A 144,179-nucleotide genomic window follows, 5' to 3' on the forward strand; every position below is an offset into this window, starting at 1 on the left:
GGTGCTCATTGTTCAAAGATCTTTTCAAGTAGCCAACCTACTGAAATCTACAAGTCCAGTTTCAACATCGCACACGCACACACGCACAACACAGACACACACCGTTTCCATCCTCCATAGTAAACACAACACACTTTCTTTTCACACTTTGTCACACAGGCACTTGACATCACATCACAGACCCTCCCTCTCAAAGTACTCAAACCATATAAACAAGCACAGATCGCCACCAGCCTCGCGAATCATATACATCATATAAACCGCTCATACCAGGCTTGCTGTAGCCGCTGGCGACTCTCCCTTTCTGGGTCAGTGTGAACATCGGTGAGCGAGCGGCCGGGCGGCCTTTAGCCAGTAGTTGTGTTTTTCCAGTCCAGTCCAGTCTACGAAATCCCTTTAGGTCGCTGACAGTAATGTCCATATTCACAAAATCAAGCAAGTTATCCTTATTGATTATTATTATTTAGATCGTTTGAGCTAGCTGGCATAAGCTATTCTGCCGGGCGAGAGGTGAAATGTTAAGTGAACTTGAAAGTGATAAGAGCCAATCAGTAGCTCTTATCGGAATGAAAGACCTACTCTGATTGGCTGTAAGCATGCTTACCCTGGTCACATTAAACAGCGGGTTGAGGCATCGGAAAAAAATAAAAAATACATTTTCACGCATTCGAATGTACGCGAGGGAAAGCAGAGAGAGAAGTGCTTATATGCAAAGCAGAGTAGGGAGTGCTTTACTCCTACAGGTGGCGCTAAAAATGCAACGTCAAAATGAATGACTCCTGCTGCCCTGGGACCTAAAATACGACTCTTTTAATGAAAACAAACAAACGGTTACATGCACTTTTATTTTAATATTTTCCTTTTTTCTTTTTTCGTTGGGTAAGCACTGCTTACCCTGCTTATATGGACGGCACGTCCCTGGCCAGTGTGTGTTATCACGCGCGTGTGACATTTTGAACGTACGTGTGACAATACTGTGAATGCCAGATCCCTCTCCTCTTCCCTTTGAAAGAAATCTGGAAGCATTTTATAATTATTTTATAACCATTGTCACTAAAAACATGTAATGAACCATCTGTGTGTGTGTGTGTGTGTGTGTGTGTGTGTGTGTGTGTGTGTGTGTGTGTGTGTGTGTGTGTGTGTGTGTGTGTGTGTGTGCGCGTGTGTGTGTGTGTGTGTACATGTGTGAGTAAAGGTGCATATCCCAATAAAAAGGAGGAGGGAACAATATTATGTGCAGTAACATCAATGAATGACTTGTGTGTATAGACTTTGTTGTAGTATATGCTGTATTTACAATTCTATTTATTAAAGTTATCTGTGAAATGAAGCAAGCACAGAACCGCGCATGATTAAACAAAGATGGAAACATTGAGTCGTATCTAGACTAGAGTACATTCGCAACTTCAATCACAATGCTCATGCCATTTGAGGTCTTTACTCCGTAACAGCTTGAGAACCGAGGCCTGTCCATGTGTGATGAAAAAGCTAATACATGGGAGTCACACACTGCACCAAAATCTATGTAAGATAACATATCTTAAATCAAGGCAATATGCTTGTTTTTTGTCTGACTGCACTAGTTTTAAGATATATACTTACTTGTTTTAAGAAAGGCTTGACAATTGTCATTTTCCTGTTCTGTTGGCAGATCATTTTGCTTATTTTAAGTAATATTCCCCCATTTTATTGCGTTTTTGTTTGTTTTTCAGAGCTGACCTTTTGCAGTGTAGATATGAGAGATGTACCGTATGAGATCAAGCGACGAGCCAAGACGAGACGGTTTATTGCCACACAACTATGGTCGGTGGTATTTATAGCCACAGTAGACAATCTACCCCCTCCTACCTTGCCGACGTGTCCCCCTCCACACCCACTCCCGTTGCCTCAGGTTTGACGACCAAACCACCCTCAAGACCACCAGGACCAAGCTCCGGACCTGGGGTGATAGGGCCTTTTCAACCGCAGCCCCGTCCCTCTGGAACGCCCTCCCCAACCACATGAATGAATGAATGAAATGAATGAATGAATGAATGAATGAATGAATGAATGGACTTTATTGTCATTGCTACAGTACAGGTACCAAACAACGAAATTTAGGACCAACGCCCAACACCCTCCCAACATTTAAACAGGCCCTCAAAACCCACCTCTTCAAGCTCGCCTTCACCAGTTAACCCTCTCCCCCTCCCTATTACCAACTACCTTAATTAGACCCCTATACTTTCTTTCATTTATTTTTGGTTTCTTTTATTATTACTACTCAATCTTTTCCGTTTGTAAAGTGTCTTTGATTGTCTAGAAAAGCGCTATATAAGTCTAATGTACTATTATGATTATTATTATGATTATGATTATTATGATTATGATTATGATTATTATTTGTTTTCAGTACACCAAGGGAGCAGCAGGGAGGTGGGTCAGAGAGGAGAGGACACACCCCAAGACCCTTTGGAGGAGATCACAACAAGAGATTGGGCAGGAAACCAGTGTGGAAATGCTCCTTTCTTTCTCAAGGCTCCTTGTGAATTCACAGAATTCTCTCTCTTTCTCTCTCTCTCTCTCTCTCTCTCTCTCTCTCTCTCTCTCTCTCTCTCTCTCTCTCTCTCTCTCTCTCTCTCTCTCTCTCTCTCTCTCTCTCTCTCTCTTCTCTCTCTTTCTCTCTCTCTCTCTCGGTTTGGCTTGTTCAAGCATCTCCCCCTCCATCCTTGTGATTTATGAACATGAACGCCCCAAACAAGGCACTGTGGAAATGTAACAAGCAATGTGCAGTGTTTCAGGGACGGATGAATGAGTACAGCTGCCGCTGCCCTGCTGCATGGTACATGATGTCTACTGTATGTGAAAAGCCCAGGGGGAAAGACAGAGGGCTGTGTTACACCACATCAGACAGGTGTACCGGGTTGGGGTTTGTTGTATCTGATTATGTTGGACTTTGTTTATGGGAGAGCATTCTTCACCATCACACAAGGACAGTTCGCATTTTGGCGGGTTGAAGTTCACTCGCTGGTCTACTTCACCATGGCCGATATAATGACTTCCTGAAAAGTCCCTGTGAGAGTCGTTATCCCAGATCAGATCACCAGTGACAGGGAGGGAAGGGGGATGAGATATGGAGGAGGGAGAGACGCGATGCTTTCTGATGTCCCCCTTTTCAGTCCTCGGAGGAGATTCACTTCACACACACACCCCCCCCCCTCTCTCTTCGAAGGCAACCAACAACAACAGCAACAGACACGATCATCTCCCATGGCATCCTTCTTCAGGATTATCTTAACCCTGCATGGGAAGTGATATATCTGTCCGTTGATGTGCTCTGAGGAGCATGCTTATTATTCCCATGATGCAATGCAATGAACGAGGACTTAGGGGTTGAAGCTGCACCATCACATGCGCCCTGTGTTCTAGCACTTTCTGACAAAGCCTGAGATTATGGAGGTGAGGTGTTTAGTGCATTGACACAGTTGTGCTAATTCACTTTCTCCTTAGGCTGCATAGGGGGCCGGCATGAGATGCTTTTTGACAATCTTGACAATTGACAATCATTCCAGCCAGCTTTTTTCTTGAAATCAGGTGCATCAGGTGCCTAATATCTATGGTGTGACTGGGGGGGGGTCAACTAAATGGTACACACGTTATACACCAAGGCTAGGCCTGGCTTGGCTCTCAGCTCCTGACTTTTGACATGTATTCCCTTCATCTCCTTTCATCTCTCTCAGATAGGCCTCTCAGGGTTCGAGTTATGTGGGAGCCAATGGGAGCTGAGCTGTGTGTGTGTGTGTGTGTGTGTGTGTGTGTGTGTGTGTGTGTGAGCAGTAGTGTAATGAGCAGTCTCTCTCTCTCTCTCGCTCTCCCTCTCTAGCGGTAAAGTGGGGACTCCAAAACTTTGTCATGATCTGATGCTGTCAGAACTCTAACATGTTCAGATCATGTTTTTAAGACCTTCTGTGGTGATTGACTGCAGTCTTACAATAATTATGTATCAGTTGAAGGATTTTTTTGCCCCTTGCAAAATTCAAGATGAAGAGGTACCTAAAAGTCCTATAGGCCTACTAAAAGTATTTTTATTATTTATTTATTATTTATTATTATAATTTATTTATAAATAATTGTGAATATGTGAATATGTGTCTCTTTTATTTTGGAGGACGGTGTGTAGATTGATGTAGTGAAGGTAGGCAACTTTTTTATTTTTATTTTTTTTGGCAGCGAGACCCTGCAGAAAAATGAGCAAGCGAAAGTACCTCAGTGGTGCACAAAAACGGCAAGTGCAATATAAAATGTAACGAAATGCAGCGAAACTTCCCAAAATTTCATATTTTCTCACAAACCGACCCAATGCAGCTTCTGCGACTAACACACAGGTACAACATGGATGTGAGTGCACGTATGTGTGTGTGTGTGTGTGTGTGTGTGTGTGTGTGTGTGTGTATGTGTGCATGCGTGTGTGTGTGTGTGTGTGTGGTCACCTCGTCACAGACGTGCAGAGCGAAGAACAGCACGGCTAAGTTCTATGCACGATCACCACTTGCTGTGGAAAGACGGATATTGAACTCAAGTGTTGAACACTTTGCTTAATGCTTCTATATGCTTCTATATCACTCACTCACTTTACATAGCTTTCTCTGTATGAAATGCTGGTGTTGCTGATTGAATTATCATCGGACTGGTAGTCACACACGTGCAGGCCAGGCATTTGATCTCATACCCGCACATTTGAAATACTTTTTCCTCTGTCAAATCATAATTACGTAATGAATCTCTACAAAGCTGTCAACAATAATACCCTATTGTAACAAACTGAGGTAAACACTGAAGTAGATTTTCACCCGCCCAAAAACTTGAGTGTCGACAAAAAAAGGCATAACTGGGCACACGATTGAAAGAAGAAAATGTGTTTATTCGCTGTAAACATCTAAAATGAATGATGTCACACAGATCAACTGCAGTGGGTAAAATATCCTCTTGTGTAAGAGGCTGAGCGCTGATTGGCTAATTCTTTGACCCACGACCTCCTCTCTTCTTGGTGATGCGTCAGAGGGTGAACCGTGACACCAGGTGGGCCTCAGCAGCTGTGCGGGTGTCTGACTCGTACAAGGTACAGTGACGTTGGCTGTGGCCTTAGCCACCCTGCTCCTCTGGTGAGCTTTAGCCATGGGTTCTGTGGTGGCCAGTTTGGTCATCACCTCTGCAACTCTCCTCCTCCACACAGTTCCGTTAGCTTTCGGCCTCTCCCCGCTCGTAAGGTCAGTGACATGAAAACAAAGTGGATTGACGGTTGGTTTATCCTTCGCCACACTGGTCTTCCTTTCGTGAGCGTTGGTAATGTTCATTGTGGTGGCCAGTTTGGTCATCTCTGGCATGTTATAGACCTCTACAACATTCCTCCCCCACATGGTCTCATTGGCATCAGCCATCTCCCCACTCCTGAAGTCGGTTACATGGATATGAGGGGAACTAACAGTGGGTGAAGCCTCAGCCATGCTGGTCCTCTGGTGAGCGTTGGTAATGTTCCTTGTGGTGTCTGTGTCCAGTTTGGTAATCTCTGGCATGTTATAGACCTCTACAACATTCCTCCTCCACATGGTCTCATTGGCATCAGCCATCTCCCCACTCCCGAAGTCGGTTACATGGATAAGAGGGGGACTAACAGTGGGTGAAGCCTCAGCCACGTTGGTCCTCTCGTGAGTGTTGGTAATGTTATCTGTGGTGGTCAGTTTTGTCTGTATCCTGCCATCATCCACTACAACATCCCTCCTCCACACGGTCTCATTGGCCTTAGCCATCTCCCCACTCCTGAAGTCGGTTACCTGGATATGAGGGGGACTAACAGTGGGTGAAGCCTCAGCCACGGTTGTCCTCTGGTGAGTGTTGGTAATGTTATCTGTGGTGGCTAGTTTTGTCTCCTGTATCCTGCCATCAACCTCTCCAACCTCCCTGCTCCACACAGTCACATTCTCGTTAGCCATCTCCCCACTCTTGAGGTCAGTTGTGTGGCTACGAGGGGCTCTGATGGTGGGTGTGGTAATAGCCATTACCCTGGTCCTAGGGTGAGAGCGTTCCGGGGTCGTCGTCACTTCGGTGAGCCAGCTTGCCCAGCGGTTGAAGAGGTCCGTCAGGGCCGTCTGGGTGTCTACCTTTGTAGACAAAGTGTGTCTGTGTCACAAAGTGTGTTTGTGTCTGGGTGTCATCTTTTTAATATTGCCTTTAAATGACTAAATAATTAAATTAAGAGTATAAAAACCCATCCTTTTAATATTGCATTTAAGTTACTAAATAATTAAATTAAGATAATATAATGATTAAAGCATTATTAGTATTATTAGTATTATTATTACCTGGAGCGGAGGAGTGCTGGCCCACTGCCGGGGCACCATGGGGGGCATGAGTGTGTCCATAAAGACCTCCCTGTCCGGGAGCTCCAGGGTGTTGAGGGCCACCAAAATGCCAATGCAAAAAACTACAATGGAAAACTTCATAGCTATTTTAAAAAGAGCTCAAATCCAGCAAATAGAAAACACAGCCGCACTCAAAGAGAAACAGTTGAGTTTTGAATGTATACAGTTTTGAGTGTATGTTCGGAGTGTTCGTTTGGAAGGTTGAAAAGAGGTTGTCCAGGTTACTGTCATAGAGTGGTCTATGATGTCACGGTGGGCAGCTAGAATGTTAGACATTATAAAGACTTCATTGCTGTATGGTGAAGTTGAATTCCGATGATTAGAAGTATCTGTGTGTGTGTATGTGTGTGTGTGTGTCTGACCCTGTGTGTGTGTGTGTGTGTGTGTGTGTGTGTGTCTGTGTGTCTGCATCCCTGTGTGTGTGTGTGTGTGTGTGTGTCTGACCCTGTGTGTGTGTGTCTGCGTCTCCTCTCCTCCCCTCTCCAATGTACCGCACCCCTGGCAACAGTAGCCCCCACTCCCCCTGACACCCCAGCAGCACCCCAGCAGCAACTGCCTCCCCTTACCAACACCAGGAGCCAGGGAGCATGCTTCACACCTGGAGACACCGGTACTCACAGCTTTATAACATCTGAGCAGGTGAGAAGGCAGCTTTCCAGGGTGAATGTGAACAAGTCCAGAGGTCCAGACAACATCAACCCCAGGGTTCTGAAGGTGTGTGCTGGAGAGCTGGCGGACACATTCCAACATCTCTTCAGTCTATCTCTAAGACTGAGGAGGGTGCCACAGCTCTGGAAGACCTCTTGCATCGTCCCAGTGCCAAAGAAGGGACGGCCCAGCACCCCAAACGACTACAGACCTGTCGCCCTGACACCACAGGTCATGAAGATCCTGGAGAGGCTAGTGCTGCAACACCTTAAGCCCCAGGTGAAGGACTTCCTGGACCCCCGGCAGTTTGCATACCAGGAGAGCATGGGGGTGGAGGACGCCATCATTTACATGCTGCACAGGGCCTACACACACCTGGAGAGGCCACAGAGCATGGTGAGGACCATGTTCTTCGACTTCTCCAGTGCATTTAACACTATCAAGCCATCACTGCTGGCTGACAAACTAGCAGTGATGTGTGTGGAGGACTCCCTGACGGCTTGGATCCACAACTACCTCACAGACAGGCGTCAGTATGTGAGACTGCAGGGCTGTCAGTCTGAGGTGGTGGTGTGCAACACCGGTGCCCCCCAGGGAACTGTTCTGTCACCCTTTCTCTTCACCCTCTATACCTCCGACTTCCAGTTTAGCTCCGACCAGTGCCACCTGCAGAAGTTTTCGGATGACTCCTCTATCGTCGGTTACATCACAGACGACAGGGATGAGGAGTACAGGGCCCTGGTGGAGAGCTTCGTGCAGTGGTGCGACACCAACTACCTTTTGCTTAACACCAGCAAAACAAAGGAGTTGGTGGTGGATTTTAGGAGGAAGAGAAGGACCCCAGCCCCCATCACCATCAAGGGGGTGGAAGTCGAGAGGGTGGACTCCTACAGGTACCTGGGAGTACAAATTAATAACAAACTGGACTGGACTGACAACACCGAGGCTCTTCTCAGGAAAGGGCAGAGCAGACTGTTTTTCCTGAGAAGGCTGAGGTCTTTCGGTGTCTGCAACAAGCTGCTGCAAATGTTTTATCAGTCGGTGGTTGCCAGCGTTCTGTTCTTCGCCGTGGCCTGCTGGGGTGGAAACATCTGTGCCAGGGATGCTGCGAAGCTAAACAAACTGGTGAAGAAGGCCAGCTCTGTGGTGGGGACCGGGCTGGACAGCCTAGAGGTGGTGGCAGAACAGAGGATGGGGAAAAAACTGGCGGCCATGCTGGCCAATCCCTCCCACCCGATGTACTGCGAGCTGGCAGGGATGAGGAGCAAGTTCAGCCACAGATTTGTTCTCCCCCGTCAAAGTACAAAAAGATTTGGACAGTCCTTTATTCCAGCTGCACTCCGACTCTACAACCAGGCCCTGCAGGGTGGGGGAGACCTGGAGATGGAACTTTTGGAACTTTTTACTTATTGAGCCTGCACTGTTTTATGTTTTTTTATTGAATGTTTTTCTGTTTTCTGTACTGAATGTTTTCTGCCCTAACTGAGCTGTTTGACAACAAAATTTCCCCATTGGGGACAATAAAGGTTTTCAATCAATCAAAAGTCCCTGTGTGTGCGTGTGTGTCTGCGTGTGTGTCTGCGTCCCTGTGTGTGTGTGTGTGTGTGTGTGTGTGTGTGTGTCTGCGTCCCTGTCTGTGTGTGTGTGTCTGACAATGTGTGTGTGTGTGTGTCTGACCCTGTGTGTGTATGTGTGTGTGTCTGACCCTGTGTGTGTGTGTGTGTGTGTCTGACCCTGTGTGTGTATGTGTGTGTGTGTCTGACCCTGTATGTGTGTGTGTGTGTGTGTGTGTGTGTGTGTGTGTGTGTGTGTCTGACCCTGTGTGTGTGTGTGTGTGTGTGTGTGTGTGTGTGTGTGTGTGTCTGACCCTGGACAGAATAATAATAATAATAATAATAATAGTATGTCATCATAACTGTATCTCAGATATATTAAAACAAACAGACCTCTAGCTCTATCCAAACTCCCAATCCAGCCAGAGCTATAATGCGTGGTCTCTTGGCGAAAACGTCCAAATCATTCACTTGTATTTTTTTGTCTACTACAATAATGACAAATTATTTTATTTTCCTATTGAGGGGATATTCTCTGGTGTGTATGTGTATTGCCTGCTTGTCTGTCTCTGTCTGTCTCTCTGTCTGTCTGTCTGTCTGTCTGTCTGTCTGTCTGTCTGTCAGTTAGTCTGTCTGTCAGTCTGTCAGTTGGTCTGTCTGTCTGTCTCTCTCTCTCTCTCTCTCTCTCTCTCTCTCTCTCTCTCTCTCTCTCTCTCTCTCTCTCTCTCTCTCTCTCTCTCTCTCTCTCTTACACACTCTCTGTGTGTCTGTCTGTTGCTGTCTTCACTCTATTTGACCTCTTCATCTTCTAACTAGAGCCAGGCTACACTGAGTAAGCGGCGGTCCGGCCTTGCAGCCCCGCTCACCAGGCCCCCATGGGGGGGAAAGTAATATTATTAGTGGATATCTGGAAAGGTTACCTCGTTAGGGAGATGGATATAAATATAATTCAGGAAAGCTCTGTTATTAGTGTAAAAGCCATAGACGAAAGGGCAGTCTTCCATGTAGCCTCAGGCCCTGGAGATGGTGTCTCTGAATTACCAGAGTTCAGATGACAGGAATTATGGGACATTATTTTGAGGTTGACCAGGAAATATTGACTGTGACTGCAGAATTAAGATTGGTTGGTTTTTGGATGAAAGTATAGCTCTTTGTATATGGAGCATACAGTGAGTAAGTGGTGAGCCTGGAAATTAGGCTACAACCTTTATAATGTGATATGTATACAAAAAAACACTCCAAACCAATGCCTCCCCATAAGACTACATTAACTTCTTCCCTGAATTTCGGAATCAAAACGTATAGTCAGAAATAGAGGTCAACATACCTAGCAAAACCGTAGGCCATGAACATTGAATTTGTGTTTTTGTAGTAGTTTTTTTCAAGTGATACCAGCTATCACTCCAAGGGCAGCCAAGGAGAACCATGTTTCAGACAAATCCCAAACATAGATGTGCATTTATCATACAACTATACATATGCAGATACATATACTGTACCATAACACACTAAGAAGAAATGACAGACATAAGACAGTACGTGACGTTAGAATTATAAGGTTCCATTTTTGTCAAAATTTAGTTTTTTACATAATCTGATCCATTAGGTGTTTATTAATGCCTGTGTGGTGTTATTTTTAAAATGTTGACATTTTTGAGTTAGTAATTCATAAAATACAAAGGTTCCATCTCACAAAACATAATGGAATGTAAAAACTTTGACGCTCAATATCTCTGAACTGCCCTAAACGGAGATAGAACCTTATAAGCTCACGAGTAGACACACCATAAACAAATGTGACATGGTCTGGTGAAAGAGGGAACAAGTGAACATCAAAATGTTTAGACTTTTCTTTTGAAACACGGAAATACATTTCAACGTTGTTGCGAATCACAACACAAACTCGCTAGTCAAGCCAAAATCCTGCAACGCAATGGATTCAGTGAGTAGTGAGAACCGTGTTTCCCCCCAGTGCTACCTAGTCAACTATAACACTACTTTACATGGTTAGCAGGCTCACAAAACAAGCTGTGTTCGCTGCCTAGGGAGTGTTTCATTGATTTTCAACAACGTGGAAATGTATTCATCTTTTTCTAAAGAACAGTACGATCATTACATCCGATTCCGATATGAGGACCAAAGCATTAGAACGTGTCACATATCACCTCCCACTGTATTCACTCTGCTGGCCAGGAGAGTGAGAAAGAGGAGAGGAGAGGAGCAGTGGTGTAGTCTACGTGATACGCAGGACTATGCGTATACCCACTAGAAAAGGCCAAGGATTTCCGTATACCCACTTAAAAATGTGCGAGGACACGTAACAGCGTTTTGTGACAGAACTTTCACACTTTCATTCATAAAATTCACCCCATCTGTGTTACGAAGCACTTGACTTTTGGACCATTGGGACCGACTACAGCGTCATACCATCAACGGGGGGGAAATGCGACATGAAACATGTCAAAATGCAGCACTATCATGCACAGATCAGCCTTATAACATGTAGGCCTAATGTTAGATATATAACGTTAGACAGGGAGCGCAGATTTATTTTGATGCCGTTTCCGAAATGAACGATATGAGGCTGGGAGGGGGGAAAAATCACAGTATACCCACTAGAAAAAGCTACATTAGGAATTATGGGACATTATTTTGAGGTTGACCAGGAAATAATGACTGTGCTGCAGAATTAAGATTGGTTGGTTTTGGATGAAAGTATATCTCTTTGTATATGGAGCATACAGTAAGTGGTGAGACTGGAAATTACAACCTTTATAATGTATACAAAAAAAACACTCCAAACCAAAACACTCCAAACCAATGCCTGGTGTAGTGTAGAAACAACTAGACTACACCACTGAAGAGGAGTGAGAGAGGAGGTGGTTCATTGGCTGAAGTGGGCCTGAAGTGAAGCCACTCTTATCTTATCTACCATGGATAGATTGCCTATCAGACGCGCCAATCTGGTGCCATTGCCCTGTAGTAATCAAATAAGAGACATTATATGTGCCTTGTACCATTTCTACCGAGTTGGGGAGGTGAATAAAACAAAGAGATTTGGGGAGGAAGTAGGGAACGGAGGGAAGATAACACTATACCCTAGAGGGGTCTCCAGGATCCACTAAGCTGTCTACTGTGCCTGCCCCTAATGCACAAACATACACACGCACACACACGCACACACACACACACACACACACACACACGCACACACACACACACACACACACAAACACACGCACGCGCACACACACACACAAGCATGCACGCACGCACACGCACACACACACGCGCACACACACACACACACACACACACACACACACACACACACACACACACACACACTAGTAGACCAAAAAAAGGAAAAAGGAATAGACCTGCTTTGTACTATATGGTCTATATAGAGCAGTTGCTTCTGGAAGGTGGGGGTGGGGGGAAGGTTTTAGAAAGAAACTGTCGTCAATAAAATTTGCATCTTAAGCTGCAACATTGTTTATGACATTCAGTGTGACATTGCGGCTTGCACCTCACTCTACCTCACTCTATTCCCTTCACGTAACCGAGCCGTACACTATTGTAAAGTCTGGATCCATCAAGCCCTATAAGGCCAGGCTTTGTTATAAAGCATTGCAAATGGTACGTTTATTTGAAACATTAAACACAGCTCATACTGGATTTTTCTCTATTTTTCCTGCACTTGTGCCTGACTCCAATTACATTAGACACACTGCTGGTTCAAACAACACTTAAACGCAAACAGTTTTATCACCAGAGTTAAAGAACTGAAGGCTAGTTATGAGAACTGGCTGTGAATGATTCCCACCGCACACCTCCTCCCTAATCAGTCCATGCAGAAAGAACCGTTACTGTAATACCCCTGAGAGAGTCTTGATGGACATACATGTGTGGCAATATATTCTATTTCATATACGGATAGGAAATTAAATGGAATGGCCACGGAATATGATTATTATTTTTATTATTTTTTCTGAGTGGGGCAGTCCCACTCATATTTCTCTTTTTATTGATAGACACAGTAGAGATTTTGACAGGAGGGATGGGTGAGAGAGAGAGAGAGGAGGGATGACATGCAGGATATGTCCGCGGCCGGAATCGAACAGGGAACCCTGCGGTTACATGGTCGACGCTTAACCGGTTACGCCACCGAAGCGCATCGGAATATGATTTATGCATTCATTTCTTATTCAAGCCTGATAATTCTATGTATGTATATACAGCATATATATAGGTACATACTGTATACTGTATTACAGTTTTTTCTCAATTGATTTCACACTAACACTACAAAACACTACACTTGCAAAACACTACACACAATTCTCTATATTTGGCACAATCTTCATTGATAAAATCTCTTTTGTTCACATGGAAAACACGACCATTCAGAATGCTAAACTCAAACCACCAATGACACCATTGACTGCTCACATGGGCAATCACCTATTGCTTTTCAATTAGCAATCATAGCTTCAGCAATACATGGTCCAAAGGCAAGCTCTCCTGTGTTGGAAAACAATGGATGCCAGCTTTGTTGAGAGAAGTAGAGCGAGAGGAGGGAGAGTCAGAGGAGGAGGAGGAGGAGGAGGAGGAGGAGGAACAGGAGGATGAGCAAGATGACCACCAAGATTAGGACCTAGGAGAGTATCACCATTCAACCCTTGGCCCCTACAATAGTGCCCATCTCATCACTTTCCTGGACACACTACACAATATCCTCACCTCAGCCAAGCAGATGGATGGCCCAGAGCAGCCCAGGTATGTTGTCTTCTGGGACGATGTACGTTTCCACAGGCCGGCTCTGGTCCGCAACTGGTTCATCAACCACCCACGTTTTTCTGTTTTTCGTCTGCCACCATATTCTCTATTTCTAAACCCTATTGAAGAGGTTTTTTCAGCTTGGCGTTGGAAGGTATATGAACGCAGACCACATGAGTGCATACCCCTCCTACAAGCAATATAGGAAGCATGTGATGATATAGCTGCGATCCGAGCTGGATTCGTCATGCCTGGCGATACTTTCCACGCCGCTTGGCCAGGGAGAACATTGCTGTGATGTCAATGAGGTCGTGTGGCCAGTCAGAAATGAAAGCCTAATGTTCTTTTTCTTTACTGTAACCAGGGAGTAGCTGAAAAGGACTGTATAACTTAGGAAGGGGCTGGTTATCTAACTAACTCTAAGCTAAATAGGCAGTGTAGGAGGATACAGGCAGGGGGCGCCAGCAAACCGTTAGACTAGCAGTTACTATCGTTAGCATTAGCATGGAATTAGCATTAGCATGGAATTAGCATTAGCATTAGCTTTGGAATTAGCATTAGCATTGTAATTAGCATTAGCATACAAACAACTAACACACGGTAACGGTATCACATATGAACAACACATTTATTACACAAATGGTATATGTCTATATCTCCCAAAATATACACTCCCTCCCAGCCGGCCACACACGCACTCAATCACTCACTGATAGTCTCTGGCCTGAACAGGCTTATAGTCCAGGGCTGTGGTGCGCGTTGAGGCCTGGTTGGATGGCATGTGCGTCGATGAAGTTAGCCGACGAAAGGGGGGGGTGACGTAGCAACGCGGAGGGAAAGGGCCGTCTTCGTGGTCCACAACGAGGTGAAGGGCCCAAGTCCGGTGGTCCGCGTCGAAGCTCCGCTGGAGTCAGTGTTCGGTCGCAGTCCGCTCGTGGAGGCGACGATTATGTCCAGCTGGCGTCTCGCTTGGTCCAACGTTGAACAGCCGGCTGCTGGCAAGGCGGTCCAACGGGAACACAACTAAACGGGCTACAGTGGTACACTCAATAATCGCTTTCCTGGCGTCCTCAGCTTCTGCACGGTGTGCGTCGTACTGAATCCGCCATCTTACATTGACTTCGCGTTACTCTCTCTCTCATTTGGTCTCTCTCGTTCTGATGCTCATCACACACTGACTCGCGGACTACTTCCGTCTCTTATATACACACCACCGAACCTAACATCCGGGTCACGGACACACCCCGGATATACTACGTCATCAAACATATACATAAACATCATAATAATAATACATACACTTCACGAAACGTATATGAATTGTATAGAAAATAATAAAGAAATACCAGGGGCAAAATCGGGCTGGTTTGGGGAAACTAAACTGGCTCTAAAACTGTGGGCCTTCACAACAGCCGCCCCATGAAACCCTCGGTTTCAGTTAACTAAAGAAGGCACACTGGCTAGGCTGCTCTAGCAGCGTGAGGTATGAGGTGATAGGACCTTGGTCACTCTGCCTGTCTGCCAGGCGGCGCGTGGAAGGGACTGGTCGATCACCAGTACCACGGCACCTTCGGACATCTTGTCTCTCTCCCTCAGCAGAGTCTTCTGCTTCTCCTCCTTCTCCAGGGCGCGGATGTGCTCCTCGAAGCAGATCAGAGCGTCTTCCTTGTCCATGTTCTGCAGCTCCTCGTACTCAGCGAAGGTGGGGTCGTCCAGCAGGTACTGCTGGGCCTCGGACCAGGTGGTGCGGTAGGTGACGTTGGCCATGTTGTCCAGAATGCTCTTCAGCGCCTCCCAGTTCCTCTTCCTGAGCTGCTTGGCTTGTTCCTTCTCCTTCTTAGCCTTGTAGGCCTTAAACGCTTGCTTCTTCTCACTCAGCTTGGGCAGGGCGCTGTAGCGTGGGTCGTTGATGATCATTCTCATGGTTTGCTCCCATGACGCGTTGGATGAACCACCATTCTCCTGCAGAAGCTCTTTGAAGGCCTGCTTGGCCTCCTCTTTTGGGTTCCACTTGTACGTTTTCTTCGCCAACTCCGGCCTTTCCTCCTTGGAGGCGTCTACAATACTGGCTGAGACTTCCATGGCTGACGTGTACTCGACGGAGTTGACGGGTGCGTCAATGCTGACCTCGGCCACGTGAGGGTGCATGGCCACCTGCAGGTGTTCCTCGGCAACAGCTGTTGCCGCCATGGCACGGTAGCGCCACCACCGGGACTCCTTAGTCTGGGAGTTGTAGTAGTAAGGCTTTCCCGTGTCAGACTTGTACTCCTTCCACGGGCACTTAGACAACATTTGCTCAGCAGGAGATTTCAGGTCGTCTGGTTTCTCCCCTGAGGACTGTTTAGTCTCTGTGTTGTAGAAGTAGGTCTTCCCATCCAGAGACTTATGCTCTGTCCACAGAGACTTCTTCTTTGGTTGGTCATCCTGTGGTGAACCATTGGTGGTACTAACTGTTCCAGGTGCACTGGCAGCAATAGATTCCACTCCAGGCGGTCCAGTTGGTTGGTTTGCTTCTTCGGTTCGGACATGGAGGGATGACGTAGCTCTCCCGTCTCTATCTCTCCCCTCGGTAGCGCCTTGGAGGGCCCACCCAAGCGCAGTCTTAACAGCCATCGGGCAGCCTCGTGGTCCTCTCAGCGGAGGACGGAGCGACACGATCAGGTCAGCGTTGTCCGAGCCGATGAGAAGGGTTGGCTCCGCTCCTTCTATCGGGTGTAGGTCTACTCGCCGTAGGTGGGGATATCTTGCGCGTAACCTCTCCAGGGGGTAGTCGTAGCGGGAGAGCGCTAGCTGGTCCGCGGTGAAGACATTCCGAAGCCGATATCTGTCCGACGGCCGCCCCGCCGGGGAGATAGAGAAGTGGATTCTCGCCCCGGTGACCTCTTTAAGGTCGCGACGTATCGTGCGCAGAGTCAGCTTCTCCGCAGTCCCTTGGAGCCCCAACTGGCGCGCTGCCCCCTGGAGAAGGATGGTCCGTTCCGACCCGTCGTCTAGAACGGCGTACGTGTCGTACACAGCGTTGTTGTGGTGCAGTCGGACCTTCACCACCTTCAGTAGGACCTTGGAGCCGCTGCTCTGTGGCGAGTCTAGGTAGTAGACAGGGGTTTCCTCTTCCGGTGCGCGACCGGACCTAGGGCTTCTGTTGCCCTCCGTGGACCTGGCGAGGGAGACCTCGTGTAGGATGTTGAGGTGGACCTCCTCACAGCGGTTGCACTTCCTCCTCAAGGTGCAGTTCTTCGCCAAATGGTCGCGCCCACAGTTCCAGCACCTCTTGTGCTCCTCGAGCCACCTCTGCTTGGCCTCGGTACTCAGGTTGTTGAAGGCACTGCACTCATTGAACCAGTGCTCGCTGGTGCAGTACGGACATGGCGGTGGACCTCTCCGTCCCTTTTGAGGGGGTTGAGAGGAATCCTTTCCCTCAGGTCGGGTGGTCCTCTCTCTCCGAGGCTCCTCCTCCGTGTGCAGCACTCCTACTGGGCGTCCTCTGTTCGAGCTCGGCCCGTCCCAGCGGTCTCCCTTCTCCCTCTCCTTCTTCGGCTCAGCGTAACCCATGGCGTCTACGTTGGTGTCATGCACTTCCTCCAGTAGGAACTCCGCGAAGGCAGCCATGCTCAGACCCAACTTCCCGGGGTTACGAACGCGCTGCTGTCGCCGGAACCTCTCCTGCCGGAAGCGTGGGATCTTGCGGAGCAGCCGCTCTACGTTGGAGGTGCTGTTGATCTCGCTGGCGCCAGCTGGGCCCTGCGTCTTCAGCATTCCAACCAAGGTGTGCACGCGGAGCGCGAAGTCATCCAGCGCCCGGTCATCCTTGATGGGGGCCTGCTGTTCGAGGGCTTGCAGTTCAGCAAGGGCGTGGTTCCAGGGACGACCGTAGCGGGCATCCAAGTCGGCGAGCGCTCTGGTGTAAGGTGTCGGTGCGGAGGCATGGGCCAGAACCATGTTGTGGGCTCTGGGGTTCCTCACATGCTGAAGGAGAATCGCATATTTGTAGGACTCGGAGCAGGAGTCGTCCAAGAGCGTGTCTAGGCAGATGCGTAGCTCCACATACTGGCTCCTGTCCTCGTCCTTGAAGAAGGGGAACTTGGGTCCCTCCACCTGGGGAAACATCCTGTAGTGGATGATCGGGGCTGGAGTGACGGTCTGGGTGTCCGGCCTGCATGCCTCTTGGTTCACTGGAGGACCTAGGGGTGTGCTACGCTCTTGGGGAATGGCTCCCCTCCCGGGCAGCGACGCTGGCTCCCTCTGGGCCGCGTAGCGGTCGGGTCCCTGGTCCTCTTCTTTCCAGGTGGTCAGCTGGGCCTGTCGTTGGACAGTCATGGCGGGGGTCATGGAGCCATCGGCGGGGGGTTCAGGAGATGGCACTCGAGAGGGCCGTGCGGATGATGCTCTGGAGCTACGGGCCGACGGAGCTCTGCTGATGCACACGTCGCGCATGGTCTGCATCACTTCCTCCATCTTCTCCGCGTGCAGTTGCTCTCTCTCCATCTGGAGGCGGTCGCGCTCCATCTGGAAGCGTTCACGTTCTAGCGCCTCCTGGCGCTGTCTCTCCGCCTGGAGGCGGTCGCGCTCCATCTGGAAGCGTTCACGTTCTAGCGCCTCCTGGCGCTGTCTCTCCGCCTCGCGTTCCGCTCCGGTCATCTGGAAGCGTTCACGTTCTAGCGCCTCCTGGCGCTGGAGGCGTTCACGCTCGAAATGGATGCGTTCCCTCTCTCGTTCACGCTCGAACTGGAGGCGTTCTCGCTCTAACGTCACCTCGGCCTGTTGGCGCTCCCGCTCTAACGCCATCTCGGCCTGTTGGCGCATACATTCGGACAGCGCGGCACTACTCCCTCTGGAGTGCAGGCTATCCGCCCCAGAGGCAGAACTGCCCACGGAAATCCTGGACCGGGAGGAAGCCACTGAGCGGCAGGAGCTAGGTCTCGAGCGCGCCGTACTGGGAGGCAGATCGTTAAGGCTGAGGCCCTCCCTCTTCCGCCCGCAGGCGCTGTCGGACCGGGCCTCTCCTTCCTGCTCTTCCGTTTCCACGGCAAAACCCTGCGGTTCTGCCATCTCATCCTCAGGCTGGTGCTCTTTGAGGGCTGTCTCAGTGCTAGCCACCCGCGCGCCGGCGGACACCTCGGCCTCTCCGACCACTGTATCCCGTGGAGTGCGCTCCCCGCTACCACTCAGTGAGCTTTCGAGCTCAAGCTCATACTCCTGTAACCTCGGAGGCAACCGCGGGACTCTCTGTGGTCGGGGCTCTGGCTCAGGGGGCGGAGAAGGGGGGGTAACTGTCTGGTCTGGTTGGCTGCGCTCAGCCATGCTATCACTACACTACCTATCCGGCTCGAAGGACCAATTGTAACCAGGGAGTAGCTGAAAAGGACTGTATAACTTAGGAAGGGGCTGGTTATCTAACTAACTCTAAGCTAAATAGGCAGTGTAGGAGGATACAGGCAGGGGGCGCCAGCAAACCGTTAGACTAGCAGTTACTATCGTTAGCATTAGCATGGAATTAGCATTAGCATGGAATTAGCATTAGCATTAGCTTTGGAATTAGCATTAGCATTGTAATTAGCATTAGCATACAAACAACTAACACACGGTAACGGTATCACATATGAACAACACATTTATTACACAAATGGTATATGTCTATATCTCCCAAAATATACACTCCCTCCCAGCCGGCCACACACGCACTCAATCACTCACTGATAGTCTCTGGCCTGAACAGGCTTATAGTCCAGGGCTGTGGTGCGCGTTGAGGCCTGGTTGGATGGCATGTGCGTCGATGAAGTTAGCCGACGAAAGGGGGGGGTGACGTAGCAACGCGGAGGGAAAGGGCCGTCTTCGTGGTCCACAACGAGGTGAAGGGCCCAAGTCCGGTGGTCCGCGTCGAAGCTCCGCTGGAGTCAGTGTTCGGTCGCAGTCCGCTCGTGGAGGCGACGATTATGTCCAGCTGGCGTCTCGCTTGGTCCAACGTTGAACAGCCGGCTGCTGGCAAGGCGGTCCAACGGGAACACAACTAAACGGGCTACAGTGGTACACTCAATAATCGCTTTCCTGGCGTCCTCAGCTTCTGCACGGTGTGCGTCGTACTGAATCCGCCATCTTACATTGACTTCGCGTTACTCTCTCTCTCATTTGGTCTCTCTCGTTCTGATGCTCATCACACACTGACTCGCGGACTACTTCCGTCTCTTATATACACACCACCGAACCTAACATCCGGGTCACGGACACACCCCGGATATACTACGTCATCAAACATATACATAAACATCATAATAATAATACATACACTTCACGAAACGTATATGAATTGTATAGAAAATAATAAAGAAATACCAGGGGCAAAATCGGGCTGGTTTGGGGAAACTAAACTGGCTCTAAAACTGTGGGCCTTCACAACATTTACAGTATATTCAGAAGGCTTATTTTCTTTTTTCTATTGTTTGTTCTGTATGAAGAACATTTTACGAATCCAACTGTGTTTGCTGAGATGTTTACTTCTATCAATGGCCTCGGGCCTGAGCTGGATTACTCTTCCTGCTACGACTGGTGAATTGATGATTCACTTGCTTAGTCAAATGTATTGATTGTAAGTCGCTTTGGAATAAGGCGTCTGCTAAATGCCAAAAATGTAAAAATGTACATTTTTACAGTATTTGAGATTTAAAAAACATTCTATTCTTGTATTTGTGTTTTATATTTGAGTAGGAAAACATAACAATTTACAGGCTACTGTACGTACAGTATGTAGTGTAACACTGAAAATGCAAAAGGGCTACATAACTGATAATCTTATCACAGTAGTGTTTTCCGCTCCTCATCGTGTTTTCCATTGAGCATATCAGTGTTCAATTGGTTCTTAGAAGTGACTGTTCCTTTGATGGTGTGTGTGTCATTTGACGACAACATGACATTTTGAGAAGACATACAATTATTTTGAATGCAGAATGTGGAGTTTTGGGGTTTGTGTGTAAGTTTTTGGATTTGTGTTTAGAGTTTTGAGAAAATTAGCCATGCTTTCAGAAAATGTGTGGAAGCATTGAGAAAAACGGTGATAGTTGTTTGTACTGAATAATTATAATAGTTGTTCAACTCAATACATGTCCATAGGCATAGGAGCCAACTGTATCAAATTGTAGATATTTACATATACATTAAATATCTCTGAATATGTGACAGGGTGTGGTGAAAAGTAGGGCAATGTCATTTTTCTTTTTTTCCAGATTATGAAAGTGCAGATTGTAAGATTTCAAATGTGTCATCAATTGAAATAGTAGAAAATAGTTGAATCTAACTGCATGTTTAGCACATCACACCATGCTGATAGAACATCAACATGCTAAAAACACATAACTACACATAATTAGATGACCACACACAGAGTCCTTGCTTTTGCACGCGTTTGTTTACAAGCCATGTATCACTTACTCAGTAGCCTGCGGCAGACAATACAACAAATCCAACTCACAAAGTATTTAGTGATCCTAAAACTGTTGCTTGTTTATATCGAGTGGGCTCTTCAACAATTAAACAACAATTAAAAAAAGAACAAAAAGCTTTTTGGTCATTTGCGCAATTTGAGAATTGCCGACATGTGGAACTTTTCATCAGACCGTGTCACATCCAGTTATTGTGAACAATGTGTGCAGCACAATTGTGTATTTGACAGTTGATCTCAGATATTGCAAAAAAATCTGCCACTCTATTCGGTTGTTAAGTAACGGAGCTGCAGCGAGGTTAGACAGGCTTACACGACCAAAGGCTTCAGTCGGCGACGACCCCCCCTCCCCCCTCCCTCCCCCCTCCCTCCCCCACCCGGCGACGACCCCCCCTCCCCCACCACCCGGAGACTCTCTACCGAAACCGTGGAACAATGGACAACCCCCCCCATCCCCCAATCCTCACCCCCCTACCTGGTCTACACTCTGAGCAAACGCAATGTTATTATGTCGCCCCCCCCCCCCTCCCCCCTGCCCCCTGCCTAAATCTACTGGTGTTTTTGTACCCCCCCCCCCCCACCATGACCACACACTGTACATACTTGTTGTTTGCAGTCAAACGTTTGACTGGGGTTGCGTTACGCCCAAGCTCCACCTACTGCGTTGCGTCACCTCTCCATCGGTGTTGTGTCAACTTCCCGTTGTCCAAGCTCCACCTGAGCGTTGTCACCATCAACGTTCTACCTGCTCCACTGTCAAAAATATATATTTTTCCACCTCAAGTATCAGCCGTTCGTCATCCATTTTTGCAACAAGCGTCAAGGACCTGCGGTGATTCACAGCTGACTCGCGTGAATAGCAATTCGCAATAGCTGCAACCACGAGATATAGAGTAGTTAGCTACAAGCATTTTCAATCTGCTATTATCTCTATTAGTGGATTAACCGCTGTGGTGATTTAACAGCTGATAAAAATACATCAAGTAGACTACAAACAGAGCAAAACAACACCAGAAAACAACCAATAGGCTATACAATTATAACCAACAACCAATATGTGACAGCTCCTGGTGAAATGTGCAACGTACTTTTTCAGTTTTTACACATGCTTAAACTGCAGATTGTAAGCTTTCAAATGATGTGTCATACATTCAAATCAGAGAAAGATTGAACACGACAGGCGTGTTCTGACCAAACCACAACAAACGCTGCTAGCGGCTAACAGCTAACAAAACACATCGCTACGAAGGTCTAAACTGTATTTTAATAACATGACAACATACTGGGAGAACATCGACATGCTAAAAACACATAACTACACATAACTAGATGAACACACAGTTCTTGCTTTTGAACACGAGCTAAAACGAAAGTATGTTTACAAATCAACCCTCCCTTACCGGTAGCCTCCGGCAAACGAGAATAATGAATCCAATACACAAATGATAAGTGTTTAGTGATCGTTAAACTGTTGTTTATTATATCGAGTGGGTACTTTAAAACTTCAAGTTGAAAGCACCAAGAATCTCACTTTGTTCCCTCGGAAACTCTGTTTAGTCTTCTTTACTCTTGTGGTGTGGGACTGTGAGTAAGCACAACACCGGTGTTTACTGATTACCGTAATGCTGCAAGCGGTGTGAGTGTCCGAATTGAACAGTTGGGTGAGTACGGCATCCATTCAGAGCACATGATAGAATAACAATAGCATGTAGTGCCGAGAGACGGGAGTCGGAGGCGGCGTATTAAATGTCACAGCTAGACGTTTATTGACAGACATGAACCAGTTGTTATCACACACTTAAAACAGGAACTAAAACTCAGTACCACCCACTTAACCCTCCGTACGGAACAATACTCCCAACTATTAGTTCCGGGGGTGAATTATGTTAACCCACCACAGGCATAGCATTCGCGGAGATTCCAAGATGGCGGCCGTCGTTTACTGATTACCGTAATGCTGCAAGCGGTGCGGCTTTGTAGTTTACCAGTCGTACTGAAACATTGTATTATTATAAAAAAAAAAATATTGGTCATGTAATTTTTACATTTTGATCCATATATAAGGCGCACCGGGTTATAAGGCGCACTGTCGTTTTTTTTTTTTTTTTGGGACTTTTAAGTGCGCCTTATAGGGCGGAAAATACGGTACTAGTTTTTTGTCTGTCTTACATGTAACGATTAATTGAGTATCAAGGACCCCAATTGAAATAAGCCAGTGGCTTTCTTGGGTTTTTATCCTGTTAGTTGACCTTGTATGTAATATGTACTTTCATGTACCTACTTCTGCAAATCTTCTAATAAAGTTTTCAATCAATCAATCAATCAAGTCGTGACGTGTTTCCGGGTCCAACGTTGGCTGAGGCGCTCTCTTCGAAATGCCGCAGTAATAATAATAATTCATTATATTTGTATAGCGCTTTTCCGAGGCTCAAAGACGCTAACGATATGGGAAAAACGGGAAAGTGCTGTGTCCCTTGTTTTATGAATAGATCCGAGTAAAAAAAAACGATTGAACTGTCATTCTACCGCTTTAGTACACTGGTACTCTGGTGCAGGGAATTTTTTATTTGGACCCGGAAATTGCTAAACGTCACGTGTGACGTCAGACTTAACAACTGAATACTACGCTATACAGGATAAGTCATAATGACTCCTATATTTCTCTCTGCAATGATTGATCACATGTTGTCCCTCTCTCTCATGGTAGCACTGAGTGTTCACTACATTGTCTTTCCTTGTCGCTGAGGACTCCATTGTCTGTTAATATAAGGTATTCTACATGGGACATACAAAAGAGCTCTAGTGCCGTCAAGCTGTCCTCTATTTCACACATCACCACTTCTGAGTATGATATGTCGGCATTGTGAATGCTGTTGGAGGGTGATCTAATGATTGCCCACATATAAAAGCACAATAATTGGCTGCCCATGAAACATGATTTACTTATCATGATATCAGCAATAGGAGATAGTATCTCTTCCCAGTCATGTATGGTATGGTATATGTCATATTGTGGGTTTGAGCAGCAGTTTGGCAACAGTGGCGGGGGTTAAATAGAATAACGCAGGTCTCCAATAATAGCCTGTCTCCAATAATAGCCTATCTCCAATAATAGCCTGTCTCCAATAATAGCCTGTCTCCAATATGCACCGGGTATAAAGAAATCATACGTATATTCCCATGACATTGGAAGGCTGACTTTCTTCTCTCTGATAACACATCTAATTGTCCCTTGGAGCAAGTCTTTTTTATCCCCTTGTCTTTCCCACCTCGCCTCTCCCTCTATCCATCCATCTATCCCTCCATCACTTCCCCTCCCTCCTCTTCCCACCAGCCACCTAACAATCTCTCCTCGCACCCGGTGTTCTCCTTGCGCCGAGCGCCTGTCCTTGACCAGTTCATTTGTTTTAAATAGTCCATCTTGTGATGTCTGGGAATCAGTCAGACTAGAGCTCCAACTTCTCCAGTACAGTATATGCTCCTCGTAGTGGCATCCATTTATGACACGTTCTAGTGTTTTGGTCTGCATGTCGGCTGTCCGATTTGTGACACGTTCTAGTGTTTTGGTCTGCATGTCGGCTGTCTGATTTATGACACGTTCTAGTGTTTTGGTCTGCATGTCAGCTGTCCGATTTGTGACACGTTCTAGTGTTTTGGTCTGCATGTCGGCTGTCCGATTTATGACACGTTCTAGTGTTTTGGTCTGCATGTCGGCTGTCCGATTTATGACACGTTCTAGTGTTTTGGTCTGCATGTCAGCTGTTAGTAGCTACAGATGAGTAATGAGTTGTTTGTTGACAAGTTTCTCAAATAACTTAGACAGACAGGGCAGGATGGAAATGGGCCTATAACAATTTGGGTCAGCCTTGTCACCGGCAATGTCCGGCACTTCTGGCAATGTCTTCTTGGGGTGTGTGCGCATGCGTAGTGGCTGAGATTACTTCAACAAAGTTCTCTGCGTCCAGTAGTTAAAACAACGCTGCATTAATTCAGTACACAGTACCAAGGTGAAAGACCCACACCGACAATTTGCGGTAGGAATATGTGTCAAATAAAAGGGAGATGGGACCTGTTTCACAGGTTAAAGATCTACCATATTTACATCAAAAATGTAGGTACAGCATGTGAAATGCTCTCAGATGAAAACTGCCTGGTAAGAAGAAATATCTTGTCAGACCAAAAACAAGCATATGTTGCCTTGATTTAAGATATTTCATCTTATTTAGATTAGACTTTTTGCAGTGTACAGGTGCCACAGCAAACGTAAGCAATAGAAGCAGAGCAAGGGAAAAGAGAGAACGTTCACCCGTGGGTAAAGTGTGTGTGCCTGTGCCTGTGCGTGTGTATGTCTGTGTGCGTGTGTGAATTATTAATGCTTGACAAATGACAGCCATTTTCAACAGGACCCTCCACTCAACATCCATTAAATATAAACATGTGAATAAATGTATTTCTACAATTATCTGCAAATCTGTGCATATGTGTGTATATATGTGTGTGTGTGTGTGTGTGTGTGTGTGTGTGTGTGTGTGTGTGTGAGTGCGTGCATGCATGTGTGTGTATATGTGTGCGTATATGTATATGTGTGTGTGTATATATATGTGTGTGTGTGTGTGTGTGCGTGCGTGCGTGCGTGCATGTGTGTGTATATGTGTGTCTGTCTGTGTGTGTGTGTGTGTGTGTGTGCGTGAGTGCGTGCGTGCGTGCATGTGTGTGTATATGTGTGTCTGTGTGTGTGTGTGTGTGTGTGTGTGTATGTTTCGGTGGGTGCTGAAACGCGTGTGTATATCTAATTCTCCCGGGAGGGAACGGGGGGCTGACGATCAGATCAAAGGCAAACAACTCTATTGGCCGTCTCCATAATTCAGCAGCTATTCCAGGGGTCACAGTCTTCTCTTTGAGGTTGAGCTGCGCAGATGAATCTTTAATGCATTCCTGCCGGGGAATAATGGATGGCACACAGGCCGGTTACACAGCCATGCTATGGGGAGGGAGGGAGGGGGGGGGGGCTGAGAGAGAGAGAGGGACAGTATGGAGGGGACGATTGCGGATAGTTGATGTGGATGTCAGGGTGCGTGCGTGCATGTTTGCATGCGTGCATTTGTGCACGTGTGCGCTTATGTGTGCCCGTGTTTTACTGCATTCGTATCATCGACACGGTTTGCCCTCGTGTGTCTTTGAACACGTATGACTCGGCCCCCAGGTTGCTGTGAATCGTGTCCTGGCTGTAGGGCTTGTAGGTGGCTGCCCTTGGGGTATGGGGTGATTGAGCAGCACTACCCCTCCCACTGTGCCCCCCACTAAGCCTCGCTGCCCCCTGGCAGTCCCCTGGCAGTGCCGCCCCCCCCCCCCCCCTCCACCTGCTCTACCACACCTGGGCTGGAGCATCGGGGCTAGGCTTACTCACACAAAGGGCTCTGCCCACCTGGAGGAGCTGGGAACCCAGGGGAGATCCAAGAGAGAGAGAGAGAGAGAGAGAGAGAGAGAGAGAGAGAGAGAGAGAGGAGAGAGAGAGAGAGAGAGAGAGAGAGAGACTTAAGCCCCCAGCACAGCAGAAGTAAAGCCTTGGTTCTCTACCAGCAGAGCAAATCATATGGAACCAGGGCTTCTGTCCATTGGAATATAACACAGATGCCACCATCTTCCCTCCTCTTCTCTGATATTATGCCCTGCGTATAGTTCTGCATGTATGAATATGTATGACTGGATCAGTCTCAGGGGTGGTCTGCTTCCGAAAGCCCTTCGTTCGGTGGTTTTATGTCTCTAGTGACCCAAACGATTTATGAAGTTCAGTGAGTTATACACAGATAGAACACGATCATCTTTACAGTATTGTTGTCCTATGCCTTACCTTAAACACATAACAACCGGGGCAAAATTTGATTTATATCCGTTTATGTCCCTCGAGGGTCAGAGGAGCTTTACCCGTCGTGTGATGTGTTAAGTGCTCTCGGTGTCGTGTTATACTGGGCTAGCATATTGATGTATGGCTGTGTCTCGCCTGAGGGAAAGGAGATGAACAATTGCGGTGCAGAGTAGGCCTCGGCTAAGACTCACACACTGCAGAGGGCTGTCACAAACCAGGGCCGTACAGTCATGACAAACAGAGGGAGAAGCACACAACCAAGTAAGTGGGTTGTAACCAAATAAACAAGTGGGGTAGTGGTGGTCTAGTGGATAGTGAGATGGACTTGTGATCGGAAGGTTGTGAGTTCAAATCCCATCTGAAACCACACCACTACTACTAGTGTGCCCTTGAGTAAGGCACATAGCCCTCAGTTACTCCAGGCGGAATGTCCCTGTAATTCGTAATTGTAAGTCGCTTTGTATTAAAAGCATCTGCTAAATGGCTAAAAAGTGTTTACTAACCAAAAAGAATAATGTAAAGAAAGATATAGTGTGTGTAGTCAGTAGGGATGTAAAGATACACTCAACTCTCATGATTCGATAAGATTCACGATACTGGGTTCACGACACGATTTTCTCAAGATTTCTTTAACAAAATGAGATTGCAGACAAATTATGACCGAAAAAGATGATGTTGCAGAGTGTCGTTCACTCTTGATCACAAATACTATAATATAGCTGAGAGCCATGCCAGGGCCTAAAGCTATGGCGCAATATTGCACCGCATATTTTGCAGGGACCCCAACAGAATACTTGGCAAAAATGACCATGATATGTTTTCTACGGAGCCCCCCTGGGGTCACATGGTAGAAAAAAAATATTTGATGTGTGAATCCGTTCCCTCGGTTTAGTAATTTGTTCCCTCGGTTTAGTAATCCATTCCCTCTGTTTAGTAATTCGTTCCCCTGGTTTAGTAATTCGTTAGGGTTAGGGTTAGGCCCTACGAGCCAGAACGATCGCAAGGATTTACTAAACCGAGGGAACGGATTCACACATCAAATACATTTTTTCTACCATGTGACCCCAGGGGGGCTCCGTAGTTGACTGACCGATATAGAGTTCTGTTAGCCTTTCTGGGTCTTTTTGAAAAGTCAGAGAAAAAACTGAATGAATGAATGAATGACTTGTTTAATGACCACACGACCAAGGTCGGTGGAATTTGTTGTCGGTACAGATGGAAACTCAATACAGCAGTGTCAAATACATCAAACATACACACATTACACATGACTATCACAATGGACAATGTACACTGTTGTGGATTAATAATGAGACTCAAGATAGGAACTTGCTTTAAATCTAGGTATAATATTTAATAAAGGAAATGGTCTTTCACAACTCGAGTTGGACCCAGCCCACTTAAGGTAGACTGAAGTGCCCACTCACACACAACACATCTCTGATATAGTAAAACAGCGATAGGAGTCCGCATTCCATAAATGTTGGAACATTGGAACAATGTTGGACAAGGTCTTCCTTTCACACTGTACACTGGGTCAACATAGTCACAACATTGATAACGAGTCTGCATTCCATTTCTGTCCAGGGCCCTGCGTTCATGGACAGGCGCACCAGAAAAATCCATTACAACACGAACCACCAGACTCCCAACAATTCCACACATGTGAAAAATCCATTACAACACACAGAACCACAAGACAAAATCATAGACAATATTTACAACTATAAAGTGCAGTACATCTGGCAGGGTTAGTGCAGCAGTGAATCAGGTATTGAGAGTCCTTAAGTGGAAGTTATTGACATTACATTACTAAAACTGTAGATGCAGGAAAAAAAGCATAATAATAGGCAACGCCAACTATTACAAAAGGTGGCTTCACTGCATTGACCCCTAATAAGTTGTGGTCAGAGACACAGGTAATAAGGTGAAGAGAATTCAGTTTGCTCATCCATGCATAATATGCATTCATACTGTACATCGCCACATAAGGGTTTGTTAAAAATAGTGCACGATAGAGGGAATATATAGTGTGATGTGAGGCACAGCCAGGATGATGTCAAAGTGGGTCAGAGGCAGCTGGGATGTGGAGCTGGCAAGCTGCAAGCCTGGAACCCCAATGAGGTGTAAAATACAAGCAAATGAGCTTTGAGATGCTGTTAACCAGAGCTTCTCCCAGACCAACCATCCCCTTATTCACTCTCACTCAAATTGTTTAAGCTGATATGATCATCATGGCGCTTCAAAATGTTAACACTAGAAGAGCCGTGAGGGTGACCCCTGTGAGTACTCTGGAAATACTACTCTCGAGTACTTTGCACTCGATCAAATTTCTGGATCGTCCTTTCATGACTTTTCCTAGATATGTGCGTTCTACCACCCAGTATCCTAACATTTTCAAAATCACTTCAGGATAAGATAAAGCTGTTTTGTAGTTTTTCAAGCTAAAAAAAAGAAGCGCCATCTAGTGATCTCTGTGTGTAAATAGCAGATTTACATTCCAAAAATGGGGTCTATTTGACCCCCAAGGTGGCTCGACTAGTAGGTAAAATAGGCACGGCTGTTCTAGTGTTAATGGTAATTCTTCTTATTTGCCTCTAATCTAATATTGTGTGCCAACGGTTCTGCTAAAACAGCACGACATACTCCAGGGCCTGTATTTATCAAGCCTCTCAGAGTATATGTTGTCATTCTAAACGGTGAAACCAATATGTGACACGTTCTAATGATTTGTTCCTCATATCGGGATCCGATGTAATGATCAGACTTTTCTTTTGATGAAATGTGAATACATTTCCGCGTTGTTGAAAATCAATGACACACCGCTAGTCAACTAAAGCCTGGTACACTGGAACAGCTTTGATCGTATTGCGTGTGGTGTGCTCCGATATACGACCACATGCATAAAGATCTGTTCTCCGACAGTCTGGAGTCTCGTCCCCCAAGCCCTGACTGACCTGTACGAGGCAGCCATGTGTGACAGGAGAAATAAAGTGCCGAAGAACGAAAATAAGCTTTTGCTGTCCTTGGTCGGAAGGGGGAAAATGGGCCAAAATCAGACAGATTATCTTTATGTGTGTACCAGGCTTTAGACAACTTGTTTCGTGAGCCTCCTAACAATGTAAAGTAGTATTATAGTTAACTAGGCAGCAGTGGGCATTACTCACCCAATCCATTTGCGTACAGTATTTTGGCTTGACTAGTGAGTTGTGTTTCTTAACAACGTTGAAACGTAGTTCCGTGTTTCAAAAGAAAAGTCTGAACATTTTGATTGGTTGCCGATATGAGGACCAAAGCATTAGAACGTGTCACACATGTACACAATACTCTCACATTTAAAATCCAAACACTTTTGGACTATAGAGCCAAAAGACTAAAAAAAACTAAATTACTCTCCCATTACTTGCGCAGGGAACTCTAAGTAATATTTGGTTATTATTTCAAAACCATAAAACCAAACCATTCCCTATGAGGGATATGGACACGCTTAGCAACATATTCACAATAGCCAAGATCCTCATTCATTTGCACAAGAGAGGATCCAGATTAAAATCTAGTGCCAACAACAGTGACATGCTTGGTTGTATTACAAGATGAACCATAACCATGGATCACTGAGTCTAAAGCTGGAATAGCCTCCTGTAGTATGGTCTTATTATTAGAGGCGTTGCTTCTTGCAATGGTGTGGTCTTGGATACATTGTCCTTTGTGGTGTAGTGTGCCCTGTAGAGAATTTGTAAAATGGTTACTATCAGTTCGGTGTTGCTGTTAGATTAAGTGTATGCAAGATTAAGTGTATGCAAGAGACTATGTGATCCTAAATAAACTATGTCAAAAAGCTGTCCTGGACAAGGCTAACAAGATAATCGCAGACCCCCAACATCCGCTCTCCACAGAATACGAAGTTCTCCCCCTAGGTAGAAGGCTTCGCATGCCAAGATGTAATTATAAGCTCTTAAAACTATCATTTGTCCCATTCTCCATTAAACTAATCAATTCGCTCAAGCAGAAACGATGATTAGGACATGATCACCAGCACCCACACCTTATCTTAGACACCACTTGAAGGGCCATGTGCAATATTCGAAAACACCACTTGAAGGGCTATGTGCAATATATATTTATACCAAATGATGCCATGTCCAGGTGGAAACCGCTGCCAATGTCACTCAATGTTTGTTGCTGTCCTGTTGTTTACTTTGTCTACTGTATGTTGTATGTATCGTCTCTGTTGCTCTTGAAGCATGAAAGTACCATGCCCAAGACAAATTTCCCCTCGGGGACAATAAAGTATAATCAATCAATCAATCATATGTTGATGTATGGAGGGGGTCTTTTGTACATTTTAGGGAATCGTATCTCCCTACTGCTCATAACCTACAGTGGATAAATGATTGTATTTCCCATTGTTATAGACCTATAACCAGGCCTATATCTGTCTATGTTGGTCCAGCTTTGCTGACACTATATGCAGGCATGTTTTTCTTTGATTTGAGGGTAAATTATTCTAAAACATTTTTATATATGCCCTCAGGATTTGCTAAGAACCTTTGTTTTGATTAGACTTTTCCTTTGAAACTTTCTGGTTTTTTTCCAAATGATTTTACGGTAGACTTTTGCATAGCACTCTTTTCTCACCAGAAGAAGGGTTAATTGCTGTTCCTCTGGGGGGAGAAGGGGTTTGGGCTCTCAGCATGAACTCTAACCAGTTATACAGCTTGTTCTTCTGTTTTCTCTTTTACAACCTCCCAATTAAATCTGTTATCATTTCGCTACCCTGGGATACGTCCTACGGCGATGTTTCAGGGATCAGGTTATCAAATGGGAACGTAACTGGCAATATGACTTCGTAGCAGGGTAGGAAATTAACTTAATTTTTTCGGGGGGTATTTTGGGGTGTTTCCAGGGCACTGAAATTCCGATGGATGAATACTGAAATACTGAATCTGTAAACATGTCTAATGTGTCAGGCCTATTAGTAAAAAAAAGGCTAGTCACACACTCACACATGCACACACACACACACACACACACACACACGCTCACACACACACACACACACACACACACACACACGTGCGCAAACACACACACACACACACACACACACACACACAAGCACACAGATACACACACACACACACACACACCCACACATTCCTCCCTCCTCCTCTCTAACCAGGCAGGAGGATCTGGAGGAGGATCTGGAGTGGAGGAGGTATCACATGGGTGAGCAGGAACAGGTGTGAAGGGTGGAGACAGAGCAGGCAGCAGGAGGCGCAGAAGGAGGTGGGCAGCAACTGCTATTACCTTACAGAGAGAGAGAGAGAGAGAGAGGGAGAGAGATAGAGAGAGAGAGAGGGAGAGAGAGAGAAAGAAAGAGAGAGGGAGAGAGAGAGACAGAGAGGGAGAGAAAGAGGGAGAGAGAGAGAGATAGAGAGAGGGGGAGAGAGAGAGAGAGAGAGAGAGAGAGGGAGAGAGAGAGAGAGAGGGAAAGAGAGGTAGAGAGTGTGAGAGAGAGACAGACAGACAGAGGGAGAGGGAGAGAGAGAGAGGGAGAGAGAGAGAGAGGGAAAGAGGGGGGGAGAGAGAGAGACAGAGAGGGAGAGAGAGAGAGACAGAGAGAGAGAGACACACATAATATGTCACTGGGTGGGGAGAGAGAGAGAGAGAGAGAGAGAGAGGGAGAGGGAGAGCGAGAGCGAGAGAGAGAGAGAGAGAGAGAGAGAGAGAGAGAGAGAGAGAGAGAGAGAGAGAGAGAGATATTGCCACTGTGCCGGTGAATGCAGCCAGCACTGTCGGAGCAGAATTCTGGAGGAGAGTTCATTATGGAATGACATTGACTCAGGGCAGGCTGGTTTGCTGAGAGAATCAGATTGCAAAATGAGACATATGCATTTTCCCCTCTCTCTTTCTATCCCTCATTCCCTGCGTCGTGCAATGAAATATTAACTCGTCCTGTATGGCAGTCCTTTAAATTGCCTGCGCCGCTCGCACAAAAGGCCCCGCAAATGTGTCATTACCTCATTTTAATCGGAACCATTTCCCTCCGCAGTCTCGTTGTTCTCCCCTGAAAAACCTCTTCTTACCTGGAGGACAGACTGCTGATCTGAGGGATCTTAAAAAGGGAGCCGAATTAAAATTGTATTTCAGAAAAAAAATTCACTCTTTACCTCAACTCCACTCGATCCGTCTTCTGGCGGAGGCCGCCGTGTCTTTTCTCCTAATGCGGCAGTTTCATCAAAAACAATAAAAGGTACACTGTCCTTGACACCAAATAGAACATTCTGTGGTAATTGATGATGATGGGGGAAGCTAATGATGGAGGAGAGTATATCTTGTGACAAGATTGGTGTGCTGACATACTTTTAAATGGATGTAAGGTCCGACATTTGAGGTTTAGAAATTGAATCATAAAAGGGGGTGAGGGGCAATAAAACATTCCTACCATTGATTGTATGACAAATAAATAATTTGATCGATTGATTAATAGACTCCCTGTGCTCTGCCTAAAGCACTCTTTTGTCCTCGTCCTCTGCCTGTGTCTCTTTGTTTTTGATTGGAAATGTGACACGGTCTAGTCTTTTAGTCCGCATGTCGGCAACCAATGGAAATGTTCTGACTTTTCTTTCGAAACACGGAACTACGTTTCAACGTTGTTCACAACCACAACACAAACTCGCCAGTCAAGCCAAAATACTTACTGCAACGCATTCGGTGAGTAATCCCCACTGCTACCTAGTTATTTATAACACTAAGGTACTTTACATCGTTAGCAGGCTCACCAAACAAGCTGTGTTAGTTGACTAGCGATGCGTCATTGATTTTCAACAAAGCGGAAATGCATTCCCATTTTCCGAAAGAAAAGTCTGATCCTGACATCAGATCCCGATATGCGGACCAAAGCATTAGAACACAGTGACACAAATTATCTTGACATCCCAGAAGCCTACAGTAACTTTTCAACAGGCAGGGTTAATGTGACCTATCAGGAGACAAATCATTCCGATGATACCCATGCTTACCTCCCCTACCTCCTCCTCCCCCCGTCCTTTTATCTTGTCTATCTCTCCCAGACGAACGCCTCTCTGAACTCCAACAGAAACCCTTAACGTGGATATAGAGGGTCTTCAAAGGATTTATCACCATTAAAATTCAGCCATGCACTGGTAGACGTACACTAGGTTGAGTTCTGTTAAGGTGTTTCGGATTAATGTAAACCAGACAATAATCTCCCCACTACCTACTCCACCCTTCTCCCTCCCAACCCCTCCTATGTTTTTATCATCTTAAACATCATGTTGCCCCCCCCTTACCCCCCCCCCCCCCACTCCCCCCAGATCCCATAGTAATGCTCCTCTCTCAGGGATTTGGCTGGGTCCTAATTAGTGTTGATGGATTGTATGGACAGTGCACTATGCTCTATATGCTCTACGTTGATTGGGCCGTGTGGATCTCAGGGAGCCTGTGTTAACGTGTTAGCTCGGTGCTGGAGAGTGCTAGCCATTAGCGGGCCTCTCACCCTGCCCGGCATAGGGGAGTGAGGGACTAGTGCTGCCTGACCTTCGCACCATGGAGGCACATCAACGGGATGTGTTTGCATGTGTGTGTGTGTGTGTGTGTGGAGGGGGTTTGGGTGGGGTCTGAGTCTGTTTAGCTGCTAGAAAAGTAAAAAGAGACCTCACTCACTGTGAGCTACGGCTCGCAACATAATAGGACGCCGACCTCAAACCTATATCGGCGTATTTGTAGAATGCAGCAAGAGAGATCGGGACTAAACGCCTCAATATACTTAGCGGGAAGTCGCCATTCCTTCTCTCTCTCTCGATCCGGCTCTATCAACCTATCAATTAAGATCAAAATGAACCCATCACGTCTAGCAGCCTCCCCGGAGTTTCGCGGCAAGGCCACAAAGCGTCATTGTGTCTCGTGAAAAGCCTCCACAACTGACAATGGGTGCAACTCCGGGGAACGGGAGGAAAAAAAGATTGAAATGAATTTCTTTGAGACGATTGATCTCACTTGGCTGCTGGCTAAGTTGACTTAGCGCTGAAAGATTATTGTCACCATTGATCCAGTGCGATCATTCGATTATTGTCACCGTGAATGCATCAGCGACAAGAGATGGACTATTTGTGAACACACACCCACATGCGATACAAACACGCACTATCCCCTCTCGTGCACATGCTATACAAACATGCTCTACCATCCCCCCTCCGGGGTCTCTCTCACAAAGACAGACACACACACACACACACACACACACACACACACACTTCTTACAGTTCGTATTATACTGTATTTGAATATGATATGCATCAATACTATTCTGAATATATACAGTATTTGACAGCCACTATTATTGCCTGGAGACACAACTGACTTCCCCTTCTTTTCCTAGCAGCACAGTGAATCATAACGCGCTCACACACTCTGCCTTCAATCCAAGACTTCACCCTCTCATCCACAACTATCATCAAGAGCATTCCCTAACAAACCGACATCATGACAAGTCATTACAATTCGGAAAGTTTTTGTTTCTTATGATAAAAGGTGGAATTTTCTATGTTACTATGTAGTATAAATGGGCCAACACAAGGTGTAGGGCTGCAATAACAACCAGCAGAGGGAAACAAAGGACCGTCGTTGGAATTAGCCATGGTGTACGGAGGAGCCTCCTCCTCTGTTGCTATCACACAATAAAGAGCCACCAGAACCCCCCCCCCCCCCCCCCCCCAGAGCGAGGCTGTAAGCCTGTCTATCCTCATCCCCCACTCAGCCAGGCCCCGTGGGACCGTAATGTATTCTCAGCTGAGGAGATGGTAATGTATTGGGGTTATTCCGCCTTAGTTGATTGAAAACTCATAAAGAGATGAGGGGACGTGACATGAAGGGCCTCTCTCTCCTCCTGGAAGGGGAAGGCTGCATTGTTTGTCATCCCTCAATTGAGGCTCGAATGGGTGCTCTGGTATGTCTCTCTCTCTCTCTCTCTCTCTCTCTCTTGCTCCCTTTCTCTCTTTCTCTCTCTCTCTCTCTCTCTCTCTCTCTCTCTCTCTCTCTCTCTCGCTCCCTTTCTCTCTCCGTCTCTCTGCTATTTTTGTTGATGTCTTCACAGTCTAACGTGACTGTCATCGCACACACATTGGCTGCGGTTCTCTGCCCTTCTCATATCGTGCACTCGTTCTCTCTCTCCCTCATGGATTTAAAAGAATCGGATCGGTGTCAGAAATATGGTGAAAACCCACCCTCAGTCTAGTCCGTGTTGACACCAATGTTGTGCACTCCCCCTACGAAGGGTGAGTGATTGAGTATGCTGATACAACCACGCCAGAGAAAAGGCCTAAAGTCTCTTGATAGAGCAAATTAATCAAATTAATCAAATTAATCAATTAACTAATAATTATATTGTGCAATATGACAACCCTAGTCGTCTATCTGTACAGTATAGTACAGTGGATAGTGTACATAGCCTTTATTTATGTAAACCAGCTTCTTCCCTTCTTGTGATTTTTTTAAAAGTTTTTTTTTTTTCTTTCCTAACACCAGGGGAGCCACCCCTCCTAAATGTCGTTGTTTGGTACCTGTACTGTAGCAATGACAATAAAGACCATTCATTCATTCATTCATTCAAAGGGGGCTGCGCATGTGGCTTTGTCACTGAAGAAGCGACCAGAGAGCTGCATTACAGTATCCTCCTGCCACTGACCCCCAGTGCATATTGTCATGCTAAATTATTCATCGCAATGTCAATTAACTAATCATGATTTATTCCAACTTCATTCAGGGGAAAAGGCTATTGTCAAACAAACATCCCAAGAGTGCCTCTCTCCGCTGTCATTTTAGCCGTGTCATTTATCAAAATAGGAAGCAGAGCAGTCACGTGATTATGAAGAAGATGAGGTTGAGATCAAGAGAAAAGGGGAAATTATGTGGAAAAAGATCAAAACAACATATTTCTCTGCTCTGGTGAACATGAGTTATAATTATGCTCTTTTTTTGGTGGGCTCCTCTTGGTCTTGGTGCCGCATGCCTTATTAACTAACCACATCCGCCTCGATTCGTATCGCATGCTACGCTCGGCCTGCATACGAGCCGATTCTTATTGTGTCAAGGGACTTCACATAAATGCTAACTAGCCTACGTGGCGGTGAGGAAGCAGGCGGAGGGAGTGTCCCATCTGGTGGTAATGGATTCCTGGTATGTTGTTTTTTGTTGTTGTTGCTTTCCAGGCACTGTCACTGCTCTTTACACCTACAACCTCCTGAGGAGCCTCCTATGACAGGTGCCAATGGCCATCATACATATAGCAGTGGTGTGCCGTCAGGGCCAGCAAGGCCTTCTCTGCTGGCCTAAACATCATCAGAATATACATTTTATTTTAATATATTTTTTCCACAAATATGTATTAATGATTCCCCATAGTCTATTCTCTTCATTTCATAGCTTTCCTCTTGGTTGCGCTGCTTCCAGTCTCCGATTGAGATTTGGAGGGCTGGCCTTTATGTTAGAGCTTTTATCCAATCAAAATGTGTTGCTAGGGGGCTCCAAAATCTGCCTGCCTTCACAAAAAACGGTGCCGCGAATTCGACCTGTAACTTACGTTGGAACGAGAAAACCTGTGGCGTTCCTAGTAAACCTACGTAGATGCGAGCAAAAGCAACAACGGCGCCTGCTGGAAGGCTCAATGATGTCAGCACCCAGCACGTCTTTTGATTGGATACGCACTATTGATACGCACTATTGATATTCACTATTGAGATGCGTAACTGCCGGTAGACGGACGGGGAAACGGAGCATCACAACGAAAGCTCTCGTTGACTGATCGATAATACTGATCGATTGTGTCCTGTTTTTGGGTAAACAATAACTTTCATTTAGGGGACACGATGAAAGCACCGAGTCCACAAACAGAGGAAACTACGTTGAGCTTCTTTCTTTTCTGGCTGAAAACAACCCAGATTTACATTACCACCTGTCCACAAACAAAGTGTTTACTGGGACGTCAGGCAAAATACAAAACGACCAGATTTTTGCTATTGCTTAAGTGATGGGAGAAGAGATCAAAATGGAGATTAAAAAGGCACCCTTTGTCGCTATTATGGTGGACGAGACGACAGACGTGGGTAATGTAGCGATCTTAAAGATGTTAGTTTAACACTCTTCATTGTAAATGCGGATTTATTGATTAAAAATGCTTCGGAAATATTAATATAACTCTGTTGTACTTGTCTGACTATGTTAAGGTGATGCAACGCCCGGTTATACTGTGTTTCTGTCTAGTTTCTAGAGCCATGGCGTCATAATGATGGTATTAAGAGGTAGAATAATTCAGGTAGGAATGTGTCGGACATCACTGAAGGCCTAGGTGTGAAATGCACCGCCCGCCACTGACATATAGTGATACGCACGCCGCTGCAGGCAGACAGAGAGACAGACAGACAGACAGAGAGACAGACAGAGAGACAGACAGAGAGACAGATAGAGACACAAACAGATAGAGAGACAGACAGAGAGACAAAGAGACAGAGAGACAAACAGACAGACAGACAGACAGCGAGACAGACAGAGAGACAGACAGACAGACAGACAGAGGGACAGACAGACAGACAGAGAGACAGACAGAGACTGACAGATAGACAGACAGACAGACTGAGAGACAGACTGAGAGACAGACAGAGAGACAGACAGACAGAGGGACAGACAGAGAGACAGACAGAGAGACAGACAGAGAGACAGACAGATAGAGAGACAGACAGAGGGACAGACAGAGAGACAGACAGCGAGACAGACAGAGAGACAGACAGACAGACAGACAGAGGGACAGACAGACAGACAGAGAGACAGACAGACAGACTGAGAGACAGACTGAGAGACAGACAGAGAGACAGAGGGACAGACAGACAGACATACTTAGGGGTGTACAGTAAGAGTTGAATGATTACACGGGTGGTGATGCAGGCAGGTCAACAATTAACAATCAGAATGATGGCGGGTGATATTACTAACTATTACCGTGGCTGGATAATAGAGGTTGTTACACATCAGAGCCAAAGCACGTCGGTTAGATTCATTGTGTTCAATCAGCTAATTTCAGAATGGTTATCTCTCTATTATGTTGCTTCCCCCCCTAGAAGGTGCCAGAAGGTGGGACGCTCATTAAGTCTCATTGATGGAGAAAAATGCAAGGTTCACGCTATTTTGCATTTCACAGGCTTGTTTGATGTTTTCATTTCCACTCCCTCCCTCCCCCCCCCCCCCCCCCACCCCCATATCCCCACCCGACCCCTCTCTCTTGGCACCTGGGAAGAAGAGTCATATGAAGACTTAAAACAGGCTCTGCGCAGGACAGATAGCACAAAGAATTAACGGCCATTTCACGCTGGAGACTCGGTGGCCGAGCGGGGGGGCAGCGGGAGAGAGAGGCAGGTTGGGCGTTAGCGGAGGGGGCACACAGGCGGCCCCCCGAGACACTCTGTAATTGTCCCGCTCTGAAGTGCAGGTAGGTGTGCAAATTACCAAATGTGCCGTGTAAGCCCATTTCAGCCAGCTCAATCATTGTCATGCGTTTCCCTAGTTCTGAACGATCGGCTGCATTTTGGGTCCATTTCTTGAATTTCGTGGTGTTGTGAATGGATGAGCATTTTTTCCCATCCAAAGAGAATTAAATACCACAGAAATGACACGAGATATGCCCCTGCTATTGCTATTGTTGGTGGGTTTGTGACGATGTGAAAACCAATACTGTAGATACACCTGGTACGGAAACTCAAAGCAAATGACCTTGTAGGGTCAACAATGATATTTGTTGGAATGATTTCAATTCGTTAATGTCTTCATATGCCTTTTTGATATCCAGTTCAGTGCGTCGGGCTGATGTGATAAACTGCAACGGCATGTCATTTCAGGATTCAACGATATCATAATTATATATATTATCAATATTATATCATTTTCAGAACTAAGGTTATCTCTGCTTGCAGTTGCAATCGGGAGCTGCAATGGCAACATGTTCTTTTCAAGGATTTCTGATGACAGGAATAACACCCACCTGTTTTCACGGATCAATATTACACATTCAAATGAGATGATCGTAATCTTAGATCGCGATGTGAAAGTAAAGCCTTGCTCTAGAGACAATAACGCACTCAACGCCACCTTCCACCCCCATGCCCCTCCCCCTGTCCTTTTCTTTCTACCTCACACTCTAACTCTCTATCGGACATATCTCTCTCCTTGATGTATTGCCTTTATATAAGAAGGTGTCAAACAGGCAGGGACGTGAAGGATTGCAGGGCGACCTGGGAGCGCCGCGGGGTGGGCAAAAAATACCAGCGTGGATGAGGCTCCCACCAGCCTGGCCACTGCCATTGCCACCACAGGGGGCGTAGGGGGCGTAGGACTGGGCCAGTCCCGGGACAATGGGAAGAGCTGACCCTCTGTTGTCTGACAGCGGGATGGCACAGTACTACAGGAGTAGACCCATACATACATAGAGGAGAGGAGGGCAGGTGAGCGTGCCTGGCATGGAGCCCTGTGGTGCCTTTGCTCTCAGCCTCCACTGTCATCCACAGGCCACTCTCAGGGCAGGCACTGGTGGGTCCCGGGAGCTGTCATCCAGGAGGTCAGTGATGTGATGAGGGTGTTGTGTGCTGACTGTGAAGGGTTGAAGGTGAAGGCCCCCACTCTGGAGAACTGGAGGAATAACATAGTCCTTTAAAACACAGGGTAAACCCATTAAAAAAAACTGCTAACAAATGCGGCCTCCGTATTGTAATCTCTCATGGTCTCTCTCAAAACAAAGCGGGGTGAAAACCCCAGGAAATGTCATAGCGGCTGAGTAGGTATTTAAACTGTAAATGTTGTTGAGTGAAAAAAACGGAACTATGCCCTCTGAAATGAACGTAAAGTATTTGACTTTTGATCTTTCACTTTATCCGTTTTTATTTGTATCTTCAAAGCTGTCACTTTAAGGCATCGCAACATAACTCGGTTATGTCAAATCGTATCGTAAAGACGGGTGAACAAATACATCCACGGTAACCGAAAAAGGGAAAAAAGGAAGAAAAAAATAAAAGAAAAAAACCTCTAAGCGCCTCCACTCCGCCACGATCTGTGGCCTTGGGTGCCACTCAAGTGGCGGGTTCTATTTGGAGCGGTTGCTGTGGCCACCAGCGTCTATGACGACGAGAAGCAGCTCAACTGTGAAATTGGACCGGCATGTTGACCCGAGAGCTTCCGCCTTGGCCTTCGTTCCTCGGTATTCAGCCACCCATCCAGATCAGGAGAAACACTGTCTCCTCCACTCCTCTCCACAGAGGAGAGAGCTTCTCTGCCTATTTCACTCAAGGGCTCACGGTCTGGGGAACAGCGATGGGACAACCTGTTGACATGTGGCATCTAACTCTATGTGTCATGGTTTGGAGTGTTTTCTATTCCATTGCCTGTCAGATGGTGGTGGGGCGGGGGTGTGGGGGGGGGTGGGGGGTGCAGATACTACTGTACAGCCGATTGGTTTTCTGAGTGGACAGAAACTTCTCTAGTGATGCTGTGCAAAATAAAATGGAAATATAATGTACGGAGCTACACTACAGCGCCGCCGTAACGTGAAACACTGTCAAGTGTCACGAACCAATGTTCCTGTTTTTCGTTCGTCAAGATAGGGCAAGATGAACTGAATATTTGGCTGATATTTGACTAATACGACTAAAGAGAAATAGTAGAGTGGGTGGTTGTATTATTTTAGGGGAACAAATACTTGTAACCTTTTCCTGCTAATGTATCAGAGCATTACATTTCCTACTTGTAGCATTGCATGTTTTTTTTTATACGACCACTTAGTGAAACCCACCACTATTAAGTACATGGAAGCAAGCCTTTAGCACTACATCACTCAAGAGGAGAGACCAATTCAACCTGCCTCTTATCCAAATGTTGACATTTGAACTCGAGAGGTAATGTCTGGGAGGAATTATGCGGCTAAGCCTCCCTTAATGGTCAAACCGATGGATGGGGAATCAGAAGTCATCCTTTCAAACCACGTAGCGGAGGACGCCGGCCCCGTAGAAACACTAGCCAAGAGCAACGGTCTTGATTAATAATATATCTGAAAAAAGGGAAGGAGATATGATGAAGGCAGGAAATTAAACACACTAATACTGGGAAGAGGGAGGACAGGGGACGATCAAGACTTAATTAAAGACTTTGAGGAGTGCTAGGGCATGATTTAAAACGATAGATATACTTTCCCGCTGACACCCTGCCGATGAGCTGAGGATTATGGGGGCCAGGGCGACAGGGGTGATATGAGAGGACCTCTTGCCCCCTCATGGCCCTCGTAATGAGTGACTATTTCTGCTGTGGGATAATTGCTATTCTCCACATGTTAACATGACGTAAGTGTCTGGAGAAGACTCTATAAGTGCAGACCAGAGTGCACAGTCTAATAATACATATTCTAGCATTGAAGCGGTTAGGCTTCATGTTGTCTGATACAGAGCGATATGCTCAAAACTTGATCTTGTGCAGTAGTGTGTGTGTGTGTGTGTGTGTGTGTGTGTGTGTGTGTGTGTGTGTTTGTGCGTTTTATGGTTGCTAGCAATTGTAAGGTAGTTACAGTACTCCTAAGAGAGTAACCGAACATGAAGTTAGATTGCAAAAGGGAAAAAAAAGTGATAGACAAAATCAAGATGACAGAGGAACGATGATATCTTTGCTGTGTGGCAGCAAGTATATTTGAACATATCATTATGTGTCGCCGTATCAAGCTGATTCGGACATGCCACTTCCTGGTGTAATAACATTACTAGGATTCAACAGAAAATAGAACACAAAAGAAAACAGACAAAGTACTAGAAAGTACTGTCTTACATGAACAAAAGAGAACAAAAAAAAGTACACCTTTCTCCTTCAGTTTTTAACAACTGCATCATATACTGTACCTCTCTGGGGGCACCCTTGGAAAGGTGGCCTGCGCTGGCTATTCATCTCTACTGACGTGTTTATTTTTATTTACAATCACTGTCTTGTTTTGCATGCATGCATGTGTACGCCTGTATGTACAGTGGGGGAAATAAATAGTCACACAACACATCAACACAATGTTTTAACACAACATATGTCCATTGCAGCTATTCACATAAAATGTAGACCAGACATTGGTACTAACTCAATAAAACTACAACGTTTAAGACATTTTAACACTCTAATCCCTTTATGTGATGTGCAATAACGGGGAAATGACACAGGAAAGAAGTATCGAACACGCGGCTAACTGAAATGTATTTAGTGGTGGAGCAGCCTTTGTTTCCAATGACAGCTTCGAGACGCTTCCTTGTACAACAAAGCTAATCTCTCACAGTGATCAGGTGGGATTTTGGCCCATTCTTCAACACAAGACAGTCAGACAGTCTTGAAATCTTAAAGATTCCAGGGGGCATCGGCTGGTGAATCTTGATCTTCAGTTCCATTTTCTATTGGATTGAAGTCTGGCGATTGACTAGGCCAGTCCAACACTTTTATTTTCTTCTTCTTCTTGAACCAATTGAGAGTCTCCTTTTGCAGTATAGATAGAGAGTTCTATGGTTGCTAGCAATTGTAAGATAGTTACAGTACTCATAAGAGAGTCACCTAACATGAAGTTAGATTGCAGAAGGGCAAAAAAAGTGATAGACAAAATCAAGTTGGAGAGGAACGATGATATTTTTGCTGTGCGGCAGCAAGTATATTTTCACATTTACATTCATCATAAAACTCAATGCACCATGGGAGAAGTCGATAAAATATGTTTTTCCAAGCTCATACTATGCCAAACTAATCAAAATCTAGAAGAGTAAGCATCTGTTATATTTCAGTAACATTTGTCTGGATAAAAAAATGGTGATATTGCCATAATCCTTTAGGGCTGCCTTGTAACTGCATCACGTATCAACAATATCAACACATTTGTGTTATCAAATCTATCTGTGATGCCTTAGGGCATGCAATTATAGCATTTAGCGCATGCAGTATTTATTTATTTTATTTGGTGAAACACTTGATGAGTGATGTTTCAATTTGAGAGCCGTAGTTTTGCAGTCTCTAAACAGCTTTTTGTTTGTTTTTCAAGCAGTATAATGTTTGTTAGAATGCGATTCTCACAAGAAACGTGTCACTCAAAAAGAGACATCCAACTCTATGGAGACATTCCTACTCAAACTGAAAAATGATGGCCACTCTGACAAGGTAACAGCAGCAGAAAATAATAAACAGTGTTTACCATACAGTGCAACACTCCCAATCATACCGGTCAAATGACTGTGGTAACAAGCTAGCGTTAACCGTTTTTCCAGAGTCAGACTCTGAGATAGCAAAGTGACTGTAATGTAGTCGTACAAAAGCAGCGTCCATAGTAACAGATGTGCTTGCCCCAGCCTGCTTCAAATCATGGCACCCCAAAACTCTTCCCACTATCCCACTTTATTTTGTGCCTACTTTTACAGGAAATACACTAGTTGAATTTGGCTTAGGAAGATGCATTTATAAAGACTTGAAGTGAATAATGCCTGCTGCTTTGGTTAGCCTTAGTTTATTAAGATACTCAATTGATACTGCACTTTGACTTCACTTTCTGCTCCATACCGATACTTCATTGTGAGTTCACATTCAAATGAACTATATTTGTTATATATTTGTTACGTTTTTATCTGCATAGTCTATTGGATGCTACTGAATAAACCAAACAGAATAGGAAACAGAATGAAAATGCATATATAAAAAATTTTGATAGACATACAGTATATCTCAACTCGCCGGGGGGGGGGGGGGGGGGGCGAGGGATGCTACCAGGGGCACCTAAAGTTCGGTCCGGGCCTGTTGAGAGGGTGTCCCACATTGTCCCACACAAACATACTCCTTGTCCCACATTTGGTTTGTTGGGACCTGGTCACCCTAGCTACAAGTGTAAATGTTCTTCCCTCTCTCCCCATCCCCCTCTCTTTATCTCCCACCCTCTCCTCTCTCTCTCTCTTATCCCCTCTCTATCTCTCCCACTGCCTCCCACAGCTAGTGGACGTGAGGTTGATAAATGAAGCTAATTGTTTTTTGGCAGGCCTGGCCTGATGCTGGCAGTGTAATCAGGCTGAATGAGGGGGCCTTGGGGAGGCCATTACCCTTCCCATTGTTAGAGAGGACAGGAGGACGTGGCGAGGCCGGAGCAGTCTGGGGGGACTGGGCCACAGAGAGAGGCCACTCTGCACGGTGCACCACTGGAGCCTCCACCACAAACACCCAGAAACACCCACTCCACAACCAGAAAGGACATTCATATAATAATAATAATAATAATAATAATAATACATTATTTATATATATATATATATATCAATTATATACTTATATAGCGCTTTTCTAGACACTCAAAGACGCTTTACAAACTGAAAAGATAGAGTAGTAATGCTTTTTCAAATTTTTTTTTAATTTTTTTTCCCTTTCCTAACACCAGGGGAGCCACCCCTCCTAAATTTCGTTGTTTGGTACCTGTACTGTAGCAATGACAAATAAAGTCCATTCCAGTCCATTCCATTCCATTCCATAATGATAAAAAGAAACAAAAAATAAATGAAAGAAAGTATAGGGGCCTAATTAAGGTAGTGCTGGGGACACATGGGAAGGGGAGGGGGAGAGGGTTAACTGGTGAAGGCGAGCTTGAAGAGGTGGGTTTATAGCATTGATTATAATTTCAAACAAGATATTATTTCAAACAAGGCAGTCCTGTTCCTTCATAAACTGTGTTTATACCACTGATATTACTGTATTATGTTTGAGCATTAGCGGATTATGCAAACCCACTGCAAAGACTTGCATGATGGGAGGTGTTGGGACATTGCTGTGCTATGCATTTGTGCTAAAAGGGCTTGTCCAAGCAACAAGCCATGTTTTCTTGTAAAGAGGAGCAGGTGACATCCATTATATACCCATTACTCTAATTACTATTTGGATTAGTTGAATGGAAGTAGGACCAACTTAGAAAAGCAACCCACTGCAAGAAATGTGTTAAGCATTGTGTGGTGACATAGGACACAAATTAGTTATTAAAGATGTGTTGAATGATTTGACAACAGCTGCTCCGATACCAGCTTAGAGGCAGAAAAGAGAAACCGCACGCATACTGCCACGTACAGGTTTTTGTCGGGGTATGTAATTAGTCTTATCTGAAGTATAGCTATGCTAATAGTGTCCTTATCTTGACCATTCACTGTTGTCTTTTTTCTTTGACAGTTTTTTTTACTCTTGTATACTTCTCTAAGCCAGACATATCCAAGGCTGTAGCCTACGATTAACACTAGAACAGCCGTGCATTTTTACCTACTAAAAGAGCTGCCTCTGGGGTCAAATGACTTACAAATGCTTTACAATGCTCAAGCTGCTATTTACACACAACGACCACTAGTTGGCCGCTTGTAAATTAGCCTGCTTCCTACACAGAAAAACGTCAAAATAGCTTTATATTAGCTTATCCTGATGTGATTTTGAAAATGTAAGGATACTGGGTTGTAGAATGCACATATCTAGGAAAAGTCATGAAAGGAGGGTCCTGAAATTTGACATTTTGCAAATATTCTTCTTTATTCACACGGCTGTTCTAGTGTTAACTCATAAAACTGTTTTTCGGTCCTACTTGCTGTACTGTAGACACATATGTTGGGAAGGGAGTTGCCCTGAGCACTCTTTATTTACCACAGTACATTGTGAAATAGGCCACAGAGGACATTTTCAGGATTCAGATTGCCATTGGCTGCTATTGCGCTGTAACGATAATCACCGCTAAGGGCATTGCAATCAGTCACCGTGACCTGCAGATAGAAAGGACTATCATCAACATGTACCATTTCAAACCTGGTTGGGAAGGGGAAAGGAAACAGAGAAAAGTTCATCCTAACAAGTATACCAGCACAGGAGACTGCAAAGCTAAGGATCTCACCTATTTGAAAATGTGTTCATTTTCAGAAAGTTAGACCTCCATTGTGCCATAGCCTCAAGCAATGTAATGATCAGAATACATAACTCCCCATCAGGAGACGTTTTCCTAATATGCTCTCATGGATTGGTGGTTGCAGTGACTGAGACATCAATAATCATTCTCTGCCATGCATCCATGAATCCACTGTGTATTTCATATTATTAATAGCTTAATTTCAGTGATCCCCTCACACATTTTTCTGCACTTTTAATGCCTCTGTTTCCTGGTGGCAACATGCTAATTCCCTCATGAACCCCAACACAACAACAACAACAACAACAACAACAACACAACGCATTTGGATTTCGCCCTGTTAATCTCTTCCATAGGAAGTACTGTATTTGAACAAGAAAAAAAGTGGACTGTATCTGTATTATCTAAAACAAGATAGCTAGCATTTAGAGCGCTAGCCAGCTTGGAGTTGTAACTAATATGTGTGCATGGCATAATTCTCCCCACGTCTAATCTCAATACACAGTGTTTCCACAGCCAGGAGGAACAACACGGGCGAACCTCCTTTACGAGATCACCCACAGTAGAGATATTAACTTCCTTCCAGCTGTCCCTGCCTATCCAAACAAGCTGACAATGCACAGACTACTCTCCCTTAACCCCCCTTTTGGTCCAATCATTGGGACGATTACAGACATACCTCATCAGTTTCACAATGGCAGCAGATATGAAGGGAGTTATTTGGTCTGAGGGCAATCAGTGCCAAATGGCGCCACTCTTCACGCTTTGGTTCACCCTCTACTCATCAGTTGGGTATAATCGTCCCCTCCCTTTTAACAAGCCCCCATTTCCCTTTTGGGCAGAGGACACTGCTGTTCATGGAGAAAAGCACTATAGGACGAATTACCTCAACAAAGGAGACAACAGAACCTACATTTGGAAGTGAAAGTGAGGTTCGGCAGACGGCAGGACTCCGAATGCAGATTCGGCCATTGTCTCAGTGCCACGTTAGGCTGCTTTGGCATTTCCAGCATGTTGAGTCTTTTAGATAGGAACAATTGTACATCCCAGTAGGTTTTCCCTTTCTGTCAATGCCGAGCCAGGCGTTCAGCATCCCATTAACTTGCTCAGCACACTGCAGCAACGCCGGCCCTGACTGGACTGTGGACTGAACGTTGAAAGGCAAAAAGTAGAGAGACTAGAGGAACAGGGACTGCAGAACTGCACCTAGCCTTCTGTTAATGATTTTGGTAGCAATAGTTTTCTGTTACCCCCGGGGGAAAGACCATTATTACAGTGGTCAAAAAGTATATGAGTCAGACTAATAACTAATCACAAAAACATCTCGACGTCAGCTCGAATTTGACAGGAAGAAAAAATAATCATTAAAACAGTGTTTGCTATGCGGTAGGCCAATCACTGACAGTTGGCCACTCTGGTGACGCCTGGTGTGAATTTCCATTTTAAATGCCTCTGATATGGTAGTAGGCGGAGGTAATTATCGATAGCTTCTCTCCCTTAAGACTGATAAGGCAGCCAGACTGATAGATGGATTGCTGTGCTCTGCATATACAGGGTTGAAAACATTGATCTTTGGGATTAATGTTGGCCCCAGAGGGGCTGTTGGCAGTCAAACAGTGTTTCTGTAATTATACTTTTACACAGTCTAATATCCCTAAAGGTGCTGACAGACACACTTTTATTTTCCACTGCCACTCAAGAGGTGAAACAATTTATTTTGTTTCACATATTTACATATTTCTACGGTAAGTACATTTGGAATGTTTCCCATTCTCACCACTGAAGGGACAATGGGAAAGGACAGGGAAAGGAAAACTATTAGGTCTGATTTAATGTTGATGATGTTGCACTATGTGATGAAGTGTAATGTGTTATTCTCTTAATAAGAAGGCAGATCATTAAATACAAAGATTATTTAGTCAATTTACGTCTTTAGAATATTTAAAATATCCAAGATGTTTTGCCTCCTCATCAAAAACATGAATAGACAATACTATGGTATATTAAGGGTCTTGTAATGGGCACAACACTGTGACCACTCTTGTTTAACTAGGATGAGGATATTGATTACTTTACAAATGGCACTCTAAAGAGTGTCAATATTTGAATAATCGTTTCTGAAGTACCTTGAGTTGTTTTGGAAACTGTGCCAAATCTGTCATGATCACTGACTTTCTACAGCAAAACCACTATGATCTGGAGAGACATCACATCTGAACCCTGAAGCTTTCCTGTCGTTGTGTTGCTACAACACCCCATGGTGTGAAGGCACCTGCTTGCTGTATTGAGATCAAAATACTCTATGTACTGTATTTGTATATGAGAAAGAATGGGTCAATACTGCAAACAAAATAAAACCTACTGTACACAACAGCTTTGCCCTAAGAGTGCAAAGATATAAAAATTGTCTTTACTCACTCATGGCTGTTCTAGTGTTAACTTGTCAGTGAATGTTTCTGAGTTACAGTATGTGTCTTCGGAAGAATCCTGCATAATGTGTCTCGCGAATAATTTATGTCAGTGTTTGTGTTAATTGGCAGAGAGAAGTGAATACCACTACTTCCTCTGAAGGACAGTGATGCAGTGGTTTAAGATAAACCCTCCACTGTAATTGCTATTGACATTTCTTTTAAAATCAGACAGGAAACAGCTCTTTCAGGGGGGCGGCAGTCCAAGCCGCAATTCATTCGCTCTATGTTTTTGACATCCATAACTGTAACTGTAACCCAACAACAACAACAACAACAACAACATCAACAAGAACAACAACACGCCAGGGCCATCCGAGATTTACAACAAAGTCTTGTTGTTATGCCTTGGTCGTGTTGTTGTTCGATGTGGCAACTGGTATGGATTCCTACAGGACTTGTGAAACGCACGAGGCATGGAGAGAGCAGATTGCAGAGGAATCCAAGCGAGCACATGCAAAATCACCAAGGTATATTCCAAAAAAGCAGAGTTGATCAATACGCAGCAGCCGAGAGGAAGAAAACAGATCGGAGTATGTATTCCCCGAATCTTTATTCAGACGTCTAGATCAGGATTTCGACTTTGTTGTCTACTGTTTTTCTTTTTTTGTCCTCTCATCATTTCACATGTGTTAGGTATTCTGTCCTCTCAGACAATACCGACTCCTTAAGTCAGACAGTGCACAGTGAAGCCATTGTTTATCAACTAAATAATACATTACTGGTGACTGTTAAGCAAATTTGAAAGAATGTCACATACAGTATATGTCTGGATACCTTGCAAAATGTGTTATACTGTAGCGAACGGGAACTGGTAGTGTAACTCGCCCCATGCGGGAGTCGAACCCCGACCTCTCACACCATCGCCGGCCGCGCTAACCACAACACCAAGAGAGTTAACTCCCTTGGAGGAGCTTTTAACGAGCCCCATACAGGACCGTTACACTATCCTCACCGTTCGGGAGAGCGTGCCCTCACGCTTCACTATGTCAAGTCCCTCACGTGGACACGCCTCTCCGATGGCCTTCCTTCCATCCCAACTTTCTGACACCAGTGTAGCGAACGGGAACTGGTAGTGTAACTCGCCCTATGCGGGAGTCGAACCCCGACCTCCCGCACCATCGCCGGCCGCGCTAACCACAACACCAAGAGAGTTAACTCCCTTGGAGGAGCTGTTAACGGGCCCCATACAGGATCGTTACAATACTATGCTCAACGCATGCTGTGGGGGACACAATAGTTAGGTTTGTGGTGAATGATATAATGTGTTTATTCTCATCTTTTTTTACTGTGCATTTGTATGGCCTTATTCTGAATAACAGTCATTTTATAGTCAGTGCATACAGAAACAAAAAGGTATCTCAAGCTAAATGATCAGTCTTTTAAGGGAAAGGTCACCTCAAGTTACTCATTCTGATGTATCACTCATTCTCTCACGCACTGTTGTAAAGACAGTATCGAGCCCAACGGTAGACGACACCTTCTACAGTATTTTTAAAACTGCAGCAAAGAGGAGTGTCTACTACACACCGTCATATTTCTGCTCGGCTGAATCCAACACCTGCTCACAGGGCGTGGCTGGGCCCGGGTGGGTTACAGCTCACAGGATGGCTGGGACCTCGGACTCAGTGGAGCGGTGTGTGCCGCAAATTACACCCAGCAAAAGTGTCCGCCCTGTCAAGCCTGGTTTACCTTCCTCCTCCTGCCACACTTTTCAGTGGTAGCTGTACCGGTATGTTCTGTAGGCTAGCCCACTCAATGCGCTTGTATCAGAACTAGGAAACAAAGCTTTGTTAAAGGGAGAGCTTTCAAAACAATATATGACTAAAGTTAATTTGTCATGTTAAAATTTTTGAGATGTTCTGTTTTGCTTTATGTTCATATGTTACGGTACATGTGGGAATACGGTACATGTGGGAAAACTAGGGTTTAGGGTTAGGTGCTAGGGTGCTAGGGTTAAGGTTAGGGTTAAGGTTAGGGGTAGGGTTAGGCTTAGGGTTAGACATGCCAGCATGTACCAAGTCACCCTAGCACCTTTAAAAATCATTTACTGTCTGGCGCTTTCGGAATACAGCACTACCGTCGACAATGTCAATACCCGACACCACAACATTTGATGCCATCTGAATTGAATGGTCCAGTCGAGACGTGCATTTCAATCTGAAGATAATTGACTGAGGGAACTAAACTAAATTGATATTGTTCCCAGCATTCGTCATGATTTGTCTTTCATTTGTTGTTCGTTGTCTTTGGACGAGTACCATCAACTCATTGTCACAGTTATGATGGTGTAATACCCATTGCCGTGTGCGAGACATATGCTTCCATCAAACTCTCATTAACCTTGTGTCTGATTATGCCCTGCATGGGGAGATTACTCCCTGAGATTCCAGTCAAAACAACAGAGCGGCGATTTACCGCTGAATGCTAATTAACAGTCAGAACAAACACGTCCCTTCCTAGCCGTTCCAGTGTCGTTATTTGGGCAACAACACGAATCATGAGTGTGGTTTTCTCTGGGGGATTGCAAGGCTCTGCGAAATGACTCTTTGTCTTATATCGTTGGAAATAATTTCAGGGACATTGTTTGGAATTATATATCGGATCCATTGAAAAAGCCGTACTTTACTTTGCTTTTAAAGCAAGTTCACCCGGCAACGGCACACATATCTAGACTAGCATTCTCTCTCCAGTATATCCCCGTAGTCTGCATCAATATGCATTGCAGCTTCAGACCAAATGACATTTCCTCACATTTGTTGTTCTCTTTAGGTCTCACTACTCACAGATGGCTTATGAAGAGGTCCATTAACATGCAGGGGAAAGAGACGCTGAGATGGGTTTTAAATGCTATAAGATGGAGAGCGATCTTTTCTCCATGCAAGGGCAAAGTTAACGCGGAAGGTCAGCATTTACTCATCTAGCCGGCTTTAATGCCCTCTTCCCTGCACAGCAAATAGCTGATGTGTTTTTGTGAGGCCTGAATTGATGAAATGAAGCACTTCGCTCCACAGCATTTAAAATGTAAATTGACACATAAAGGGGTGGGGGGGGAGTTTCTTCAGAATTTCATTTTGGCTTCCTATGTGCCTTTCTGATGGGACATGAATATTGCTGACGCCCCGACATGTGATTAATATTTGTTTTAATTTCATTCAAGCTCTGAGTTAACACACACTGATCAATATTTCATGTTTTTTGGTGAATATTTATAATTGCACAGTCAGAGGTAATTGGATAGCATTATGGCCCAGATACCATTGCTTGTGTGCGGGGAAGCAGAGCAAACAGCTCACCCATTTATTTCAATGAAGACAGAGCATATGAGGATAAAGTTTATTCTGGCATTGAGTCACCTTATTGAATAAAGCCTATGCATTACTTTGAAAAGGGCAAGCTGATATTATTCTATGGATGGCAGGAGAGCAAACGCAGACAGTGTGTAATGGCCCAGGGAATAGTGCCTCTCCATGGCTCTGAATTCAATCGTGTGCTGCTAACTTTTAAGCAATTGGACCCTGTTTGACTTTGCCAAACCTAAAATTCTAATTAGTGAGAGAGAGAGAGAGAGAGAGGGGGGGGCGGAGGGGGAGAGAGAGAGAGAGAGAGAGAGAGAGAGAGAGAGAGAGAGAGAGAGAGAGAGAGAGAGAGAGAGAGAGAGAGAGAGAGAGAGAGAGAGAGAGAGAGAGAGAGAGAGAGAGAGAGAGAGAGAGAGAGAGAGAGAGAGAGAGAGAGAGAGAGAGAGAGAGAGAGAGAGAGAGAGAGAGAGCAGGTCGGAACAACTTTAATTTTAAAGCACAGTCAAATGGACCAATCACCACCATTAATTAGCAATGGCTTTTGTTCCCATAGCCCTTCCTCACCCCCTGCTGAGAAGTCTGACCACCGCGGAGCCAACCGCCGTTCTACACAGTACTCTACCTGGGCCAGAGGAACAATAACTGTTACATAGAAAATGGCTGTCACACAGGGTTTTCTCAGAAGCTGAATACATAATATACTGTATATTCATCAGTGTAGGGCTCCAAAACCCAAGTAACAACCAGTTTAATATAGATATATTTGGTCTATCAGACAATGGGTAATTCATTTCTTCTCCAACAAGCCTGCATGCGATTTATGGATTTGAGGAAAAAGCTGGAAATTATTGTGCAAAGATTTGAAACAACTTGTGTTCTTTGAGCCTAAATGCAAATACGACACACATTTCCGTGTCATGTAAAGTATATTTATATTCCAAAGCACTCTACTTTGCTCTCTGTATAGTTTACTTCCAGAAGTAGGCAGTAAATCATGAGTCTTTTCCCGTTGGCCATGAGAAGGATTTCTTTTTTCCGCTGCCCTAGCTTAGTGCTGCCGAAATGTTATAATGGAATTGATTTGACACAAGGAGCACATTGGGAGGTGGGCTGGCTTTACAGTCTCACTGTGTGAACCTCCTCTTGGTGGCCAAGGTCGAGCGACTGCACCCACTGCAGAGTACGTTTATATTGCTCCATTGTTTGTCTTTTATGATTTGGAGATGAACAGGAACTTGGTGGAAGAAATATACGAAAATCTGGACTGACAAGAAAATCGTCAGAAGTCCATTAAAATGGCGTCGATATAAAAGGAAAAAAGAGATAGATTGACTTTCAGGGATTACAATGGCTGTTGAAGGGAATATTAAAGTTAACAGGACATAGTGTCTGGCCCAGTCTCATCCCCAACAACATCAAATAGGTGGGAGATGGAAGAGATTGGATTGGTGTTGTATTTGACATCCATTAAAGTTCAGTGAGGTGAGAGGTACATACTAAGAAAAGCTCTACAATGACAGTGCTAAACGTTCACTCTCTAAGGCACGTGTGGCTGTCCAGTACAGATGAGATAGAAATTGATTGAACAGTCATGTCTGAGCTTGTTGCTTACTACATGGATGCCGTATCGTGCTGTTTGTGTGATTGCTAAATTATACAATGGATAGATCCAGTCCATTGTCTCTATGGGTTAGTTTGCGTTCCAGCCGTGCATATAGTGTATATGATATACGCACGGCTAAATGGAATGTTGACACATCTTTTCATATTACTCCTTTTATTACGTAAGCAACCCAGGAGTTTTTTAAGGCAAAGAAGTGGAATATTCTGCAATGGCCAGAGTCAATCACCTGATCTCAACCCGACCAAGCATGCATTTCACTTGCTGAAGACAAAACTAAAGGCAGAAAGACCCACGAACAAACAACAACTGAAGACTGCTGCAGTAAAGGCCTGGCAAAGCATCACAAAGGAGGAAACCCAGCATTTGGTGATGTCCATGTGTTCCAGACTTCAGGCAGTCATTGCCTGCAAAGGATTCTCAACAAAGTATTAAAAATGAACATTTTATTTATGATTATGTTAATTTGTCCAATTACTTTTGAGCTCCTGAAAATAAGGGACTGTGTATACAAGTGGTTGCAATTCCTAAACGTTTCATACAATATTTTGATTCAACCCTTTGAATTAAAGCTGAAAGTCTGCACTTCAATGACATCTCGATAGTTCATTTCAAATCCATTGTGGTGGCATACAGAGCCAAGATTATGGAAATTGTGTCACTGTCCAAATACTTCCGGACCTAACTGTACATTATTTAAAAATACAGCAAGATTATGGAAATTAATAAAAGTAAGTAATACAATAAAAATGACAATGAATAAAAGCAAATATAAGAAGTAAATAGATAAAACATTTAATGAGACAATAGTTAATGGAAAAAAGACATTGATAGAAGTGTTTGTGTTTAATCATAACTGGTGCAAAACATGAAGGTTTTTAGCTTAGATTTAAATATTTTAAGGGTTTGGGCCTGTTTGATTTCTTCAGGGAGTTTGTTCCAGGAGCATGCAGCAGTGTGACTGAAAGCTGCTGCACCGTGTTTTGTTTTTACTCTTGGAATTATTAGCTGATTAGTCTCAGCTGACCTTAGGGACCTTACGGGAATATAGGGTGGGAGGAGATCTGATTTGTATTTTGGTCCAAGACCATTTTGTGATTTGTATGTAATTAGGAGGATTTTGAATTCAATTCTCTGAGAGACACATAAGGGGTCTTTCATACGACATACAGTCTACATAGAGCAACCTTCTAGTATGCTAGTATTCTAAAATGAATGGTTTCCTATCAGTAGAATAATGTCATTTTCTATACAGTTAGTCCTTTAGAACCCTGGCGTTTGCAGAGATGCATGATTGAGACGATACTTGACTTTGTCCATGGTCTTCTGGTGGAGAATCGGCTACAGATACTAGCTCACAGCCAATCACCTTGAGAGACATATTCTAATGGAGATGACTCAGCACTCTGCCTGAACCTGTCAGGTATGGGGGAAACAACAACAAGGAAATGAATAGTACAATTAAAGAGAGCAGGTGAGGATATGCTGTATAGTATGTTCTCTGCAACATAAATCTTTCTCCAGTTTATTTTTTCATTCATCAACCTGATTGGTGTAAGCATGCCATAGCTATTTGTATTTTCCTTGTCCTCTAAAACACAAAGGGCAAACAGCTTTAGGGAGTAGGGTCTGAGTCATTTTTCATGTATGCTTTTTTCAGATTGTCTATCTACTGTATATCCCACTTTGTCTTTTCAGAAATGTAACATCTTAAATATATTGTATTTTGTGGGTTTGTTTTTCATTTTATTAGCATGTCCTGGTGGAACCAAAACAGTTCGTTTTCAGATTGTCTATCTACTGTATATCCCACTTTGTCTTTTCAGAAATGTAACATATTAAATATATTGTATTTGGTGGGGGTTTTAATTTCATTAGCATGTCCTGATGGAACCAAAAAAATAGTGTCTTGTAATGTGTGTTACTTGAGGCCCATGTTTGTGATTTTTACAACAACAACCTAGCTACCCTGTGTGAATATTTGTTTTGATGCAGTGAAAGTTATGCTAGCCAGAGGTTGGATAAATAAAATTAGCCAAATAAACCAAATGCACCTAAAAACTAGGCGGATCTTATTAAGACAGACCTCGGCTTTTAAATAGTAAATCATGAGGGGGAATGGGGTGGGTGGTAGACAGAGCTGTGGGCCAGCGTTCTAATAAACCCGCACTCATTATTACTGTACATGACCGGGGCCTTCTGTTGTTACACCACCGCTACCAAAGTGCCAATTAGCCCATAATCACATTAGAAAATACTGTAGGTTCACTCGTGGGTTAAATGTGTGGTAAATTCTTTAATAACACATTAGAGGGGATCCAAGGCTACGCTTATCACCAAATTAAGTGCAAGAGAGGATTCATGGAGTGCTTCCGTGTTGTAAAGGGAGAGTGGAAGGAGCTTTTCTATATTCTAATTGCCATCCATTTATTTCATTGCTGCCTTCTCCAGACTTAGTGTATCGAAGATGCATGTTGAGCACTGTGTAAAAAAAGGTGAACCTAAAAGAAAAAACAGGCCTGGCTTCCTGAAAGTCCAGGTTACGTGTGTGCATGCGTGCGTGTGCGTGTGTATGTGTGTGTGTGTGTGGGTGTGTGTGTGTTAGTGCAGTGTCGTGTCCCCCTAGCCTTTCTCCCTTACAGCAGCTCAGGTACTGTATATTAGACATAGCAGAGGAGAGGGCTTGGCGACCCGTGTCCCCCACCTTTCAAATCCCATCTCCCTCAATGAAATCAGGTGTCAAAGTTTGCGGAGGATGCGGCGAAAACAAGCCAAACTCGATCACGGCCGGGCCTGTCACAGCTGGTGAGAGGACCGATAAAATAACCCAATAAAGGCGAGAGGAGAGGCTGAAGCGGAGTCCTCTACAGCCCAGTGGTGCCAGACAGTGCCGCGGACAGTGAAAGGCAGAGACACTTTCCAATGGCAGCCACGCATGAGCTCGGGCTGGCAGGAACGCTGTGAACATTAGGAGGTTTTAGAGAACAAACAGTGGTCGGCTATAACTGTGTTTAGTGCAGATGCACAAGAAGTTAGACTGCACTGGACCATTTTGTGTACAGAGATGAAACATCTATTGTTGGTTTGCTTGTTAGAGGCTATTGGGATGTATAACAGAGAGGTTTGAGCTATACCCCTTTGATTGCCTTGTTACGAAACGACTATCCATCACTATAAATGGTCTTGTTTGTGTGTGTGTGTGGCCTGCTGTATGCTAGCCATATGAGTATGCTTTTGACAATTTTTACTGATATCTCAACATTGTCTAGTCGTCTACTCTTCAGTTACAAACTTTCTCTGCTGATGTCTGAATGTCCTGTCTGAGATTGTCTCCTGGAAAAGAACACCTCAAGAGACCCTGCATGCTTCCGACTGATGATGGATAGCACCGCAATCTGTCACCCTCTGTCATTTTCCCCTTTGAACAACATGTGCTCCTCTGTCCTGTGACATGGAGGGCTAGTCACAGGTGACTGAGCCCTTACCACATGTCATCTGTCCCCTGAATGTGAAAGTGTGCTAGACAGGAATTGATATTTAGCCAATATTTTGCCTCCTCTACCTTCAGAAGTCACCTAAGGTAATTTGATATCGCCGCTTTGAAAAGAGCGATGTACAGTACCACTGAAAACTGCTTCTCCGTGGGGACTGGCGGACTGTTAGAAGACAAACGTTGAGAATGGACTTATTATTATTTGAGGTTTGATTAATACTGGATGGAATCCATCCCAGTGTATGATTTACTTGTCATATTTTCCCTTCATCACAAGCCTCTACCGAGGCTTAAATCATGTCCCCCGTCTCCCTGGATTGCATGTGTGGCGGTGACATTATGCTTGGCAATGACTACTGTCGCTTCCCATCTCTCTCTCTGATTCAACAGGTATGTGTAGTCATGTGCAACACAGTGCAATTTACACTACACAATCCTATTTTGGGATACTGCTACTAACAGTTATAATATGCATTCTCTGAATTCATCATCACACAGTGCTTGTTTTTCGCTCCTTGACATTTTCATTATGGCATGATCATGTTGGGACATGTTTAAAATGATTGCAGTTGCATTGATGCCCTGGCTCATTCTGTGATGTCATGTTTGTACCTTGCCTCTTGTCTCACATAGTCTCACATTGTCTCACTATGACACAAGCCATATGCCAACAACGATTTGTGTCAGGGCACGCCTAGGCCAAGTAGACACTATATGATAGCAAATGACACCACAGTATTATCATCATTCATCTGTGTGTGCTATCAGTAGGAGAGATATCCCCCTCCCTGGCCCTTTCTCATCTGCCCTCCGTCTATCACATTAGGGCTGATGCCTGTTCACAAATTACACCGGAGAGAAGCCATTAATTGTGGGTTGAGATCAATTGTTGAATTGTTATTTTAGCCGCTAGGCTGATTGCAGTGCTGAGGTGGGGGAGGGAAGGGGGAGGGAGGTAGGGAGAGAGAGAGGGGGGTGGGACAGGGGGCAAGGCAATGAGGTGGGAGGATGACACCGTAGGCCATAACTAGTTGTGTCTTCCCCATTAATCAATGCCTTCCACACAATTTGCCATCTGTGAATTGGGACTGACCCACCTCGAGGGTCACTTGCCAATTTTCAGCTGCAGTCAGGCCGCATCAGTCTGAGCTCTCTGCCCATGCCCATTGTTCCTGCTGAGTGATTCCATCTCTGAGAGAGAAGATGGCCGCCATGTCGACCTCTTCCGGAGAGGCGAAAATCTCCCCCACTGACGGCTCTCCTTTACTATGCAATTGAAGAGATGCGACCTTTCTAATAATTGCCAACGGTGGATCGCGTAAAAACAGAATACATCCACAGGAACATTTATGTCGGTGTCCTAGAGCCAAGCAGATCAACTTTAATTGTGTTCCTCAGGAGAGCCCAGTGAAGGTCACGGCCTCTCCAGCTCCTTGTCCCGAAGACCCTAGTGGGCGGAGGTAACCCTGTGAACACGAAAAGTGCTAAGAATTTGTTCTATTTTAGGAAGTCATCAGTGCTCACACAATATCGCCTCAAAACTTTTGAAACAGCATCATTCCACGCCAAGTAAGGCATTATCATCCGTGGATCAAGACACTGTCATCCTAGTGGTCAGTCCTTATAGCTATTCCTCACACCTCAGATGAAACGCTAAACCATTGTTGCCTAACGTTTACGAAAATGTGTACCTTTAGTTATTAGATAACTAAATATAGGGGCTATTGCTCTGTCTGTAAGGTGTATGGGGTAGGACGCAGGTGAAGAGAGGAGACCAGAGGAGTTAATGCAGATTCTTCTCAAGAAGTTCCTGGTACATGGCTGCATTCATCTTCTCTTCAATCATTTGTATTCCACCAGTATTATGTGAAGAGAAACAGCCCCATATGCTTCCACCTCTGAACTTCATGGTATTTGGGGGATTTTTTAGGATCATAAGCAGAGCAATTTCTCTTCCAAACATGGTGCATCGTATTGTTGCCGGAAAGTTAGTTTTTCGTCTCATCTGAGACTACATTCTTGCCTATTGTTTTCTTTATGACAACTGTACCCACTGCTTCCAGGTCTTTCTGGACTTTCTGCTCGAGTCGTCCTTGGCTCTTGGGCTACTCTTCTGACTAACTTTCTGACTGCCCGGTCCGGATGGTAAATGGACTGCCTTTATCCAAAGCGCTATACAACGGCCTCTCATTCACCCATTCACACACCAATGGCGGCAAGCTATCATGCAAGGCGCCGGCCCGCTCACTGGGAGCAATTTGGGGTTCAGTGTCTAGCCCAAGGACACCTCGACATGTGGCCAGCCGGGGTTTGAACCGTAGATCTGTCGACCTTGCGATCATTAGACGGCAGCTCTACCTCCTGCGCCACAGCCGCCCCAGAAATCTCCTGTGCGTGGCCGGTTGATGGTCGAGTGATGTTCCTTCCACTTGCAGATAATGGCCCCAAAGGTGCTTCTAGGAACATTTAGAAGAAAAATCTGAGAAATCTGTCGGTAACTAATGCCATTACTATGCTGCTCAACAATCTTGTTTCGAAGGTCTTGGGACAGCTCTATGCCATTACCCATCATGAGATGTTTCTTGCAGGAAAGCTTCATGACAATGATTTGTTTACTTGCATTCAGAGGTGGGAAACCCTTTTTTCAAAGAGTGGAAGTACTTACCAATCAACATGCACTAACCCAGCTGATTCTAATTAGCACAGGTAGGAGAACGTATTAGTGGCATAAGCTGGTTTAGTGCTTTTCTTACTTTGTTCAATACTTTTTTCCTGTCATTCGACTTTATTGGACATACTATATATATATATATATATATATATATATATATATATATATATACACATTTATGGATTGGAGTGTTACATATATCAATGATTGAGCCACACCTTGAGTGTGTTCTCCAAAAACAGATCATTTTCTTTTTTTCTATTGCTCTGTCAAATCAATCATGCCTTTAGCTGATTCACACACTTCTTCGATTTCTATTATTATGTGAAAATATTAGACATTTTTCATAGTGATTAAAAAAGTTGCTTGTTTGAATTAATGAGCAGCTAAAAAAGCACCCCCGATCTAATGGAATTACAGTCAAGTGAAACATAATTACAGTTTTAAGTTTCAGTTAAGTTTGGTTGCTAGAGTGCAGTTCTCACCTTTTACTTTGGACTTTTTACATAACATTCATTGTTAGTTTTTTCATGGAGAGCTCCTCTACACCCTGTGCTCATGAAGTGTAATTACACAATAATGTGTGTGTGTGTGTGTGTGTGTGTTTGTGCGTCTTTGTGTTTGTCTGGTGTTTTAACACTAGAACAGCCGTGCCTTTTTACCTACTAAAAGAGCCGCCTCGGTCCCCTCTTTACAATGCTCAAGCTGCTATTTACACACAACGACCACTAGTTGGCTGGTTGTAAATTAGCCTGCTTCCTACACAGAAAAACGGCAAAATAGCTTCATACTAGCTTATCCTGATATCCTGTGGTAAAACGCACATATCTAGGAAAAGTCATGAAAGGAAGGTCCTGAAATTTGATCGAGTGCAAAGATATAACATTTTTTCTTTACTCACAGGTACTGTTCCTGTTCTAGTGTTAAGAAACTCTGTTATGCGCTCGCTATTGTCCATCAAAACCTTTAGAGTACAGTTTTCCTATAATATGGATTCCTCAACAAGGATTCTTCTCAGCCTCCTCCTATGGCTCTATGCTGGAGTTCATGTACTGATGAAAAGTAACATTTTTCATGTGTTACTATGATTGTAATTGATTTTAATAAGGAGCTGTTGCTAACAGTGTTTTATGATTATTTAATTTAATTAAGTATCTAATTGAAACATGGTGTCCCTATGCTTGAGGGTTAGCTAATTAAAAAGAGGCACCCCCAAACGTTAGTAAACACAAAGGTGGCTAGACTGAGTCGGAATGTAATTATTATTGTTAGGTAATTGATTTTTTTTCCATTATACACTTGTTTAAACACAAACTAACAAACACACACACACACACACACACACACACACACACACACACACACACACACACACACACACACAGAAAGACTAATTTAGTGCCCTTAGCCTTGTGATTAATTGAATGACCAAGTTTGCCATGTATGAAAATGTGTTCACAACAAAAATGACTCATATTTCCGGTAAAACATATAGTGATGATATACTAGTGTGGAGTGGAGTGTGGATTTGATTTACAAATCAATGTCTGATTGAGCTGTCTTTGATGTTATGCTGTATTTTATTAGAACCTACTTTGCTTCCAGCAAACAATGCAACCGACGAGACAGTCACACCGTGTTTGAAATAAATGTAGGTGTGTTAAAATGATCCTCACCATCTAGGTGCTCCTTGACAGATACTGTGCAGCCATTACAGTGTAGTGTCTTGTCGAAGAAGACCTAGTTTAACCCTCCTCCACAGCCAAGACCTGCAGGAAAGGTGACAATGTTCATTCTCTGCTGTCCACAGGGCCACTCTCGGACCACAATCCCCATTTTCTGTGTCAAAACACCTCATTCAATCTTGTTGCTAACCTCCTGGAACAAATCAATGAGGTTCATTAAGTTGAAATCCCGGCGGATTACCTGTTGTTGCCGCGCTCGCCGAGAAAACAAAAATACAGACTAAAGATACTCCATCACTGTAACTGGATAAAACAATGTGTGAAGCCAGGGCGGGCGCAGGGATCAGTAATAGGGCAGACTGCGAGGCAGGAGACAACGAAGGGACCCATAGATTGATTTCCGCGGTCCATCCATTGTTTTCTATAATGCGCTGTGGTTGCTGGCTGTATTTGTGTGTAGGCCTACCTTATGTCCGTTCAATATACTCCATATACTGTATGAGGTGAAATTAGTTTTTCACATTCCCATTTTTATAATTGTGACAGATTCCAAAAGATCTCCCTGTTTTTTTTTTATCTCATGCTTTTAATATATCTTCATTTTTCACCTGTCGAGACTTCTGGTGGTGCTAGACCATGGAATACAGTCGGTAACCATCTCCAAACTCGACTATCCAGTGCTGAAATGGATATGGATAGTCATTATTTGCTATTGATATGTCGTCCAGATGAGATATGGTGTCCGAGGATGTCCCCCCTTCTACCGACCGGTGAATGATGTGTACATTATGGTGAAATATCGTCTACGCGCATCCCTGGAAGTCTACAGGAGCGTATCGATTACGAATGAAAGACGTTTATTATGTCCAACTGCTGTCATGTCATGATGGTGGTCTAAATGATCATGTGAAACCCAGGGCTTCTGATTGTGCCAAGGAGCTTAGGAGGCTAGCGGAGAGGGATCCTCAATCATCTGCTGCTTCAGCAACAGGGGGTTTTCACAGCAATTGATCCAATTCCCTCCCAGCATTATCTGTTCCAAAAGCATATCCAGGGAGGGAGTGTGTTTTCAACCTTGAATGCCGTCTTTTTCTTTGTCAACCAGCACAGCTTCAGAGTTATAACCATAAAAACACTGGACTGTGAACTATGACATCTTGCAACTGTCAGAGACATCTTGTGTCTTGAGTTTGTTCAAGCTAACACCGATAGCTATACCTGCGGAGATCATACGAGAGTGAAAGTCCTTGTGCTAAAGTATGTTTTGCGTCACAGCCACATAAAATGTCCTTCATAGTGATTCACTGATTGTTGTTGTGTGTGTCACAAATTACACTGACTCATTGCTAAGAGAGATTGCTATTATAGTTTTCCGTGATTATTGTTAGCATGTCTGTTGTATGTACATGTCAGCTAGGGCTGTGTCGGTCAATCATCATGCAAATAATCAACTGCTATAACTTTTGAAGTAACGTGGCTAAGTTGCCAAAAAAAGAAGAGAAAAACATGATGCAGTTGCTTGCTGAACATATTCATATCTGCACTGTTTTTCACCCAGTCTGCATTTCTGGGATGATGGGGAAAGCAAATCATCAAAAAAGGAAATTATATTATATTATGGAGGGAGGACATTATCTGGCACATATTACCATTTTCAGGTTGCAACGGTGCACTCTGTTTGGGTTTCTCCAGTGATGTTACAAGTATATTACTAAGCAACTAATATACGCCTACACATCCAATGCTTTTAAATAGAAGATCTATGTATTTATTCAACAGGAAGCAAGGACATCTGGCACACAAATAAGTAAGTAAGTAACGTTCATTTATATATAGCACAATTTTACAACGACACACAGCCGCCCAAAGTGCTTGACAGATAAAAAGATAAAACACAAGTAAAAGAGAGAACAACAGATAAAATACACTAAAAACAAGGTGCAATACAAATACAAGTGCAGAAATAAAAGTGCAAAAAGTGCAGTGCCGGGAGGCAGGTCAAAGGCCAGGGAGATAATATGTGTTTTAGATAGTTTTTTAAAAGCCTCGATGCTTTGGGCAGATCTGATGTGGAGGGGGAGACTATTCCAGAGCCTAGGGGCTGCTTTGGAGAAGGCTCTATCCCTCTACAAGAAAGTGCACAGATCTATGCAGATCTATATCACATGTGAACATGATAGACTAGCACATTACATGATCCCATTGGGAGGAGGGGGAGGGAGACAGTTGGAAACATACACAGGGGATACACATTAGGGTAGCAAAACAATTGTTCATAATCATTGCTTTACACTCCTGCTATTGGATAAAATATATTTACTGTATATTAACATATAAAACATTCTAAAATCTAAAATGTATTGTAACAGTTATGACAGTCTAGGGTCAGCATGTCTTGTTATTTACTATAATGCCATATTTGTGAGTGCTTTACCATCACGTGTGCTGTTGTTTTTACAGGATTACTATTCACTTCACACTTTCTATGCATGAGTTGTTAGTGTTACTTAGCCTGTATGTGATTTTGTATTTAGCATGGACTCCTCCCCTTGCGGAATTAACTGCCCAACACATCCCAGGATGAGAGACAAAAAGCAGACAATGTCTTGGATCACCTTCGGACAATAAATGTCTTGAACGAAGGAGGTTCCTTTCCCGTTGCTACTCCTCGACCCCACTTCTCTCCGCTGTATGCCTATGTTAAGGGGAACCAGTATTGGACTGTCGAGGTCATCAAGCTTTTCCCTCCTTGACCTGTACCATACTTGATATGCTGTCTACAGCCCAGAGCGACCTTCTCAGAACAGCTCTAAAAGCTACAGCCGGTCTACACGACAACAAATGAATGACAGAGAGCTGAAGCAGTCACTTACAACCGAACCAGTCTACGGACAAGAAATATATACTCGATGTATATATACTGTATATTTCTTGTCCGTAGGCTGGTTGGGTTGTAAGTGACTGGTTCAGCTTCAAATGTAACATCGCCCTATAATAGCACGACTAAAGGAAAGGGATTGTTGCCAAATGTGTGAGTGTGACTCACTCTTACGGTTGTTTGTTTGTCCCACGCGACTGCAGCCTGGGGGACAATCCTGACGCAGCGGAGAGACCATGCAGAGATGCCTGCGGTGAGCCAGACTACTAGATTCTAACACTGCTAAAGACCCTTATACAACGCTCACTATAATAGTCTCTGTGATGAGAACGGACCATTCATTAGTAGGACTTTCCAGTATTTCAGATGTGATAGAGAAGTTTCAAATTCAGAAAAACAGAATTTAACCTTGTTGTTGCACTGCCTGTCTTGTACTGCTTTTTCAAGTCGACTCGGTTTGACATCTCACTATGGTCTATGCACCACTGCGTACCCTATTTTCTGAAGCCATATTCCAATCCTGGAACTCTGCCCCAGCCGATAAAGCCTATTTTATTGTTATACTGTGTTATTTTACCCTCTAAAGAGACAAACTATCTCAGGTATGTCAGAGACACACTACTGCACATGAGAGATTTGACGACCACTTACCCCAAACCAGAGTTTTTACACTGGGACCCCTAATCGTACCAGACACTGGCCAAACAATAACGTTACCAGTATGATGAAAGTGCCAGAGGTGGCGGCAAAGAGGGCGCAGAGCTAGAGTGCTCCACTGTCCAGCATTCTACTAGCCAACATTCAACGTGAACAGGGAAATACTCTTGACCCCTGCTACACCCCCCTACGTCATGCCTACAAACCCCTCCTCCACCATTTGGTAAGTCCGACCACTTCTCCATTCTGCTTCTGCCCGCCTACAAGCACAAACTGAAGCTTGCGTGAGAACAATCCAGTGCTGGTCTGACGAATCAGACGCTGTACTCCAAGATTACCTAGTCATCGCGGTCTGGGGGATCTACCGAGAGATGAATGATGACATACATGGGTACGCGCAGGGAGTCATGGGATTTATTCAAGATGGAATACAAGAAGTTGTCCCCACAAGAAAATATGACTGTATCCAAATCAGAAGCCTCCTGCTTCCTACCTGGCTGATCGCTCCTACCAGGTGATGTAGAGAGGATCGTTGTCCTCTCCACGAGCCCTCACCACTGGGGTACCGCAGGGCTCTGTCCTAGTGCCCTTACTGTTCTCTATCTATACGAAGTCTTTTGGCTCGTTGATCTCCTCACACGGGTTTCTCTTACCACCGCTACGCAGAGGAGAGTCAACTCTTCCAGTCTTTCTCCCCCTCTGACTTATAGGGCTGGGTATCGCCACTGATTTCCCAAAACGATTCGATTCCGATTCACAGCTCCCGATTCGATTCGATTCACGATTCGATTCGATTCCGATTCGATCTAGTTACAATATACATTTTTTGCTTGAATATGAAAGAGATTCTCCGAACTAATGCTATAAATGGTTCAAGGAACCCTATAACATGTAGCATTGTTAAACATATCAATGAATTGACTCCAAAGCAGTTACATGAATGTACTTTTTATTTACATATGACTTTGCTTTTGTCCAGCTCGTCTCTATCGTCACATTTTTTAAATCCCAGACATCTGACTTTAAGCCTGGTGGTGACTTGAGTGTCCCTGCCATCGCCATGTTTTTAGATTTTAGTGTTGAGACCTCACGTTGCGTGAGATATGATAAATTCTTGTAGCGCGAGATCTGGCCACGAGATCTCGTTGCGGGTTGAAGCTGCAAGCAAAAAAAAAAAGAGAAAAAAAAAAAAAGAAAGAAAGATCGATCTCGGGATTTATGAATCGATAATCGCTCATTTAATGAAGATCGATTCAGAATCGGGAAATCGATTTTTTGACCCTACTGACTTACATGCAACAACACCTGTCTCTGTGTGTCTTGCTGACATCTCTGCATGGATGTCAGCCGACCACCTCAAACTCAACTGTAACAAGACTGAGCTACTCTTCCTCCTCGGGGAAAGCCTGCCCTTTCCAAGACTTCTCCATCACAGTGTGATGTGCCTAAATGCCTGGTACCCTGTTGCTCTCACACCCATCATGACAATGTCAAGGCCGAGATCTGCAACACTCTACCAACCGACCTGGACCCCCACCAATTTGCCTGAAATATGTGTTGTAATGTGGAGTCTGCTCCCTTCGGCCAGACTTTAGCTGTCACACTCTCACTGTAGGTTTAATCCGTTTGATGCAGGGTGTATACTTTGGGATTAGGAGCAATGAGAGATGATCAGACTGTCCTAGGTGGGGAAGGGGGGTGGCTCTGTAACCATCAGCAATGTTTGTGTACACATGGTCGAGAGTTTTGTTTCCTCTAGTGACACAGGAGACATGTTGGTAGAATTTAGGGAGTACAGACTTTAAGTTGGAGTGGTTGAAGTCCCCTCCGACAATAAAGACGCCATCTGGGTGTGCAGTTTGTTGTTTGCTAATAGCTGTTCTTTCATTGCTAGCTTAGCATTGGCATCTGGGGGAATATAGGCCGCAATGACCATGATAGTTGTAAACCATCTAGGCTGGTAAAACTGTGCACACTTGATCATCAGGTACTCTATATTAGCGGAGCAGTGGCTTTCAACAGTGTCAGTGTCAGTACACCACGTCTTGCTAACATAAATACACAGACCTCCACCACTCGTTTTACCCTGTCACCTCCGCAGTTCTATCCGCGCCGCGACCCTCCAGGGGGTCATCCCTATGTTCCCCGGGTCCTATGTTCCCCGGGTCCTATGTTCCCCGGATTCTTAGCAAAAAAAAAAAAAAGGGTTCTATGTTCCCCTCTTCCGAAAACTTCCGAAAAAGGGTTCTATGTTCCCCGCTTCCGAAAAAGGGTTCTATGTTCCCCGCTTCCGTATATTCCCCGCCTGCCGTTGTGTCAAGCGACCCCAGGTGTCGTTATGTAGTACTGCATGAGTTTTTTTTTTTTTTTTTTTTTTTTTTTTTTAAACAACATACACAAATACATAATTATACTGTTAGTTTTTTTTTTATTGTTTTTTTTTTAAACAACATACACAAATACATAATCATACTGTGGATTACTATGTGTACAACATTATTATATGAACAAAATGATTATATGTACAAAACCTTTTGTAGGTAGGACACTATTGGACCTCGGCCCAAATCTAGTACTGAACCCCCCATGCTAAACCATTTGGAAGTACAGTATACTAGGACTCCAATTCAGACACACTGGGGGGCTGTCACAAATCTACTAACTCTAATCAGCCTGGTCTCACACGGCAGACGTCAGAATTCGACGTTGATGGACAAACATTAATCTGCTCTATTCATACATTAATCTGCTCTATTCAGACATTAATCTGCTCTATTCATACATTAATCTGCTCTATTCAGACATTAATCTGCTCTATTCATACATTAATCTGCTCTATTCAGACATTAATCTGCTCTATTCAGACATTAATCTGCTCTATTCAGACATTAATCTGCTCTATTCATACATTAATCTGCTCTATTCAGATATTAATCTGCTCTATTCAGACATTAATCTGCTCTATTCACACATTAATCTGCTCTATTCACACATTAATCTGCTCTATTCATACATTAATCTGCTCTATTCAGACATTAATCTGCTCTATTCAGACATTAATCTGCTCTATTCATACATTAATCTGCTCTATTCGTGGTTCCCAAACACATTTATGATGTAGGAACAGGAGGGTGTCAGTGATGGCTGAGGGTGCAAGAGAAGCTTTGCTCCCTCCTTGTACTCTTCACAGCCTGTCAGGGGATCTTCTCTGTGGAGTGGCAGGAACACGGTCCCTTCAAACAGGAGCTGTGGATTCTCTGAAAATAAAAGACATCAAGTATTAAGGTAGGCTATAGATTCCCATCAATATTTTTTATACAAGGTCTTTCAGTAAGACTATTTTACCTGACATGGTAGCCCATATGCCTGTGATTTTCACCGGTTGCCTGTGGTTCCTGTCTTCACCAAGTAGGGTTGGGTTGAGTTGAGTTGGGTTGGGGTTGTCTTCACAAATGACCCAACTCTGATAGTCTTTATATCAAATCTGAGAATGAAATTCAGTATGCTAATTATAAAAGGGGTATGCTATTGATAATATGAATGAATGAATGAATGAATGGTCTTTATTGTCATTGATATAGTACTGGTTTACATAAATAAAGGCTATGTACACTATCCACTATACTATACTGTACAAATAAAACACTGTGCTGTACTCTATGCTATGCTATACCTATTCTAACATTTCCTATTCTCGGCAACCTTATGTACCCTAGGGTTGTCATATTGCACATAGTGTTATTGCACATTCATTTAAAGTGTCGCAGTTTGCAGGCTTGAAATGTACATATCATTGTAGCATGATATGCTAAATGTAGCATATCATTTAGATTGTTTTTAATGTATTGTTTTAGATAATTCATTATTTTAAAATATTATTTTCTTTAGATAAACAACTAAAATAAAAAATCTAAATTAGATGCTATTGATACTGCATAGAAACACATTGATATAATATACTTGTATGTGTCAGGGGACAATGTTGCACTCTGATATTTAGTGTGTCTCTGTTGCGCCCTTCTACTCCGAGTCACCAGAGGGCGTAACACCCCCTATCAATTGTTTTAAGGTCAATCGTAATTGAGCTTGAGTTACAAGACTTCCTCACATACCGGTATGTTCGTAACACATGCGTAGTGACAATGGCTCAAATAATTACTGGAGACCGAGGGGGGGAAATATTAGTTCTGGAGAACTTTAGGTACCAGAAACACCGCACAAATTTACAGAATATTCGGTGGCGGTGTTGGAGAGAAGACTGCCGGACAGTTCTTGTTACAAACATCTTTGATGTAGAGGGGGTCAATCCCAACATAGAAGTTCGGGAGGTCCGCGAACATGTGCATGCCCCCGATACACAAATGGTGAACAATGCGCAATTTCGCCAAGTGATTACTGGAGAGGTGGTGAGAGAACCCACAGTACCAATCAAACGCATTTACGATGCTGAGTGCGTAGGTCTACAGCGGGGCCGTCCCATCCAGCGTGGAGGTCGCGGGCGACCTCCTCAAAGATTCTCCTCAGTTAGGTCTGTTATGGCCAGAGCCAGAGCTGCAGTAATCCCTCCCGTCCCAGCTACCGTTGATGATGTAAGGATCGACGGTCAATGGGCTGAGACATGGGGCAGAGACCATTTCCTCCTGCACCAAGACAGTGAGTGGGGCATAGCAGTGTTTTCCACAGAGGACAACCTGAGACAGCTGCGACACTGCAGGACATTATACATGGATGCTACATTCAAGTCGTGCCCACGCCCATACAACCAAGTATTTACTATACTCGGGGACATTCATGGCTTTGTTGTCCCCCTTGTACATGTCCTCATGGAGCAACGTACAATTGGACACTACCGACAAGTGTTCCAGTGTGTCAAAACGTCACTCAGGAGAATCACCCACCACCTTTGGCGTCCGCGTAAAGTCATCTGTGACTTTGAGCAAGCGCTGAAAACTGCTCTTGAAACGGAGTTGCCACAAGCCAGAATCGGAGGATGCTACTTCCATTTCAACCAAGCCTTGTGGAAGAGGGTACAGGCACTTGGATTGGCTGGTCCATTCCGTCATGACCATCCACTGGCAGAAGTCATCCGCAAGGTTTGTTGTGTTCTGTCTGCACTGCTGTCTGTCCTGTGTTGTTTTGTTTGCATTGCATTTAGAAATGCTCTTACTGTAACGCCAAATCAAATTCCTATATGTGTATGCTTAATGTGTATGCATAAATGGCAATAAACGTTATCTCATCTCTCATCTCATCTCATCTCATCTCATCTCAAGGTGATGGCCTTAGGACACCTGCCTCTGCCTCTGGTCCAGATCAATTTTGATCTTCTCCTCAACCACAGAAACACCAGGCGTGCCCTGATGAACCACCCTGAGTTACAAGACTTCCTTGCGTATGTTCGTAACACATATGTCCATCCTGGAGCGGCCTTCCCACCAGCGATGTGGAATGTGTTCGAAAGAAACATGGAGCAAAGGACCAATAATCATGTTGAATGTAAGTGTAACAATGACAGATCTGAACAAAAAATATATAATTTCATCTAATAACTAAATCTGAAGTATTAAGTTAATTATTTTATATTGTTAATATAATATTGTCTGCTAATTATGGGTTAATTCATTCTTATCCTATCACCTCTGGGCCTGTGCGTATATCGAGGTTTAACTATGAGCCGAAACAAAAATTAACGAAACATCAAACACAGCAGAGGACAGGAGGGCTCTTTAAACAGGTGGACGAGTTGCCACGTACAGGCGCGCTAATGATGATGGACATAACATCAGTCCAATCATGGGCGGGCACCGTGATTGAGAAAGGATTAAGAAAGGATTTAAAATTGTGAAAGGAGGAGACACAGAGGGGAAAATGTTCAATGTCAAAATGTTCATGCCAAACTAATAACATTTAGGGCCTGATTTACTAAGATCCCAAATAACGAATACTAATTGAAGTTCACACACAGGGGAAGTTGAGATATACTTCAAATAAGGCCCGCTATCTTCTACATTGGAAAGATCAACAATCCTCACTGCACACCGTTAGTAGATCAGCCTGCAGATGTAGAACCAGTTTGCACATTAATAGGCCATTAATAGGCTAATAAGTTATAATTCTGTATTTTTGTTCTAGCTTATCATCGTACTCTGAACGATGCTGTCCAAGTGCGCCATCCTTCACTTTGGAAATTCCTTCGGCACCTGAAGGATCAGCAAACGCTTGCAGAGGGTAAACTGGGGATGGCAGACAGAGGCCACGCTCCCCCAACAAGGAGACGGAAGTGGAGGGAGTTGGAGGCCCGTCTACTGAGGCTGAAAGGACAGTACATGCAGGGCCACAGAGATCTGGCTTCGTACTGGAGGGCTGTCAGCCGTAGCGTCCGTATGGGCTAGATTTCCACATTTATTTTGATAGCACTTTGGCCTATGTTGTTGTTATTATTATTGTTATTGGCCTAATTGTGTTATTGTTATTATTATTATTATTGTTATTATTAGTTAGAATAAGCTGTACGCCATTGTTTACGCCATCATGTATGCCATTGTTTACATGTTATTTAGCTCTTTCATTTGTTTTTGCCAAGTTATTGCTGTACCATAGTTTTGTTATTGAAAGATGTCTGTACCTTTCCAGTTTATATGGACCTGTTTACTTAGTAAGCCATATAGTTATTATTACAATATATGTGATGCCAGAGTTAGGACTGATAATTGCACTAGAGCTCATGTGTCAGGATTACCAGGTTTCAGCAGTGAAACAGTAGGCCTCTCCTTATTAGTGCTTGACTACTAAAACACTAGAGTGAAAGAGACTACATCTCTGTATGCCAGGATCCCCCGAGGATTTGATGTGTGCAAGAGGATGTGTCACACTCTATGTGCTACGGATACTGGCTAGTTACTTAGGGATTATATTATGGGATATGTGACACTGTAACCTAGAGACACACTGCGCTGTTACGTGACGTCCTGCCAATGGGATGTACAGTATTGTCTCAGGTTGGCATTTTGATGCTTGGTCTTGGAAACAAACACCATGTTTGCACAAACATTGTTTTTTTTTTGTTGTTGTTGGTTGCAATAAAAGCCTATATTTTGGATTGATATCTCTACTGTATTTATTTGATTCCGTTTGACCAAAATATAGAAAAAATATTTCTTTAATCCATGCATACAATTGCAAATGTTGGGCCGCTACCCACACGTTTAGCTGTGTTGCTCATTCCACAAATGCATGATCCTTACAAGTCATACCTCGTTGTAAAAGTGACTAATCAGCGGGTCATTCCACTAAAGGTGGATCAGTATAGCGGCGCTCAGGGAACTCGAGATTGGAAATCAAGCCTCAGGTGATTCCTCGAACGAGGATCAGCCTTGTGTCATCAGTGTTCACAGAAGACAGGCTTACAAATCTTCGATATGGGCGCGTGCACGCAGACATAAATAGCCCTGAAGTGTCGATCTGTCGAAATGAAGATACTCCACTCTGCAGGGGTACTACATTTGCGCAGCATTCCGAATTATTGATTTTTATGAAGACGGAAAAATAAGATGTAAAATAGTGCAATACTGCCGCAATTAACAAGGCGAGGGAAATGGTTTGGCAAGAAATTGCTGACCGATTAAATGCGTAGGTCATACTAGCCCCAGTTATTGTTATATGTTCATATTTTAATAAATGAATATTACTACTGTGGTGATATCCGCAGCAGGCTACAAACCGTCATATCGCCACAATGGCCTAGTGGTATTGACTGCTGCCATAGGATTTAATCGTCATTTTATATCAGTGGTTCGAATCCCTCTTCAGGCGCACTTTTTACTGCATTTCGTTGTCTGAATCTAATCTAAAATCTCATCTAAAAAAGTATTGTAGGCTATAAAATTATGGTGCAGGCTAATTTACAAGAACTGACACGATTACAATGGTGTTTGAAACCTTTGCATGAAATCTTCGGTTAAATGTAAAAAAAAAAAAAAATGAATGACTTAGTCAAGTCTCGAACTCGCAACCTTTGGAACTCCAGTCCGCAGCCTTAACCACTATGCTAGCATGACAGCAATGCAAGTTGTTTCTTTTTACACTCTTTTCTTTATTGATATATCGATTTATCTATCACACTTTCAAAATATCAAGTTATCTATCACACAATCAAACTATCTATCGATCGATCACACTTTCAAAATATCAAATTATCTATCTATCACACAGTCAAACTATCTAATCTATCTATCTCGTGTGAAGTGGGAACTAATATTTCCTAGGGAGGAACTATCGTTCGGGATGTAGTTTCCGCCTGTGAGCCTTTTTTGACGCGCGTCTCACTATAGCCTGTGTTTTCGATTTCGAAGACGTCACTCACTGTGCTACGAAAACTGGCTAGTTACTTAGGGATTATATTATGGGATATGTGACACTGTAACCTAGAGACACACTGCGCTGTTACGTGACGTCCTGCCAATGGGATGTACAGTATTGTCCCATAGGTTGGCATTTTGATGCTTGGTCTTGGAAACAAACACCATGTTTGCACAAACATAGTTTTTTTGTTGTTGTTGTTGGTTGCAATAAAAGCCTATATTTTGGATTGATATCTCTACTGTATTTATTTGATTTCGTTTGACAAAAATATAGAAAAAATATTTAATAATGTGTATATATATATCACTGGTGTTCTTTTAGGAATATAAGATTTTCAATTCCATCTCGAAAATGATCTATCTAGGGAGTTATATAAAATGCTGAGACAATACTATGACATTCATTGTGTTCTTCATTATTTCCAAGTCATCTTAAGACCCCCCCCAAAAAACAAAAAAAAAAAAAAAAAAATCGAACTCTCATGCAGTACCACATAACGACACATGAGGTCGCTTGACACAACGGCAGGCGGGGAACATAGGACCCTTTTTCGGAAGCGGGGAACATAGAACCCTTTTTCGGAAGCGGGGAACATAGAACCCTTTTTCGGAAGTGCGGAACAGGGGAACATAGGACCCGGGGAACATAGGACCCGGGGAACATAGGCATGCTCCCCCCTCCAGCACAGTCACACTGTCAGGGATACTGTCGTTGAGCCAGGTTTTGATTGATTGATTGAAAACTTTATTAGAAGATTTGCAGAAGTAGGTACATGAAAGTACATATTACATACAAGGTCAACTAACAGGATAAAAACCCAAGAAAGCCACTGGCTTATTTCAATTGGGGTCCTTGATTCTCAATTCATCGTAACATGTAAGACAGACAAAAAAAAAAAAGTCTCCGAGAAAATCATGATGTTTGTGCGTTTGTGAAGTAATCCGATGTTTTATTCCGTCCATTTTGTTCGCTAGTGAGCGAACATTAGCGAGAAACATACTGGGTAGTGATGGCCGGTGTGGGTTCAGCTGGTGTTTGGCCCGAACGCCGCCGCGTCGGCCTCGTACCCTTCTCGCCGGTGCGGAAGTAGTGCTGTCCGCGATGTTTTCGTCATATCATGGGGGAGTTGGAGATTGTTGAATCCAGAGACTGTGAGGCTAGATTGTATCTCCAGTAGTGCCTGCCGGCTGTAAGAGCTGTATGCAAGGCTGTACTGGGTAAACAGATATGAGAGTAGTAGGCAAGCAATCACTAGGTGAACACGCGCCGCCATCTTAGTTCATTCAAAGGAATTGACAACAGGTGAGGCGCGTTATTCTCAGCACGCCCACCAGGCATGCTCATTCTATAATTAGCTGTCAACTATGATTAGTTGTTCCGGGCTGAGAGAGGGGGACATTGATCACCATAGACAATGGAAGATGAAACGATCACTGTCTTTGAATCAGACACATTTAACACATGTAAATCACAATGACTGATGTCACCAAATCCGTCTACGCAACATTCACGTGGCACATCTGATTTCTGCCTCAGGAATAGGGTTTCTGATTGTGCATCAGGGAAAGGGTTTCTGTCATTGTAATGACTGCACTTCCTCTTTATGGAGTGTGGTGACATTCTAAGTTCTAACCATTCAGGATCATTGGACGTGTTGTAGGCTAGAGACACATTCTCCTAGAATTCCATTTTTCGCAACAAAAAACGTTACAATTCTTCATCATGCTGTGAAATACGTCAGAGGTAAGCTTTTCTTGAGCAAAGACTCTTGGTTGGGGTTGAAAGAGGAATAAAACAACACTAACAAAAATCAACAAAAAAAGAACAATGTCCAAACAATGCTGCCCTGGAGTTCAGTGAACATATATCACATAAAAAAGCCATTTATAAACCTGTCAGTACTCCAGCCAACCCCACCCTGACCTTCATTTGTGGTTGGCTATTTGGGCCTGGTGGTGCTGTGCTACTGTAGCCTACGACCGTCTGGATTAACAGAGAGAAAAGAGAGCTTGGAGATCAAGCAGAGGAGAAACAAGCTCTCCCCTGTTAGACGCATGAACCCGGAAAGGAAACATCCTGGTTCCATTGTTGTGTTGTCCTCTATAAAGTTGCTGTTGCTGCAGGGCAAGGTAAGGGACTGAGGAGTTTTTGCTGCAGTGAGGTGTGATGGAGGTGTAGATGAGGGGTGACCCATGTATGTCAGCGGTGCAGTAATGCAATGGTAGTTTAGGTAGGACATACCGGACCATGCAACTCAACATACAGTATGTGACTTGCTCCATCATGTTCAGCCGCTTCGCTTAAGCGTATTTGGAGTTCTGATCACTCTTGAAAAGCTGAGTGTCTCAACTCCCATTAATTGAGTGAGAAATAGCCAGCCAGAGTATTACTGATAACACTGATCTGGAGAAATCCTGAAATTTTAGATAATTTTGAGGTACTGGTTATTGCATTCCACTCGCAACATGGCTGAAATGAAAACGTTTTGTCTGACTTTAAGCAAATCCCATAGCTAGGTAACTGGGTTTGTTCGCAGTTCAGTCCATGAGTGTGTCAGCCTGTCTTTAGCTAAACTGTTTAGCTAAACTGTAATACAAGACAGATACACATATATGTATATTTTATTTCGCATTTAAAACAAAACGAAATGGATAGAAAATGTGTTGTTCGAGTGAAATCTGTTGACATTCCAAAACAGGAAACATAAAAGGGTTTTTGCTGGAAAATGGTCATTGTATGCTAATATGGGGTGGTCACAGTAACAGTAAATTCAGTGTCTCTTGACATCCACTATTCCCCTCCATGGAGGCAAGAACAACATTTCCTGAGACCCAGAAATATTGCTGTTTTGGGAAAAACAATGAAATGTCCTGACCCCTTTGACCTGGTGGGGAAAGGGGGCGGCTCACACGCTTACACTGCGCGTCACTTCCCATGCAGCCCATCCCCTTGAGAACATGTCACCTCTGAATTTATTTAGACGGAGGACGCGGGACCCCATTACTTCGCGCCCCCTCTGCCACCCGCCTCTTTTTTATTAGCGGCATAATGGCACAGATACATTATCAAAGCTAATCAGAGTCAAATGAAGAAAAGTAGTGGAGTGAGACTGTAGGAATTGCCTCTTTCTTCTTCCATTCGCTGCTATGGCCAGACCCCCATTGAGCTGTTTTCACTCACTCCCTCATTTTTCCCTCTCTCCCTCTCTATCCTCTCTGCTCTCTCTCCTTTTCTTTCTTTCTTTCTTTCACCCTCCCTTCGTTTTATTTCATGATCTTTCTCTCCATCTCTCCCTTCTCTCCTTCCACTCTCCCACCCCTCTTTTCCCTCTGTGTCTAACGGGGCTGACCCTGTTTGATATTCCGCCGGCGTTGTGGGGCCGCGGGATGGATTAGAGCACAGACAGGCCCCACAAACCACCCTGATCTACAGGACAGCTTTTCAATCACTCTGCCGCTGCTGCTCCACCTATATAAATGCGACCACTCGGGGAGAAAAGAGAGCGAGATATGGGGGGGAAAGAAGGGAAAGGATAGAGTGGGGGGAAAAACAAACAAGAAAAGGACAAATGTATAATTTCATCAAGCACCATGCAGGGTGCAAACTCCCTAAACCCCAGCTAGCTTTAGTGTCACATCTCCATGTTCCTTCTACTGGGACGTAGTCAGCATTCTGATCCTATTTGGCCAACAAGCCCATTCTCACAGAGAATAATGGCTCATTTGCACCTATGATGGCTTGCAACAGTCATTGGTTCACAATGGATAGTCTGCGCTATGGTTTCCCCTCCGGGCCCTGCTGATAGCGAGGTTTTTCTCTTTAGCTGTGTGTGTGTATATACCCTATTCTGCCTTGATCCTGGGGACCTTTCCTATTTCAGTGAAAATTGCAGATCGCTCATGTGGGGGGAAACAGAATTACTGTGGCTCCCCAGCTTTTCCTTCATTGGATCAATAAGGTGATCTTCCAAGGCGGACATTAGGGGCATTGTAAAAAGGTTACAAATGAGAGCGTTTAGTCCATCGCACTGTGCTTAGGTACTAGGGGAATATTGATTAATCGAGGCTCATCAACCTGTTTTCTCTCAAAAGTGATGCTTAAGCAGTAATCACCCTCAAAAGAAAGGATAATAAGAAGACGTGTGCGTGCGTGTGTGTGTGTGTGTGTGTGTGTGTGTGTGTGTTATTATTATACTGTTTTCACCAATGAAAATGAACGTGAAAGTTCTGAGCTGCAGCAAGATGGAGCAACAACAAACACCTACTGCTTTGCCGAATGCGCTGCTGTGCTGAATGGACGCATGGATCAATCAATAAACAAAGCAGTTTTGTAAACACTAAGTCATCTGGGTGTCATTAAAAATATAATATGTTTTACCCATAGCTCACAATGTGTTTTCTTTGTACAGTGATTGATAGAACAGGTCGAGGAAAATATTGACACTATGTATGGATAATTAGGCTAGTGAGCTTAATATCAGGAAGGTTTACAGATAGGAAAGCATATTATGTAACGCTTGTATAACCTTACAAGGTTACCTCTTGAAGGCATGTGTAAGCGAATGTAGAGTTGCCCACCACGCTGTACTGAGAAAAAAAAACCTAGGTTGTGTGACAATAAAACAATCTTGAATGTTGTCTTACAAAACATAAATCAGTATCTTGGGGAGAAAACATGTACTTGTTAGTAGATAGAACAACATACAGTACTATAGTAGGTATCAAAAACTGGAAAACCTTGTTAGTGCATACAGGAGGTGAAGTTATGGGGTGGTGATGTAAAATGGGACTTTTTTAAATTCCCGTTGTTTCGCGGCTTTTGACACTTGTTAAGAACCTTGACTTTTGGGGGAATGAATAGATATTATGAACTTTACCGTAAGCTCTAACGAACCGATGTGTACAGTAAATTCTGATCGCATAAAAAATATTTTTGCCTTTCTACATTTGTGTAAGCGTTAAAACCATGATTCTGTTTTGCACGGAATCATGTTTGTCTGTTTTTCTGCAATTTTCTTTTTCCCATTTTCTGATTGACTTGTTTCACTATAAAGCCATTCTCATCTCCGTGAGTTCATTTGTATCATTATCACCCTGACGCCACGTCTCACAGTAGAGGGCCCTCAATAACGGGAGAGGTTATTTTGCCCTCCTTCCATTTGTTTAGGTGACAGCTCACACCAGATTTAGTCCGGTCCCCCCAGAGCGCCTCAGAGAGGTCATAACAGATGTGATGTTTCAGACTGACTAACCTTTAATCTAAAATATATTAAAGAAATCCTTTTCTATTGTCTTTCACTTTTAAATGTCGGCACTGAAAGACAGCTAGGGCTGGGCGGGTGTGTTCACCTCTGTTGACAAACAAGCACACAAACACGCACGCACGCATGCACGTACGCACGCACGCACAAACACACACACACACACATCTCTGCTCTTCCTTCATGGCGGTGAAAGTACATTGGGGTCATTAAAAAATCTTATCTCAACATCTACTTGTGTCACAGTGACAAGGACAGCAGTTCAGCCGTTATGAGTGAGTCGTTCTCCATCTCAGCATCATTCATCTCTCCCCTGCCACAGGGACAGCCTTCACATTCGCTCTGTCCCTCTACCCTCTTTTAGAGTTCACGCACAATGGCTCCTAAACTTTGTAAACACAGATGAATTAATACAAATAGCTGTGAGCAGCAATGAAACATGGTTCAAGCCAAGTAAGCATCATCATCATCATCATCAAGGTGGCACGATTTGATGAAAAGGTCCTCATGTCGGGAATTGGGAAACCTCGCAACCTTGACCAAAAAAATATTGTTGTGAAATAATTTATTTCCCGGTTTTTGGCATGACTATGCCTCTCCCTATACTTAGAATTCTACAAAACGAATAGATGGTGGGAGGAAGAAATAGGTTGCCAAAGATAAAACATAATGAATAAATACATTTGTTGCAGACACCTGTGTGTGTGTGTGTGTGTGTGTGTGTGTGTGTGTGTGTGTGTGTGTGTGTGTGCGTGTGTGTGTGTGTGTGTGTGTGTGTGTGTGTGTGTGTGTTGGGGGTAGGTGGGGTTTTATTGCATTCATCATTCAGATTAGCATCTCTCTTGCACAACCTTCACCTGAAGCTGGGCCTCCACTTCCTTATTGCAGGCCACACCAAGTTTGACCCTGACTGCTTGGTGCTTTGGACGGGTCAAGCAGTACAAGCAGTGCTTCAGAAAGACCAGAGTGGACACATTGTCAGACATTGCCAGGGTTGTGAGGCAAGTGAACATCCTGTGAAGCAAGTGAACATCCCCCAGCTTGTAGGACTGGAGAATGGCACAGTCAGTGGCCTAGCGGACGGGCCCGCAAGCGACGCACCGCGGACGGGCCCCAGCCACTAGGGGGCCCCACTAACATTGGATACAAACTTTTTATTTTTATTTTTTATATAAAACAAAGAAAATAAGTGGCCCTTAATTGTGTCAACCTTAATTTTAATATATAGGCCTATATTTAAAAAATATATACATGCCGTATCCAATAGCAACATGACTTTGACGTCACACGCTCAATTGGCAGCGAGACACAAGGAAAATGAGCAAGCGAAAATACCTCAGCGGTGCGCAAAAACGGGAACTTTCCTATAAAAAGGAACAAAATTCAGCGAACCTTAGAAAAATTTCATCTTTTCTTTTACCCAATGCAGCTTCTGAGACTAACGCGGGTAGGGATGCGATTAGCACTGGGTCAGGGACAAACGTCGTTTTGGCACCTGTTGCTAGCAGCACCACTGTGGAGGCCAGTGTTACTGCACCATGGCGCAGGCTGACCCGGCCGACGACAACGAGGACCCGCCACCTAACCAGTCTACTAGCTGCACTCCCACTGATCAACCAGGCGAGGAGTCTGAGGATGCTATTATTAATCTAGAGAACGCAACAACAACCACAGGTGAACACTATCCATCAGACAGAGCCAATTTCCCAGTTGATTTAACGGATCCTATGCTAAAGAGGACCGTACTAGAGTTGGGATCGTGTAAACAGGTAGATTCTCTATTCGGACATTATAGCCGCTATATGTTGGACTGTCGGTCCGATATTGTAAAAAAATAAAATAAAATAAATAATGTTTACGGAAGTACATGTCTCAAGTATTATCTCGGCGGTTAGTCGAGTGAAAGAAAAACAACATACAGATGATAATTCACACACTATAATACCACGAAAGCGTACAGCACTAAACAATAACATTTATTTGGGCAGCAATGCAATGCATCATACTCAAACTCAGGCAGAAGGGCAGGGTCCGGCCAGGTTCACAGTCACAGACTGTCAGTGCATCATACAGGTACATAATTCAGCATGGTTATGGCTGTTTCTTTTTCTATTCTACTTCTGCTGTCTGCGTCTCCCTGGGTATTCCTAGACCAGATGGCAAACAGTAAAGAAATGCCACAATATACCAGGACTTTAAGAAACGAGATGTCCAACAAAGGATTTGACAAATCCTGGCCTATTTTGCGCAACAAGTAGACTCTGATGCAGCGGAGACAGGGTTGCCAGATGGGCTGGTTTTTGGTGGATTTAGAAGTTTTTAGATTGGTTAGGTTGGAAATTCACAATCCCACCTGGCAACCCTTAGCGGAGAGTCTACAGATTGTATCAGATATCGCACTGCTGTGCACACCACACTTTGTTAAAAGAAATAAAGCTTGTACTTTTCTACTTATAATACATTCTACTGATGTAGTCTACCATTTTAGTTATAGGCTATTGCTCTCACTTGTTTGTACCTTTTGCTAAGTCAAGCATTTAGAATGTAGAGTGCATATTGTGAAATTTCGCAACGTCAATAACGCATCGGACTCTAAAAAACGCACGTTTTTTTAACCTCCGTTGCGAAAGGCCCCCCGCCGCCACCTTGCGCGGGGGGCCTCGGGATTTTGCGGTACGCCACTGGGCACAGTGTGTGTTGAAAGCTACGACTGGAATAAGCATGTCTGTGGCTACTTCCAAGTGCTCCCAAATCGTGAGTTTAGAATTGGTTCTATCTGCGTTTAGGGTAGTTCAGAGATATTGAGCGTCAAAGTTTTTACATTCCATTATGTTTTGTGAGATGGAACCTTAGTATTTTATGAACTACTAACTAAAAAATGTCAACATTTTAAAAACAACACCACACAGGCATTAATAAACACCTAATGGATCAGATTATGTAAAAAACTAAATTTGGACAAAAATGGAGATAGAACCTTATAATTCTAACGTCACGTGTGTCGTGGACATTGTGATGCAGAAGCAGAGCGAGTTTCAGCTGCTGCGCAACGCTGATGTCCGTCCCCCCATAGATGGTCTTCCTGTGCAAGCTACACCTGGACTGGATATGGCCGGGCAGAAATATATTTTTGAGAGAGATCGGAGAATTCTGTTCGGATGAGGCACGAAACATCACATGCCCTCCACCAGAGTCCCATTAGATGCATACACACGGACACAACGTTATTATCTTTTACTATTCTATCATGCTAGGATGCTGTTCATTGATTTCAGCTCAGCTTTCGACACCATCATCCCCTCCAAGTCACCGAACGCAGAGACCTTGTTTTCAGCACCTCCCTCTGCAACTGGATCCTAGACTTCCTAACCAACAGACCCCAGCTCGTCAAGTTGGACAACCACTCCTCCTCCACCCTTACCCTTTTATTTTTTTAATTGAGCCTTTATTTAACCAGGTCGGTCCCATTGAGACACAATGATCTCTTTTCCGAGGGAAGCCTGGCCATGGCAGCAGCTTAAAACCTCGAGTTTTGACAGTTAAAACAGACAATGCAGAATTACAAAATAAACAACACCAAATCAACAACAACAAAAATAGACAAAATACAATCTGGTCAGAGCAATAGAGTAAAATAATGGGACTTTCATATAAAGCAGGAGCAAGAACGATATGAGGCTGATTCCAAGTTACTCACAAGGTTTGTAAATGTTCCAAGAGAAATTAGTTCCTTCAGGTTCAGAGTGCTCTGTAGTGAATTCCAGGCAGCGGGTGCAAAGTGCATGAAGGAGTGCTTGCCGAATTCAGTGCGAACTTTGGGGACTGCTGTTATTAGCAGATAACAGTCATTGGAACGTAAGGAGTAAGTACTCTGGGTTCTTGAAATATAACCACATAAATATTGGGGGAGTAGGCCTAAAATGGCTTTATATATATAAAGCCACTTGGTGACATTGCCCAAAGTCAGTACAAGGGGGTCAATAGAAGTTTTTAGGGACACAGTAGAGGGGAAAAGCGGGTGTCTTCAGGAGACGCAGTGCTGGGGGGCAGTAGATCTCTCAGGAGGAGCAGTTAAGGTGTAACCTGAAGAGATGGGTCTTTAGTCTATGACGGTCTTTAACTTCATAGTTAGAGCCTAGTGTGTGTGTGTGTGTGTGTGTGTGTGTGTGTGAGAGAGTGGTGTGTGAATGCATAAGGAGTGCCTGTGTAGCCTGTGAAGTAGCCTTTAGTACGTGGCTTTAGTACGTGGCTAAAACTACTGGATTGTATGCAAGATGACATTGTGTGCAGGCAATAACTACTGTCAGTTCCCATCCCTCTCTCTTTCTCTCTCTCACTCTTTTTCTGTGCTTGTCATCTCCCTCGTACCTTTTTGCTCTCACTTGCCCGCCTATTCACTCCTTTGTCTTTTTCTATTCCCTTATTCTATGACTTTTCTATGACTTTATTCTATGACCCTTATTCTATGACCCACCCCCCACCCCCCCCACCCATTTTCTCTCATCAGATTGGAGCAATCTGACTTTGATAGTGCATTAAAATGTCCTGCACCATAGCGTTGGGGGCAGGAGGGAGTCGGTGAGTGATGTAGAGAGCAGACACACTACCCCCAGTGAGAGCCTGTGATTGATGTTCAAAGCATAGTCCAAAAAGCGGGCAACTCGCCTGACAGCGAGTTCAGGCTCCTCTTCCTTGTTCCAAATATGTCTTTTATATTTGTAAGATCAGAAATAATCATGTGGAATGTTTCAACTACAGTACTTACCGGTACTCTGATAAGAACATGTTTCATACATCTGATGTGAAGACAATTAATAAAACCAACTGTCAGTGTGTCAAATAAAAACTAAAAGTCTATCTTGTCCACATCTGACATTATACAATAAAATAAACCTCTTAGTTTAGTATCCTTCGTATTACATATAGCCTCTGGACTGTCAAATGTTGGTTTGATTCCTAAAGAGATTATTAAGTCGATTTTTAAAGCCTACATTCCTATTTCCTATGATCATGTGTGAGTAATGTAGTTGCTTTAGATGCAATGTTTCTTAAGTAAAGACCATTCCTGATATCTCACATTTCACTTCCTACTCTAATAGTATGTTACAATAATTCTGAAAGGGATCAATGTAGCTTTGTACATAATGTTGGCAGTCATTGAATTGAAGTCTTCTTTCAATTCTAGATGCTTAGAGTATGTGCGTATGTGTGTATATACAGTAGCCAGGAAATCCAAGTGATACTCTCCATTTGACCTATTGCTATCAATTCCTAACATTATGCTACAGCATCTACAGGAATAAAACAAAAATGGCAAAGTTCTGCTTAATTCACACCAGGCCACACCCCCCCCTCTGTGCCCACAGTTTGACCTTCATCGACACAGGCAGTAAGCCATTTGTCTTCTCTGAAACAATGAGTGGTTGGGGATATAAACAGGAGGAAAAAGAAACATGCACAAAATAAATTAAACGCCTCTGTCAACAATGCTATTTTTACAAGGAGGGGGGGGGGGGGGGGGAGGGGGGAGGGGCTGTTTCGATTAAAATGTCATTGCCTTTCCGTGATGTTTTTGTTGAACTTTACACACTTGACTTCACAGGCTACACAGGCACTCCTTATGCATTCACACACCACTCTCACACACAAACACCACATACTGTAAACACACACACACACACACACACACACACACACACACACTAGGCTCTAACTATGAAGTTGTCTCTATAATGTTAAGGTCACTACTGCAAGAAGCTATGTGTCAGCATAGGTGTGAAATAATGACTAACGTATGATAATATAGGACTCTGTGCATGCCATGCATGCGTATCAGGGGTGAAAGCCACACAGGCATCCTACAAAATGAAGAGGGTTTTTACGATGGCCATCAGGACTATACAGCCTTTGATGGAATTATATGTATATTGCATAGTATACTGCAAATCCAATAAAACAATGGGATGGAGCTTTGGGAAGGATGAAAGATTCAACAACAAACACACCCACACATTGCCCCCCCCCCTCTAACAGCAAGTCAAGTATCACAGCTAATAGACCAATACCACAAAATCCCCCCTCAAATGGTCTTGAATAAGAGCCGAATTGTTTTATCGATATTCCAGGGAAAACGAAAAAAGGGAAAAATGCCAGCATGGTGTGTGTTTTTAATATATCACAATTAAACCGAGATTTAAGATGCAATATCTTCGGGAGGAAATTAAATAAAAATATTCATACGTGACTGCTTCATCCAAAGCAGGTTTTATGGATGGATTAGACACAACATCATTTGTCTCAAGAAGGGACTGTTCTCCCCCTCAGCCAAGTCAAACACACACAGCCTCTTTGTGACATGCAAAACATCTCATACGTTAGCCCCCCTTATGATTATTTGTAATCTGCCGTGCTCTCCCGTGTTGAGCACAATCAAGCAAGTACATTGGTTCACCAGACGCACCCGTGTGTGGGGCAAACAAATTAAAACCAGGGAAGCATTCCACGATGGAATAAATGAATACCACTTGAGTTAAACCTGATGAGAATGCAGACGAAGCCACCACTCGAGATGGTGGCTCGAACAAATGGCTATGACAGATGTGGGCCGAGATGAAGTCCTCCTTACGATTGACACATGTAAGTGGCTCTGCACGGAACGGGGCGGCCGTGTCAATTAACAGGCATGGAGAACGAGCCTCTATCTGTGGGAAGCTCATTAACACCAAGGTCAATTTCATCAGGCCCCAAGCTGTTATTATTCTCACATTACCAGCAGGGATGGAAATAAAAAGGCAAAACGGGCATGCATGCACACAGCGGGGGGGACACATCTATATACGCAGGGTGTGATTTCCTGCTGGGGATGGTTAATACCTCCCTCTGTTCGTTCTTTTATCCCCAGTGGGACACACTGGTATATCCCCACTTCTTATACATTTTTGTTACATTCATACCCAGCAACTATCTTTTTCTTGTTATTTTTTCTTATGTTAATATATCTAGCCTTATTACAGTGTTAACAGTCTAATGATTTCTGAGGTCTTTTGAAATCAGCAATTGTTGTTGCACGAAAAGTGGAGGTTGAGCCTTCTTGTCGAGAAGCTAACACTGTTGCAATGCTGTCCACGGCATCTCAATTCATGGTTTGAATGTCTGTTGAATGAATGAATGAATGAATGAATGAATGGTCTTTATTGTCATTGCTATAGTACAGGTACCAAACAACGAAATTTGGGAGGGGTGGCTCCCCTGGTGCTAGGAAAGAAAAAAAAAAAGAAAAAAAAACAAGAAGGGAAAGGAGCTGGTTTACATAAATAAAGGCTATGTACACTATCCACTATACTATACTGTACAGATAAGACGACTAGGGTTGTCATATTGCACATAGTGTTATTGCACATTCATTTAAAGTGTCGCAGTTTGCAGGCTTGAAATGTACATATTTGTGCCTCAGCACTACACCTGATTTTTTCAATCCAGCAGCTGCCATCAATCCGTCCAGACTGTCCAGGGCCCAGAACCTAGGACTTTGCTGTGTTCAGGGCCTGGATGGCCCTGGGGTAGAAGCTGAGCTTCAGTCTGTTTGTCCTTGCGGCCATGGTCCTGTACCGCCTTTTCGAGGGCAGCCGGGCAAAGTGTTCGTACCCAGCGTGGGTTGGGTCTCTGGAGATCTTGGAGGCCTTCCTGAGACAGCGTGTGTTGTACAGCTCTTCCAGAGAGGGGAGGGGGGCGCCGGTGATCTTCTGGGCTGTTCTCACGACTCTCTGTAGCGCATTTCTCTCTGCGGTTGTGGAGAACCAGTTGCAGATGCCGTAGGTGACACTGTTGTGTGATGTGTCACACAACATCTCACAGCAGGGGGACAATGTCACATCTGATGGTTATACCTCCCTCTGTTCAGTCTTTTATCCCCAGTGGGGGACACAGTATATCCCTACTTCTTATACGTTTTTGTACATTCATTCCCTGAACAGCATTTTGTTCATGTTATTTCTGATATATTCTTTTGTTAATAGGTCTAGCCTTATTACAGTGTTAACAGCCTGATGATTTCTGAGGTCTTTTGAAATCAGCAATTGTTGTTGGACGAAAGTGGTTTGACATTTCTGTCTGTTGCATCTTTCTTCTCTTTTTCCTTTGGACTGGCAAAAGCAGTGTTACGGTCTCCTCCCTCCACTGCTGTCTTGTTCTGATTGTGTTGCAGGATGGCAGTGGGGAGAGGAGGCCTGATTGGCTGATGTAGCACACCTGTGCCTATTTAGGTTGTGCATTGGGGATCAGTCTCTCTCTCTCTCTCTCTCTCTCTCTCCATACAGGATATCCTTTTTTTAACTCTTCTGTTAGTGGCAACCTTTTGTTCCTTTGTTTCACCCTTACAACATTCCACATACAGATCACTCACCCACACCCTACACAACTGATAAAACTGACTATCACATCCCATTTCTAAATTACTTATTTTGCTTTAGTTATTAATAAAATAATCATTTACCTTTACCCTCGACTTGTCTCCCTATTTTGTCACTTTCTCTGAGCCGGGTTAGTGACAGTAGTTACAGTTTACATGACGAAAAATAGAAGCTACAATTTGAATTTCTGGAATTAGAATTCCCCCCCTCACAAATCACTCTCTGTATTTACTCACCGCCCACACTCACCTGGACAAGAGGAACTTCTATGTGAGGATGCTGTTCGTAGACTACAGTTAAGCATTCCCATTGTCCCCTCCAAGCTCGACACCAAGCTCAGAGACCTAGGCCTTAACCCCGTGCTATGCGACTGGATCTAGAACATCCTGTCGGACCGACGCCAGGTGGTGAGAATGGGCTACGCTTAACAGAGGTGCCCCCCAAGGCCGCGTCTTGAGTCCCCTCCTCTAGTCCCTCTACACCCACGACTGCGTGGCCACACACAGCTCCACCTCAGTGATTCAATTTGCTGATGACACAACAGTGATTGGCCTGATCACCGACAACGACGAGACGGCCTAAAGGAGAGAGGTCGACCGCCTGGCTCAGTGCAGCCAGGAGAACAACCTCTCTCTCAACACTGACAAGACCAAGGAGCTGGAGGAATGGTCAGGAGCAAGGCCCCATCACCATCAGCGGGTCAGCCGTAGAGAGGGTCATCAGTTTGAAGTTCCTTGGCGTCCATATCTCTGATGACCTCACCTGGGACATGCATACTAAATAGATGGTGAAAAAGGCACAGCAGCACCTCTTTCACCTCAGATGCTTAAAGAAGTTTGTCATGGGGTCGATGACAGGTAACACTAGTGGTGCCACTAGTGATAATAGAGAGTTCAATAGTGAAGTGGCTTTGAGATTAAGGTTACTGAAGTCCATGTGCATGGGGTGAGCTAGGGGAAGATAGTCAATGGTCTACAGTGGGCTGGTTCAAGAGCCTGATCGCCTGAACAAGCCCACTGTAGACAAGAGTACTGTATAGTCCCCTAGCTCACCCCATGTACATGGACTACAGTAACCTTAAGCTCAAAGCCACTTTACTATTGAATTCTCTATTATCACTAGTGTAACCTGTCTTGTCTTGTACTTGTACTATGCCTATTATTTTCGGTCACTTATGTCCTGTACTACTGAGACTTTAATCTTGAATTATTATGCCCTATGTCTTGTGCTGCTATGCACTCTCAGGAACCGAGGCCTAAGAATGTTTGCTGTTACACTTGTGTATGGTGACATAACAAGGAACAAGGAGATAGTATTGTGTGATTGGAGGGAGGGTTGCTATTTGACATTGAAAGGTTGAAATGGCACAAGGCAACAACGAAGGGAAGATCTTCAATCAGTAGTTTTATTCTTGAATACCAATAAGCCAAACACGATTCGATCCATCACTGTGGGTGTGAAGAGGTGCACTATGCAATGCAGTATCATTGAATAGTCCTGACCTATTCTTTCACTTTGATCGATTTTTTTGGGATTGATTGAGAATGTCTATTTTGGTCCCAAAATAAATTCAACTTATACAATTCATAATACAGATATAAAAAATGTATACAGTCACAATGCGTAACACCAGGACCAAAAAGGTGTAGGCTGAAGGCATGGCTTATTGCGCCTACCCTTTTTACATATGTATTTATTTATTTTTAATTATTTTATTTTTTTCCCACGAGTACATAATCAAAACATTGAAACTTTTATAAACAAAATGTCACTTACGCATCTTAACAGAAAACTCAAAAGTACCAAACAAAACACTTGGTATTGTATGGTGCTTAGCACATTGGACCTTCTAACCCACTGACAGGTGCCGATATCCAGAGGGGACAGAGAGCATTTCCAATATGCGACACATTCTAATGCTTTGGTCCTCATGTCTGGATCCGATGTAATGATCAGACTTTTCTTTCGAAAAATGTGAATACAATGACACATCGCTAGTCAACCAACACGGCTTGTTTTGTGACAAAACAGCTTGTTTTGTGCTGGCTAACAATGTAAAGTAGTGTTATAGTTAACTAGGTAGCAGTGGGGATTACTCACTGAATTCATTGCCTTGCAGTATTTTGGCTTGACTAGCGAGTTTGTGTTGTGATTCTCAACACCGTTGAAACGTAGTTCCGTGTTTCAAAAGAAAAGTCGGAACATGAAATAATTGCCGACATGCGGACCAAATGATCAGACTGTGTCACATAGGTCAAACACAATGCAATGAAATGTTCACTTATCAGATCTGTGTTTGTTGAACAGTTAATTTCCTTAACCAACTCTGTTTTTGTTATATGGTTGGTGCACAGGCAGTGCCTTCATCCATGATTGGTAGAGACCGGAAGCCTTTCAGCTGTTTTCTCCTACATCTCCACTGACACCATGGCCCTGGCTGTCTCCAGGATGTTATTGGAGGGTGTTGATGGCGGATATCTAACACCTCTATACCCCTCGACACAGCGACTGCCACCTCTGTGGCCTTAGCCTAGCTCTTAACTGAACTGTCAAGATGTAAAAGACAAAAAGCCTCTTGTTGCTGCTCCCGGGAACGTGGCCGCAACTCAATTTGCTCACAGGTGACAGACAGAGTTTCAAACCATCTGAGAGTTACCTGCCTGCCTGTTTGCTCCCTCTGCTCTTTCTTTCTTTCTTCCTCTCTCTCTCTCTCTGTCTCTCTCATCCTATCGTCTTGGTTACACTCTCTCTGGATATCTCTGGACATTTGTGTCCACAGCCCTTCCCTTTCCTTTTTTTAATTTTAATTTTTATTTATTTTTCAGATTTTATCCCTTTTTCACCCAATTTGGTATCCAATTGAATCCAACCTAGCATCCAATTATCCCCTGCCTATTGCGTAGGATCCGCCGCCCGACCCCGTAGCCGGCAGCCCCAGAGGAGATCGCCAGGCAGACTAGCTGACTGGCTCCTCGAGCCCGACACCGTTATTCCGGCACCCAGGGGGCGGTGTTGCGCGACGGATCCTTGTCCGGAAATAGTCCTATACCGCCCTCGGGAGCGGCCGCTCAATATGCCGCTCCCTGTGTGCCCTGGCCATATCCGGGTCTGGCGAGACCGGGATTCGATCCCAGTTCCCGGTGGGCAGCTTGCACTAGTGGCTAGTGCTTAGACCGCTACGCCACCGCGGGGCAGCCCTTCCCTGTCCTGACACTAACATTACAATGTTCTACCTTTGGAGTTTAATTGGAGCCAAATGATTACCCAAATGCAAATTAGACTAGATTATAATGCTATATGTTTCATACTGTTATACCTGAAATGTACAATGTGCCTTTGCCCTAACCTAGTGTTGGGGGGTTTGAGCCAAAACCAAAACAGCAATCCTTAGAAATCCATAATGGAATATTCAGTCAAAATATAAGTGTGCATGCACACACTCACAAACACACACGTTCCACCACCAGTGTGAGCAGCAGCAGGGTATTTGCCATTTTCCAGTTGGTCCTTATTAGTACCCCTGCCCTTTTCAACAGCACTATCGAATTGATATTGTGTGATGAAAATACTATACACCGCAAGAGAGGGAGAGAGGAAGAAAAAAATTGGACCCCTCATATTGGTCATATTTTCTGTGGGTTTTCCGTAAATACTTTTCCTCCAATATAATTGAAAATGTTCCCTCTTCAGCTCACATTGTGTAGCATTACAAGGGGGAAAAAAAAAGTAATATAGTTGTAATATAGTTCATCCGCAGCCAGGAAGGGAAAGGTTAGACTTCAGCACTGTTGAGGAAAATTTAGGTTTCAATCATTTAGGTGTGACCTTTTCCAAAATGCCCTAATAAGTCTGGGCTCCTTCAGTGTCTGTGTAGCCTCTCTGAGACGGCTGGCAGCTGGTGAGCAAACTGCTGTCAGAGGACTACTGTCAGTTTCTCTCTCTCTCTCTCTCTCTCTCTCTCTCTCTCTCTCTCTCTCTCTCTCTCTCTCTCTCTCTCTCTCTCTCTCTCTCTCTCTCTCTCTCTCTCTCTCTCTCTCTCTCTCTCTCTCGCCCTATAGATTGTGTTTAGTATTACTGTAACTACTCAAACTATGCTGTTTACCATCCATAGAATATGATTAACATTTTATTTTTAAGATTTTCGTCTTGATCCATCAACAAAGTATGGTAATTGTACTGTACTACTGTAAGAAGTATGAACTGAACTCTCATTAGACAAAGGATCAATCACCCAAGCCATTCTGGGCCTTGTTACTACGGGTGGATTCACACCTAGCTTGTTGGTCCGAATATGGGAGCGTTCCTCCCCCTAATTCGGTTTGTTGGGGCATATGTGAACACAGCAATCACACTCTGATCCGTAGCAAATCAACCGGACAGAGTCCGCCTAGACAAGGTGGTCTTGGTCTTGGTCTCAGCTCCACGGAGCGATTCTTTTGCAGTGAGAACGCATGTTGCCCACGAACCGAATACAACTCAATGGCTGTACTCTTCGCTGTCAAAACTTCAACACACAATCAACATTTGATTGTCAAACACATGATAATAATATGAAAAAACCTCTGCTCTGACTGTGTCAAACTGTGGCTTGGTGCAACTTGGTGTCAAGGTGTTCAGCATCCTCCATCACAGCCCAACAGCTACCACATCCAGGCTGAAGAACAGCCCAACAGCTACCACATCCAGGCTGGAGAACAGCCCAACAGCTACCACATCCAGGCTGAAGAACAGCCCAACAGCTACCACATCCAGGCTGGAGAACAGCCCAACAGCTACCACATCCAGGCTGGAGAACAGCCCAACAGCTACCACATCCAGGCTGAAGAACAGTCCAACAGCTACCACATCCAGGCGGAAGAACAGTCCAACAGCTACCACATCCAGGCTGAAGAACAGCCCAACAGCTACCACATCCAGGCCGGGGGAACAGCCCAACAGCTACCACATCCAGGCTGAAGAACAGTCCAACAGCTACCACATCCAGGCGGAAGAACAGTCCAACAGCTACCACATCCAGGCTGAAGAACAGCCCAACAGCTACCACATCCAGGCTGGAGAACAGCCCAACAGCTACCACATCCAGGCTGGAGAACAGCCCAACAGCTACCACATCCAGGCCGGGGGAACAGCCCAACAGCTTCCTCATCCAGCCTGAAGAACAGCCCAACAGCTACCACATCCAGGCTGGAGAACAGCCCAACAGATACCACATCCAGGCTGGAGATGCCACGTATGTGAGGAACAGACGCCACCTCCTCCAGACACCGGAGAGCTACGTCCCCGACCACCGCCACCGAACACCGAACACCAAAACAAAAACTACACAAAAACTACACTACTACTACTACTAAATGAAAATAAAAGAAGACTGTTACACGCTGTATTAAGCTAGCTGGACATGTCAATCTACCTCGCTGATGTGCAGTAGCTGAGTGTCCGTACATGATTAAATGATTATACTTTATACTATACTAACCATTGGACCATGGCGTCTACTTCATCCACTGTGATTCCAATTAGATAGTTGCGAAATCACAGGACTCTGCAATTGGCTCTGCAAATTGCATTGATTGTTGCCAACAAAAGTCTCAGACGACGCCAAACACTATCCTGAAGTCTCTTTCTATCTTGGTGTTTGTCTCTGCCAGCAATTGCAGCAAGTACCCCTTTATCTTGCGACATCTTTGCTTGATCCCTCATGATCGACAGCAAAGTAAAAGGACACAAGACTGAGAACAGTGTGTTGGGCGTTGGTAGCCTATATGCTGCATATTTCTTTGAGGATACAGACTCCATAGTAAGGTACAATGAGGCCCCCTCTGTATTCACAGCATGTAGGCTAATATATATATATATCCGCAGCATGGGAAATGGGAAAATGAGGAGGAAATATTTTAACAGGATGAAATGTTGGAGGACAATGTCATTTATTTTTCATTTCAATTCATTTTTTAACAAGTTCATTATTCCTCTGTAGGTCCCCCGGAGGCCCGGACATCAATGCCATTCTGCCTGTAAATGGATGCTGATTGTTTTTCATGTTTATTCACAACTCACGGGTCAGTGGTCCACAGTAATCTCCCATCCCTCCCAAGGACAATTTGGGGGAGATATTATGAATAAAAATGATCTTAATAATATTCCACATAAAGGACCCACCATGAATGCCATTACTGCCTGATCTGTTAGAACTATTTTGGTCTGACCAACGTCCCTGTCTGAGCCTCTGAGACACTGAAAACGGAGAGGTTGGTGTGACGGGCTATACGGGCTGTTGGCTGTGGTTTGTATCTGCTTTATGTTGCAGGTTAAGCAGTCTCATGCTCCTGGCCGGATGCCCAAATTAGCTGCATTGTCCACACCTGGCAGGTTGACTTTCCTTTAACACTAGAACAGTGTGACTTTTTACCTACTATAAGAGTAGTCTTGACAATGGAAAGCTGCTATTTACACACAAATACCACTACTGCCGCTTGTACATTAGCCTGCCTCCTACACAGAAAAACTATACATAGCCTTATACTAGCTTATCCTGATGTGATTTTGAAAATGTAAGGATACTGGGTGGTAGAACGTGTTACGTTTCTATAAAAGTTATGTGTCTGTACAACTGTGTCGGGTCCAGGTGCGGTGTATGTAATCAACGAGACGGAGATAATAACATAAAGGTTTTCTTTACTGAGAGCAATAGTGTGCAGGTTCAAAGGTGGTAAAAGGGTAGCCCCTCGGCCCCGAGCCTGGTGGAGTGGAGAGGAAAACAACTACCCACACGCCGAAGAAGAAGAACCAGGAACACGCACTGTGGCAGTGGAGGCTCCTCTATAGAGGTGGAGGAGGCCTGGCCTCCCCAATAATTTGAGAGAAGAGAGAGAGATTTAAAAAAGCAATAATTATATTTATTTTATTTATTTATTTATTTAACATATTATATTATATTAATATTATTTCCGTTTTGTTCATAAATCTGAATTTTTCCATGGCTAAAACCCAATATTGCAATTGTAAAGCACCTACAGGCCAGAATCCCTATCCGTTTCTATTGAAGGAGGCCAGGCCTCCTGTCGGAAAGTCCAGGCCTCCTGTCGGAAAGTGGTTTCTCATAGAAGTCAATGTAATGCAATTTTTCTCATGGCAATATTTGATTGGCCAAATCACTGAAAATGGGTGGGCACAGGAGGCCTTGCCTCATCATGCATTGAGTCCAGGGCTGAAAGATTGACATTTTGTTCGTCCAATCACATGAACGCCAGTCACTTCAGTGCAGGACACGCTAGAACACCCATGGCTATTATCCCTGAAAATAATAGCTCATTTGGCCAAATACTTTTGCTTAAAATGACCTCGGAAGTCGGCGAGATTCTGGCGCGATTTATACATCGAATAGGTAGACAACATTTAGGATTTATTGAACAGTTTTATTTTTAATATTACTAATTCATAATTGTATGTAGTATGTTGTGGTGAATGTTGTGAGCCTGAGCAGAAGGGACAATAGCTGCTGCAGGCGGACCATGACCCATTGTGCAGGTAACTTATTACAAATGTTGTTTGAGTTCTATGTTTTGGTGCATTTTGTAAGAGTCCACTCGTGGTGTTGCTAGCATTCGCGAGCTAGGGCATGGCTAGTCAGTGACGTCATGTTGCATTCCACGTGTAGTACCTTTTTCCGCCACACGCGTGTATGAGTGCTGTTCTGCAGGATAAATATTAGAAATGGATGAAGTATTGTTCTGAATTGTATATTGTGTGTCTGATTGACATAGTGTTTGAGTGCTTTTGACATGTCATTGATTGTATGTAGTATGTTGTGGTGAATGTTGTGAGCCTGAGCAGAAGGGACAATAGCTGCTGCAGGCGGACCAGAGATTCATGCCAATTGTTTTGTTTATTTGATGACCCATTGTGCAGGCAATAAAAGCTGCTTCATCCACCATCCTGAGAGTGTCCCAATCCCTTCAGTACCGCCAAACACAAATTAATAATTTTTAACAAAGACAGATAAGAAGAACAGGGAACATTCCATCGCGAGTGAAGCGAGCAAGCGGAAAAAAAATTGGCCTCCTCAATTCTGGAAGTCACCAGCCTCCACTGCACTGTGGGCATATCCGTCTGAGAGTTGGTTTATCCCCTCCGGAGCTCTGAAGTTCCCACAGGTAAATCTGTTTGTAACACTAGCCGGGTTAGCCGTTTATATTTCTTGTTGTCCCCTCTCATTACGTTGTTTGTACAGGTGGTGTAGATCGGAGTGGTTCCCGAGTGGTTCTAGCATACGAGGAAGGGAGACGTGAGGGTGTATATACAGCTACCGATTACTGTTGTCGTACATTATGAGAAGCAATGTTGAGAAGGTGTTAATGATCGTATTGTAGTGACCGCTCGTTAGTGAGCAGAGTATTCGTAATTCACGGCGTTCCAGCCTGTACAAAGCACTGTTGATATGTTTGTGTTTACTCAATCACCCAGGTTGCTTAGCGGGTGATATGACGGGATATAAGTGGGACAAAGATGGATGAATGTTGTTGTTGTCAGTACGCATGCAGAGAGTGAGAATAAAGCACATGATTGTTTTTCTACCGGCAAACCGACTACTTCGTCCAGTTATTGCCGTCACTCCTACATTGGTGACCCTGACATTCTCTCGAACGTTTTCGGAGATCATTTGAACATGACAACAAACGCAGTTTCACTCAAGCTGCCCGTTTTTTGGGAACAAAATGCCAACGCATGGTTTGCACAAGCTGAAGCTCAATTCGCCCTCAGGGATATTACCGTGGATCATACCAAATACTACTACGTGGTAGCAGCTTTAACCAATTCAACGGCAGCGAGAGTGGTGAGTCTTATTGAAAACCCACCGGCACAGCACAAATATGTTACCTTGAAGGCGCACCTCATAGATACGTTTTGTTTGTCTGAATCTGAACGTGCACGCCAGCTCCTCTCTCTCCCTGGGCTCGGTGACACGAAACCCTCTGAACTGATGGACCACATGCTAGCTCTGCTGGGCGACCATCAGCCGTGTTTTCTTTTTAAAGAGCTTTTTCTGCAACAGTTACCAGACCAGGTTCGTTTTTCAATGGCTAATTCCATCAAAACAGACTTTCGTCAGCTAGCCAAGGAAGCGGATATATTTTTCTCAGCTGGGAAGAAGTGTTTTACAGCCACCATGGATGAGTTTGGGTTCCAACCACTCTCCATCTCCGCTACTGCTGTGGCCCGACGGGTGAGGCCGTCGGGGTTGTGCTTTTACCATATGAAATTCGGGGACAAAGCTAAGAAGTGCCTACCACCATGCAACTACAGTGTGTCGGGAAACGCACAGGCCGCCACTCATTAGCAGCTGTGGGTGCCGGCCATTCTGCAGGCTTGCTGTACGTCACTGACTCCCTCTCCGGCCGCCGTTTTCTGTGTGACACAGGTGCCCAGGTGAGCGTGCTGCCCGTATCGGCAATAGACATTAAAACAGGGAAACAAGGACCCTCCCTTGAGGCTGCCAATGGCAGTGCTATCGCTACCTTCGGCAGGCGCACTGTGGGTTTGTGTTTTGCTGACCAGCGTTTTACCTGGAGTTTTGTGTTGGCCAAAGTGTCTACTCCCCTCTTAGGCGCTGACTTTCTCTGCGCTAACAGCCTCCTGGTGGACGTGGGGAACCGCCGACTCGTCAACGCTGAGACATTCGGCTCTTTGTCATGTGAGCGCAGTGACGCAGCCACAATGAAGCTGTCCAGTGCTGTCTCGCCGGCTGACGATTTTTCTCCTCTTCTATTGGAGTTCTCAGACATCACAACACCTACCTTCTCGGCTGCTACCACCAAACACGGCGTCATGCATTACATCTCCACGGAAGGCCCACCAGTGCATGCCAGGGCCCGTCGCCTCGACCCACACAAGCTCACCATCGCGAAAGAGGAGTTTGCAGCCATGGAGGCACTTGGCATCATTCGCCGTTCTGACAGTCCTTGGGCCTCGCCTCTCCATCTCGTTCCCAAGTCCAACGGAGGCTGGCGTCCGTGCGGCGACTACCGGCGTCTAAATGATGTCACCACACCTGACCGTTACCCCGTTCCACACATTCAAGACTTTTCAGCCCATCTAGCGGGCGCGTCTATTTTTTCTAAAGTGGATTTGGTACGGGGATACCACCAGGTGCCAGTTAGCCCTCAGGACGTCCCCAAGACAGCGGTTATAACACCATTCGGACTTTTTGAGTTTTTGAGGATGCCGTTTGGCCTCAAGAATGCTGCCCAGACCTTTCAGAGGTTGATGGACGCCATGCTGGGCAACCTCCCTTTTGTGTTTGTCTACCTAGACGATATCCTGGTAGCTAGCACGTCCAAGGCAGAGCACCTATCCCACCTCCGTCTCCTCTTCAGTCGCCTCCGGGAACATGGATTAATCATCAACCCAGCAAAGTGCCAGTTTGGACTGCCTGCCATGGATTTCCTCGGCCACCACATCACTACTGCTGGGGCGGTCCCGCTGCCATCAAAGGTGGACGCTGTGCTGCAGCTCCCACGCCCTACCAGCATTAGAGCTTTACAGGAGTTCCTGGGGATGGTGAATTTCTACCATCGATTCATCCCCCAGGCTGCCCACCTAATGCGACCCCTGTATGGGGCTCTCAAGGACAAGACCCCTAAGCACATCATCGCATGGTCCGACGAAATGTCAAAGGCATTCTCAGACACCAAGGAAGCCCTCGCGAGCGCGACCATGCTGACTCACCCCGTGCCTGAAGCTTCCGTGGCCTTGACAACTGATGCCTCAGATTATGCCGTTGGAGGCGTTTACGAACAGCTGGTCAAGGGGGTTTGGCAACCCCTGGCATTTTTCAGCCGACAACTCCGCTCCAGTGAGCAAAAATACAGCACCTTTGACCGAGAGCTCCTCGCTCTGTACTTGGCAGTCAGGCACTTCCGTTTCCTGCTGGAGGCTCGTCCATTCACAGTTTTTGTGGACCACAAACCCTTGATTTTTGCCATGGCTAAGGTGTCGGAGCCGTGGTCTGCCAGGCAGCAGCGTCATCTGGCTTATATCTCCGAGTTCACTACAGACATTCGGCATGTGGCGGGGAAGGACAACCCTGTAGCTGACTGCCTCTCTCGTGCCACTATCGGGGCTGTCCACCTCGGCATCGACTACGCCCATATGGCTGCGGATCAGGTTTCGGACCCAGACATCCAGGCATGCAGGACTGAAGTTTCTGGCCTCCAGTTGGCGGACATCCCCTTCAGTGACGACGGCACAACGCTGCTTTGTGACGTGTCCATGGAGCAGCCGCGCCCCGTGGTTCCACATGCATGGAGACGGCAAGTTTTCGAGGCCATACATGGCCTCTCACACCCAGGCAGGAAACCTTCGCAGCGCCTGATTGCGGCGAAATTCGTCTGGCCCAGGATGAAGGTTGACATTGGTGGGTGGGTCAACACCTGCGTGCCATGCCAACGTGCGAAGGTCCATCGTCATGTTAAGGCCCCGCTGGAGCGGTTCACGGTCCCAGAAAGACGCTTCGACCATGTCAACATTGATCTGGTGGGTCCCCTTCCCGCCTCCAGGGGGTACACTCACCTTCTGACGATGGTGGACAGGACCACCCGTTGGCCAGAGGCCGTCCCACTGACGGAGACTACCACAGCTGAGGTGGCCCGCGCATTCATCGGCACCTGGGTCTCCCGGTTTGGGGTCCCCTCAGACCTTTCCTCTGATCGGGGGGCCCAGTTCACTTCTGGCTTATGGACTTCCATTACTCAGCAGCTGGGTGTCTCCCTCCACCGCACTACGGCTTACCACCCACAGGCCAATGGCCTGTGTGAACGTTTTCACCGGTCCATGAAGGCTGCCCTTAAAGCCGATCTCCGGGGCGACGGCTGGGTCGACAGGCTTCCTTGGGTGATGCTGGGACTCCGTACTGCACCTAAGGAGGACCTCCTTTCGTCCTCTGCTGAGCTGGTGTACGGCCAACCCCTCCGGGTTCCGGGGGATTTCCTCCCCTGTGCTACGGTCCCCTGGTCAGCACCAGAACAGCGAAGTGCGCTGCTGGACAAGGCCAAGTCCTTCCGGCCGATCCCTACCTCATGCCATGGCGTTCCTAAGGTACGTGTCCCGCCTGATCTGAAGGCAGCGGGGTATGTCTTTATCCGCCAAGACGCCCATCGAGCCCCTCTGCAACCGCCCTATGATGGTCCCTACCGGGTCGTGGAGACAGGCGACAAATCCTTTATTATCGACATGGGGGGTAGTAAGGAACGCATCTCGGTGGATCGCCTTAAGCCAGCTCATCTGGACTTGGACCGTCCCATCGAGGTGGCCCAACCGCCCCGCCGCGGTCGCCCCCCTGTTAAAACAGTCCCGACCCTAGCTCCTGCAGACCCCCTGCCCTGCCGTCCGAGGCCGGCCAAACGTCCGCCTGTTGTTTTTCCCCTGCCTCGGTCTCCTGTGCCTGCTCAAGGGCGCCAGAGTCGCTTTGGGCGAGTTATCAGAGTCCCTGACCGTTTTTTGGGGCCGGTTCTTGTGAATTCTGGGGGGACGTGTGTAGTGACCGCTCGTTAGTGAGCAGAGTATTCGTAATTCACGGCGTTCCAGCCTGTACAAAGCACTGTTGATATGTTTGTGTTTACTCAATCACCCAGGTTGCTTAGCGGGTGATATGACGGGATATAAGTGGGACAAAGATGGATGAATGTTGTTGTTGTCAGTACGCATGCAGAGAGTGAGAATAAAGCACATGATTGTTTTTCTACCGGCAAACCGACTACATCGTCCAGTTATTGCCGTCACTCCTACAGTATTTTGATACAGGTCTAGCCTGACCGGTGCGGTACCAATACAGCGGGCTAGCCGATAGCTGCCGTGGACTCAGGTACTGGGGCTGGTGGCTTACAGAATTGACGCAGCTATAGTATTATGGGTAGATGATTAATCCAACTCCTTTCCCTTTGCCCATAGGAGTGCTAGCTGCTGTTTTGCTCACATTCAATGTCTAGTGTAATGAAAACAAACAATATTCTTGATATGGGATTCAAAGTTAAGATCTGAATCAATTATGACACCTAGATTTCTGGCCTGGCACTTGGTGTTAAGTGCCAGTGTTTTCAATGTGCAGATAATCTCTCTCTTTTGGCTTTTTCACCGATGACCAATACCTCTGTTAAAAACCATTAAGCTGATTAAACTGGAGAAAATGTTGTGTCATCCATACATTGATATTAGCAATACAATCAATCGAGCAGTCAACCATGCTGTAGTTATTTGGTGCTACCAAGATATAAAGCTGGGTGTCGTCAGCATAGCTATGGTAATGTTGTGCCTCCTAATGACAGAACCGAGTTGTAACATGTATAGGCTGAAAAGCAATGGCCTTAGAATGGATCCCTGAGGAACTCCATAGGTCATGCTAGAGTTTCTTGAGTTGTAGTCACCAAGGGCCACCAAACATTCCCAGCCAGTTAGGTAAGTCATGAATCAGTTTAAAACTGGACCAGAGAGGCCGACCCAGTTTTCAAGTCTCTCAATGAGTATGTTATGGTCCACAGTATCAAAAGCTGTGCTCAAGTCTAGAAGGACAAGGATAGAGAGCTTTTTGGAGTCAGCTTTAATTCTAAGGTTCTAATTTGTCACCTTGACCAATGCCGTTTCTGTGCTATGGTATGAACGAAAACCTGACTGGAAGGTGTCATAGCTACAATAAGAGACTAGGAATTCATTAAGTTGCTTGAACAATGCACAATTTCCCCCTGAATTTTACTTAAAAAAGGAAGATGGGATATTGGTTTAGAATTGCTAGGGACAGAGGGACGTAAGGCCACTTTTCTTCAGAATGGGTCTCACCAGGGCAGTTAGTGCCGATGGGAAAATGCCTGTAAGTAGGGAGCGATTTACAATGGCTAAAATGTCCTCAGATACAGAGTTGAAAATCGCCTTGAATAATGTGGTGGGAATAGGGTCAAGGGGACATGTAGACGGCCTGAGCTGTAACATCACTTTGCTTAATATTTAGGTATCAACCAAGGCAAACAAACTCATAGTCTTGTTACATGGTGGTGGATGTTCAGTGGATAACATATGGTCTTGCCTGAGTAATACACATCCTGATGTTCGTTATCTTATCTCTAAAGTGGGCTGCGAATTTCTCACATTTGGAGGCAGAGGATGTGCTGTCAGGTGTTCTAGGGGCAGGATTTAACAGGCTATCAATTGTTGAGAAGAGAACCCTGGGGTTGTTCTGGTTTGTAGATATTAGTTTCGAGAAGTGATTTTTTTCGAGCATTTCTCATTGCCTCATTAAAGGCAGACCGATGTTCTTTCAAAATGTCCTGGTCAACCTGTAACTTGCTCTTTCAACATCGGCGCTCAGCTTTTCTACATGTTCTCTTGAGTTGATTCATTTCTTAATTTCTCGATGGTGCTCTCCGCTTAGCTTCAACCTTTTTCTTAATTTAATAGGTGCTATGGAGTCTGAGGCCATTTTTACTTTAGTGTTAAAAGTAGTTACTAGAACCTTATCATGTGAAGTGGAAGTTGCGTTATCAATGTTCATTAACATTTTGAAATGAGCCACTGCAGGGGTAAGATTAGGCATAGATTACTGATAGCAGCTATAGAAGCCTTAACACTAGAACAGCCATGCCTTTTTTACAGACTAAAAGAGCCACGGGGGTTAAACCCCCTCTTTACAATGCTCAAGCTGCTATTTACACACAACGACCACTAGTTGGCCGCTTGTAAATTAGCCTGCTTCCTACACAGAAAAATGCCAAATAGCTTTCTATTAGCTTATCCTGATGTGATTTTGAAAATGTAAGGATACTGGGTGGTAGAACGCACATATCTAGGAAAAGTCATGAAAGGAGGGTCCTAAAATTAGAAAGTTTGCAAAGATATAACATTTTTCTTTATGTTCTGGTGTTAAGACAGACTTTGTAATCACTAGATCAAGACCATAATTGTGAGTGGGTCCCTTGACATGTTGGGTAAAATCCATAGAGTTCAAGAGGTCAATAAAATCCCTAGCCCTCACTTTTGTGTGCATAGAAAAAGTCTTCAACTCAAAAATTGGAGCAAAAACTAAAGTGTTGCGTTTATATTTTTGTTCAGCGTATGAGGCTCAGGATAAATAAATGTTCTAAGCATGAAGGTAGAATATTTATTGTGTCATTGGAGCTATTCATACTCTGAGACTCCAGAACGAAAGGTGAGCTGAGCTACGTGAAGTAGTCACAGCAAGTTAATGTACCTGCCTTCCATACCCTTGACCTAGATGGCTAAACTTCCAGGGGGAGATGGAAAATTAAAAAGAGAGGGAAAAATACAATTATACGAAGAAAAAAAAAACATTAGCAGATCAAATTATATAGTTTATTATTATAGTATTTTCCTTGAACTGTGGGGCAGGGCATAACATGTTCCTTTAATTTCAAGGTAAAGAAGTTGGGGGGATATATTCATCCATGGGACATATGCTATGGGATATTCATCCTGCTTGTACCTCTTAGGGAGGGGGAGGTCTAGACAAGGGTTGGTTGACTCACACAAATTACACATATTGTATGTCGGAGTAGCTCGGTTATGGCAATGACCTCCACCAGTCAAAGTGGACGAGATTTAGAGCTATTATTATGTGCCGGTTGAAGTCTTAACACTGACCACACTCTATTTCCATTAATGTGGTGTGAAATTAATCCAGAGTTCACGATCCCCCCTGCCCTAATATTCTTGCCATGTTTCAAACACACTTTTTTTTGGTTTGATTCCTCCTTGCACTGTCGGCGATTTCAATAATATATATTTTACAAGCGTATGACTTTGAGGAAGGATTTCATTAAACAAAGGTCCTCTGGTTTGTGACGGTGTCACTTATTTTTGGCTTGGCGTTCTCCAGCTTCCAGCCAGAGGTTGCCTTTGAAGGCGTTTTATTGAATTAAAAGCTCCAGCTCCAGGTTTTTCAATTGCGCATTGGTGCTTCTTGGGGCTAATTCGAATTACTATTATTCAGCCCAAGCAGGCAACAAACCTCTCCTCCTTGACACAAAGTTACAGCCTTCATGTCGCCGTGACGAGAAGAGGTAACGTACTTGAAAGCCAACAAAACAAAAATGATGAAAATCTGAAGTCAAGCCCTGAATTTGTACATTCATAATTGCCAGGAACTGCTTATGTATTGGTGAATGGTAAAATGGTAAATGGACTGCACTTTATAAAAGCGCTTTACAACGGCCTCTCATTCACCCATTCACGCACACATTCACACACCAATGGTGGCAAGCTAACATGCAAGGCGCCGGCCCGCTCACTGGGAGCAATTTGGGGTTCAGTGTCTTGCCCAAGGACACTTCGACACGTGGCCAGCCAGGGCTCGAACCGCCGATCTGCCAACCTTGCGATAATTAGACGCCGGCTCTACCTCCTGCGCCACAGCCGCCCCGGGTTGACAGTCGCCAATAACACTGTGGTCCTTCTCATTGTGAGTCAGCAGTGGCCTATCTCTTTGAGAGTTGGCTCCGGTGAATAAACTGCTATTCCGAAAAATATATTGCAATTAGATGTGTCAAGTGGTCCATGGGGCCCTGGGCTTAACCCTACATGGAGACAAATATAAAACAGTTATTGGCAAGTTGGCAGATCGGTCACTCCGGATGAACTATCTGCATTAATTATTTTGTAATTAGCCACATGTAATTGCTTTCTGACACCTAGGATTACACTGTCTTTGTACCATATTAGCTGCCTCAATTACAGCAGGGTGCTGGATAAGCCAGTACTTCATGTGGCTTATCTTTCAGTTTCTTTTTCTCTACCCCACTTTCTCTATTTTCACCCCCCTTCGACATTTTTTTTCACTCTCTACTCTCCTCCTTTGATTTCTCAAAAGAGGCGGCCTTAACTACTGCAGCGAGCCAACATGTGATGTTAGACCAAGACAAATGATACCCAGTCTGCCTCTGATCGCTAAGCCGGGTGCCTCTTAGTCTTTTATTAGGTCCATAGCCACTCATTAGCTTCACAGTAAACAACTGGTGTACTGGTTGTGTGTTTCCCAGGAAAAACATTACACTCGTACTAGCACGAGCCTTTGTGGAAACACACTGTATCCTCTCATAATGTAACCCAGGTTCTACTGCATCTGCACATTGAGACATTTATTTAGCCTGAGTGTTTTTTCGATCTCATATCTCTCATCATCCCGAAGCACATTCAGCCCAGACTTCAGTTCAAACAGAGACAGTTGATTATCAGTGGAGATTTGGGGATGGATTTGGGACTGTGGGAGGCAGGAGGCCGGGTGTGGAGATAAGCCTGGGTCTTACGGGCTAGCTGAGCTGCCTGGCTTTCCCTGGAGGGGGGATGTGTGTGTGTGTGTGTGTGTGTGTGTCTGTGTGTGTGTGTGTCTGTGTGTGTGCATCCGACACGTGCTTGTGTACATGCGGATGGGCCGTTTTCCGCTTTTGGCCAGGTCTACTGTATGTTTCTCTGTATCTGATGAAATGAAGAATCTGGTTTGGGGGGTAGGGGGGTAGTGGAAGCAGAGGTAAGCGTGTGGATTATTTGTGCTGCAGGAAGAGCCTGCGGTGAGGAGGCATATCAGTTAGGGAGGCTGCATCAGATAAGATGAGTGAGGGGAAAGGGCTAAGAGTATAGGAGACGTCTTAGAACGCCCTAGGTTGTCATGCCGACTGATTGGCCCACAAGGGCCCCCCTACTGCCTAATGGTGACTTACCTCTAACACACCATTATGTTTCAGCTGGTTTTTATACAGTGGGGGAAAATAAGTATTTCACCCCCTGCTGATGTTGTGAGTTTACCCCCTTACAAATAAATGAACAGTCTATAATGTTAATGGTAGGTTCATTTTAACAGTGTGAGACAGAATGTAAAAACAAATCCCAGAAAACCACATTATATGAATATATATATATATATATTTTTTTTTTAAATGATTTGTGTTTTATTGAGTAAAAGTATTTCAACGCCTAGCAAAACATGACTCAGTACTTGGTGGAGAAACCCTTGTTAGCAAGCAAAGCACAGCGGTCAGACGTTTCTTGTAGTTGGTCACCAAGTTTGCTCAAATCCCAGGAGGGATTTTGGCCCACTCCTCTCTGCAGATCCTCTCCAAATCCTTAAGGTTTGGAGGTTGTCGCTTGGCAACTCGAAGCTTCAGCTCCCTCCACAGATTTTCGATGGGATTAAGGTCCGGAGACTGGCTAGGCCACTTAATGTGCTTCTTCTTGAGCCACTCCTTTGTTGCCTTAGCCGTATGTTTTGGGTCATTGTCATGCTGGAACACCCATCCACGATCCATTTTCAGTGTCGTGACTGAGGGAAGAAGGTTCTCACCACAGATTTCACGACACATGGCCCCGTTTATCCTCCCCTCGATGCGGTGAAGTCGTCCTGTCCCCTTAGCAGAGAAACAGCCCCAAAGCATAATATTTCCACCGCCAAGCTTGACAGTGGGAATGATGTTCTTGGGGTCAGTATTTTTCCTCCTCCAAACACGGCGGATCGAGTTGATGCCAATATATTTTTCTATTGAACCATAACCCCTTTTTTAGTTTCTCTCATTTACAGCATTTATCTTAGTTAATTAATAAAGTTTTGTCTTTTTGATAAATTGGTTTCATGTCTCTGCTCCCTCATACGAACCTGAGTGCTTTACTTTAGTCCCGAGGACCTCACCTTGAGTAACAAAAAGGTGGCGCTGTCTCGCAGTGAATTCATCAACTGTTTAGCCGCAACCATTCGGGGCCTTGAGTGCCCTATGCCACACAAGCATCATATTCTTTGCAAGCTAGTGATCTGCAAAGTGTATAGTGTACACAGAGCCATATCAAATGGAATGAATGAAAATAGGATTTCATTCTCTGAGAGCACTTTTTTCTGTATTGCATCTGTAAGATAGGCAAGGACAAATCACTTCAAATGAAAAAAGATGAATCAGAACTAGTGAAGCATGTCTTCGCGAAGAGGAAGAGGAAAGGTACAGCAAAGAGAGAGGAGAAGAACCAACAGGGATGATGTTACATCTCCAACAGTTGTCCAGCAGCCCATGTGACACATGGATGGTCAGAGTATGGAGTCTAGACTCCTAACATTGCATCAGGAAAAAACAGACATAAACACACACACACACACACACACACACACACACACACAATGAAAGAACATAAGATAGTAAGAAAGTAATCAAAATTGAGTGTGGTTGTGAGTCAGGGTCAGCAGTGAGGTCAGTCGTAGAAATGCCAAGCGTTCCACTGTCGGCCACTGTGTTTTTCCCCCTCACACGCTCTCCCTCTGGCTCTGGCTCCTCCACCTCACCCACCGGAGACACTGCCTTGTTTCTCTCCCGTATTGGATCAGATTGAAGTTCAAAGGAGGCAATTTGTGGGGTAACTAAAAAATGCGAGCGGGTGCTTGAGAAGAAGAGCGATGGGAAAGATTGTGGCAGCTGCTCCGTCTCTACCTTACAGGTCAAACACACCTCTGTTACACTGCCAATCTTCATTGGATTTTTTGGGGTTTGGCTCTGGAGATGCAGCCCAGACCAATTTGTGTCTCGCTACTTTGCTTTAAGGGGCCTTAACAGGCATGATGTGAAGAGAGCCTCGAGAGAGAGAGAGAGTGTGTCTCAGGGGGGCTGTGCTTTTGGGATGCTTACAAAAAGGGGGTTGTAAACCTGTTTTTTTGTCAATCGAGAATGATCAGTGAAATAATCGAGTTGGACTCTTTAATTTAATGACATCAAAGCATCATGACGAGTTGTGCCACCACCCCTTTATTACCGCTCCTCTCTCCTCGACCTTTATGTATTTGATCCAAACGAAGCTGAGTCAACATATAATAGTGTGATGCTACATCCGACTGTCTTACAGCATGTGTTACCAGCGGTAAACTGAAAGGGAACATAATATTTCCCATGTGACAGGCCATGACACACCTGGGTGGCTTTGCATCCCATAGGCCCCTCCACTACTATCCATCACGCCAACTGAACATTGAGGACTTTTTCCCCTGTGCTTACCTGGCTGTTTTATTGCTGACTGAGAACACGGCTTTGCTTTATCCTATCAGGTTCATTGTGAGCTTTGGATAACTTTAGGGAAGCTATTCGTGGTAGACAACGACTAAGACTGTCAAGTTTTCCTGTTTATCAGTTGAAACTGAAGTCATCCCTGCGATTCGGCGACAACATCTGGTGATATCAGGAAGCAAACATGGTTGAGAACACGTTGTTTTATTTCAGGAAGGCTATAGCATTAGAATATAATTCATTCTTGAGGGATGTGGCTGTTCATGACAGGACACAATTCTCCCCAAGGCACAAAAATGGGAAGTATACCATTGAGACATGGTTCAGTGAAACACATAAGCACCCTTCTTGGTGCCTTTGTAGAGTAATGGACCATACATTTAGCGAAACGAACATAAATCATGAACCACAAGTTTTTGGAACTGGCCATGAATCTTTGTCAAAGGAAGATCAGAGGCGGCTGAGGCAGATGGAAGCAGATCACAGACTCCCGTTAACGTCCCTATATTAGTGTTCAAAGTAAACATCCTCCTCCTCTTTTTGGTAAGAATCTTTTTTTATAATTCAATACCAAATTACATTCAAATGTCCCAATCAACTGGCCTTTGAAGACGATTAGAAACCAGATTACTTTATTTATCTCATACCTCATAGATACACAGGGGCGGCTGAGGCGCAGGAGGTAGAGTCGGCGTCTAATGATCACAAGGTTGGCAGATCAGCGGTTCGAGACCCGGCTGGCCACATGTCGAAGTGTCCTTGGGCAAGACACTGAACCCCAAAATTGCTCCCAGTGAGTGGGCCGGCGCCTTGCATGGCAGCGTGCCGCCATTGGTGTGTGAATGGGTGTGTGAATGGGTGAATGAGAGGCCGTTGTAAAGCGCTTTGGAGCAGCAAAAAAGGCGCTATATAAGTGCAGTCCATTTACCTATTTGCACTGAGGAAAAACACGTTTATTATGGAATCTCTCCTATTAGACATATTGCTAAGAATCCAGCAAGATGAGGATACATTAGATTTTTATATTAAACCTTGGCGTTGTTAGGCTCTTGAAGCATCGGGGGCTGAGCCCAGCCCATGTGTCGTCCGTCACACTCATCATCTCCTCTGCTCTCTCCTATCCTGGTCATAAAAAAGATAATAATCAGCATATGACAACCAAAATCTAAACAAATCTCTTAATTTTTTAATGTGATGATTACATGTTATTTATCAATGTATTTTAAACATAGACATGACATATTTTTTAATACACCAACCACTATCAGATTATACAAAAGCAAATTAATGCACTATTCCATCCCATAGGGCTAAAATAGTCATCAAAGCTCATCATTCCATATGGGCTGACAGTCAACACAACCAGCTACAGGCTAATATTCAATGCAGAAACAGATGTACATCAATCAGCATTCTATTGCTATTTTATTACTTTATCACTGTAGGATGATGGAGTAAATAATATTAATATTTTAATAATAATCATCGTCATAATAATAATAATAATAATAAGTGATTATAAGCAGCCTATCTTGCTGCTGGGAATGGAAGCATGTCATGTGTTGCGAGCCTTGACATTTCTGCTTGCTACTGAAAGTGAACTATGGTAGCTATCTAGCTAACTACCCATCTGAGTGGAATACATGTTTCAATAGCCAAATCAGTTACAGAGAGGCATATGCTTCATACACATCCTTGAGGGGAAACTAATTACGGCTTGAATATTGACTTACAATATGCACAGAGTACAACGAAATTTATTTTTTGCTCTAGGCACAGGGTCAGCCATAATCAGCGCCTCTGGAGCAATTAGGGGTTAAGTGCCTTGCTCAAGGGCACAGTAGCAGTGATAGGCACCTTAGATATGATGCCAGCAACCTTCCAGTCACCAGCTCGCATGCCACTCCCTCCTGAGGCAGGGATCAAACCAGCGACCTTCCGATTGCTAGCCGGCCTCTCTAACCTCTAGGCTACCGCTGCTCGCCCCCCCCAGGTTGTTTTTGCAAGGGGATGCTTTTGCAAGTAGTCCTAGTGGACCTAGCGCTGTCTCTTCCAAAGAGACCTCCTTTATCAGCTCTAGTTTAGCCCCCCATATGCACAGAGGAAACAAACACACTCATGTCAGCCAGATTTATCTGGAGGCGAGGTCATGCCCATTGATTGCCTTCTCTGCCTCTAGTCAGACATGAATTTATTCATAATTCAATCCTTTCTATGTTTTCATTTTCCATGTCTTTGCTTTGTCTAAATATGTACTCATAAATTCCTTATACTTCTCTGTTGTCTCTGCTTGTTCGGCAGCCAAGCTTTGTGGCTCTGTAACTCACAGAGGCCTTTGGCATTTTACAGTAAAACACCCCAGTACCGCATTACCATGTACATGGTACCATTACCATGCACATAGTTTTTTTTTTTTTTACTTTTCTGTCAGAGTGGTGAGTATTGTGAACAATGTTGATGCATTCAGATGTGTCTTAGCGCTTTTGTCTTAAAAGCGAACCAGGTTTTGTCAACTGTGTAACCATCCCTGTTCATCATAATGAATGCATGAGACTAGGCACTTGTCCTCTCTTTACGTATAAACAGGCATCATGAAACGTAATGTTGCCTGCCATGAGTCAGCAGTTAAGTAGAATGATCTGGAGAGAGCAACGCTTTTTTTCTATTTCGTTTCAACGATGACAATCTGTTAGACAGTGGAAGAGAGGAGGAATGGCAGCTCAAAAGCTCTTATCCACACAAGATCCAAGACTCATCGAAAAAATACTTAGTATGGTATTCATACACAGTAGGCGATTGAGATTCTCAAGCATGTTGCTGGCCTTGTCTACGCAAATCGTTACCTTATTCATTCATAAGTGATACAATGAGTTCACAAGCAATATTGCTCAAAGCGATTGGAATATTAGCTCATAATAACCCAGACGAGGTTGAAAGGCAGAGGGGGAAAGTGGAGTGGAGTATTCTCAGATGGTTTTAATCACAGTGATTCATAAGCCGATTAATCAGTTCGTCCCTCGGAGCAGAGTGCCACCCTTTTCCCTCCAAAGACGCTGAGAAACGTTACAAACAAATAACAGTAATCTGTCTGTTGCCCCCCAGGTCATTTGTCCTGTTCCTGCCTCAAAATAATTCATAGGTGACATGCAATGAGGTTGCTTTCTCCTACTCAGCAGGGGGACTCGTGTAGTTCCTGGAAAAATAAATGATCTCTCCTTTGCTTGATGATCTTATCGGAAACTGTTGGCCCACTGCTGCTAGATCGCTTGGTGATAACTCAATAGTAGTTAAGGATACTGTGTTATATGTCACCAATATGCTCTTACTTCTTCCATGATTGTTGTCAAGAATATGTTTGGATTTTCTGTGTATTAAAAATACATTGTTTTGTGAACAGAGAGATCTTGCAATCTTAGGTTAAACTTGATTGAATATGTACCCCCATCTCCTTTCATAATGTAACATATTCATCTACAGCTTATCATACTGAGATTACCTACCACATGATCATCATGGATAATGTAGTACTGCAGGTATTTTCCCACTATATCCATCTATTATCCAGTGATATAATTGATTAATTTCCTTCTGCACTCTTGGGACATGTTCCCTGAGCCACACTGACAACTGTACTTTATTAACACAGTTAAAAGTCAGAAATACATCTCAGGGTTATCCACAAAGTCTTGAGCTTCATTAGCAATTTCGAAGCCATCCAACATACTATAAATGGCAGCCAATGCCCTCCCTCTTTTCTCCGGGGGGGGACCTCCACCTGTCTGCATGATGTCATCTGTTCTGTAGTCCTAAACAGTGACATGTACCGATGAACAGCTCTCTCAGAGTTTGACCTTGCTCTACAAACATCTGCACTGTCCCGCCAGCACGCTGCTGACATTCTGTGTCAACGTGCAGCTGTCAGAGGAGCCAGTGTGGCAGTCTGTCGCTGTGTCCCTGAACCACACAGCCAAGAGAAGGATGTCAGACTGCAGCATGGCTTAACGAGCGCCAAGGCCGGCGCTTAGGTGGCGTAGCGGGTTAAGCGCTGACCAAATAACCGCAGGGTCCCCGGTTCGATTCCGGCCAGGGACATATCCTGCATGTCATCCCTCCTCTCTCTCACCCATCCTTCCTGTCTAAATCTCTACTATATCTGTCAATAAAAAATGTTAAGTATGAGTGGGACTGCCCCACTCAGAAAAAAAAGAAAAAAAAGAGCCAAGGCTAGGGTCTAAACGAATCTGTTAAGCTCAGCAGGTTCTGGGTTTGTGCGATGCAGGGACATTTGTGTGTCCACCTGCAGGGTGAGATGGTGTTATGAAAAAAGTTGATAGACAGTGCCTTCGGAAAGTATTCAGACGCCTTCGACCCCCCTTGGTTACCAGGCCCACCTGCCAGTTTCTATTGCTGCGGCCACCGCACACACTGTTTCAACTCCCGCAAAGCTAAGTTCCTCCATCATCCCTTGAATGGAAGCAAATATGAGATCAAATAATTGATTTATCAATTGCAATTCCACCCATGTCATTTACATGCTGAAGCGCCCTTGTGGTAGAGTCTACGTGGGTCAGACCAAGCGAGCGCTCAGTGAGAAATGGAGAGCACAAAACCGCCATACGCAATAAAAATCGATGTGGCGTCACGACAGTATGCTGAAGCAAACCACAGCTTGGTCTCCTCCCTGAAATGTATAGGCGTAGAAAAGGTTGAGCCATCCCCAAGGGGAGGCGGCATGATCAACAAACTACTACGCAGGGAAGCCTTTTGGATATACACTCTTAAGAGTGTCATAGCAAAATATCTGAATACTTTCTGAATGCTTAATCCTTTGAAATATTCTCATTCTCACTACTGAAACTACTTACAAACATACATCCATAGCACAAAGCACTTGCAAAGACACACTTGAATTTCTCCAAAACACTATTGGGTAATTCTCTCACATTTGCATTACATTGAACTAGGGCTGTTACGATTAGTCGACGTCGTCGACGTCATCGACTACGTCAATACGTCGGTTTGCGTAATATGCGTCGGTTAGTCGTATATATTTATTTTATATACACTTTTTTTTTTTTTTTTTTTTTTTTTTAATAAGCAAAAAAATAAATAACTATGAAATGGCCTATCACAGCAGTACGTCTGCAATGAACGAGCACCTCAAGCGAAAGCATCCTGGAGCTCTTTGTGAAGACAGCCACAAGATAGCAACACCGTAAGTCACCATTGTATTTCTGTTCACTTTTCCGGCCGTGTATGAGTGAAAAATGGATAGCTACTAGCTAATGTTACACAAGCAATGTAGCTCACCACAGTTTGTATGTCTTGTCTTCTGGTGTTAGTAACGTTAGCTATGTAGCTGGCTAGCTACGGTAGCCTATTGTCATTGTGGTGCTCGCACCTACTGTATGTTATCTAGCTCGTAGCTCGCATGCTACGTTAGCATCAATTTAGCTATTTATTAATATTATATATATATTATAATAATAATAATAATAATAATATTATTTATTAATTTAGCAGCGAGAGTAACGTTAGCTAGCTATGTAGCTACTAGCTAGCTATGTGTTGTGGTGATGGACAGACTTCTAAATGGCCATGTTGGCATTCAAGTTGGCTAAACATAGCAGTGAGGTGGAAATTAAGGGGCCTACACATGTTTTTTTTTCTATTGTATTTTTTTCGAACAGTAAAAAAATATATCGTTAAATTAGTCGTTAGACTAATCGATTAACCGAAAAAATAATCGCTAGATTAATCGTTAAAAAAAAAGTCGTTTGGGACAGCCCTACATTGAACTCTCATATACAGTACAGTATCTGAAAACTTTTCTTTCACACACACATGAAACATTTGGTTTTGTATATGTGCACAATGTGAATTACGGTCTATATACAGCTTCTCAATACAATTGGCTTCCCCCCATCTGACTGGTCTACCTTGACATCTTCCACAAATATCGCTTGTGCTAAGCCAAGCTTGTACCAGGAGTGTAGGGTGACCTGAAAATGAACCCACCCAGGCCCCCGCTGAGATAAAGCCCCTCTCTCCTATAGTGTGTGACAACTCTAAAACATGTCCCCTGTTCGCTCCAGATTAACCTGCCCGTCTGAGAGAGGAACCTCACAGATAATGGAGCAACGCTCTTGCTTGTGTGACACCTCACTGCATCTCTCTCGCTCTCTTTCCCCTCCATCTCTACCTCTCTCTCTCTCTCTCACACACGTCCCTATCTGGCCTCTTGCTCTCTCTTCCCATCTCTCCCTCTCTCTCTCTCTCTCCTCCTCCTCTCTATCCCGTGCCCCCCCCCCTTCTCTTTTCTTCTCCTTCTTCACAATGTTTAGCATGAATAGAATGGTACACAGAGAGGCTGCCATTATTGTGAAAGTGTGCCATCCATCCTGAGGAGAATCCTTGCTCTGGAGATCAATAGCCACTGGCAGGTAGATGAGGAATGGCATCAGGGAATGGAGGGGAGAGGGGCCATGCAACAGGCGCACCATCGACTGAGGAACCTGGCAACACATCCTGGATAGAGTCCACAGTGGCCTAACCACTTACTGTTTATTAATTACCAGCCAAACTTACATTCATCATCATAAAATGCATTAAGATACCATGATAAATGTTATGGGAAGAAAGAGTTGTATGAATACGATCCCCATAGCTGAAGTGGATCAAATGGAGCAAGCTAGCATTTTAAACAAATAGTAGCATTACATTAGCTTTTCGACAGCGATGCCAGTGCGTGCCAAGGCTTACTAGCGGCTAGCTAATGCTTAAAGCCTGGTGCTTCCAGCCTAGTGACCTAACTTGTTTTAATTAGCACTTGTTGGGCTCTCTAGTGCTGCTCCCGTATGATCTCCAGTTTGTTGACATTCTGCAGTTCTTAAGATGATTAACTATGGAAGACAATATCATCACATCCACTCCTCTGTTTTCCCAACAGCTTCTTCTGGTAACTTAAGCACTTTATGACAATTGTATTTGTAAAAAAGCTCTATTCAAATCCGTTTAATTGTGTTGTTATAGGGAGCTGACTTAGATTATGCTTGTCGCCTATGATGTTTGCTAGCCAACTAAAGCATGATAAGAATACCCCTCTCTTGTTCTAAACCGTGTCCATAGCGCCCCCCTCATAAGGACCAGGGGGATAGAGGAGGCTAAAAGCCTGAGTTTTAAGGACCGAATAGGCCTGGAAGCCTGGCGGGAACCGTTTCACTTTTGTTAATGAGACAAACATCTAACACAATTAGATCAAGCCTGTGGTCTAGTTATTTAGTTATATTGCCTGATGAATTCCAGCCCCAAGATGAGGTTTATAAGGTTGGAAACACAACATTACTGACCAGCCACAAAACAAGCTGATTATAGACCATGACCTCTTGTTGAAACTGATTATGACAGATGTATTAATTACATTAATGTTTAAACGCTGTAATCCATCTCTCCTGTGTGCTGCTGAATGTGTTTAAATGCTACTCTCTTCTCAATCCTGCAGACAAAATTCATATAGTCTGATAACGTCATTGCTTGTGGAGAATTCTGCTGGCCCCCCAAAAATGGGCCACACAGAACCTTCAGAGACGTTTTAAGACATGCAATGATTCCATAATTACGATATCAGCAATACCAGGGCAACAGTTCCATTTAGCTGATTGGACTTGTGCTTACACGAGTTTCCATAGTACTAATATAATTTAAGTCTCTTACTTTAGACATTGTGGAATAGTGTCATTATTAATGTGAGTTATGCTATTGATTTGTGGTTATTATGAGAGAGTGCTACTGTAGCTAATTGCTGCAGTGACATTGAACATAGAAAGGAGCCTCGTTTAGAATGAGAAATCCAAAACAGTTCGGTCAAAAAACTAGAATGAGACTTTGACTTTTGCTCTTTGCAACACAAAGCCTCCTGTTTAGAGAGCACAATCCTGTCATTACCATACAGCTGTCTAAAGTGCCAATTAAATCCAAGGGCTCATTTTGTTTGCCTTTGATAGGGTAGCACTCTGAGTCTCTGCACAGCAATAGCAACAACACAGAGCCTCACTTAAAGCAAGAGCTCCATAATCCAACAGCATGGTATACAGAGAGAAGCTTAATGTGTTGTACTACTCTTTCTCTTCAGCGCATTGTTGATGAGAGAGAGAGAGAGAGAGAGAGAGAGAGAGAGAGAGAGGCAGAGAGGCAGAGAGAGAGAGAGAGAGGCAGAGAGGCAGAGAGGCAGAGAGGCAGAGAGAGAGAGAGAGTGAGAGAGAGAGAGAGAGAGAGAGAGAGAGAGAGAGAGAGAGAGACCTCCACAATGAAAGTGCTGACAGCGCAGTCTCTTGTCAGCAGAAAGGACACATGTGAAAGCAGTGATTGGACCTCTTGGGGTGATACATCACCCTCTCTCTCTCTCTCTCTCTCTCTCCTCTATATTGCTTTGTGGAGGACAGTGTGTGGGTAATTCTGCCTTTTAATATCTGTCTAGACAGTCATCAGCAACATGTGCTGTACAGATTCCAAAATAGATTCCAAACCAAAGACAAAAGTCATCTAGATACAAGAGAGGAATACATTGAGAGATCTACAGCCTGACCTTACAGTATATGGAAGCAGGAAACAATGAGAACAGTTTGCTTCCACTCCATCTCAGTCATCTTCTCCTTCTCCTCTTAACAATCGTCGGCGAGTCTGGGCGTCACGTGTCTTTTTTGGGGTTCCTCTCCACTGAGCTCAGCCAACATTTCCATCCTCCTTTCACTCACCTTCTCTGTTCTTAGTCAGAGGACAGCTGTCTTTCCGCTCCCCTGTCTGTCATGGCTACGCTTAAATCTTTAATGACACTCATCTGGAATCCTGCCTAGTAGAATGGCTCAGACATTTTCTCAAACCTTTTTTCACACTCCGTTGGTACTTATATCCCATCTGGTGGGCTTTTCACTCAAATGCACATTTATACTTACTTGAGGTTTAAGGCAGTTTAGAAATATTCAATGAAAACACCAGACTTTATTTTTGTTTGTTCTAAAAAAAAAAAAAGGGTCTAGCTGAGCAGAAGACACAGCAGGATAATAACATTTCAAGGTCTGAAATATCTTCCAGACAACTATTATAGGTCTTTAAAGATGATGTAGTCCAGTTCATTTAAAGATGGGGTAGTCTCATCATCGTATCTCATGCTGAGATGCATGACCAAATGCTCCGCTCTATTGGACTGATATGAATGTCTACTATTTAACACTAGAAAAGCCGTGCCTTTTTTTTTATCTATTAAAAGAGCCGCCTCGGGAGTCAAATGACCCCCTCTTTACAATGGAAAGCTGCTATTTACACACAACGACCACTAGTTGGCCGCTTGTAAATTAGCCTGCTTCCTATACAGAAAAATGGCAAAATAGCTTTATATTAGCTTATCCTGATTTGATTTTGAAAATGTAAGGACACTGGGTGGTAGAACGCACATATCTAGGAAAGGTCATGAAAGGAGGGTCCTGAAATTTGATTGAGTGCAAAGATATAACATTTTTCTTTACTCACACCCTCATGGCTGTTCTATAGTGTTAATTCTCCAAATCACAATTTTAGCAACTGAGCTAGAACGAGTTGCATTCATTCAAACAGTGGAGAACAAATCCTCTCTTGTGTCCCAGGCCTTTGGTTAACCGCACATGCTGAACTAGATAAACAGGATGAAATCAGATCACAATGGCCTTGGTGCCTAACTCTGGGATTCGAGAGGAGGGAGCGGAGGGAACAGGAACAGAGGGATGAAGGGAGTACACTGACAGCTTGCACCCTTGATGGCCAAATCCCGACCCCTGTTGTCCTTCCAAGCTTGTGGGCATAATTCTGCTTGTCGGGGAGTGTGTACGTGGCCTGGTTGGCACCCAGGACCCACTCTGTCCTGTCGTTCTTTCTTTTTTCTTTTTTTTCGCATCCCCCTCGCTTCCCTCTCTCCTTTAAATATACAATCCCCTCATCCTCTCCTCTCCCTCTCTTGTCCTCTGTGGGAGCTGGTACTTCCAGGCTGGCATCCCTGAGCCGGTCTCTCAGGTCCTCAGAGTGGAGAAGCACTCCAACTCACCACTCCAACTGCCCATCTGTGGTGGGGGTCGGTGGTGGGGGCGGTTTTCGAGAGCCGTGAAATCACTCGCTCTCTCTCTCTCTCTAGCTTCCTGGCCACAAAACTGAACACCGTGGAGAATAGAACATAATATATCACACTGGCTATACACACACACTTCCTGGGCCTATACAGTGTAAGATCATCAAACATACTGTGCGGTGTATGTCCTGTTTCACTTTGTCCCTAATCCTGATATTTGTCATGAAGGGAGGAATTAAGCGTAAGACAGTTATTTCAATTTAGGGTGTTAGACTGGTGTGATTAGATTTATGATCCCGGTGGACATCTGGAGGTGGGGGTAGAGGAGGAAGAGGAGGATTGGACGTGATACTGTATCTATCTTTGTCGCTATGGTGGGGGGGGGGGATTTGGCCCGAGTGTCTTCGTACAGGGGTTTCGTTGGACAGGCCAGAGTCGAGTTTTAATGATTTGGTTTCAGATGAGGCCTTGAAAGCCCTCGGCCTCTTTGGAGCTGTGTGTAGTAATTGAAAAGAGCTTCAATCTGGTGCATGGAAACCAACCGGGATATATCTGGAAATAGCCTCTGTTTTAATGAGTATGTTCATTAAAAGTTGAACAATTTCCTATGAGATCAGACTGCACTTTTAAAGCAGACCAAGACACCGTATGGAATGGACAAACCCGAACTGAGATGTGCAAATGCGTGTGATCAGTGACGCATAGATGTTTGACAGTTGCTGTTTGTCTGATAAATAAAAAACTAAACAATGGATAGAGCTAGATCAGCTAGAGTCTGAACTTTCCAGAAAACTCAAAGCTATGTACATGTGTGAATATTTTTAGAACCGTGTTAGAACGAATCAGTTCATGCTTGTCAGGGACGTCGTACAGCGTTATTAGGCTACTACAGTACCTCTCTCCCAATACCTCCTCTTTCTGGCTCCCCTCGCCTGTAAAGTGAGTTCCCTGCCCACCTCCTCCTTTCCCTGCCAACCGATTCACTCCAGGTCTCTCTTTCACATAATGTGACATTTATGTCAGGATTGGGGTTTCGCTCTATTGTTTGAGAGGCCCTTTGGCGCCTTCTTTGGTGTATGTGCGGCTGTGGCAGGGGTTGCTGTGGCGCAGGAGGTAGAGCTGCCGTCTAATGATCGCAAGGTTGGCAGATCGGCGGTTCGAGCCCCGGCTGGCCACATGTCGAAGTGTCCTCGGGCAAAACACTGAACCCCAAATTGTGCCCAGTGAGTGGGCCGGCGCCTTGCATGGTAGCTTGCCGCCATTGGTGTGTGAATGTGTGTTGTAATGGGTGAATGAGAGGCTGTTGTAAAGCGTTTTGGGTAAAGGCGCTATATAAGTGCAGTCCATTTACCATTTACCATGTGTGTATGTATTTCTGTCTTTCCTAATGACTGTGAATTGTTACCGGGTGTGAATGGTTCATTCATTGGCTATTTATGCTTCCCTGTGTCTTCCCTCTTTGTCAGTCGTTCATCGTATGTCGTGTGAGTAGTGTGTGTGTGTCCTCATAGCCTTACCTGTCGTTGCCTGTTTGGAAGTTACGTAAATACCGAGAGACTTTTGCTGAGATCGTTGCATTGCCTAGTGCTATTTACTTAGAGTTTTGGAGACTAAGCTTTCTCCTATTTTGTTTTGTCGCTTACTGTTCAGTTTGCATTGTTGCTTGTCTGCTCAATTAAAGATGGCCTTTTATTTTGAATTCTACTTCTGAATCCCGTCTCCTATGTTCTGCCATGCACCTGGGTCCAACTACCTTAGCTACTTGTAACAATTTATCTGTAATTAGACTCTTACATATTTTAATAGAAAATGATATCCCTTAAGGTCTCCCTGTCATTTGCATGGGCAGCTCCGATGATAATCAGGTCCTAAAAAAAAAAACATTCCCGATGACATGGGCTGTCATCCCAAATTAGCATCCGCAAAATCCATATCAGTAAAGTGAGCTTACACAATAAATAGCTTAAAGTTGGAAAGCATGTGGGGAGAGAATGTTGTGCATGTGTGTCTGTAGGTTTTTTGCAGGTTTGTGTGGGGGGGCGGCAGGGGTTGTGTGTGTGTGTGTGTGTGTGTGTGTGTGTGTGTGTGTGTGTGTGTGTGTGTGTGTACATAGTATTTAAGTAAGGAAGAGAGGATATGTCAGCAGGGCATGGGCCAGATTCTAACCCATGCCGACATGGGCACATGTGTGCACTGTAGGCCACGGTGTTAGACCACTGGACCACCCCAGGTCACATGATTTGATTTGATGTCCCATTATCTCAGTACAGTACACATTTTCAACCCTATTTTCTATCATTCTTACGGTTTCTTTATGGCACCATTAAGGCTGATGCCAATTGAGTCGCCATCAGATGGCTTCTTTACGCTTGTGTTTGTTTCCCCCGGGAGAGCAGTAGTGACCTGGAGACGGTACATGGAGGAGCGAGGCAGCAAGCGAACCAGATGAGCCAATCGAAAGGGTGGGCTGGCTGCGGGAGCTCTGAGAGACTGCCGAGCGACCAGCTCCGTTATTATTATATTGTTATTTTGGACTATTTATGCCAGTGCTACCCGAGTGGGGCGACTGAGGAGTCGTGACGTTAGAATTATAAGGTTTTATCTCCATTTTTGTCAAAATTGAGTTTTTTACATAATCTGATCCAGTAGGTGATCTCAGTCATATTATTTAAATGAACACACAGTATTTAATACAAATCCCTAACATAGGTGTTTATTAATGGCTGTGTGGTGTTATTTTTAAAATGTTGACATTTTTGAGTTAGTAATTCATAAAATACAAAGGTTCCATCTCACAAAACATAATGGAATGTAAAAACGTTGACGCTCAATATCTCTGAACTACCCTAAACGGAGATAGAACCTTATAATTCTAAGCTCACGGAGTGTTCAAGTTGTGGAGGTATTCAAAATAAACGGGCAATGCCCATTTCCCACCACACCTTCCTGTTGTCCGGCTCCCTCTGTGCCTAAAACCCCTACAATCCAACATTCACAATTCCCCCACGATTTCCCCTGAAACTTGTTTCCCTGTTCCCTCCTGTTGCTGGGGAAGTGTGAATTTCTTTGTGTTGCATCTCACTGACCAATGTACAGTACCTGTGATGTTGCTTCCTGTTCGATTCTAAACGTGTTACATAGAATTTGTGCGCATGTGTTTTGTTGCGGTGGTTGGTCCAGCACCCATTGGCGTGAAGTGTGTGCAGGTCTATCTATCACTGCTGCACTCCACTTCGTATGATCAAAATTGTTGCGCAGGGCCATTCACCTTTGAGGTCTCTTGACATTTTGAACTGAGATTATGTTGTGGATGTAAAATTGCTTGGAATTCTTCCTGAAGCTACAGTAGACTACTACTTCTACTATACTAGTTTAGACGATGATCAAATAGAACCATCTAAGAATATTTAAGCAATATCACACTCAAGGTCGTGCTGTTATACTGAATATCAGCACGGCTGTGATTCTGTCGTAGGTACGAGGCCACAGGCCGAACTTCAACTGGACGGTTGCCTAGTAATCTGAACACAAACAATAGAACACCTGTGCGGCGGGGTGATACAATTAGTTTTGTCCAATCAAATGACTTGGTCGGAACTAACTGCTGTATAATTAGATATAAAGGTTTTTGTTGTAGAATAGTAATGTTCTAGAATAACACTGACTTGCAGATGGATGGGCGCATTCATATGCTAAGTGCTAGAGTGGGTTGTCCCAGGGTTGCGATCTCTGTAGATGGCAGCTTTTAAAATCTGAATGGTTTATACTGGTTGGTAATGTGACTGATCCTGAGGCTTACTGGGATGATACTTCATATAGCATTTCTTCATTTTCATGTATTGTGTTTTACTGGATATCTGATTGTAAAACACTTTGTAACATTGTTTTAAAAGCTGCTATATAAATGAAGTGTATTATTATTAATTATAATATATCTAGCACTGAACTGTATGTGGAAAGGGGCACGGTAGTTGCTGCCTCAACGAGCCTGGGTGGCTGGTCTTGAAATTTCAGGCTTGTTTAAAACTCAGGCTTGTTTAAATTTACTATTGTTTCTATTTTACTCTGGTAATTTGTCGAGTGTATTAAAGATTTATGTTGTCGGAAAAAAGGCATGTAAAGTGAACAAGTTCTTAAAGTCATGACATTTCTGAGGTGCAGGCATTGCAGAGTTCATTAATGTAACCTATGCTATGACTGGAGCATGCACTCCACGTGACTGGGGCCAATACCTCTCTAAGGGCCCAATCAACAACTACATATCCCCTCTGTGAGATGACCTGGATCAACACATCTCACTTTGTTAACATCATTCTCTTACACTCTCCCCCAGTCACAAGCTATCACCTCTTCTGGTGATTCTCAATAGACTCAACATTCTATTCACGCAGCTCCAGGGGGAAAACAACATATTCAATTAAAGGAAATACAACAGACTACAAACAAACTGTTTCCTTATCATCCATTCTCACTGACGTTGGCTAAAAAAAAGCGGTGGGTGAGTTACAAATGCATTAATGAAATCAGCAAGGACATAGATTAGCACATCTGTTAGGACAGTGCTGAACTGACTTTCTTTAAGGAAGAAACAAATGCAAAAGAGCCAGGTCAGCATGAGTGGAGATCAAAGGCAGAGAATTCATGTCTTTTTCATGTATCCTGTTTTATTTTTTAGAGAGAATACATCGAAAAAAGTAAAGATCCAAATATTGCAAGTATTCTCCTCTATCTCTGTCCGTCTCCATATCAGGGGAGGTTTTTTGCCAAAGAATAAGATGAGATGAGTAAGGTGGTAGAGTATGGCAGATAGGGAGTAACGTGTGAGACAAAGCAATTCAATTTCATATTGAATTGGGACTAAGGGACAACCGAGACTCCTCCTTCACCGTCCCTCTCATTTCTTCTTCTGTCTTGGACTTTCCTCATGAAAAAAAGCAAACGGATGAAATGTTAGCGAGGAATTCGAAAGTCATTATCAATCATTGTAATCCCCTTGAGTTTTGGAATCTGCCAATGTCTTGAATCACATCTAGAGTAGAATAACACTCATATTTTAGCATGGTCAAGAATACGTTTTCACCTCTATTTGTAGGGTTACGGACTATCCTCTCTCTTCCATATGCTACATGACTTGATCTATTTGTGTGTGGCTGTTTGTATTTCCCCTCAGTGTTTCTGAACACACACAGATGCCCTGTCCATATGGGCTTATGTTGCAAGACACCAGGAAGTCTGCAGAGAAATGACGGTACAGATCTGGCCCACGAATGGACTTTGTTCCCCCGGGCCAGAGTGTTGTTACAAAGGGAATTCTACTGAATACACACTCACCAAACACTTTATTGGGAACACCTGTACACATTCTCATTCATTCAGGTGGTGTAATGGTGTGGGGAATGTTTTCTACATGTACTGTATATACAGTACCAGTGAAAAGTTTGGACACACTTCCCCATTCAACTGGGAGGATGTATAGTACCAGTCAAACGTTTTGTCATACTTCCCCATTCAATTGAATCCGTGTGGATAGTAAATCACATTTATCCACCCTCTCTCTCAATATCCACGTATTGTGTGTGTGTGTGTGTGTGTGTGTGTGTGTGTGTGTGTGTGTGTGTCTGTGTGCATGTGTGTGTGTGTGTGTGTGTGTGTGTGTGTGTGTGTGTGTGTGTGTGTGCGTGTGCATGGGTTGGTTGTCAGAGGGATGCAGAGTGTGATGCAGAGTATGTTTTTTGATACATTTTAGACTGGGGTGACTGGAGATTTTGCATCCTTTTATAGGGTGCATCCTTTTACAGGGTTTTGATGAGTCCATCAGTGTTCCAGTCAAACCAGATGAGAGATGAGTAGGTTTCCCCAAATCGTCTGTGTATTTTTTTTTTAAACGGTTGCCTAAGTTGATTTGGGATTGTGTATGAAAACCAATTATGAAAATGATCAATTTCAAGATATCACAGAAAGTATATTATATAAGATATTCTCATTGGCTAGGGTATTGGAAATGTCATGGCACTTATTAGCAAACCCAAGTGACCCAGCAACGACAGTAACTTATTTGGGCTACATACCTTAAGCCAGAATCTGCCAATTCTCACTGGTCCCCAGTACTCAAGTTGTAAAGGAAAATCAGGGGGGATGGTGGATTTTATAATATGGGGACAATTTGAGCATCCCCACAGCGTCAGTGACTTCAGTGTCAGTGACTTGGTAATAATGTCATTGCATGTGTGCGTGCCCCCTCGCCCACAGTATTTTACTCAATATGCGCAAAACAAAATGTTGAAATAGCAGTAATACCACGTTCATTGAATGACATAAGGGATGGAAAGGGGGGATGGCAGTTTTAGAAGGGGGATGATTTTGACCGTTTTTATTTCAGGGGGGGATGCTATCCCCCCTCATCCCCCCTCAACTCCGGTGCTGCTGGTCCCCCACATTCAGCCCTACCGTGACGTCCATCGTCCTGTCATGCTGTGTGTTTCTGTTCCCGTCTCCTCCTCTCAATCTCCTTCAATACAACTCCCTGTCCATGATTGTCCTGCCATTCCCATCCATCATCATTCGCGCTCCCATCCACGATTGGCCTGTCATTCCCATCCACCATCCTTCTCGCACCTGTTCCAGGCCAATCAGCTGTCCGTCTGTCTATTTATCCGTCTGTCCAGTGGTCTAGCACCGCGGTCTACAGTGCACATACATGCACATGTTGGCATGGGTTCGAATCCGGCCCATGCCCTGCTTACATTTTCTCTCTCCCTTCTTTACATGAATAACAGCTCATGAAAATCAGAAATCCAGTATCTGAAAAAATGATTACATAAGAATATTACATAAGACCAATAAAAAAAGGATGTATAATACAGAAATGTAGACCTTGTAGAAATGATGTTCATTTATGCACTCAATACTTGGTCGAGGCTCCTTTTGCACAAATTACTGCATCAATGCGGCGTGGCATGGAGGCAATCAGCCTGTGGCACTGCTGAGGTGTTATGGAAGCCCAGGTTGCTTTGATAGCGGCCTTCAGCTCGCCTGCATTGTTGGGTCTGGTGTCTCTCATCTTCCTCTTGACAATACCACATCGATTCTCTCTCCTCTCTATCTATCTATAATCGGGTTCAGGTCAGGCGAGTTGGCTGGCCAATCAAGCACAGTAATACCATGGTAATTAAATCAGATACTAGCAGCTTTGGCAGTGTAGGCAGGTGCCATGTCCTGCTGGAGAATGAAATCAGCATCTCCATAAAGCTTGTCAGCGGACGGAAGCCTGAAATAATGAACTTTTCTACAATATAACATTTTTTGAGATGCACCTGTATACCCGGGTATAGAGCTGTTGCTAAACCCCCAGCCCACTCCCATAGGTCCAGCTAGGCAGCGCCCACACCTTCCATAGGCTGGCATCACTGTCTCTCATAGTCAATGACGCAATGGTGGGGGAGGCGTGAAGAGGCACAGCTGTCAACAATAATCAAATCATAGAAAGAAAACAACACTGGCACAGTGGCAACCAAACGCACAACCCCACAAGAAAGAAATATATCACGACAACTCACTGCAACCCCATATAAACACACAGACATAGAAAAAGACAGCAGTCAATACAGCCCACAGCAAACCAAGTCACACAGCACAAAACAGCTGGAGTTCAGCCTGTGACGCATGCACACTGGGACACATGCGTACGCACAGAAACTGGAGAAATTAGCAACTGTGAGTCTGTGGGCAGAAGGATGAAACTCGAGAAACGCATTGAAACGGATACTATTGTGTAAAATCAATTGAAATACTACCTCACGTATTATATGAGTTCCCCACATAAAACATGATTCAGGATAATAAATACAAACAAAGATATCTGTTTTTGCAAAACAACCCCTCATGTTATACAGTTTAATCTGGAATAATATTTAGCCTAATAGGATCTGTAATTATGAAACAATACTTGAATGTTATGTTACTGTAGTCTCATAAATAATAAGGTGAACAGTAGGACAAATTCCGTCTCAACTAATGCCGTTTTCGATACCTCAGTCGGGCAGATACGACTGCACAGTTTCATATTGTTACCACCTGTTCGTTGCGCAGAACTGTTAATGTGATAATAGCTCTGTCATTGTCACTTCCAATCAGGGTAATTATCACACCTAAAGGTGTAACGCAGTTGCATAGCTTTTACAATGACATGGGTGAGTATAATAAAAACATGAAATTACAATGCATAATAATGCACAATGGCTGCTTTTGGCACTGTTGAAAGATGTTGGTGAATGGAAGAATTCTGAGAGAGCGATTTTTCCCAAGACCAGCAAGATTGACTGACCTATGATGATGAGTGGCTTATGAGCTAGCTTTGATAACCAAGAGCTATTCTCTTGGATCTCTGTGCTTCTTTACTGGGCCCAGCTTTACAGAGAAACACTTGCATAAACAATGCCTTGCCTGCTGCCCCACTTCAAGTTGGTGTGAGAGGTGTCTTTAATGTTGCCTCGCTCCCTCTGCAGACACCGACTCTGCTGGAAGTCCTTGATGGCAGTGAGTTTGGCACCGGTGATGCACTGGGTGGTTTTCACAACCCGTTGCAGGGCCTTCCGATCGGAGACAGGGCAGCTGCCATACTCACTGTGACGCGGTTTGTCAGGATGCTCTCGATGGTACACCGGGAGAAGTTGATGGGAATCCTGGGAGACAGATGGGCTTTCTTCAGTCTCCTCAGAAAGTATAGATGCTGCTGCATCTTTTTGGATGGAAGAGTTGAGAGTTGAGGGTCCAAGAGAGTAGGGATGTACCCAAATCCGAATACGTTACTCTGGAAAGTACAAATAATACGATACCTAATAATGCGGTACCAGTGATGTGCGGTGAGGTCAGTGGTTGGGAAGGCACTGGCCAGTTGGAAGCATTCATCTAACTCACCATTGATTGAGTTAGGTCCTCCTCAAAAAACTTGTAAATGTGATAATTTACCACAGCAACAGACTACAGGTTACAAAAGTTCAACCAAGTGAGTAGTGAGTGCTTCAAGAACCAGAGACAGGTCCCACGACGGGACAAACTGGGGGCGAGGGGACACACTGACCAGACAAAGATGGCACACTCACTTCATAATAATAATAATAATAATAATAATAATAATAATAATAATACATTAGACATACATAGCGCTTTTCTAGACACTCAAAGACGCTTTACAAACTGAAAAGATTGAGTAGTAATAATAAAAAGACACAAAAACGAAATAAAATAAAGTATAGAGGCCTAATTTGAAGAGGTTGAAGAGGTGGGTTTTGAGGGCCTGTTTAAATGTTGGGAGGGTGTTGGCCTGTCTGATGTGGTTGGGGAGGGCGTTCCAGAGGGACGGGGTTTCGGCTGAAAAGGCCCTATCACCCCAGGTCCGGAGCTTGACCCTGGTGGTCTTGAGGGTAAATCTGTTCATTATCTGTTCATAAAATGACAGATGATCGGATGCGCCAAAGCAGTCGTCCCACCGAAACCTACGTGGTATGCCGAGATGATGTTCACTGTGAAGAAGGCTTTGCCCTTATTGAACATGTCCTGCTGGTTTCTTCCCCCCCCCGCCCCCCCCCCCGTCCTCCAATCCCCTCTCCAGGCTATTCTCTGAGACCTCATTCACCTTATAATTGGCCTGTGCTGACCTTTTCAACGGTTGGCCTCTCTGCTTGTGGACAAGGGCACATTATAGGTTAGTGATCAGCTGAACAGATTGGCTGACAAGGGCTCAGCTAGAGAGGGAAGTGGGGGGCCGGGGGTGGGGGGTGGGGTCGGGGGATCACAAAGATGAGGGTGGTGGTAAGGAAGTTGAGGATCAAAGTGGATTCGAGGCACCCTGGCATGCTAGTACTGCCCAGCGAGTCTTCTCTTCATCAATCCCGACCACTCTCTCTTCAGTAGAGTCAGCCTGCCAACGGCTCAGTCCATCATCTCAACATCCCAGCAACATCTGTTCATTAGCCTTGACAGATGAAGGAGAGAGTGGTAAATGGGGGATGGAGGAGGAAGAGAAGCGGAAAGAGGACATCCTCTGACTCCCCCACCATCAATTTTTCCCCAAAGAATGAGGTGCCCAGATTGTCGAGTAGTGTAGCTCGATGTCTGATCTGTTGTGATGTTACCGCCCTCTTGTACCCTCATGTGGGATTTCCACAACAGGCTGAGCCCCACAGGTAAGCGAGAGGGAATGGCGAGAGGTAATCGAGGTATTTACATCACCCGTCATGCTTTTCCACAGTACTATTGTGTTGTCTGAAGGTCTTACTGCCCATTACATTGTTTTGCTTCATTTTTTTCCCCTTCCTCTGAAATGTCACAGGGAAATGGGTACATAGTATTGACACGGCTGAGACACCTATAAATAATGCAGCTTACATTACTTCGTTCCCTCCCTTCGAGTGGAGGGGACAAAACAGAGGAGGACTGGCACTCAGGGGATGTGGGGAGATGAGACAAATGCCACAAAACCAAATGACACACACACACACACACACACACACACACACACACACACACACACACACACACACTCAGACCACTCAACCCTGCAGGAAATAGAAAACATGCATAGACATCCACTATTAAAAAAAGAATAATACAAATAACACTCCTGGAGAAACTTAGACACATAGCCTACCTACAAACAGCACTTCACATAACCACAGCGATTTGAAATCCAAGATTCACAATCCATGCAGTCATGCACCATCACACCTCTCTCCATGAAGTCCCATATTTCCCATCGCCCAGGCTAAGAGGACATAAATAACACCAGACAATATCATAAAAACATAGTCATCTTCACTTTTTCTTACACTAGACCAGCGGTTCCCAACCTATGGGCCGCCAAGGAGAGTACTGCAAGTGGGCCGCCAAATCATGGGCAAAAAAATTGTTTTATTGACGTATTTTTTTTTTTACAAAAACGTTTTAATTTTAAAAAGATAAAAAATCTTCGATTGAACAGCCTTGATCGTATTGTGTGTGGTGTGCGCCAATATTTCCATCCGAAAAGAAGAAGAACGCGAACAGGGTTGCCAGAAGGGATCGACATTTTCCACCCTAACCACAGTCTAAAACCGCTAATTCCACCAAAAAAACCCGAGCCCATCTGGCAACCCTAGTCGGGAGTCGGGAGTTGCCCACACACATTTAAGGATGTTTGGTCGTATTGAACACATACAACATTTACGATCTTGTTATTTGATTACCTGCTATATAAAACATCGCCGCTCGGCTTTAATGGTTTAACCGCTATTTATTTGTATTTTTTTTGCCACGTCGTTGTTTTGAGCGCTCGTGCGCGTTTCATGCGCGTGCACGGGAAAAAGAAATCTGAGTGGGCCGCGAATACTGAAGAGATCTGTAAAGTGGGCCGTGAGCCCTAAAAGGTTGGGAACCGCTGCACTAGACTGTATTGGACACACTTGTGAAGCCACGCATGAAGACACACACAGAGGCATATAGGAGGCAGGATTCCCCTGGATGGATTTGATTTTATCACCCCAGGAGGCGGGTCACATCACACAGGCCTTTGACAAACACAGTGGTCTGGAAGGGGGATTAGGAATAGAAAGGTCAGAGAATGCAGGGAGTGAGACAGGAAGGAGAATTAAGTCATCACATGCTATCTGTGAAGTTCAAACACAGCACCTCCCACCACCCGCCCCTCTCCTGTAGCGTTATCTCCTCCCCCTCAGCAGCAGCAGCAGCAGCAGCACTGGCTAACTGTTTGTTATAAGGACAAGGACATAGATCCTGCCTCTTATACAGGTGACAGACATTCTAATCCCTTGATGTGTCTCACTGTTTTTTTCACGGCTCAGAACCATGTGTTGTTGGCATTTGGGGGGGGGGGGGGGGGGGGGGGGGGGGGGACCCCTTAAGGGTATCTCTTGCATGTAAACATCTTTATTATTGTCACTTCTTCTATGAAATCAACACCTATACAGCTAACTAACTTATACTATCCAGGGATTTCTTCCCTCACTGTATCAATAGTATGTGACACGTGCTGGTGAAAGGTGCAACCTATTTTTAAATAATACACACATTTAAGTTTTGAAGTACCCACTTCGATATAACAAACAACAGTTTTAGGATCACTAAATATGCTTAATTTGTCAGCAAAATAAGCTTGTTTATCGATCTGCTCAGAGTACGGTTTGGGGGTACAGGGCATGTTTTGGGCGGGATAAACAAATGTCACAACAAGATGGCAGCTACTTCATTGGAATTGAGGATATCTTTCACTACAGTATCAATAAATCAATAAATATACACTATTTTGCATGAAAACGTTCTCCTTTACTAGCTGTTACTAGCATAGAAATGGCCACGAAGTTCGCGTTCGAAGTTCGCGTTCACGCAGAGGGGAGAGACACTTTATTGACACTGAAAGTGATGTTCTCTTTTTGAGAAGATCATATAATTCTGTTCTGATGAGGCACGAAACATCACATGCCCTCCACCAAAGTCCCACTAGATGCATTATGGACTACAATGACAAATGCAATCACACAGACACTATTTCGTACTATTACATTATTGTATTGCTTAATTGTATCTTTCCTGGGGGAGTGGTTGAGGTCGTAGGTAACCAGCTATTGTTCCCACCCACTACCTGCCTGTGGAAAGTGTGATGTGACAAAGAAAAACTTAAAAGATTTGTGAGAGTGACAGATTTTAAATGTACCAACATTCAAATATGCATATGTTCTTCAACTTGTTTCCGATTTTAATGTATGACACATGATTTGAAAGCTTACAATCTGTCCTTTCAGAAAAAGACTGACTCCGTATGACTTCGGGTACTGGTTGCACTTTTCACCAGCAGCTGTCACGTATGGTAACAGAACTTGTACATGCAAAAAAAACACACAAAAAAACATTTATTTGTCTGAGGCGCAAGGACATTAATTTTAAGGATTTTTACTACTGAGCTAAGAGAAACAATTAGGATGCCATACTGTTGGAATTATTGTTTCTTCTTAAGTAACTTGTTTGAGATAGATCACGAATAAGCTTCTGAGTTTTAAGACTATTTATTAAACAAAAGACAAAGTTACAAGTTGAATGATGATGCTGGAGAGCTGGTTGCTGGAGTGGTCAAAGAGGCCCAGCCCAGGCCCCTGGCTGGTGTATTTATATACAATGATATGTAAATACTGTTTCAAATAATAGCCTATCACATGTGGATGACCAAGGTGTGAAAAGAAGGAGACCCACATATGATGTCATTCTAGGCTAATGTTATTCCAGGTTAAAGGTCAGGGCAGATTCACAGGAAGTCATACTAAGATGACCATATAGGGACAGTCACTTCCTGAGGCAGAACATAATATGTCTCTAAGACAAAAGGATGTGTTATGTCATAAAACCCCCATTGTCAGGAGACATTCTTACATAGCCAAAAGCAAGTCAAAAAGGCAGATAATACAGGCACATACTATATACAGTCCATGCATGTGTGTGTCAAGTAAAATATACTACAGAATCAAAGCTAATGACTCTCTGGGCCAAGGGCTGTATTAGCCCCAGGGCCTATTGTAACAATCCTACAAATATGTGTTTACACATAAAGTACTTTGTATTTTCCTCAATACATACACCATCCTCACACATGCCTGTTCAATATACAGTCAATTCTGTCATAAACGATCAACCTCCCTCTCGTTTTATGTTTCTCCCGAAACCGTATTAAATCTCCAACGACCGCTCATTCACATAGTGTTTCCTCTCCTCTCTTTCTCTCTTTGCTCTCTTCCCCCTCAGAGCTCCTCTCGATGCATCACCTCCCAACATAATAGCACCGTGGTGCATGCTCCCTGTGCTCTTAGCGTAGCTCTCCACAGCAGCTCTTGTTTGAAAGCCTCCCACACATATGGATGGCTTTAGCTGAATCATTCCTCTCCCAGAAAGCCCTAAGACTCCCTGCATGATGCATGATATGAGAGAGAGAGAGAGAGAGAGAGAGAGAGAGAGAGAGAGAGAGAGAGAGAGAGAGAGAGAGAGAGAGAGAGAGAGAGAGATTGTATGCACTTCCATCTGTGACCTTAGGAGGCAGTGTTGCCTTTCATTTGAGGCAGCTTGGACTGGAGTGGCACAGAGCACACAGGGTGCCAGCTGACCCTGTCATCTCCCTTCTATTTGAAAAGGGGACAATCCCATGCCAGATAAAGCAGAGACTGACACCATATTGAAATCACTGATAACACTAATGATCTGTGTTGGCTCCAGCAGTGTCACTCATTTAGTCTAGTTGTATCTCCACGGGCTGTCAGCACAACCAGAGGACAGAGAGCCAACGAGAATAAGTAATGATGTAGTTTGATTGTTCTAGGTTAACGGCTACAATGTGATGATTATATGTATTTTATTTATATTTAAGAGAAGCTACAGGATGTCATCAACTATCTCTATCTTTTCTAAATCAATGTATAGTTTGAACACATGTGATCCTTGTATTGAATCAGTCTTACTTCATTCAGCCACAGAATCCTTAGGTTTTCAACAGTAGCATTTTTATTTTGTATAGAGTGCCCATGGCATTGGGCTGCATGGAATCTACACACACCCATGCATATGTACCACACCGTGGGCACGCAAACGGGACCAGTTAATGCTTGTTATGACCCTTTGGTCTAGGGAAACCAGGGCCTAACACATTGCAGCAATGATGTGGGGCAATAGATATGCTACAAAGCCGGAACTTAAATGAGATAATTGATTAATTAACCAATAAAACGCCACATGGGAACCAAGGGGATGCTGAACGGTGCCAAAATAAATTAAGTTAGGTCAGATGAGACCAAAATGTAACTTTTGGGCTGTCACACAACACACCATGTTTGGAGGAGAAATGGCACTGCACATCACCCGAATAACACTATATGAACAGTGAAGTTTGGAGGTGGAAGTATCATGGTGTGGGGCTGTTTCTCCTCACGTGGTACTGGCAGACTTCATATCCTTGAAGGAACAATGACTGGAGCCATGTACAGAGAGATTCTTGAGATTAATCTGCTGCCATCCACCAGGATGCTGAGGATGAGACGTCGGTGGACCTTCCAGCAGGACCACGATCCAAAGCATACAGCAAAGGAAACTCGCAATTGGTTTCAGAGAAAGAAAATCAACTTGTTGGAATAGCCCAGTCCATCACCTGACTTAAACCCAATTGAAAATTTGTGGAAGCATCTGACGATCCAGATTCACAAGAGGACCCCCCTTCAATCTTCAAGATTTAAAGACAATCTGTGTAGAGGAATGGGCCAAAATCACACCTGAATACTGCGAGCGATTAGTTACTTCATACAGAAAGCACCTTGAAGCTGTCATTACAAACAAAGGCTTCTCCACTAAGTATTACATTAATTTCAGTTAGTGTGTTAAATACTTTTTTTCTGTTTCATTCCACTTTATTACACATCATTTTATTTACATATGGACTTTAATGTTTAGATTTTTTGTCTGGATTGTTTGAGTTAATACCAAAGTCTGGTGCAAATTTCATTTGAATAGGCTCATTGGAAATACATTTACTGGACAAAATGTTGATGTGTTCAATACTTATTTCCCCCACTGTAGGGCCTATACTGTGTATAGGTTTAACCCTGAGCCAAAGAATAACACAATTAAACACATGGCTTGGCCAGAGGACTTTCAACACAACATCAAACAAAACACAAACAATGACTCCTGAACAGAGGACAGGAGGGCTCTTAATTATTATTTCATAATAACTTTTTGTTTCTTTTTATTATTACTACTCAATCTTTTCAGTTTGTAAAGCGTCTTTGTGTCTAGAAAAGCGCTATTTAACCTTCCTCTTCTGTTTGTTTCATTTTCCAACTTTGCTACTTTCGGTCAAAATTGACCGGTGTGTTTTGCACAGTGATATCTCTGGAACCCCTTATCCAATTTTGATGGTTGACATCTCATTTGAACAGTCAAAGCAAGTAGAACAGGCAGACAGAATGACACCAGGGGTTAATTTCATATTATAATTTTGCAGCAAGTTCAAAGATAGTGTTTACTGTACATTACTGTATATTATAAAAATGCCTGCCATGTAGGCTGTGTGTACTGGAGATGGAAATTATTTAGTTAGTGTTGTAGCTGAGATTCTTCCCGTTCCATTGTTGTATGGGATGTATTGATTTATTGATTTATTTTTATTTGTTATTACCCATTCATTTCCTATGGCAGTCAATTCTGACCGGAAACATCATAGGTGTGACACGGTTCAATAAATCCCCCAAAATGCAATGCATTTCAATGCAATCAAGTGTATAGGCTCAGGGGCCGAGGGTGGAGGATAACATAAGGTCTTGAGGCAATGGGATGAAAACCACAATATTTATGATTACAAACAAAGTCATTCGGTCAGATTTGACCGTGAAAACAAGAGGGAGGTTAAGTCTAATGTATTATTCTTATTCTTATTCTTCTTCTCAAATTGGCGAACGAACGGCCGATTGCTGCGGAACAGGCGCGCAAGCGTTGATGGACATGGCGACAGGACAATCGTGGGCGAACACCTGTGTTGAAGAAAACACAAAAGAAACACAGCAGGTGCAACAGGACGTGGGACGTAACACTGCTCGTTAACGCTCAGAACTGCAGGCTGACATTATACTAATGACCCTGTAGCAGCGCTTCAACACTTAAGTGGATTGTAAACACGCCTACTATTTTGAAAGGGAAAAAGGGGAAAAACTAGATGTGGGAGGGCCAGTGGGAGACATATGGGCCGTAGGGGCGGCTGTGGCGCAGGAGGTAGAGCCGCCGGCTAATAATCACCAGGTTGGCAGATCGGCGGTTGGAGCCCCGGCTGGCCACATGTCGAAGTGTCCTTGGGCAAGACACTGAACCCCAAATTGCTCCCAGTGAGCGGGCCGGCGCCTTGCATGGTAGCTTGCCGCCATTGGTGTGTGAATGTGTGTGTGAATGGGTGAATGAGAGGCCGTTGTAAAGCGCTTTGGATAAAGGCGCTGTATAAGTGCAGTCCATTTACCATTTTACCATTTACCAACACATAAGCAGTTCCTGGCAATCATGAATGTGTACAAATTCAGGGCTAGACTTCAGATTTTCATCATTTTTACTTTTGTTGGCTTTCAAGTACGTTACCTCTTCTCGTCACGGCGCCATGAAGGCTGTAACTTTGTGTCAAGGAGGAGAGGTTTGTTGCCTGCTTGGGCTGAATAATAGTAATTCGAATTAGCCCCAAGAAGCACCAATGCGCAATTGAAAAACCTGGAGCTGGATGTTTTAATTCAATAAAACGCCTTCAAAGGCAACCTCATGTATGGCCCTTTGGACAGGACAAGAGAGCACCACAACTGCAGCAGTGAGGTAGAGTTACATTGGAAGATCCTTCAATACTCAGGCAATGCAGGCAACTGTTAAAAGGAACCCAGCTGTCTCTGGGTATTGATTGATCACGTTGGTACTGAATGGTGGAACCAAACATCAATTTCCAAATGAATGGGAAAGATCCCTACTGTTGTGTGTGGTTTAAGTAAGTAAGTAAGTAAGTAAGTCAAATGTATTTGTATAGCACCTTTCCCAGACCAAGGGTCACAAAGTGCTTTACATATAGAGAACATAATAAAGAAGAAACATAATAAAAGAGCCAAAGTCATAGCAGGTTAAAATAGGCAAACAAGTGAAAAGAAGAACAAGTAACAGACAACAGGTGTACAACAATATCAACAGGACACAGAAACACAGGCGTTTGGGGCTATCCAAACGCCTGTCTTATACAGGACAGTCTTTAGCTGTTTTTTAAAAGCCTCGACCGATACCGCTGATCAAAGATCCAAGGGAAGAGCGTTCCAAAGCCTTAATAGGGTGGCTTTGTCGGTTGGCATGTTCAAAAGTAGTGACAAGCTGTGCTCTGAAGTACCTCAAGTCTTCATGAAAGTGTTGTTGTCATTACATCCGACTTTAGGGCTTTCACTAACACATTACTCTTTACTGTCCATTGGCATGTTTCTGTCTATCAAACTAAACTTGGAGAGACTCGAGCAGCAGAATTGCCATAATAGATCATGTATCACATCATTATTACTCCAACTCGAGACACGATTACAACCAGGAGGAGACAAATGACAGATGCTTCTGGAAATTGTTCAGTCAGAGTCCATCCAAGAATCAAAACCCTGATTTGATTTTCATTGAGGCGTTGGCATTATCAAATTGAAAAACGTGTCAATTGACACCGCTGTCCCCTGTCCTCCCTCTATCTCCCCTCTCTCTGCCCCATCCCCCCCCCTCAATGAAGCTGTGGTGCCATGGCAGAGTGACAGGCCTTAGTTCTCACCGATCTGTGAGCACGAGCGACAGCTACTGATCCTGCCTGGAGTGGTGCCACCACAGTGCTAACCATGCCCAGAAATGTCCCTAGCAGAGGAGTCATTGAAAAGGATCAGTTAGTTACGTGCAGAGGGGGAGACAGGCAGATCTGGTAAGCACCCAAACAGGGGAGGGGGGGGGCGCTGCTTGCTGCTTGGGCTGGTGCCAGCTCGAAGGTGGCTCTCCTTAGCGGAGTCCAATCCATTTCACATCAGCTGGGTTTGATTTCCACTGGGTTTGAACAGCTGGTCTGGAAGGTGAGAACTTCTTTTTTTTCAGGACACAGATAACACTTCGTAATCACAGGTTGTATTATACACATAGCATGGTAATTAGCTGGACATACAAAGACACAACAACTGCAACTGTTACCCTAGTGGCTTACATCAGCATCTTACCATCACCGGGCATACAACAAACCCTCTGCAGCATGTTCTTGTACAGGTGTTGTTGTGTTTTTTTATTCAGCCCATATGCCAACCAAGGCCTTTCAATACAGGACTCTTTATTGTTAGACAGGTCCACAGAGTTAGGGCTAGGGATGAATACGAATATGTTATTCAGGAAAGGACACATAATGACATGAAAACAGATACAGATTCTTCCCGAAGTTACTACTCCTTATTATTCCGAAAAAAAAACATTATTGACATGTCTGTGCTTCAGCCATTATGGTTCTTCTAATCTATTCACATCATTGTGTATGGCCACAAGACAATTCTGTTTGCAACATAGGACATTCGACTAACTAGTCATTTCATTTACTACACATTATTGAAAAGTGATCGCTATTCTGTGGTCCTCACCGAGTCAGCGCAAAGCCGAAAAAACTAAAACAAGTTTCTTTCTATTAGGCGAGGCACATTTCTTTATATAGCATAGCAACCAAACAGCAAATTATTTGAGCCACGTTCATGGAACGGAACTCGAGCTGAAATTATCGCAAATTATGAGAACAAGTCTGAATTAGCAAAAAGAAAAAAACAACTCTACAATTCTGTCTAAATAGAGATGGCGTATAAAAGGTTACGATTTTAATAATAAGCCCTCATACCTACACACAACACACAGTCAACAAAACATTTACTTCTAAAGTAAACCAACAGGCACTCCCCACTACCTTCGGTTATCTAGTCTGTGGAAGGGGGAAAAACTACAAGGAAACAATAGGCTTAGCCCTGCCAGGCAAAACCAAAAGAAAACCACACCCCGGGGGGGAAAAACAAGAACAAACTAACCCGATAACAAAACAGAGACAAAGGGAAATAAAATGAATGCCAATTTAACAGCCACGAAACCCAAACAAAAGGTAGGCAGTTTCGAGCAAACACCAAACATTTCCACAGGCTGTCGTCTTTTTGAAGGGGTTGAAACTCATCAGCAGCACATCTCAATGGAGAACATTGGGCAGGGGGCATAACACCCCCACCGATAAGACATTAAATCATGCAATGAAAAAAATGAAGAAACCCCCCCCCCCCCCCCCAGAACTTTATGAAATAAAGAAACTTGTCTGTAATCTCTCCCCTCTCCCGATGGGGAGCAAGGTAGACAAGGCACATCAGAAAGGTCCTCGATCCACCCACCAAGACTGGCAGGAGCAGGGAAAGAAAAATAATTATGAGGCAGCAAAAATAAAAATAAAGATTCAAACTCCCCAGGAGGATAATAAAGGTCACAAAGTTAGGCATTCTAACAAGTACCACACCGAGTAGCTAGGGCCTGGAACAATCCAAAAGGTTAGAGACAAAATCCAGGGGCGGCTATGGTGCAGGAGGTAGAGGCCGGCGTTTAATGATCGCAAGGTCGGCACATCGGCGCTTCAAACCCCGGCTGGCCACATGTTGAGGTGCCCTTGGGCAAAACGCTGAACCCCAAATTGCTCCCAATGAGCGAGCCAGCGCCTTGCATGGTAGCTTGCTGCCATTGGTGTGTGAATGAGTGAATGAGAGGCCATTGTAAAGTGCTTTGGAAAAAAGCCAAAAACAAAGCTTAAGGACAAAAACAAAAAGCTGTGTGTTTCAGTTCCTTTGTAGTAGTGAACAAGCCTCAACCCAGAGAACACAAGGTAGACCCCTGCCCGGGACCCCCAAGAACACTTCGAACCCCGCCTGACACTGTGTGTTCCAGCTCCTCCATATGGTGAACCAACAGACAGAAAAACACGAGACAGTCTCCAAAGCGAAGAGAAGTCTCAACAAAGGCACCAAACATTTAGATTTTCAAGGTGTCCAAACAGCTTGTTAGTACTAAAGAGGGCAGAATAATTGAATCTCCTACCCAAAACAGTAAATTGTAGCAATATCATCTAGTTAAGCACACAAAGGCTAAAGGGAACACATCCCCACCACTGCAACAATTTTGCAGCTTAATCCTAAATTGCTTTTAAACCAACAGACCAGCAAAGACTAATTAAAAAGTAACACTAATCTACTATAACACTGAAAGAGCAACAAAGGAGCAAAAAAACAAGACACAAATGTAGCACCGCAGTAATCACAGAAAAAAATATTAGAATAACAATATTATTAGAATTAGAATTAGAATTACAATATTGGAAACAAAGTTGCACTTCATTAATACCGAGAGGGTTGCTACAATTATTCACGAACCCACAAGAGTAGTTTACCTAAAATGGAGTAGGCCTGTGCACACCAATAGCAGAAACGTATTTCACAAAGCACTGGATAACAGCACATGCACGAAAACCATCTTGAATCTAAACGCTGGTAGAACGCCTTTCAATAAAAACATTATTGATTCTTCCTAGAAAAAAAAGAGAGAAAAGAGACACTGATCCAAACTCTAAAGAGGGGGGTGAGAACAACAACGCACACGCCAAAAACATGATCAACACAATCCTTAATCCTTACCCAGTGACTCTGAACTTGCAGCAAATCAGTGATTCCATAACCACAACACAACCAAGCAGCACATGTAATCAATCAATTAATTGCATCCCAGACAACCCCCCCCCCGATAGTCTTCAAGATGGTGGCAGCACGTAAGCACACACAAATGCATTACGTCTGACTATAATTATGTTTAATCAGCATAGTCTTGCTAGAACACTTCATACAGCTGACAAACATTAATGAACATCAGATCCAGATTTTCGCATTTCTACCGGAGCTCGGTAGATCCGTGGGATTAAGTGGAACTGGTGCCCCGAGGAGGAATGCCTCTCGTCGGAGACGTGACCACAGGCAATGTCGGAGTCGATGTAACAGGCATCGCACTGTCTTTGTATTGCCAACACACGACTGTCACTGAAACACCCAGTATTAACAAGTTACGTCACTGAAAAGCTACCAATTTGATGGCGTGGGTGGGGGTGTTTCAACGTAACATCTCAGCTCAATTACGTTAGGATGAGGTTGTTTGGAATCAAACACTCCACTAGTTTATGTCACTAGTTTGTTTTATTTGTAAAGGGAAAATGCATATTAATGAACATTAAAAATGTAAATACGCCAGATTTAGCCAGGAGGCTAATTTTCATCCGTAGTCCCTCGCCAAGTTATAAAAAGGTTTGCTAAAAAGATACAATAACATCACATACATAGCAACGGTAATACTGTACATGAAATAATATGGACCCCTTCCCCACAGCCCTGGTGAAGACCAATCTCTCCGCAATAAGTCCTCTCATCACCAATCAGACCACTTCTCAAATAACCCACCTTAGACCCAGAAGTCCTCGCCAACCACAGGCCCATCTCCAACCTTCCTTTCATATCCAAGGTACTGGAGAAAGTAATTGCTGTTAAACTCAAGGATCACTTAAATCAAAACAACCTCTTTGAGTTTTTTCAGTCCGGCTTCCGCCCTGGCCACAGCACAGAAACGGCTCTGGTCAGGGTCACCAACGACCTCCTGATGACAGCAGATACTGGCTCCCCATCCCTCCTCATTCTCCTGGATCTAACAGCAGCATTCGACACCGGGGCCACAACATCCTCCTTCACCGTCTGCACTCCACCATTGGCCTCTCTGACACTGTCCACAACTGGTTCACCTCATACCTCACTGGCAGAACTGAGCATGTCACCCTGGGAAAGGCAAAATCCCACACCCACAACGTCACCTGCGGTGTCCCCCAAGGCTCGGTGCTGGGCCCCACCTTGTTCACGTTATACATGCTCCCCCTTGGCTGTGTCATCCGCAGGCATGGAATGTCATTCCATTGCTATGTAGATGACACACAGCTCTATCTCAGAGTCAACCCCACCTCCTCTGCACCCCTGCCACTATCCACATTAACCACCTGCCTGGAGGAGATAGAGGCGTGGATGAAGCTCAACTTTTTACAAGTAAACCGCTCCAAAACTGAAGCCATCCTAGTCGGCACACCACACCAGGTCCGGTCATCCACCATCACCAGCATCACCTTCTCTGGCCAGAACATTTCCCTCTCCTCATCTGTTACCAACCTGGGTGTCAAAATGGACCCTCACTTCACCTACGAGACCCACATCAAACATATATCCAAGACAGCTTTCTTTCACCTAAGGTACATCGCCAAACTCCGTCCCGCACTCACTCTGGCAGATGCAGAGAAGCTCATCCACGCCTTTGTCTCCTCCAAACTGGACTACTGTAACGCACTCCTCATCGGGATTCCTGAGGAGGGTGCACAAATATGATCATATCACCCCCATCCTCAAATCACTTCACTGCCTCCACGTCTCCCTCAGAATCGAATTCAAGGTCTCCCTCCTCACCCACCAGTGCATCCATGGAACTGCCCCCCCCCCACCTCAAGGAACTCCTCCACCATCCATACCTATCCATACCCCTCAGACCTCCTCACGCACCCTCCGTTCTACTGCCACCAACCTCCTCAAGACCCCAGGACCAAGCTCCTTACCATGGGAGATCGGGCCTTCTGCTCGGCTGCTCCCAGGCTGTGGAATGCTCTCCCTGACCACCTAAGGGCACCACAGTCTGTGGATGCTTTTAAACGAGGCCTTAAAACCCACCTTTTTAATAGAGCCTTTTTTTGGCCTTTTAATTGAAAATGTTTATTGTTTTATCTTCTTGTTTTTAATTGTAGCACTTTGAGATTTCTTATGTAAAGTGCTTTTATAAATAAAATGTATTATTATTATTATTATTATTATTATTATCATTAATTGTTTCCAGATACAATGTGTGGATCATCAGTAGAGCTGTTTGTCTTGGTGAAAAACATGTTTACAGTCTTAGAGACATTTAGTTGGAGACGACATTGTTTCAACCATGTTGTTGTAACCTGAGCCATGGATTTGGTGAGTGTGGCAGCTACGTCTGCTTTAGTCCTGCCATGTACACATAACACTGTGTCATCTGCATACATTAAGATGTCAGGACACACTGATGGTAAGTCATTAATGTAAAGACTGAATAATAGAGGGCCCAGTATGGAACCTTGCGGGACACCGGTCGGCAAGATCAGTGACTCAGATTGATTATTATGTACGCAGATTATGTACACTGATTGAAGAACTTTGTGATTGACACCACCCTCTGTAGCCTGCAAAGCTTTGACTTTGAATGGGTGATATTGTGGTGACCCACTGTACATAGACATTCCCTAGACACTTTGGGAGGAGGTACGGCTCCTTTAAGAAGGAGAGTTGAGAGTTCAACCCAGGGGCTTACTGGGTAGTGTTAAGAGTTAGCAGTTCCTGTTTATACACAAGAGTCTTTACGTTAAGTTGTTACCATTGCTGTTGCACTGTGATGCTACTGCTGCTCTTCTGTTATTCAAAGTTGGGAAGTAAAACGTCCGACTCGACATCCTGTCTACCGTCTCCTCGTTTCTACTCACTCCCACAAGATAATCAATTATTGCCTGTGAATGTGTCACACAGTGATACGACTGTTTATCCAGCCCCCATAATTATGCACCACACCTCTAAAATGTTAACATGGTTTCGTTTAAAACAGTGTTAATGAATAGACTGTGAGAGCATGCTGTGTTGCACACTAATTCAGAGGCTTGTTCACACTGCTCCTCATTATTTCCCCATTACCTCTGCAGTGTGGCTTCAGTTTGGACTTATGAGGTAAGGAGCTGGGTGACATCTAGGGCTGCATCTCTACACCTTTCTCTCTGATTGATGGCAATCATTAAACCATTTTTAAAACCTTCTATGAGTGAGACAGAGCAAGTGAGTGAGAGAGAGAGGGAGAGAGAGAGAGAGAGAGAGAGAGAGAGAGAGAGAGAGAGAGAGAGAGAGAGAGAGAGAGAGAGAGAGAGAGAGAGTACACTGCAAGAAGTAAACTCTCAAAGACAAGAAAAAAAATCTATAAAATGGAGGAAATTTATAAAATAAGCCAAATTATCTGCCAACAGAACAGGAACATTTTTTACTTTACTTAAAACTAGTGCAGCCAGACAAAATTGATTTAAGATATTTAATCTTACTTTTACTTTTTGAAGTGTATGTGTATGTGTGTGAGTGTATGATAGCTGGGGAACCAATGCCAACACTAAGGGCCCTATTATGCACTTCATCAATAAGACGAGGCGGTAGATCTAAACTTAAGACGTGGAGGCGTGGTCAAGGCCACTTTGCTATTATGCGTGCTGTAGTGGGCGCCTAAAACCCGGCGCTAAGCAAAGAAATTAGTCATGGGTGTGTTTTGGGCGTCTTCTCAATCAACCCAATCAGCGTGCCAGGTGCCATTCCCTTTAAGAACCGGCTGCGTTGAGTCATTAGCGCTATGCTATTATGGAAGTCCTGAGAAGGAGGTCAGCGCGCTTCTCTGCCTCTCCCTTCTGAAATAAAGCATTTATACTGTGACCGTAATTGACGTCTTGCCGTGGAGCCACGTGCGTGTTCATGTGTGCCCACATGCATGCGCAAACCGCGGAGGCGCGCTCGTGTTTCAAAACGTGCATGAAGTCTAAACTTAAGAACTTTTCAAACCACTTCTTAGCGATAGGAGCAAAGTCAGATCGCATAATAGCAGGGGCGCCTAGTGCACTTCATTAACATATGAACACTCCCACAATGAGCAATATATGCACGGGAGTTTTACGTCTTATGTGTGGGCGCCTATCGACACCTGCATAATAGCAGTAGCGCGTATGAAGCTCATAATTGATTGATTGATTGATTGAAAACCTTTATTGTCCCCAATGGGGACATTTTGTTGTCAAACAGCTCAGTTAGGGCAGAAAACATTCAATACAGAAAACAGAAAACATTCAATAAAATACATAAAACAGTGCAGGCTCAGTAAGTAAAAAGTTCCAAAAGTTCCAGCTCCAGGTCTCCCCCACCCTGCAGGGCCTGGTTGTAGAGTCGGAGTGCAGCTGGAACAAAGGACTGTCCAAATCTTTTTGTACTTTGACGGGGGAGAACAAATCTGTGGCTGAACTTGCTCCTCATCCCCGCCAGCTCGCAGTACATCGGGTGGGAGGGATTGGCCAGCATGGCCGCCAGTTTTTTCCCCATCCTCTGTTCTGCCACCACCTCTAGGCTGTCCAGCCCGGTCCCCACCACAGAGCTGGCCTTCTTCACCAGTTTGTTTAGCTTCGCAGCATCCCTGGCACAGATGTTTCCACCCCAGCAGGCCACGGCGAAGAACAGAACGCTGGCAACCACCGACTGATAAAACATATAATAAGGGTGGGGGTAGGTCTTAACCTGGCGGTGCGTCTTAATTAACACTTAAGACGGCAAGTTAAGAAGTGCATAATAGGGCCCTAAATGCATGTAACCCTAATGTGCCACCAATCTCAAAGTACATCTCAGAAATCCTGTACAGTTGATGAGTGTAAGTGGAGGACCTCCACACTGTTTGTCAAACAGTAACACACTGCTCTGTATTGTCTATTATTGTATTGTAAACCACGCTTCAATATACATCAGCATCATGCTTTACAGCCTTTAGTCTCCTATAGGGAAATGATTGGGAAGAGCAGCTGTGCGAAGACAGGACTTGTGCCTCCGCTGTGTGTCTCAATGCCTCTGAGCAGAGAGAGAGAGAGAGAGAGAGAGAGAGAAAGATAGAGACAGAGAGGATGAGAGAGAGAGAGGAAGAAAGGATGAGAGCAGAGAGAGAGAGAGAAAGGATGAGAGCAGAGAGAGAGAGAGAGAAAGGATGAGAGCATAGAGAGAGAGAGAGAGAGAGAGAGAGAGAGAGAGAGAGAGAGAGAGAGAGAGAGAGAAGAGAGAGAAAGGATGAGAGCATAGAGAGAGAGATAAAAAAAGAGAAAAAGAGAAAGAAAGGATGAGACCAGAC

The sequence above is a fragment of the Nansenia antarctica genome, assembly GCF_963989245.1.
Source record: "Nansenia antarctica genome assembly, chromosome: 9".
NCBI classification, from domain to species: Eukaryota; Metazoa; Chordata; class Actinopteri; order Argentiniformes; family Microstomatidae; genus Nansenia; species Nansenia antarctica.